The following is a 119893-nucleotide window of genomic DNA, read 5'->3' on the forward strand; positions in this document are numbered from 1 at the left end:
GCTATAGTTTTTTTTTTTTTTTTTTTTTTTTTAAGTTACTGGGAATTAAACTCAGGAGCACTCGACCACTGAGCCACATCCCCAGCCCCAGCAACTCACTGAGTTGCTTAGTACCCTGCTTTTGCTGAGGCCAGCTTTGAACTCAGGATGCTTCTGAGCCATTGGAATTACAGGCATGCACCACTATGCCCAGCAAAGTAATCAAATAGTTCTCATAAATGATTATAGAGCAACAGCAATTCATCTTGAAGTTCTGAAGAAATGCTATCATTTCCTGTGTGGGTCATGATGTAGGAAAACAAAAACTCATACTGCAATGTATATAGTTAGATCTATTTTTGTAAGGCAACAACTTATAAATGAGTATATGTTGAACAATGAACCTGTTCATATTAGTTACTTGGGTAGTGGTAAAAAGAGTGGTATTGGTTGGAAAGGTTTAGCATGGATTAGAGGAACACAGAGAAGTGATTGATTTTTCTTTTCTTCATTTCCATTTTAAAGATCTTGTTACACATGTATATATTTTGAGATGGTGTCTTGCTATGTTGCTCAGACTGGTCCTGAACTTCAAATCCTCCTGCCTTAGCCTCCTACATAACTAGGATTATCAGTGAGCTTGACTGTTCTCTATATAAAAGTCTTTTAAAAAATCATCATTAAAGGTTGGTGTTTTGGAGAGGGAGATACAAACTTGTGGGCCAAACTTTTGGGTGGAAAGTAAATACAGCCTTGTGGAGAGCCCTCCTAGTGGAGTGTCAACTGCTCATATGATTTCATTTCTGTGCAAAATAAAACAGTACATTCAGAACTTTCTCTCATTTCTCCCTACTCTGTAATTCCCCCCTTTGAATACTTTGAGTATTTGGGTCAAGAAAGTTACATACTCCCATATGACTTGGCCAAATGCTTTGAAGATGAAGGAAGGTGAGGGCAGGAAGGTAAATCAGGCCAACTTCCACCTCTGTACTGATTCCCTCCCATGGCCAACCAGAAGACCCAGGAAGAGACCAGAGAAAAATATTAACAGAAAGGCAATCCTGATCCTGTCATGTGACTTCAAGGGGATAAGCCAAGTTCAGCCCTCTATCAGTGTTGGAGAGAGCAGGGAGGAATGGGGCATGCCTCAGAAAAACATAAAGGTTACCCAAGACTTGTCTCAACCTTTCCCAGCCACTGCTCCAATGTAAATTTGTGCTATGCCTTAAGAGTAAAGATTTCCCTGTTCATGAAATGTTTCTAAAAATCTGTTTTTACATTTGAAGAACATTAGCATTGCTTGCTATCCACCAAGTTCACCAGCACGTTTTCTTGCATGTTTACTACTATAAGTCAGAACCTGGTTAAGTTAATCTTTGTCCTAGAATTACGAACTGTGCTTGAAATTTACTTTGGGAAATATTTCTTGTTTTAGAGAAATTTCAATATAATGGAATGACTTCTCATAAAGGAAAACAAAATTACGACTATTCTAGTTTTTTTTTAATCAACTTTCCTTCTGGTTTTTATTTATTTTTATCTATTTTTTGGTCTTTTTTTGGAAATAGGGGTTGAACCCAGGGCTTTGGGAATGTGAGACAGACGTTTTGCCATTGAGCTACATCCCAACCCAGCCTTCCTGCTTTTAACATTTCTTTTTAGTCTTTCTTGTGCCATTTGCCAAGATAAACGAACTCGATGTCAAAAAATAAAAATTTGGGAAAATTCAGTAAAGCATAAATAGTTTTCTTAAAACGGTAATCAGGTGTTGGGAATTGTTGTAAACTGCCTTATTTTACTTTCCCCACTCCCGAAGACTGTCATCAGACCTTTTTGTAGCTAGCGCGGCCAAGAAGGACTTTGGTTCCCCTCCCTTTCATTCACAGTCGACGCCCCGCCCACCGCGACGCCGCCGGGACTCTGGCTGGCGCGGCCCCTTTAAGGAGGCAGGCGCCACGGGGCGGTCCCCGCGCTGATTGGCGGAGCTCAGAGCCACGTGGCCGTGCCGGGTGGAGTCTCCCTGGCACTGATTGGGGGCTCTGGAGGGCGGCTGGGCACTGCATCTCCCCCCGAAAAGGGAGCGAGTTGACAGATGAGCTCGCGGGGGTCCCTAATCGGGCTCACCTTTTGTACCTGCTACCTGGCTTCTTACCTAATGAACAAGGTGAGGGGGCGGCGCGGGAGGCGTGATCGAACGTGGGATTTGAGCCGGATCCCCGTCCGTGGGAGGAGTGCAGCCTCCGGCTTGTCATCTTTTTGATGAAACCCAGTCTGTGTGGGATCCTCTTCTGGAAGTAGGATTTCTTGGGATCCCAGGGTCCTCCTGTTCTGAAACATCCGGATCTCCTGGGAAACAGGATTTTTTTGACTGTCCATTTCCCGGGAACTTAATTTTGGGTTGCAAGCACTACTTTTAAGCGAAAGAAAGCAATTAGCTTCAGTTCCCTCGGGGAAGGAAAAGTTGGAGAAGAAGTCAGACGCATCCTGTTTCCCACCCCAGAGGCGTTCTTTTCCCCAGAAACCCAGAGTTCGATAAGCATTTTAAATGGAAGAGATTAATCCATCTCCCTCTAGCCCCTCTGATCCTCAGACCTTTTTTTTTTTTTTTCTGTAGCCCAAAGCACTTCCAGTATATTCAAAGGATTTTTGTGGGATTTTTTTATATAAAACTTACGTTTAAAATAATATCATAAATCCGTTTGATGAGGCAGAGAAGCACTGTTATCTTGTTCTGGTTTTTGTTTGGGTAGGAGGGGAAAGCTAAGTTGGGTTTGGTACCATGCAGGGAAATGCTGGACCTATGGGCACGGCTAGGGCATCTGGCCTGGACTCTGGGTGGCCTGAGCCAAAGTGCCCATGAAGGTGAGGACCGCTGTGCCTTTTGTGGCATCTCTACTGCTCTCTCCCTGCATATCCCTTACTCCAATAGCTTTGCTTTCTGGAAAAGAACCATAAAAAAACATTTCCTTATGCTTTGTCTTTTAGCTGCCTTCAATATATTCAATATAGGATAACCCTAACCCCTTTCCCTCTCCAGCTGATTTTTAGTTATGGAGCTAAGCTTTTGAAGATTCATAATGGAGCTTGGCAGGAGGTGGATGTATATCCTGATTTTTCTCTTACCTGGTTTCTTTGTAAAGCTAAGTTTTGTTGTTGTTGTTGTTGTTTTGTTTGTTTTTAGTGGTTCTGGAGATAGAGCATGGCCTTGAGCATGTTAGACAAGTGCTCAATCAACTGAGCTATACCCCCATCCCCTACCATAAGTTGTTTTGTTTTTTTTTTAATTGAGATGGGATAGAGTCCTCTGGAGAGGGTTATTGTGAGAATTATTGAAAATGATGTTTGTGCTGGGCATAATGGCACATGCTTGTAATCCTAGTGGCTTGGGAGGTCAAGGCAGGTGTATTGCAAGTTCAAAGCTAGCCTCAGCAACTTAGCAAGGTCTAAGCAACTTATTGAGATCCCGTTTCAAAAAGGGCGGGGTGGGGGGTGGGGGAGTGGCTGGGGGGTGGCTCAGGATTAAACCCCTTTAGGTTCAATCCTCAGTACCAAGAATAAAAAAAAAATGTTTGTTTGTAAGGTGTTTGGTCTGGTGACCACCCTCATGATAAATGCTCCATAAGACAAGTGGAAGTTACTCTTGAGGAAAAGAAAGGGAGGAAGGAAAGACTATCTTTTGTTTATGGTGTGACACTGTAATTATTAGATTTTGACAGACTTATTTGATCCTCATGGGGCAAGTAGCTAAAGTTTTTTTTTTTTTCTTTTAGTAGTACCTCCTCAGGCATATATGAATTTGTAGCCTCCCTGGTGGCATATGCCTATAATCCCAGAAACTGAGGCAGGTGGATTGCAAGTTCAAGGCCAGCCTCCTCAGCAACATAGCCAAACTCCTAGCAACTTAGTGAGACCCTGTCTCAAAATGAAAAATTAGGGGCCTGGGGTTGTGACTCAGTGGTAGAGTGCTTGCCTCACATGTGTGAGGCACTGGGTTCAATTCTTAGCACCACATATAAATAAATGAATAAAATAAAGGTCCATCAACAACTAAAATAAATAAATAAATAAATAAAAATAAAAAATTAGAAAGGGCTGGCAATGTGGCTCAGTGGTAAAAGTGCTTCTGAGTTCAATCCCTGTACACAAGAAAACGGAATATGTGACCTTTTATTTGAACTCTTCTAATTTGTCTAGCTAACATGATGGATATATTGATAATATTTTACTTTAAAACAAAATGACCTTCTTTCTATTTCCCATAATTACCAGAAGGGGCAGAGTATGTCCTTCATGAAAGCCCACAGCTATAGCATTGATTGGGAGTAAGGGGGATTATTTACCTTAGCATCCCTACTCCAAGCTCAGTGGACAAATAGTTTTTAGTTCATAGAAATTAATACCCCTGAATGTACATTTGCATTTGAGGTATTATTTTTTTACTTATTGGAGTATCATACCATTTAATAATATAAGGAAGACTGAATATACCTTCCATGTGCATAAGGTATTAGGTAAAATTAAACCAAGTCTCATGTCTCCATGAATAATAATCTGAGTAATAGAAATCATAGATTCCCAAGGGCCCTCAGAATTTATTTTTTATTTTAATTTTTGGTACTGGGGAGTGAATACAAGTACACTTAACCACTGAGCCACATTCCAGCCCTTTTTTCTTTTTTCTTTAGAGATAGGGACTAAGTTATTAGGGCCTTGCTAAGTTGCTGAGGCTGGCTTTGAACTCAAGATCCTCCTGCCTCTGCTGGGATTACAGGTGTGTACCACCATACCCAGCTGGCCCTCAAAATTTAAGAATGCTCTGGCTTGGGGATGTTGGAAAGTGTCAGAGATAAGAAGGAGAAATTAGGACAATAACAATAGAAGACAAGAAAGAAGGGAAGACAGGATTTTAAGAACGGCGGAGGAGGTGTGCTCTAGAGTGAATGGCCAGGGTTGACGTTGTTCAGAACGGAACTCTGGGAAGAAACTTTATGAATCTTAGAAGCCAGATTGGACTCCCTTCCTGCTACCCAGACTGAGTGGATTGGCTTGGACCAAGTGCTATGTCCTTGTCTATCCATGATTTCATTTTCTGCAGCTTCTGTTATCCACAAACACAGTCAGAAAACGTTACTTGGAAAATCTCAGAAATAAATGGTTTATAAGTTTTAACTTTTATTACAGCATAACACTGTTATAATATTTCTATTTCATTATTAGTTATTATTGTTTATGGGTTTGGTGGCCTGGGCTGGCTGACCTTATGACATGTTCCTCTTCCGGTGGGAGGTCCCAGCAGTATCCTGGGCTCTGGAAGCCACCTGTCACAGCTATTGAGCCTTCAGCCTGAAGGCAAAGTCCACTTCTGTTTTTTCCCAGAACATCATTATAAGGAGTTGCTCTTCTGCCTAATGGCATTTTGCTCTGAGTGACATGAGGAATCACTGAAAGGAGACCTTTTTAGGACTAATATTGCATTAGTCGTAGATTTGTTTTAGCAAGGTGAGGCAAGGGCTTCAGCATTTTATTTTAGTTCTTTATTTTGCAATGGTGGGGCTCAAACCCAGGCAAGTGCACCACCTCTGAGGTATACCAGCCCTGGGCTTCAATATTTTAGATCTCTTCTAACTAAGCACACAATATTGAGTAAACATTTGATATCATAATGAAGGTCAAGGGTGTTACAGGACATGACCAGGTGCTCCCTTAAAGCTTCCCCTTTCTCCATTTTAGGAAAAAAAAAATCAGATCAAAGTAATATCAGGTCAAAGTAATATCGAATTATTGTAAATAACAAAGAATTGTAAAAGAAGACTACAACACAGACAGCCATAGTTGTGGCATTTAGGAGCTCAAAAAAGGGGAACTTGGTGGGGACTGATCCCTGGGAAAAATATATATGCAAACTTGCCCAGTCCCAACTTACTCCATGTTTTTGATCATGTGAAGAATTAGTAGACGTTAAGTGGTTTTAGGCTTTTAGAAAATTCTTAATATGTTCATAATAGAAAAAAGAATAGAAAAAGATATCCAGATGGACAAAACAATTCTTCTATTCTTCCATCATAAACTACTATAAATCTAGTTAAAATACATACTAGAAAAACAAATAGACCTGAGTGGTTTTTAAAAAATTCATTCTCTTTAATATGACTTGGAAGACCATTTGTTTGCCCAGTATAGGATTTTTTTGGGAAATAAATGTCTTTTTGAAACTTGAGTGTACTTATATTTCTTCAGTAGGAATTTCTTTGATTATTTGCTCTATCACTTCTCTATCATTTAAAATGTTGATTAATCTGGTATTTGTTTTTTCAGTATGTCCTGTCTGTCCTGAAATTTACTTACCCTACATTATTCCAAGGGTGAGTATCTTTTTTGCTATTTATACACATTTGTAAGAAAAGTTCAATCAACATCATTAAACGTTCTTTGAAGTAGTTTTAATGACTACCTAGGTTCATCATCAAGTAGACACATAGTAATTTACTTAGATACTTTATTAGTGGGCATTTAAATTGTGTCCCATTTGGGGTACCTAAAAATAACTTTGTCAGATTTTAAAAATTCAAATCTGCCAAATTTCCAACTATTTCTTGGGGCTAGATTTCTATGTAAGAAATTTGATTTCTGAAAGAACTCATGATCTTTCATGTTATTTTCATGTTATGAATTCTTTTAGTATTCTTCTTGAATATTGATTAATTATTTTCCAAAAATGCTTTACTAGTTTATCTTGCAACCAGGCCTGTGTAAATTTTATAATTTCTTAATTATTAATAAAGTTGGACAGTTTTATTTTGTTTACTATCTACATTTTTTTTCAGTGAATTGTCTACTTGTGTCTTTTTTTAAAATATATTTTTTAATTGTTGATAGACCTTTATTTTATTTATTTATACGCGGTGCTGAGAAACAAACCCAGGGCCTCACACATGCCAGGCAAGTGCGCTACTGGTTAGCCACAGCCCCAGCCCCCTGTTTTGTTTTTTTTTTAAGAATGGGTTTTACAATTTTTAAAAAATATTTATTTTTTAGTTGTAATTGGACCCAATACCTTTATTTTATTTGTTTATTTTTATGTGGTGCTGAGGATTGAACCCAGGGCCTCACACGTGCTAGGCAAGTGCACCACCACTGAGCCACAACCCCAGCCCATATTTGTGTCTTCTACTCACTTATTTTCACTGAGGTTTGTTAATTTAATGCATTTATTGTATTTTAAGGATGCTATCACTTGTCCATCATGTTTATTGGAAATATTTTTTTTGCAATTTGTTGTGTCCTTTACTTATAAATTATTTAGATTACTTGAAAGTTTTATGTGCGCAAATATATTAATTATTTCTTTTGTGATTACTTCCATTGCTTTTGTGTTTATTCTTCCTTATCACAACATCATAGATATTCATCTATATTTCATTAAAGCTTTATCCAATTTTTAGTCATCATCAGTTTTTTAAAAATATTTTTATTAGTTGTTGATGGACCTTTATTTTATTTATTTATATGGTGCTGAGAATTGATCCCAGTGCCTCACCCATGCCAGGCAAGCGCTCTGCCACTGAGCTACAACCCCAGCCCCAGTTTTTTTTTTAAATGTATGGTACAATATGAGGAAATCATCCCTCCTCCAGTAGTAAATTATACTATCCTCATTTATTGTGTGATTCTTCTTTTTATCTTTGAGTTGTTAACATCATACAGAAAGTTGTTCTTCTAGGATCTCTTTTCAGGTACTTACTTTTCAATTTTTTATGGAAAGGACTAGTGCTGAATTATTTAAATTATTATTTAAATTATTATTACCACTTAACTACACAGTAGAGCAAGTCATCCTCATTCTGCCCTTTTAAAGATGTTCTTTGTATTATCACTAATATGTTGTTTCAGGTGAACTTTTGAATTCCTTTGTCAAATTCTTCCCTAATATTTTAAGAGCAAAGTTTTAAAATACTTGTGATTATGCATGTTTCAATCAAGAAAGCTGAGATACTGTTCTCTCTGAGTGAATAGGAAGCATTTCCTGCCCCTGATTGTCCTTTCTTGTCTCTCCTGGGAGGGAGAACTCAAGGACAATGTTTTCACCTAGATTGCTTTCCCCCCTGGTCTGACTGAGTGCACTTCCCTGACAGAATGTCAGCTCTGCAAAGCCTGGGGTTGTGTTTTACCCCTTGTCTTTGGAGTATCCCTAGTTCTGGGACATGTTTGGTGCAGAGAAGGAGCATCATAGGGCAGCTTATTCTACAGATATTTCTTGGTGAATACTCTGTGCCAGGCACTGTCCTAAACACCTGAGGTAGATTAGTGAAGAAAACAAAGATCCCTGCCTTTGTGGAACTTCTCGTCTCTGCTTTCTGTTCCTTAAATTTACCTGCAGTGAATGGTACCTTCTGTCTGTCTATCCAGCTCAGAAACCTGGGAGTTCATTTTCATTCCTTTGTTTCTTCTATCCTTAATATCTAGTTAATCACCAGGACCTCTTAAATAGCCTTAGAATCTGTCTACCTTCTTCATCCATATTGTCCCTTCCTAGGCCACTGTCATCTCTCAAATTGCTATAACATCTCCTAACTTGGTTCCTTGCCCCTAGCCTTTCTTCTCTCAAAAACATACTCTTCTCGTAAAGAGTTGGAACTTTTCCAAATATAAATATGACATTGACCTTCCCATGTTTAAAATCCTTCCTTGGGACCGAGCTTGAAGTCCTAACTCCTTGTGGCAGCCGACATGGCCCTTCAGGAGCAGCCCCTTCTCTCAAGCGTTTTCCCCTCCCCAATTGCTCAAATGCTAAGGTCCAGACCAGTTGAACTTCTCCCAGAAGCTTTGAAGGATCCATTATCTTTCTTCCCTTTGGGCTTTTGTCTCTTGTGGGTCTTCTGCTTTGAATGTGTGTCACGTTTTTGCTTAAACTTGCTGCTTCTTCTAGGAAGTCTTTCCCAGTTCACCAGACTAGATAAGTTGTCCTTGCTGGGATGGCTTGTGATACCTGGTCCTCTTCCTGTTAGGGTTTCACCACAGTTTTTTGTAATTATTGGTTAATTGCCTTCCTTCCTGCTAGCCTGACCTCAGGATGACATTCCAGAATCGACATTTTGAGTTGGGAAATTCTTTGCTGTGGGCTGCCCTGCACATTGTAGGTAGGATGTTTAGCAACATCACTGACTTCTACCTACTAAATGCTGGTAGCAAACTTACTCTCTCCCACCCCCAGCTGTGACAACTAAAAATGTATCTCCAGATACTGCCAGATGTCCTCTGAAGGAAGAAATCACCTGGTTAAGACCACTGCTTTATCCCAAACTCCTTCAGGGCATGACACATGTTCTGCTTGGCTGGGCCAGTGAAGCATCAAAAAGGAGTTGTGTAGACTGGTTGTTGTCACTGAGCAGGGGTTCATCAATACACAAGAAAAGGACAAGAGTATCATGGGCAAATGGACAGTCCTGCAGACTCCTAGATATCCTGAGGCTGCAGGCCATTCAGTATGTTTGGAATGTGGCATCCCAGGGTCTTCAGACAGAGCTGATCCTGCAGGGAGTGGACACCAGTCCAGAGGATTTTTGTGTCACACATAAGTGATTTTGTCCTCCTGTAATCCCAGAGTGTGGAAGGATGAGGCAGGAGGATTGCAAGTTCAAAACCAGCCTCAGCAACTTAGCAAGGCTCTAAGCAACTTAGTGAGACCCTGTCTCTAAATAAAATATAAAAATATTTTTAAAGGGGGTGCTGGGTATGTGGCTCAGTGGTTAAGCATCCCTGGGTTCAATTGCTGGTACCAAGAAAACATTTTTTTTCCTCCAGCTAATTATCTCAACAAAATTAAGAAGAAATTAAACTATTTTTCCCACTTTAAGATGAGAGAACTGGGGCTGGGGTTGTGGGGTTGTGGTTGTGGTTAGGTGCCCCTCAGTTCAATACCCAGTACCAAAAAAATAGTGACTGTCATGTAGACCAACATAGCCACATCAATGTTTATAGCAGCTGAATTCATGATAGCAAAACTGTGGAACCAACCTAGATGCTCATCAATAGATAGATGGATAAAGAAACTGTGGTATATACACAATGGAATATTACTCAGCATTCAAAGAGAATAAAATTATGGCATTTGCAGGTAAATGGATGGAATTAGAGAATATTATGCTGAGCTTTAGTGGAATCATATCTTGAGGTGAGGTGTCTCAGGGCATTTATAACTAAAAACAGTTTAAAAATGTACAGATGAGGGGCTGAGGTTGTGGCTCAACGGTAGAGCGCTTGCCTTGCACTTGTGAAGCACTGGGTTTGATTCTCAGCACCACATAAAAATAAACAAAATGAAGGTATTGTGTCCATCTGCAACTAAATTTAAAAAAAAAATGTACAGTTGAACTACCTAAAATAAAAAAGTGACTTGAGTAAGACAGAACAGTTTTGCCTATAGAATTTTTCTCACTTACCATTTTGATGTTCTTTCTACAGTAAGAGAGAGAAGGGTGTTTTTAACCTGTGCTGTCCTATACCTTTGCTGTTGAGGGCAGTGTGTTTCATATGAGCTTCATGACCTCAAGCATGCCACGGCAGCAAAACTGGGCTGAGTCAACCATTTTTAAAATGACCCAAGAGTCACAATTAAATTTCAGTTTAGAATAAATGCTTTGGCTGCAAGCTAAAGAATGCATGGTAGAGAAGGCTCTGGAGGACAGCCCTGAGGACAAGGGGACCCAGTAGGGGACTAGTGCTATGGGCCACCTGTGAGATGGTGAGATCTGAATTGAAACAGAGGTGGGGAGCCAGCTGTGAGGCCTCTCATGTGAACGCTGTCATGGGGACAAATAAAATCAATGGGATTTTGCCAAGTAGACGAGGGAGGTAAGGGCTGGGATGACATCCAGGTTGGCTGTGTAGGGACAGTAAGAGGATGATTGGGGTAGGAAGGGAAAGTCCAAGGTGATGTTTTAGGCATGGTCTAACTGGGAGTTTGTGGGATTTTTAGGGTGGCAGTATCTGGGTGAGAACTGGGATTTGGGAGTCATCTGTACTGAGGCAGTGGCAATGGGTGAGATAGTTCAGGAAAAAATTAGAATAAGAAGAGAAAAAGCATGCATGCAATACTTATGTACAGTTGCACCCAAGGGCATAGCAGAGATGGAGAGCGAAAGGTCTGAGTGATGGAGAGTGGCTGGGAGAGTGGGAGAAGAGTTATAAGAGGAGTTGAATTGTGTCTCTCTGTGTCTGTCAACAGATCTGCCAGGGTTGGATTGTTCGAGGCCAGAGCCTGTATTAATTCACATCTGCACTTATCCTTTGCAGGTGGCAGACATTCATTGGTGGACTTCTGCTTCATGTATCATGGAAACTGGGCTGGGTGGAGATCAACAGCAGTTTAAGGTATAATGTCCTCTCTGTACTTGATTCATGATTCATACACTGCTTACTTTAAGTATGATTTAATTTCTGATAATGTCATACCAGGAAACACAAATGTGTGTTTGAGTTGTTTGGTCTCTTAGTTCCCTTCTAACCTAACTCAGTGATTTTATAATCAGATAAAACTCAAATAGTGTTTTCCTGGTTACTAATGCCACCAGTATTGAAATTAATAGAGAATTGCAAGTTCTAATGCCATTTTAATTTGGTTTTGTTTTAGATTATAGGCTCACTTCAAATAACTTATTATATCAGCACTTTTTTTAGTAATAAAAAAATTTTAGTTGTAGATGTACACAATACCTTTATTTTGTTTATTTAGTGCTATGGGCCACCTGTGAGATGGTGAGATCTGAATTGAAACAGAGGCAGGGAGCTAGCTGTGAGGCATCTCATATGAATGCTGTCATGGGGACAAATAAAATCAATAGGATTTTGCTAAGTAGATGAGTGAGGGTTTTTTTTTTTTTTTTTAATGTAGTGCTGGAGGTCGAACCCAAGGCCTCACGTGTACTAGGCAAGTGCTCTACCAGCCCATGATAAATTTTTGCTGTGTAATTATTTCCTACTTTACAGAAAAGTTAGTATAGTCCAAATAACTACCATATCCGTTAGTAATATTCCCTAATTGAATTATTTTGCTGTTCTTTAATATTTTCTTGTGATGCATATATATGCACACACGTCTGTATGCAAATATATTTATACAAATATATATACACATATATATTTCTGAACTATTTGAGAGTAAGTTACTGATTTGAAAGAAAGATGTGTCTCTTGTTTTTTTACTTCAAATTCTTTAGTGTGTATGTTCTAAGAGTAAGGACAGCCACTTATATGACTAGAGTATAATTGTCAAAATCAGGATATTAACATTGGTGCAACACTCTTATCTATATACCATATTTTGTCAGTCTCAGTAATATCTTTTATAGTTTTCCTTGCCAAAACTCTGGTCCAGGGTCCAGTCCAGACTAGATATTACATTAGTTGTTATGATTCTATTAAAACAGACTTTAAAACACATTTAAAAGAAATCTCCAAGGCCATGACATTTTTCAGATATAAATATAATTTAGGGTATCTGGTCCTACCTTACCTAAATAAGTCCTCCTGATTCTTTGGGAATATCCTGCCTAACCTGAAATGATGTACAAAATGAAAAAAAAAAAAATCAAGTCAAGGTGTGTGTGTGTGTATTATTTATATATATATTATATTATTTATATATTATATATATTATTTATGTATATATGTTACATATATATTATATATATAATCTCCATCCCAACTGAATGATCAGGCCACGTCATTCATTTTTGTAGTCCAAATTATTCTGCTTTACTTCTCCATTAACCAGGTGAACTGCATACTTGCTAAGCTACCCTTTTGTTCGTCACTTTGAAGGTTTGAGAATATGTCAAGTGTAATAGTAATTATTTTGACTTCTCCTGAAGTCAAAGTAATTTGTTATTTTTGTTCTCTAGCTTTATAGTCTCTTGAGACTATAAAGCTAGAGAACAAAAAACTTAATTAAGAGGTTTAATGAAAGGGCTGGGGATATAGCTCATTTGGTAGAATGCTTGCCTCACATGCACAAAGCCCTGGTTCAACCCCCAGCACCATACACACAAAAAAGTGGTTTAATGGAGAAGAAGCCCTGGGAAGATAGGTGTACATTAACTTACCTGACCCTATTAAATCATAGTCCATATTTTGAAAATATATTATATATAAGATATAAATATATGTAAGTCATAATTTTGCATTTTCATAGTATGGCATCCTTAGCTTGTTGAAATAAAGATACTTTTGGGGTTTTGTATATTATATTATACACAAGACTTACTTAATAACTCTATGGTTATGGTGGATAGTTCAGTGAGAACTGGCCTTCACTTAAACAAATAGGAATCCTGAATTTGTAAGGTCTGTGATAGTTGTAAAATTTAGTTAAATGATGAAGCATACTGGTTCCAAAAAGTTTAATTTTTTCCTCCACAGGAGTAGAAGGTTGTACTACAATTAGGGAATTGGAGATCAAAATTTTAGACTGTGGGGGATGGTCACTGGTTTTAGTCCACATGGGTCTTCTAATTTCTGATTTGAGTGACTTACTTTTACTTTTAATAATAATATTTTTAAAATTACTCACATTTCCTGAAAAGTAATGATATTTTTCGTATTTAAATTTTTTTCACTTACTGTGTTAAATATACATAACATTCATTTATCATTTTTTTTGTACCAGGGATTGAATAGCAATAAAAGAGAATAAAATCATGGCATTTGCAGGTAAATGAATGGAGTTAGAGAAGATAAGTGAAGTTAGCCCATCCCCCAAAAGCAAATGCCAAATGTTTTCTCTGATATAGGAGACTGATTCATAGTGTACCCCATGGGAAGAATAGATGAATTCTAGATAAGGAAGAGAGGAGGGAGGGATAGGGAGGAGGCAGGGGGTTAGCAAGGATGGTGGAATGTGATGGACATCATTATCCAAAACACATGTATGAAGACATGAATTGGGTGTCAACCTACTTTATATACAAACATAGATATGAAAAATTGTGGTAAATATGTGTAATAAGAATTATAATGCAAAAAAACCAAAGTACATATATAAAGATATGAATTGGCATGAACATACTTTATATACAAAGATATGAAAAATTGTGCTCTATCTGTGTAATAAGAATTGTAGTGCATTCCACTGTTGTGTATTTAAAAAAATAAAATCAATTAAAAAAAAAGAAAGGGGTGTTATCAGATGGCCAGCAGAAAGAGATAGCAATAGGTTCCCTCATGGTGTCCAGCTGGGTTCATGTTTGCAGTGGCCGCTGTTTCCTTCCGGGCTGGCTTTTCTGATTAGGTCATTGAGGAACTGGAGCCCCGCTTTACTGGGTAGCTGTGTACTTGTGCAGATATAGCAGAAGGTTGGCTCTACTAAAAATGGAAACCACAACAGAGTCCCGGAGGTCATTGTGGAGCAGGGATTATAGTGATGGGGCTGGAGGGTAGGTCCCAAATTGGTAACTGAATAGCATATGCTACAGACAATGCAGTTAGACTGCCCTTATAAACTGGAGAACAGAGAGACCCAGATTCCCTCTTGAATGAGCCTCAAAACCTGACAACACATTTTTTTTGTAAGTATAGGGATTGCATTTTATGACATACATGAAGCTCAGTACCTGGCATCAAATAAATAGGGATGTGAAGATGAAATGAGAAACGGTCTGCAAGGACCTGACACTTATCACAGTGCTTAGCAAGCATCAAGTACTGTAAAATGGTTTTCATCAGTGTGTCTGTATCAGTTGTCACTTCATATCAATCGCCCAAAGACTCAGTGATTTTATTAGTCTTTATTATTTTTACAGTGATTTTATCCCTGTAAACATTTTTATATTTAATTATTATTATTATTATTATTTGTCTTTCCACATTTTTTATTGGTATATTATACAGGGATTGGATTTGTTGTTACATATTTGTACATACACACGATATAACAATATAAATGTTTGAGCTGAGGCTTAAATATGGCCCATGAGTCTACAGTTCAACTGTGGGCTGGGAGTTCTGATTCACGATGGCTTTGGTTTCAATGGTTTGTCTCTGCCCTACCATATTTCTTATGTTGCCAAGAGGCCATGTCCAGCCATCTTCGCCGCACCAGGTACTGGTTCCTTAGAGGGATCTTATGGAGTTATTGTCTTCCCAGGATGTCTGCCTGGGGACCAGTTATAACCATCAGGTCTTGGATGATGCCCATGAACCTTCTATCTTAGAACAGATAGCATTGCTTTATAACCACACACTTGCCATTATATGGAAGCTACTGCTATTGCCAAGCCATGGCAAAACACTGAAGTGATTTTTCCAGCTGATGATGAAGTCCTTTGCTGTAGGCTTCCTTTATTTCCAAAATGCAATCCTAAAAGAACCTTGTGACCTGTGTCATCTGACTGGACATCTGGTAGCACCTTGAGATCATGATGTTTTTGGATTCTTAAGTCATTGCTGAGGATGGCTCCAGGTGCGATTTCACTGCAGACCGCAGGCACCATCTTAGAGTTAATGTAAGTTGTCTACATGTTTAAATAAAAACACTTGAAATAATTTTTAACATACTTGCCATTTTTTGTCCATCTCAAGTAAGAGCAAATTTTTTGGATTCTCTTGTGTTCTTTCTTTCCTTTTAAGTCCTGGGGACTGAATCCAGGGCTTTGTACATGCAAGGCAAATGCTCTACTGCTGAACTGCATTACCGGCCATTTTATTTTTATTATTTTTTTTATTTTAGAGTTTCACTCAATTGCCCAATCTGGACTCAGACTTTAGATCCTGCTGCCTCAGCATCCCAAGAAGCTGGGACTTCACTATGGCTGGCTCAAGTTTTCTTTTAATTTGAAAAGTTCTAAGTTGAAAATAATATGCTACATTAACTTTTTTTTTTATTTTTTAGTTGTAGTTGAATACAATACCTTTGTTTTATTTATTTATTTTTATGTGGTGCTGAAGATCGAACTCAGGGCCTTGCACATGCTAGGCAAGTACTCTATTGCTGAGCCACAACCCCAGTCCCATATATTACCTTTTGATCAGAGATTTCTAAGATGAAATAGAATTCACCACCCATTTATTTTTCTATGCAGAATCCTTGTTGGAGAGCCACAACAAATATCCCTGCTACTCCAGAGGCTGAGGTAGGAGAGTTACAAGTTTGAGGCTTGCTTGGGCAATTTAGGCAGTCCCTGTCTCAAAATAAAAACAAAAGATCTTGGGGTGTAGTTCAGTGGTAGAGTACTTGCCTAGCATGTGTGAGGCTCTGGGTTCAATACCTAATACTATAAAATAACAGATATCTTTAATAAAACCTCCAAATTAACTCAGTACAATTTGTAAAGAAATTAGTAGTTAACCAATCAATTATGGTCCCGATGGTATTTTTCATTATTGATCATTTTTAAGTGAGATAGCCCACCTTTGTCAGAGCTGATAGTGGTTGGACCTCTCCAAGTATTTCTTGCTATGCTGGTATTTCTTTTTAAATGTCTCTTGTAGTTCTAAAAAGTTATCTTTGCTCACAAGAGGAAAGTTAGCATTCAAATTCATGTGTACTTTTCTCTGTTGTTTTCTCTCCAAAAAGAATTAAGTGTGTGTGTGTGTGTTATTTATATGTGTGCATATATATGTATAATATTTTGGGAGGATAATGAAACAAACTTTCACAAGTTCCTCAGAAAACTTACTGAGAGCCCCAGAGAGGACATACTGCTGAATGACATCAGGTGTTGGCATGGTGATTGTGGGAAGAGTTCATGAGCCCAAGGTGGGTGAAAGGATGGGGTTTTTGACTCTGGTGTACATTAGGGTCTGCAGGTTGAGCCTACAGAGCACAGTATTTTGAACTCCTGTTTTATCGTAGATCATCCCTCATGTAGCTGTTGCTCTGTTCATGAAGCCCCTCTTTGGTCTCTTCTTGAGGTCAAGGCAGCAGTATTCAACGTGAAACCCCCATTCCTGAGCTCATAGGCAGTGCAGCATGCACGTAGCTTATATTTTCATTCATTCATTGACTGTCTACTGGCAAGTCTCTCTCCTATTTCTTTGGATAAGAGATTTTCATTGCTTATTATTAAGGGTCCTAGGAGACCTATGTTTTATTTTGAATTTTTTGTCAACTGCATTTCTTAGCACTGACACCTCCTGTGTTCATTTACACTGCACTTGCAGTTCGTGTCCTGAGGCTCACTCAACACCACAGCTGACTTTGCCCTTCCAACAGGCATGAGGAACATGAGGCGGCTTGGGAGGGGCAACCTTTCTTGTGAGTGGGGCCTGCAGGGTGGCAGATCTGGTGACTGCACCAGGGTCAAAGCCTAAACTTGAAGGGGGTTAGTGAAGCCTGGCAATGTGGGACCTGAGAACTGGCTTCTTGAGGCTCTTGTTGACCTTCGGGGATTGTTGGGACTATGCTTTAGGTGACAAACTTTCCATTTCTGCATGAACTGGGGTTACATTTTGAGACTCTTGGTCCAGTGAATAAAACTGAAGTGGGAAGAAATGATGATTCCTCATATGTAGAGAGGTAAGAAGAGCCAGTTATGAAAGTGCCCTGAAAAAATGGAATTTTCTAGAAACTCAATGGTAACAATGCCCTTTGTGTCTAATCAGGGCTACTGCCTCATGTGTGAAACCTTGGGTACTGCAGGTAATAAGTTTCAGAGGTTGGGACTCCCATTGCTGTATTCCAAGTCAATTTGGCCAACAAGCTAGAGAGTAGATATGGAAGGCTTTGTAGGGAATGCTATCCCTGTTGCAACTACTCTGCTCTGCTATCATAGCACAAAAGCAGCAACAGAAAATCCCGGAATGTGTGGGTGTGGCTATTTTCAGAAGAGGGCGCATGCCTGTAATCTCAGCTACTTGGAAGGCTGAGGCAGGAGGATCACAAGTTAGAGGCCCTCATCCACAACTTAGAGTGAGACTGTGTCTCAAAATAAAAAAAAAAAAAAAAATTAAAAAATTGGGCTGGGGTATAGCAAAAGAAATAAAGGTGGAAAGGAAGAAAGAAAGAGGCAGTGGGCAGGATTTCTCTGTAGCCCATAGTTGTTGCTGACTCCTCCAACTTCTATTCTGAGGACAGTATCATCACAGGACTCTTTTTGAGGTCAAGTAAAATCAGGACTGGAATTTTGTCAAGGGCATATTTGTGATTCTCTCTTGAGTCAGAGGGAAGAGTGAAGAGTAAAGGAGAAGGAACTAAGGAATAGGAAGAGAGAAAATGGGGTGCATGACCCTCAGGAACATAGTCATCAGGCCCTACCTGATGGATCAAAATAATGAAATCTAGGGCTCTTCTGTAATTAGAAGTCCTCTTCAACTGTAAAGCAATTATTGACTTTAGAGTTGTAAGGTTAGTTTCTATTTTAGACAATGTCAATAGTCAGTGTATGAACTCTGGCACGTTGCTCTTATTTTCATATTTAAAAACTGTTCTTAGGTCCACTAGGTGTCAGTAGAACACAAAATTTTCAAGAATTCAGTAGGAGGAGCCCTTCCAGCACCCAGGCATAGAACACTGCAGGGTGTTTTCAGCTAGCAGATGTTCTCTCAATAATGCACGCTCTATTTGAAAAACAAGTGATTTAATTTAATTAGTCTTCCTCTCAATAACAACAGTTCTATAATTCGTGCCAACAGACTTTTGTTAACTTCATGTAAAATGCTTTATTCATCAGGGTTCTTAAGGAGGGTAGTGTGTATGCAAATGAAAAATAAGCCTCTGATTCAAACAAGATGCATATTTGTGCCTGTAAATCAGTTAAGGAAAATTTCACATCACCACAATTTCCAAATTAGACCCCTTGGCAAACCATCCTTCAGCATGGTAGGATCTGCAAGCCATCCAGCTAGGAGCTGCTGGGAAGCCTCCCTCCCTACACACACACACACACACACACACACACACACACACGCACGCACACACAGTCATGCACACACACATGTTCACTGGCTCAGCAGCTCCCCAGAGGCCCCCACACCACAGGGACCTGAAATTCTGCCTGGGCCACCTCAGGATCTAATTCCATCTTCCCTCCTTTGTGGGCAAACTGGGCAATGAAAGAAAGAACCAGCCCGGGAGGCCCAGATGGCTCCCACTGATGAATTCGAGGTGGAGAAAGGGGCCCTAATATCTTCCTCATGTTCAGGCCTTTGCCTCTTAGGATCAGATAGTTGGAGCTGTAAATCAGGGCAGGTCAGTGGGACCTTCCTATAAGGTGATTCTGTGATCACTTATAAACTTCAATGCATGTATCTTGAAATAGTAATCGCACTTTTGGGGGATTTATCCTGAATATCAGGAAAACATCATGAATCGAGAATAGAATATATTCAAAGATAATGGTACAGCATTAGAGTAGTAACAAGATAGGATCAAATTAAATGTCCAGCAGTATGTGGGTATTCAGTTAATAATAAATTCAGGGTGACATTTTTGACATGGGAAGATTTTAAGTTAAGCAGGTTATAAAACACTATGGACAATAGGCTTCCTTTTTTTTTTTTTTTTTTTGGTACTGGGGATTGAACTCAGGGGCATTCAACCACTGAGCCACATCCCCAGCCCTATTTTGTATTTTATTTAGAGACAGGGTCTCACTGAGTTGCTTAGCACCTACTTTTGCTGAGGCTGGCTTTGAACCCACAGTCCTCCTGCCTCAGCCTCCCAGGCCACTGGGATTTCAGGCATGTGTCACTGCTCTAGGCTTAGGCTTCCATTTTTCTGAAATGTTTATATGTGCACTATTTGGAAGGACACTGTGTCAGTTTTTTATTGCTGTGACTAAAATTTCAGATATAAACAACTTGCAGGAGGAAGGATTTATTTTGGCTCACATTTTCAGTCCGTGGTAGCCTGGCTGCATTGCTCTGGGTCTGAGATAAGGCAGAACATCATGCAGAAGGGCGTGGCAGAGAAAAGCTGCTCAGCTCATGCAGACAGAAAGTATGTATGGGGGTAGGGCAGGGACATTGTAGAGTCCCCAGGGGTTTTCCCCAGTGCCCTTTTCCCACCAATCATACTCTACCTGCCTCCAGTTTCCACCACCTCCAGTAAGTCCACTCAACTATCAGTGGATTAATCCACTGATGAGGTCAGAGCCCTCATGATCTGATCACTTCCCCTGTGTCCCACTTCTGGACATTGCTATAGACATCCAAGATCCAAACCATAAGAGACACAGCAAGGTATTAACAGTGGTTATTCGTAGGTAAGAGATTATAATTCAATATTTTTCTTGATTATCTGTTTTTTTCAACTTTTCTAGTATGGATAGTTACTACTTTTTTTTTTTTTTGTACCAGGGATTGAACCCAGGGGTGCTTAACCACTGAGCCACGTCCCAAGTTCTTCTTTATGTTTTATTTAGAGACAGGGTCTTGCTGAGTTGCTTAGGGCCTGGCTAAGTTGCTAAGGCTGCCCTTGATCACCATCCTCCTGCCTCAGCCTTCTGAGCCACCAGGATTACAGGTGTGCACCATCACACCCAGCAGGTACTAATTTTTAATAGGCAAAAGAGAGATTCAGTTATTATAGAAAACAAAATAACTCTCTACTCTATGATTCTAAGTTCATATCTATTGAGGGAAAAAAGTATGCTTGTTTTTTTAATGCAGTTCATCTTTTTGTTGTCATGGTTATAGGTTACAACATGATTGTTAATAAGTGTTTATTGAATTTGAAATTATAGAATTCCCCATTAGGGCCATTTCAAAGAGACAGATGAAGGAGATAGAGATTTTTTGCAGTTATCTCTGCCCTTTAAAACTGAATAGCTAGCTAGGCACCACGGTGCATGCCTGTAATCCCAGCGGCTTGGGAGGCTGAGGCAGAAGGATCACAAGTTCAAGGGCATCCTGAGCAATTTAGTGAGGCCCTAAGCAACTTGGCGAGACCTTGTCTCTAAATAAAAATAAAACAAGGGGGAGAATGGGAGAAATGGAGGAACATTGATTGGGCAAAGGGGAGGGAGGGGAGGGAGGGTGCATGGGGGAGGAAAGATGGTGGAATGAGATGGACATCATTACCCTAGGTACATGTGTGACTGAACATATGGTGTGACACTACATCGTGTACAACCATAGAATTGTAAAGTTGTGCTGCAGTTGTGTACAATGAATCAAAATGCATTCTGCTGTCATATAAACCTAAATAAAATTTAAAAATTTAATTAATTTTAAAAAAGGGCTGAGGATGTGGCACAGTGGGTAAGTGCCCATAAGTATGACAGCATTAGCACTTCTGATCAGAGCAGAGTCTCTGAAGGTCTTGAAAACATCAAAGGAAGAATGCTAGTGATGATCAATACTGGATTTTGTTGCTATTGTCTTTCCTTGTATTAATCTAGAGAAAGAAAGGAATTTTTATTACAAAAGGAATACATGGTGATTCTTTTTTTTAATTTTAATTTTTTAATTTGTTTTAATTAGTTACACATGACAGTACAATGATCTTGACATCATACATTTGAATCAGATGGGGTATAATTTCTCATTTTTCTGAGTGTACAGGTTGCAGAATCACATTGGTCATACAGTCACATATATACCCGCAACAATAATAATGTCTATTTTATTCTGCTTCTTTAGCAAATATGGATGCTTGCTGTATTCCAGACATTGTTCTAGGTGCTGGGGACATACAGTGCATAAACAGAATCCTTGATTCATAGAGCTGACATTCTAGCTGAAGGAGGCAGGCACCACACAGATGAAAATGTAACTGTACAATGTCTCTTTGCCATTCAGGACAGAGAAGAGTAAGGCTGGGCAAGGAAATGGGTGTTATGTGGATGCACCAGTGGGTGGTGGGAGGTTGTTATTTTACAGAAAGTGGATGAGAAGACTGACTGATAAGGTGACATTTGAACAGAGATCTGAATTCATGCAAGTGGGCCATGCACTTGGTATCTGTGGTGAGAGGGTTCCTGAAGACACACCAGCAAGCCCTGAAGTGCCGGCATTTTTTATGACCAGCAGTTAGGCCAGAATGCATTTTTAATTCCATTTGTAAATGAAAACATTATCTTGTGTGCCTTTGCCCATGTCCAAGATTGTTTTCCAAGAAGAAAGTCATAAAGTTAATTTTTTTTCCATCAGAATATAGGTACTTTTAAGGCTTTTGTTAAGTAGTACATATGTATCTTTCAGAGAGATACTAGTTTATATCTCACAGATGTACACAAGGGGTCAGTTTCATGACACATTATATTAGGCAGTACATTTTTTAAAAAATGCTAGTTTCAGGGCTGGGGATGTGGCTCAAGCGGTAGCACACTCACCTGGCATGCATGTGGCCCGGGTTCGATCCTCAGCACCACATACAAACAAAGATGTTGTGTCCACCGATAACTAAAAAATAAATATTAAAATTCTCTCTCTCTCTCTCTCAAAAAAAAATGCTAGTTTCTTGGGGAAAATTTGCTATATCTTTAGTTAAAGCTAATCAAATGCTCTTTTATTATTAGGGGACTTGAATAATCTTTTTTATATGTATTAGTCATTTGTGTGTGTGTGTGTGTGTGTGTGAGAGAGAGAGAGAGAGAGAGAGAGAGAGAGAGAGAGAGAGCGCCCACACAAAAAATTACTGCTTGGTCTACTGTTTTTCTTTGGGGAGTTGACTTTTGCATCAATTTGTAAAGAGTCATTATACATAAAAATACTAACCTTCAGTCTGTTTTTCTGTTATCAGTATTTTTTTCTTGATTTGTGAATCAGCTGTCAATCTACATTATGGTGTTTTTGGCCCTTACATTTTATGTGGGTAGATGGATCAGTCTTTAATGACTTCTGTCCTTGGAATAATGTGTTTAAAAAAAAAAGTCAGAGGGGGGGCATTTATTGAGTGTTGCTTTGTTGACTGTGCTATGCACTGTCCCCAACACCATACATTCATTTTCTTATCTAGTTTTCTCATTAGCCCCTTCTAAGCTTCATCATTCCTATTTTATATATGAAACAAGTGAGTTCTTGCAACCTAGCTTTAGAGTTGGGACATGGATCCAGGTTTGCCTGTGATGACTGTTAAAAACTTTAGATCAAGTAAATTTAGCAGAGCTTATTTGAGCAACGAACAATTCATGAGCTGGACAACACTTAGAACAACCAGAAGAGATTCTGCATAGCAGACAGCAAGCTCTGAATGCAAAAGTAAAGAAACAACTTGATTGGCTATAGCAAGGCATCTGCCTTATTTCGGTGTAGTTCAGTGGGAGGTTCCTACTGGTATAACCAATGGGCTGGTGGCTGCTTGTGATTGGCTGAGGTTTAATTTTTTTTTTTTTTAACTTTTCAATCAGTTTCAAGAAATGTCTCCAAGTTAAGAGGTTTGCTTACATAAGAGCTCTGGGTACAGAGACAACCCCAGGCTATGGCTTCCTTCTTATTTGCTTTAAACTGCAAAGGCCACATTCTTTCCACTACATGCAACCCCCTGCACTGTACTTGTGCATCTTTTCTGTCCCCATGCTTAGATGACCTGCCTTCTGACAGAAGAAGGGACTCAGTCCAGGGACATGCTGAAACTTTGTCCATCTGTTAGAGCTAGCGGTTAAAGTCACTCAGCTAATTGCTGGAATGTTCTTGGGAGCAAGAAAATGAATCATACTTTCAAAAGATACTTTTCAAAATATTTACATAGCCTTGTGAATATTACAAGATTATACTCTCCTGCATGGGAGGCTGAGGCAGGAGAAACGCAAATTCAAGGCCAGTTTGAACGACTTAGTGAGACCCTATTTCAAAATAATAAAAAAGGCTGGGGATGTAGCTGAGTGGTTGGGCACTTGTCTAACATCATGCACAAGACCCTGGGCTTAATATCCGGTACCAAACAGAAAAAAGAAAGTTGTTTGGTGGATCTCCCTGGAGAATAGTACTCAGTTTTAGCAGAGCTAGCTAAGATGTTAAGTAATAGTTTCATTGCTTCCTGAAGAAAAAATTGTTTAAAAAAATATTTATGGGATGATAGAAGCACAAAGGAACACCAAACTGGTAGCTCTTGTCCTTAGCTCATCTCCACACTGGAGAAGCAGGGGAGACCCAGTTGTTATGAATTTTATCTGCACCAAGCCTGAGCCCTTAGAGTTGGGATAGTGCTTTAGCAGTCATGGAAACCCTTTAAGCCAGAGGTCCAAATTCTTATTCTTGAAACAACAACTGTCAGTAGTTCTTCAAATTATGTAAATACAGCTGTGGGCCAGCTCTCTCTTGCAGCAGATTTTGTCTCTACACATAATACACCCACCTTCTGTCTCTTTTTTTGGTACCAGGGATTGAAATCAGGGGCACTCAACTACTGAGCCACAGTCCCCAGCCCTATTTTGTATTTAGAGACAGGGTCTCACTGAATTGCTTAGTCTCGCTTTTGCTGAGGCTGGCTTTGAACTCGAGATCCTCTTGCCTCAGCCTCCAGAGCTGCTGGGATTACAGGCGGGCACCACCATGCCCAGCTCCTTTCTCTCTTACCATGGCTGCTACAGTCTGTTTATTGCCTGACTTTCCCACTTGCTTGTAAATTTCATAAAAATAAGGCCTTGGACTGTCTAAAGAGCTGTACCTTTAATGACTAGAATACTGGAATATACCATGTGCTTAATAAATAGTTAATGAATATCTTAGTCTGTTCGGGCTGCTATAAAAAAATACCATGGACTAAATGGCTTATAAACAACAGAAATTTATTACTCACAGTTCTAGAGACTGGGAAGTCTAAGATCAAGGTGGCGGCAGAGTTGGTATCTGGGGCTGACCCACTCCCTGGTTCATTGATGACGACTTCCCGCTGTGTCACCAGGTAGTGGGAGGGGCAAGGGAGCTAGCTTTATGAAGTCTCTTTTATAAGGGCACTAATCCTGTTCATCAGGGCCCTGCCCTTATGACCTAATCACTTTCTGGAGACCCCACCGTTTAATGACACCACTTCAGGGGTTAGGATTTCAACATATGGATTTGGAGGGGGTCAAGATATTCATACCACAGCAATGAAGAATAAGCTTGTGACAGAGCCTTTCCAAACCACAGGAAACTCTTACTGCTGTTATTAATGAACAAAAGGGAGAAACTATATTGAAGAAAATATATTTGAATTTTAGTCTCAAAATTGAAGACTAGGGAATATAGAAAACATCAACTCTAAGACAAATTTAATAGTATATTTTGGATTATTAGAGAACAAGGGAGGCTCCCCAGAACCTTATAGCAATTGTCTACTTTACATCTTTGTATCCCCAAAGTGAGATGATCATAATTTTCAAGACAACTCATGATTTCCCCCAGTCAAACCTGTTTTGGTTTCCCCTGTCTTAGCATACTACCCCAATGTCATTCCAGTTGATTCTCTATACTGTAGCCAGAGCAACCTTTTCAAAACTCAAGTCAAATTCTCTCCACCCCTGGGTTTATCCCTTCTTCTACTCAAGCTAAGCTTGTCTTCCTCTAATTTTTCTCTTGTTACAGGGCCTTTGCACATGCCATTTTTATGTCTAGAATGCTGGGTCCCCTGCGCTGCTCTAGCCCCCAACCCCTGTACCCAATTTAACTTTGGCTTTCATTTCAAACATCACTGGAAATGACTTTAAGAGGTCAGAATGTCATTAGCATAGTCTTTTAGTCTCTTTTGTAACAGTTATCAATGTAGTATTTTAGTTGTTTTATATAAGCAAGACATACAATTTCCATCCTTGGGAGGCTTACATTGTAGTTGGAAGCTGGGGGAGACATTAATAATATATGCAGAAGCTCCTTTATCTGACTATTGGATAGACAATTAGTGGGTTAATTAAAAGTCAAATACATCAGGAAATTATCTTTGATAGAACAATCTATTCATTTTGACTTAAAACATAAATATGCATGTATGGATTGCTAATTGGTATTCTCTCAGGTCTTTTGTTGTTTATAGTATACCTAACTTATACTCTGTTGTTTTCATTTGGAATATATTCTTAAAAAGTTGAACAAGAGCCTGCGCGTGGTGCACGCCTGTGGCTTGGGAGTCTGAGGCAGGAGGATGGAGAGTGCAGAGCCAGCTTCAGCAAAAGCCAGGTGCTAAGCAACTCAGTGAGACCCTGACTCTAAATAAAATACAAAACAGGGCTGGGATGTGGCTCAGTGGTCGAGTGCCCCTGAGTTCAATCCCCAGTACAAAAAAAAAAAGTTGAGAACTTTGAAACCATACAAATATAGGATCTTTGATTTTTAGTTATTTTTTCCTTTTTTCCTACCCTCTCACACTTGCCTTACCCACACCTGTTCTGGCAGCCATTTTCCCAGACACCCATATTTATTATTCTTAATGGCGGCTGTGGGGTTATGTTGGCGTGTGTTGGAATAAGGCAGCTTCACACTGGTGAGCACCCAGGAGGGCCAAGGAAGGGCCCCACAGCCAATGGCTTCTTCCACAGTTGTCCCCAGTGCTCCCATGAGTGCATGCTGCTTTGCCCTGTTGGCCATGAGTGAGGTGATTGTGGTCAACACAAGCCCCAGTGCCCTGTGCCTGGTCCCACATTTCCCAGAAGTCTGTGTGTTTGTTCTGGTGGAAGTTATTTCCTTGTGTTTCAGGGCAGAGGGGTTAAACTACAAGATGTTCCCTAGTTGCTTTCTTTTCCTCACTTCCACAGCCCCTCAGATTCTCTGGTATCTCTTGGAGTATTTGACTCAGCAGGCGTTTTCTTTGTTTATTTTAAGGGGGACTGGAGTACAAATGTCAGGGGCTCTACTGACCTTACATTCCACAGTGCTGGGCGTGCTGCAGCCAGACCAGCTGCTGTTTCACGTGGTGCACCCCAGACTTCCTCATCAACACTCTGCTTGCACCATAGCCCGGGGCTCCTTCCAAGGACAGCAGGTCACAGGCCTCTGTCCCTTCTCCTGTGATCCATGCAAGCTTAATGTCAAGTGGGAAACCTTTTCCTAGAGGAGGAGCAATTAGCTGCTGTTACTCCTGGCCCCTTAGGGGGGAAGACTGCATCCTTCTTTCTCTGACCTCCTTTTAGTTGGGGGTGCCACACCTCTTATTGCATTAGGGATGGTGATAACAGAGAACATTCCTTGATTAATTAGCTGCTTTATCTGCTACTAAATTTCTGTTGTGTTTGCAGCTTATCTGTTTACATGTCTGTGTTTCTCCATAACCTATGAGCCTCCAGAAGGCAGTGTGTAAAAGGGGCTTTAGAGCCAGATGGACCTGGATTCAGATTCTGGCTTTGCCATTTACCAGCTGTTCTAACCATAGGCAAATACCTTTAAAGTTTTTGTGCCTCTGTTTCCTTCTGGGCACAATAGGGTAATAATACAGATGCACCTTCACTTACAACCCAGTTATATCCTTGATAACACCATGGTAAATCGGAAATACTGTAAAAAAATGCACTGAATACATCTAACCAGCTCAACATTATAGTTTAGCCTCGTCTATCTTAAACGTGCCCAGAACACTTAACTTAGCCTCCAGTTGGGCAGAATCAGTGGAGACAAAACTTATTAATAATAAAGTGTTAAATATACATGTAATTTATTGAATACCACATTAAAAACAAAAACCAGAAAAGATGTATGAGCTTGCTGTTAGAAATACTGGGGTGCCACCAGGACTCAAAAATGTGCTTGGAGTAGCTCAGCCAGGCCAGCTTTACATCTGCAGAAGGGTGTGTGCCTCAAGTAAGCACGTTGCCCCGCCCCCCGCCCCAGTCCGGTTTTTATCCCTAATGCTGCACTGCCTCTTGCTCTGATAGGAGGAGCTTGGGGTTACAATCTATGCAATTGGCTATTTTAAAAATTGGGGTGGGCACAGGAAAGGGCGATAGTTAAAATGGTTACAACTGAATCTCCAAATGGCTAGGATTAGATCTCATATCCCAATTTAGATCTCATTTCCCAATTAAGACTCAACACTATATTCTGAAAATGGACCACTAGACTTTCTATTTCTCACAATGCTTTGACATCATCATAAATTGAAAGTTTTTAAGTCAGGGACCATCTGGAACAACTTCCTTATAGGAATTTTGTGCATATTTTTAAAAGATATAGCATAGAAGTGATTTATCACAGTGCCTGGTTTGTCACAAGCAGTCACTAAAGGTTGACTGTGAGGCTGCTGCTCATATTCAAGTCCCAGCACTGTGTTAGTTTCTGTAAGTATTGTTGAATGAATTGATGTAGTGAGTAAGGTCTGAAGTACTTGTTAGCCCCTGGAAGCATTGAAATGCTAGATCTAGATCTGGTCTTGGATGGGGTGCCTGCCCCTGCCCATAAAATGAAGCCCATCTCTGGAGCAGATACCCTTCCAGAAGAGCAGTTCACTGAGTTGGGGTTATTGTGGGATTATTGTGTTATACTATATGGTAATAGCATCACTTATTTTATTCATTGTTTATTCATTATTAATGAAGAAGATAGGGGAATGGGCCCCCAAAGAGGCTTCTCTAAATGAATAGGTTGTTCCTTGAAATTAACCTGTAGAAACATTCCAAATTTATCTGCAAACTCCTTGTCCTGGGGCAGCAGAAAAAGGGAGGTGGGACAGATATGAGTGAAGGCTACAGACTCAGGACTAACCAATTAGAATGTTTCAGGCTGGTCCAATAGCTGTAACACTTTCCCCATACCTGATCAGCATAGACATTGACCAATTAACCTTGGTACTTTTTCAATACCTGATAGCATAGATATTGACCAATAGCTTTGGTACTTTTCCAATACCCAATTAACACAGTATTGATTAGTGCCCTTACCCAGTAAATCCCTAGACTAGCACACTTAACTACAGTCCCTGTTGGGCTTTGTTTCACCCTGGGGAAGCTCTATTTTCTTCTCACTTTGATGAGTCCTACTCTTTTATACTCATGTGTCCTTGTCTGTGGTTTTTCATTCTTCCAGTTGACAAGACAACCTGGAGAGAAGTCACTGGAAGGCAGCGGGGGTCTGCTGTAATACTACAGCAGCAGAGGCTGAAAATGCGGTTTCTTTTGGGAACCTGAATTAGTGCATCAGACGCATTTCTAACAGATGGGGGAAGCAGTTTGCAACCTTAAGTGATATGCATTGTATGTAAAATGAGGATTTTGCTTTTCTTGAGGAGAACGAGATTCCACACTGTAATGAAAAAGCAGTTCCTGGTGTGTCCACAACTGAATCAAAGAAATGCGCCCTTCAGAAGTCCTTGAAGATTCCCTGAAACAGAATTCCGGCAATGCCAGGTTAACGGTTGAAGTCAACATATGACCACCCTGCTGAAGTTCTAGAATTTATTTTTAAAAATTCATTATTTTTATTTTAGTGGTTCTTTTTGTTGTGAATCCATGGAACTGTTTGATATATCCTAGGTAAAGAGTCTTTTTATAATTTTACTGACCAAATTAAAATCACCAGCCTTGAAAAAAAAATTAGATTTGTTTTCTTTCCTGGCCTGCAGCAAGCCCTCTCCCATTTCCAACTGTGGGGTCAATAGTGCTAGATAGCTGGCACAATGACAGGGCTGTAGAAAGGACATCTGCCTCTGTGGCTCTCACAATGAATAAAGACCACATCTCACTTAAGGAGTCCATCAGGGATATTCAGACAATCCCTGTGTTAGGTGCCTCTGACACCAACTGCCTTTTTTTTTAAAACATAAAGCAGCAAAGATATTATTGTGGTTTTTCCTCCTCTTTTCAGATCTGATGTTTTGACTTGGCTTCCTGCTTCAATTCTGTTTGTGGGGAAAATCTATGCTGGGTCCAGGGCTTTGTCCAGACTGGTAAGTATTAGAGATTGGGGTGGGGAGGGATGACCCCTCTCTCTCCCCTTCCTCTTTGCCTTTTAACATATTGCATGTGGCATCTGTCTCATCCATGGGTTGGAGGCAAAGCATCAGCTTTAGTAATGGTAAAGCTAGATTGGAGAACAAGTCTTGGGTCTGAGCCAACATGGGACATTACCCCTGCTTTCACCGAATTGAAAATAACCTGAAAATCAGAAAGGGCCAGCTTATCTTGCAAGGATGGAGCCATTCAAGGGAAAAGCAGAAGAGAAGCAACAGGCTTTGCTTCAGCAGCCTTCAGTGGAGGCCAGCTCTCCACTTGCTTAAGTCAGGCTGTCTATGGGGGCAGGAGGGTGGGGTGGGGGCTCAGTCTGCTCCCTACTTCTGAGGAACTCAAACCCTGCCTACTGGTAACATGGTGCAGAGGATGCTGGCCTCAGTCATGGACACAAATGCCTGGTGCAGAGTTGATACCCAGTACATGGGGATGTTAGTAAAATAAATGATCTGTTCCATTTTCCCACCCTCTCCACCCAGTACTGAGCTCCCCAAATGTAGGAACTATGAAAACCAGAGCTGCTTCCAGATCCCTCAAAATATTTAGTTGTCATAAAGAGAAACCATCATTGATGGAAGGTGGCATAAAAATCAGGAGTGGCATTAATGTCTGCCCCCACCCCCAGGGCTGGGATTGGAACTCATGGCCTTGTGCTTGCCTGGCAAGTGCTCTGCCACTGAGCCATACCCCCAGTCTTCCTGCTCCCTTTTAATATCCTGCTATTTTTGTTTGTTTTGTGGTACTGAGGATTAAACTCAGGCTTGTTCTTCCAGTAAGCTGCACCCCCAACCCTTTTAAAAACATTTTTGATTCAGTCTCTACATTGCCCAGGTTGGCCTCAATCTTGCAATCCTCCTGCCTCAGCCTCTCAGGTGGTTGGGATTAAAGTCATATGCCACTCCTGGCTTGCCGTTTTTCTCAGAAAATGTCTGTGTTCTGACTTTCAGAAAAATGTGACTTTGCAAAAGAATTCTGTCTTTTTATATTGTTTGTTATATTAGTCCCTGAGATTTCAGATATAACAGTAAAAACAAACAAGTAAACAAAATCCACTTAACTGCATAACAATGTTGCAAAATAGCAGTGGAGAATGTAATTTCTAAATTAAATCATCGTTTTTCTTTCCTGATTCATAAGCTTGAGAAGATGGAATGATACATACAGTGGGAGAAACTTCCTGGGTGGGCCTAAGAACTGACCTGCAGTGCATGTTGGTGCTCAGCCCAGAACACGCAGCTTGAGCTGGTTTTCCGTCTTGGTTCCATCAGGCCTGTGGGCTCCTATGAATCTGCTGCCTCACTTTACATCCTTTGTCCAGCAGAGGGCGCGTATCTTGTCCTACCACAGAGAGGATTTGGTGGGGGAAAAAATTGTTGCTCAAAGGCTTTTACAACTTTTTCCTAGGCTCCAGATAATTATGGGTGCCAGAATTTTGAAGGTTGAATGAAAAACGCATTGTGCTCATAATACTTTCTGTTCGAAGAGTGCTTTTGTATGGGTTTCCAGAGTATTTCCTTTGTATCTTTTTCTGTGATTCTCATAATCACCAAACAAGTGGTGGGTGAGGCAGATGCCAGTTAGCTGACACAGGAAGAGATGTTGGTGTGGAAAGTCTTGCTAACCTGCCTCTAGTCCCAGGTAGTGGCAGCTCTTCTGGATCCCTACCTTTTGTCGTTCCAGATTTGTGTCTTTAGGACCAATGCATAGGATTTTCCCTCTTCTGCACTAGGGATTGAACCCAGGGGTGCTTGCTCTACCACTGAATTATATCTCTGGCCCATTAATTTTTTTTTTTTTTTTAATTTTGAGACAAGGTCTTGCTAAGTTGCCCAGGCTGGCCTCGAACTTGCAGTCCTCCTGAGTAGCTGGGTTTACAGGTGTGTGCCACTGCACCCAGCTTGGATTTTTGAATGAGCCCAAGGTAAAAATAGTCATGCATAACTTAAGACCCTTTTGACTGCATGTGTTAGAAAGCTTACAAACTAGTCTAAACAAAAGGAAATTTACTGGTATAAATAAAAATTGTAGGGTAGAGACCTACTTGAAGTGTGCCTTGATTCAGGTTCAATGACAGCTTCTTTCAATGTTTTTCTGTTCTCTTCTCTGTCTTAGCCCCATTTCACAGCCAGGCCATCCTCTCTTAGGTGTTATCTCCAGGCTTACTTTCTTATAACTGAACTGGAGACAGTCTTACTAGTAGTTCCTGTATGAGTTCCAGGTTTCCCTTAGATTCAATCAGTCAGGGCCATTGCCTATCCCTAATCTTAAAACTAGTCGGGAGGATGGAATTACGTTGATTGGCTGGCCCTGGATCTTGCTTCCTGAAACAACTGCTGTGGATGGAGAGGTTGGGAACACTGATTTACTATCCCTGGCCATAGAGGGTCCCCACCTGGATCCCATAGACGAAGAAGAGGGTGTGGCAGATTCTCAATAGAGAAACCATAACAACAACCAAAAAAGGGACAGGGATATGAGGTGGGCTAAAGTCCATTGTAAATATCACTCTTGCGTAGCTTTAGGCAGATGGGGAGTCCTGTAACCTAGAACAATGTTTCTCGAAGTGTGATCCACAGGTGCACTGATCTTTGAGTTCCTTGTTACCTGTGAGAAGATCGCGCCAGGACATACATCAGCTTCAGCACTAAACATACTTGTTTCATTGAGTGTCTGTGGCTGCTGCTTTTTAACAGCAGAAGAAGGAAATAGTGCATTGATTTACATGTTGTGTGAGCTCCTTCTCTTCTCCTGTACCAGCAGTGGAGTGACTTTGACCTAAGAACAGCCTTCTTTAACCAGCAAAGAGAAGCCACTCAATTTAAACTCTTTGAACCAAGGGAAACAACCCAATTCCAAATATGCCCAATTAGAGTAAGAGGAAGATGGGTGGGAGACACTTACTATTGTTTTATTTTAACAAAAGGACTCAATCCAGCATCTCTTCTTTGTTTTTGAAGTTCTTTGTTTTTACACAGTTGCTTCCTAGGGTGGGTAAACATGAGGCATTGGTACAGTTTGTGTTGGATAGAAAACAGACATCAATATGCTGCTGCCAAGCTGTCAGTTTAATGAATCCATAAGGAATTAGGGGGAAAATACTTAGTTAAAATCTGTGGGTGTGTTGTTATGCAAAACACTTTCAAGGTAGCTCTCCCATGAAGACTCCGTGATGTGGCAAGGCTGTGAAGTTCAGTTCTGATGTGCAGTGCCCAGGAGGAAGCTAGGCAACCTCTGCAAGGGCCCTGTGGAAAGAGTTCTTTGTGGATTTTTCTCCACCTCGAACTCACAAACAAATGATACGTAGAGTTAAATATTATTTTTGTGGTTATCCATTAAGAAAATATTTATTTGGGACCTACTGTGTGCTGGGGCTTAAAGACAAAGAAGACCTGGTTCCTGACTTTGAGGAGCCGGAAGGGATGAGAGGCAATGAGAGATACATGGCTCCCCACAGGGGCAGCCACCATGAATACTCAGTGTCAAGCATGTGCTGGGTGCTTCCTGTGTTGCCAGTTTGGGTGTCATATGATGTTGAACTTACTCTCCCTTCGACACAGCTGATTCTGACCTGCCTGCCCATACACTGCATGACGTCACAGCGGTGATGGCTCTGATGGTATGAGTGCCAATCTTTGGACAGCATAACTTTGACGTTTCATTGTCACTCTCATTATAATTTTCTGCCTTAAGTCTTCTCCCCTACTCTGGGTTGCTTCAAAGCCTGTGCTGGAGAGTGTTTAGGACAGATGTACAAATTCCTACATGAGTGAGCCTGCTGGGGAGAGGCCATGGTGCTGGTGATTCACCTGCTGCTCAAACCATGTCATTCTCTTGCTTAGGGAAGGCCAGGGTCAGCAGTTGGAGAGACTGTGCAAATCTTGGTTAAGGCACCTTGACAAGGCTGGAATTGGTTTTCTTGCTGACCTCTTTGAACTTGATCTTTCCTAACTGCTTGTCATGGTTTGTCTCTTGCATGAGCTCAGCAGCCACTCAACACATTGTGGGTGGAGATGAGATGGAGGGAGGTGTTGATGAAGGACATGCATCAATAATTAAATCCATTTGGAGTGAATTACTCAGTTAAGCAAGATGGAACTTGTGGGTCTCCTCTGCCTTTGGTTCCAGTATCACATAAAGGGACTTGGATCCATAAAGGAAAGAATCTAAGTGTTGATGTTGAAAGGAGAAGCTGTCCTCCTCTTACTGCTGAGTAGGGGTTGCTTTTCTTTTTTCATATTGTTTTCTCATCAAGGCTGTTGCAGTTCAGTCAATCTACAAGGATTACTTTGTTCAATCTACACTGATTACTTTTTAAAACATGGGCTTGGCAGCAATTCAGTAAACCCCTCCCAAGATTTTCATTATCTTCTTGCTACATCTAAAAGTGTTTCCCATAATCTTATAAAAGATTATGGACTCTGGGGAAAATATTTATGACATTGGATTTGACAGTAATCTCTTGGCTATGGTACCAAAGGCATAGGCAACAAAAGAAAAAAAATAGACTAACTGGACTTCATTAAAACTATAAACTTGGGTGCATGAAAGGATACTATCAACAAAGTAAAAAGGCCACCTAAAGAATGAGAGAAAATGTTTGCAAACTACTTCTCTGATAAAGAAACATTATAGAGACTATAAGGAGAACTCTTAAAAATCAACAGCAAAACCCAAACAATCTGTAATCCCAGTGGCTCTGGAGCCTGAGGCAGGAGGATTGTGAGTTCACAGCCAGCCTCAGCAATGGCGAGGCACTAAGCAACTCAGTGAGACCCTATCTCTAAATAAAATACAAAATAGGGCTGGGGATGAGGCTCAGTGGTTGAGTGCCCCTGGAGTTCAACCCCTGGTACCAAAACAAACAAACAGAAAACACAACAAACCCAAACAACTTGATTAAAAAATCTACAAAGGACTTGAATAGACATTTCTCCAAAGATGATTGATTTATAAATGGTCATGGAGAGATGATCAACATCATTAATCATTAGGAAAATGCCAATCAAAACTATGAGATATTTGTGTGCATGTATGAATATGTAACAATGAATCCCATCATTATGTACAATTAAAATGCACCAATAAAAATATGGAAATTAAATAAATTTTACAAGGAAACAAACAAAAACCTATGAGATACTACTTCATACTCATTATGGTGGTAATTATAAAAAGAAACAGAAAATTACAGCCATTGACACCATTCATTTCTAAAACTCTTTTCATCTTGTAAAACTCAAACTCTGGACCATAAAGCACTAACCCCCCGATTGACCCCTCCAGCCCTTGGTTAAGTATCACTTTATTTTCTGTCTCCATAAATGTAACTGCTCATATAACTGGAATTATTGTCTTTTGGTTAGGATGTGGAGAAATTGGAATCCTTGGGCACTGCTGTCAGATGTAGTCATATAGCTGCATTGGAAAATGGTATGGTAGTGCCTGAAAATTTTTAAAATAGAATTATCATATGATTCATCAATTCCACTTTTGGATATATACCCAAAAGAATTGAAAGCTAGAATATGAAGAGATATTTGTGCATCCATGTTCATCTGTTATTCATAATCCAGAAGATAGAAGCAACTCAAGTGTCCACCAGTGTCTAAATAAACAAAATGTAGTAGCACATACAATGATGTTATTCAGCCTTTAAAAGGAAGGAAATCCTGTCACATGCTTCAACATGGATGAACCTCGAGGACTTTACACTAAATGAATAAGTCCGACACAAAAAGACAAACACTGAATAATCCCAATTTATATGGAATACTTAGAGTAGTTACATTTATGGCGACAGAAAATAGAGTGATACTTAAACGGGCTGGAGAAGACAAGGGAGGGCGGGTGTTTAGTGTTTTATGGGTTCAGAGTTTGAGATTTACAAGATGAAAAGAGTTTTGGAAATGAAGGGTGTCCAACAATGTGAGTGTATTTAATGCCTCTGAACTCCATATTTAAAAATGGTTAAAGTGTTAAACTTTGTATTCTGCACATTTTACCACAATTTTAAAAAATAAAAATATTTAAAATCCCCAGAAGAACTTTTTTTTGGGGATTATATGAAAAGGAGCTGATAACGTGTTCTTATTGGTCTCACTAGCACTCTTTGGGGTGCTGTGGGATATGCATATTTAGTTTAACTGAATTCGGGTAGAAGTGCAAGAAAAATAGCAGTACATCGAAACCAGGCAAAGCTGCCTATCACTCCAGTGTAGGCTTTTGTGCCAACTGGAGGGTTGTTGCCTCCGGAGGCCTTTTCTTATACCCACGAATATCTCTTGGGATTTGCATTTTATCAAACTGGAGGAATTCCTGGTATATTCAGATGCCTATTTTTCATACAACAAGGTCCCTAATCTGTCAGCTACTTTATGTGATACATGAAGAAAGAACAGAAATGGTCTCTGAGCTTGTGCTGGAGGTACATTAGGGCAGAAGGCAGTCAGCTCCTCTTATGTAAATAAAATATTTATGTAAACAAATACTTAAATTATATCATGCAAATCAATTTATAAATGTTCATTTATTTGTACACCTGTGCATATTCAAATACTTCATAGCTTCCAGAAAGGATGTACGGTAGCTGTTGTAGTTTTGACATGAGGTGTCCTCCCAAAGCTCCTGTGTTAATGCAGTAATTAATATTCAGAAAAGTGAAATGATTAGATTATGAGAGCTGTAATATAATTGGCAAATTAATCTCTTTCGTAGATTAGTAATTTGAAAGGACTACTGTGCCAGGTGGTAACTGTGGACTGGTGGGGTGTGGCTGGAGGAGGTGGGTCACTGAGAGCTTGCCCCTGGGAATTGTGTCTTGTCCCCCTGCACCCTTGTACCCTACTCCCAGCCGGTCCTTTTTGCCACAGTGCTCTGCTGGATCTCGGGCTGAGAGCAACGGAGTTGGCCGCCCATGGACTGAATGTCTGAAACCTTGAGCCCAAAATAAACTTTTCCTCTTTTAATTTGTTCTTGTTGGGTATTTTAGTCACAGTGATGAAAAGCTGGCTAACATAGTAGTTTATAAAAATACTTATAATGAAAACAAGATAAATATTTTCATGCAGAGGATTTTAGAAGAAATACAGATGAGACCTCAGAGACTTAATGCATATTTATGCCATATTATTTTATGACATAAATGCAACTGGGGTTTGAATCTAGCTCTCAGCTTTCTGTAGCCAAATAAAAAGTCCCAGGACTCTTAGTGCTTATTAGAGCAGAGCCATTGCTGAAGAAAAGCAGTGCTATGCCTTGTTGTCAGGTCTGAAGGAAAGTTTCCCCAGGTCCTCATAGAGGATTGGCTGGGAGACTTCATGGGGCAATTCTCCCATACCGTCCTTATAATAAAACCCTCAATAACCTAGTGTCTAGGGTTCTTTGGAGACACATGACAGAAGAAAAAAATTGCTGGGGCTAAAAACCATGGCTCTCTAGTTATCTGGCTCCATACTAGTGTAGGCAGATAGCCTCAGACAATTCCTCAGGAACATTATTTCTTGCATACACAATTCTGATAAATATTGGACTGTCAACAGTTACTAGCATGACTTTAAGCAGGGGTCTAGAGTGCAGTTATTCCATATTCAATATTAAGGACATACCTACATATTTAAAAATCACCCAAGGAGAAGAAAATAGGATTGACATTTTTTTTTTTATTGTTTTTGCTTTCTTTCTTTGGTACTGAGTATTGAATACAGGGGCACCTTACCATTGAACTACATCCCCATCCTTTTTTATTTTTTATTTTCTTTTAATATTTTAATTTTGAGACAAGGTCTCACTAAATTGCTAAGGCTGGCCTTGAACTTACTATCCTCCTGCCTTGGCCTCCCAAGTTGCTACAGGCACCATACCTGGCTGGACTGGCATTCTATAGAAATTAAAAAACTAGCCCAGGTCTTGCTTGACTAAGGGTCATCCACATCCCTGCAGAGTGACCAAGGCCATTTCTGCAGATGAGGCCAGAGTTTCCCCTAGAACGCTGCTCTAGGTTAGTTCCAACACCTGAACAAATAATTAAGGCTTCAAAATTCCATCTGAGAAGCATGAGAATAATGAAATATTTCTAAGGAATAGTTACCACTTTCTTCTCATATCCGAAAAATATTCATTAGCACATAGATGAAATGTTAAATTTTAAGCTAGTGCACTCTAAAGAATAAATTAGTTGTTAATTGTGCCCCTAAGTAATTCAATGAATTGACCTGCAATATAGTCAAATTTGGCCAATTACATTTTGGCAGACTTATGTCAAAAATGATGATTTGAGCTTGACAGTGGTTGATGTTGGGTCATTTTTTTTCCTGATGAAGGATGACTGTACCTTTTGTTGTTGAGGGCATTCCAAGATTCTTGATATTGTGGAAGCACATACTTATTTTTCCGTTCTCTTTAGCAGCAAGTAGACATTTAGGTTAGAAAGGGGAACCAGAATGGATGCCTCAGTTTTCTCATTTGTATGATGGGATGTTAATAGTAGCTCATTTGTGGAGTCACTATGCATTTTAAATATGTGAAAGCAGGTAGATCAGTGTCTAGTATGTTCTAAGCATTCAATGTGTCTCACCTGCTACTACTGCTGTTATCATTTTTCAGGATTTTTGTTTGGTTTAACAGAAGTCCCTGCTGAAGCAAACTCTACAGAGATAATGGCAGGTATCCTAAAGAATCAGTTACTAAAGGGTCTTCTGAACTAATGTAACACACTTCAGACAAGGACCTATGCAATTAGAAGCCAAGAAAGCTTGGTGAAGTTGCCTGCTTTCTTTGATACTGTTGTTTTGCCTTTTCATTTTTTGATATGGGGTTCTTGGAATGTTGCCCAGGCTGGTCCCAAACGCCTGGGCTTAAGTGATCCTTCTGCATGCATCAGACTTTTTTGTTTTGGTGGGGCGGGGGTGGGGGGGAGGCGTTATCAGGGATTGAACTCGGGAGCACTCGACCACTGAGCCTCATCCCCAGCCCTATTTTGTATTTTATTTAGAGACAGGGTCTCACTAAGTTGCTTAGTGCCTCACTTTTCCTGAGGCTGGCTTTGAACTCACGATCCTTCTGCCTCAGGCTCCCAAACCACTGGGATTACAGGTGTGCACCACCTTGCTTGGCCTGCATCAGCTTCATGAGTGGCTGGGACCACAGGTTTATGCCAGCATCCCTGGCTTAATACTGTTTTTGGTAGCCCCTTGTACAGGCAGAGAGTGTAACTGGTCAATTGTAGGCTATCTCTAATGCCTGCTAGCTTCTCAGTTGGAAAAATGGATTAAGAAATTCAGATTTAAAATTTAAACAGGAGTTGAAGGTATGCCTTTTAAAAATGGCATATATTTTACTTGATTCATCCATTTTATATTGTACAAGTTTTACTGGAATAAGCAGACTGCCAGGATTTGGAACACACCAATCAGATTGAACTTTAGACAGTTGGAGAGTCGGGAAGCTTTCACTAGGGACTTGACATAATTTAAGAGCCATAACATAAAGGCTAGGAGCCTCGGCTTGCAATCAAGAGTCACAGCTCTCCCAGAACCAGTTGTGAGAATTTAAGCAAGAGGCCTAGTCTTTACATCTCAGTTTTCCTGTCTTTAAAAATCAGAGTAATAGCATCTACTAGTGGAGTTATTGGGAGGAGTTTTAAATAAGAGAATGCAATAAATCATTGGCACCGTATGCTTAACACATTGTTGGCAGCTACTATTAGTGTGCTTTAAAATCAGTTCTACACATAGGGATGGATCGTTTTCCAGAATCTGATCCGAGTAGAGCCTAGAAAAATTGAGTAGTCTACAGTTCATAAAATTGAAAAAATTAAGCCTCTTTGAAGTCCAGAGTAGGTCTAGTGTTAGGGTCTCAGTTATAAATCTGATCTCAGTACTGATTTTTTAAAAATACCTTTTTTTAGTTGCAGATGGACACACTGTCTTTATCTTATTTATTTATTTTCATGTGGTATTGCGGCTTAAACCCAGTGCCTCACATGTGCTAGGCAAGCAGTCTACCACTGAGCCACAACTGCAGCCATTCATTACTGATTTTATAGCCAGGGAGTAAAAGCTATTTCAAATAAGGTCTTCACTTGATAGGCTTACTCACTTTCATGTGCCACATGATTAACCTAAGACTTTCTTTGCCATCTTCTCAAGAACTGGAATGCCTGGGGCCCACCTTGCCAAACATGGGCCTAATGGATAAAGCCACCTTTTAAAAAAAATGCCCTTTAATAATTTTTTTCCCTTTTTTTGTGGGACTGGAATTGAACCCAGGGCCTTGCACATGCTAGGCAAGTGGGCTAACTCTGAGCTACATCCTAGCCCTTCCCTTAATCATCTTAAAACACATATAAAATAACTTAAAATATGAAAAGTTTAAGAGGAATTATTAAAAGCACAAAAGATAAATGCAAAACAGAAAAGATTGAAATAAACTCTGATTTTGAAAAGAAAAAATCAAAATGAGTTGAGCTTTTTTAAAAAACAAATTAAGTTGAACATGGACACAATACCTTTGTTTTACTTATTTATTTTATGCAGTGCTGAGGATTGAACCCAGTGCCTCATGTGTGCAAGGCAAGCACTCTACCACTGGACCACAACCCCAGCCCCATGAGTTGAACTTTTAAAAATATATATTTTTTAGTTGTAGATGAACACAATACCTTTATTTTATTTATTTTCATGTGGTGCTGAGGATTGAACCCAGTGCCTCACACATGCTAGGTGAGTACTCTATCATGAGCAACAACCCCAGCCCTGAGTTGATCTTTTAATGAAAAATAAAGACATGTTTTTTAAAAGGCAAGAAAAAATGCAAATAAAGAATTAAAAAAGAAAAACAAATAATGCAAAGTAGAATAGAATACTGAAATAGAGCAGAAGCTAAATGATCATAAAAATTTTAAAAACAAGGTAAATATATATCCTCTCTAAAGATAAAGCAAGGAGGTGAGCTGCATAATCTTGAAGCAGATCCTCTGAGCTGAAACAATGGGATGAGCTGCCCATTAGTGATTACCATCTTCTGAACAGTGCTGAGCCCTGATCATGGTCCTTCTCCAAAGTGATTTCGTGGTTCCTTCTAGCAGCCCCAGCTGTTATCCCCACACTACCAGGGAACTGCAGCCTGGATGCTTGCCTTTCTCCACAAGAGAAAGATGCCAAAACAGTGCTCTTATTCTTGGTGTTTTTCTGCCTTCCGTGAAACATCATTATGTCATCAGTAATGAAGACAATAACAGCACCACTGCCCTTACTCCTTCCCCCTCACTTTGTCAAGATAACCTGTCAAGTTAGGAGAGTCTGTCATTCTTAGCGAATGTGCAATGGATCCTTGCATGTCCTAATAGCCCACTGTGTTATATTTTTTATATCTTTGCCTCCTTTTTTTTAAACTTTGTGCAGATTTGGTCCCATTTATCCATATATTTCCTCAGTTCCATATTCTAAGTATTTCCTTGATGTGGCCACTTTTCTCCAACTGCATTGCCACCACCGAGTTTAGACTACCATCTAGTCACTGTATCAGTTTCCTGTGGCTTCTGTAAAAAATTACCACATATTTGGGTGGCTAAAAACAACAGAATCATATGGCCATAAGTCCAAAATCAGTTTCACTGAGTTGAAATTAAGGCATTGGAGGATCATACTCCCTGCAGAGGCTCTAGGGCAGAAACTTCCTCAACTCCTCCAGCTCTGGTGTCCGTCAACATTCCTTGGCTTGTGGCCACATCACTTGAGTGGCTCTGGGTTCCAGTGCTTCTTGACTGTGTGTATCAGACTCTCCTTTCTTTATGTTAGGATACTTATGCCTGCATCTAGGGCCACCAGCTAATCCAGAATAATCTCCTGTTTACTTAAATTCACAAAGACCCCCTCCCCTCTTTTGCCATATAAAGTAACATTCCCAAGTTCCGTGGATTAGGATGTGGATATATTGGGGGTGGAGGCTCAGTCTATGGTATCCCTAGACTTTTGCAGCCATCTCTGTCTCCTTTCCCCGAGTTCCTTTAAATATGCAGATCAATTCATATCTGAGTCTGCCTTAAAATTCTTCAGTGATTCTTGTGGCCCATGGATGCTCCTACTTCCTTGATGTGGCCTGTCATTGCCTCTCTGCCTTTTCTCCTCCTGCTTTTCTTTTATTGTATGTTCCATTCATGCTCAATTTCCTCTAGTTCCATGGAGGAGCTGGGTTTGTTTCTCTGGGCCTCTGCTCTGTTCTCTCTGAGACCCTTGCCTGCCTCTGTGTGAGTCCAGTTCTCACTTGGACTTGGGTCTTCATCTCCTCAAGAAGACTTGCTGTCCCTGCCTGGGTAAGCTGTGCCTTTCTGTGTGTTCCTTTTGAGCTCTCACATACTTGGGACAGGATCCCTTGCAATGTCTACCTTGTTCATGTGATGTGTCCCCTGCACCTGGCATGCTGCCTGATACACGGGAGGTGCTTAATAACTGTTTCTTTCTTTCTTTTTTTTTTTTTGGTACCAGGGATTGGACTCAGGGGCACTTGAACACTGAGCCACATCCATAGCCCTATTTTGTATTTTATTTAGAGACAGGGTCTCACTGAGTTGCTTAGTGCCTTGCTTTTTGCTGAGGCTGATTTTGAACTCTTTTTTTAAAAATTTTGTTTTCTTAGTTGTTGATGGACCTTTATTTTATTGTATGTGGTGCTGAGAATCGAACCCAGTGCCTCATGCATGCTAGGCACGTGCAGTACCGCTGAGCCACAGCCCCTGATTTTGAACTCTTGATCCTCCTGTCCCAGCCTCCTGAGCCCCTCTGGGCTCACAGGTGTGCATCACTGCACCTGGCAATAACTGTTTCTTGATGAGAAAACCTACAGGAGGGGAGCCTTTCCAACCACCCTACCAAGAATAATGCCCCCCAAAGAGCGCCAATGTATGCAGAAGAGTTTGCTGGAGATATGCTCTATGGGAATGCCAGACATTCCCACAGATCTTTATTTTTAAACAAAAATCAAGAATCATGTAACTATGAGATCAGAGAAAATATTTTCATGCTTATTATTCTGTTTTCTTTCAGGCCGTTCCTGTGTTTCTCATTTTGCATAATGCAGCTGAAGTTATCATCTGTGGCTACCAGAAGTGTTTTTGGAAAGAGGTAAGTGATCATGCAAAATGTTAGTTTCACATCCCTAGCCTTAAATTTCTAAGAAACACTCTTCTTTTCAGCGCCCTCAATGAGTGTCCATTCCTGCCACCAATTTCCAGTCAAGACTGCCTGACAGTGGTCACTGATTGCAGGGAACCTGCTTTTAACATTGCTCAGTGGATCAGATGTTTGTGGGAATGTTTGTTAGTGTGAATGCAGCTCGACTCCAGACCAGGGCTGAACCAGAACCTCAGGAGACAAAGAGGAATTTGCCCAGGCCTGGTTGGTAGCAGTCCCACCCCTAGCTTGTCCAGGTACCACAAGAAAATGCCCACAGGGCTTTACACAGAGCATTTGCTCAGCCAGGGAAGCTTTTCTTTCCAGTCCTAGCTGTATCTCATACTAGCCAGAGCAAGCCCTTCACCTTTGGGGTCTCCATCTGTAAAAAACAACAGCTACGCATGTGTAAGTGCCTCCCACAGTTTCTAGCATATCGTGGGTGCTCTGTTTGCCAGCTGTGATGATCAGTGTTATTATGGGTGGTTTAATTTGGTCCCATGGCTTGTTTTCCTCCGGGTCTCCCCAGGCATCAGTAATGCAAAGGGATCCAATGGAACGGATCTGCTTTTCCCATCATGCTTCTCAGGTGGGAATTCCAGTTCTGGCCATCTTCACCCAACTCAGAAACCTAGGGGTACCTTCCACTCCTTAGTCTCCTTTCCCCCCTACCTTCAGTCTGTTACTGAGTCTGTCTCTTCTTCTCCATTCCCACTGCCGCAGTCACCCTAGTTCAAGTCCTCTGTCTTTGGGTGGCCTAGCTGAGGGACTGAGGGATGAGAACTTGGTCCCCTGAGCACTTGTGGCAGTCAGGTAGGGCCTGTGTCCTTTCCTCTGCAGCTGTTCCAGCAAAGGTGGGAGCTACAGTCCACTTGGCACCTGGCCGATCTCCATGTGGGTAAAGGGTTCCTTGCTCCTCAAGGAGAATGGCTCCTTTCTCTCTGATATTTTACTTACCACACCATCGTGCAGTTTCCCCATCTCACCAGTTCTGTGCTGTGCTTTTTTTTTTTTTTTTTTTGCTTTCATCAATCTAAAATCAGGAGACTCTTACAATCAATCATGTGGTGTAATTGTTTTCCTTCTGACATTTATAATCAGTGTTGTCTTAGGTTCAGTGAGATAAGGAAATATTTTCCCTGTGTCTCCAGGAGGCTTCCTTTGAGCCCTCCCAAGGTCAGGGATCATGGGACAGGTGTCTTTATAGAAGTGGTGCTAAGCTGAGCTATCACCGAGTAGGCACTGAGGATCAGGTTCACCATCGCCCTGATAGCTGCTCAGCTCTAGGAGGCTGACTCATGACACTCGGATTCCAAAAAGCCCAATTAGTCCTGAGAGTGGTACTTTTTTACGAATTTAGAAATGAAGATTTACCTGGTCTGGGGGTGGGATTGAGTTACCTCTTCAGGGTTTTGTTTCCTGATGGACAAGTCGAGTCCTGTAGATGAAGGTGAGTAGGACTTGGGGTTAGAGAGTCCCCTTGGGATATTGCCATTCAGCAGGAGACCCTCTTCTTCCCTGCAGGCCAGGGGCCAAGATTCTGTCTGAGAGAACCTGTCCTTGGAATTAATTAACTCCATTTCATTAGTAAGGCAAATCAACCTCATTTCTTGTCTGGGAAAATTAGAAAACAATTGTGTGGGTAACATTTTTTTTAGTTGTTTTTTTTAAAAAAGCTTTTGTTTCTTGTATAAATACAAGATGGAATCAGCTATAGAAAAGCAGAAGAAAAAATTCTGGAAATCAACTGTTTCTGCTTCCCCAAGGAACCCGTGTATTTTTAGCAGACTTTTTTTTTCTATGTACATGTAGAGATGTATTTACACAAAGGGTAAAACCCACCCTGGTGTTTCTGTTTAACACTTTGTCAGGAATCCATATTCCTGTCAGCATTCCATGTTGGATGAAGCATACTTTTGGCCAGTCCCTCCTTGCAGACCCGCAGGTGGTTTCTGGCTACTCAGCATTAAAATATGCTCTGTGATGAAGATGGCTGGGATGTAGGCTTGGTGTGACTTACGTTCCTCACCCTGTGACTGGGAGCCCTGATGTATGTAGGATCCCATTTCATAAGGAACACATTGCTCCCCACCTCACAGACTGTCAAATGGTACGATGTTATTCTGTCCCTTATGTGTGTAGATTTGAATAGAATCCATTTTGGAAAGTCAAGTTGACCTCCTCATGACCTTGTTCCCAGATTATGAGAATAAACTCAATCTGGAACCTGTAGCTCATTTTCATGATCGACAATTTGTTCTTTGTGTAGGCACATATACGTGCACACACAATTTGACTGTAAGGTACTGTGTGGCTCATGGAATTCAACATCTACCTTGCAGATACATTAGAATAATGCTTTTTGTTTGTTTGGCATTTATTAGGTATACACTAAATAGCAAACATTTTGCTAGGCCTAAAACTGGAGATGTGTAGGAGGTATTGATTATCCTTATAGAACTCAGCATTGAGCGGACATGTAATTGTGAGTTGTGATGCCCATACAGACTGGGATGAGGTGTGGGTGGACCAGGAGGTGACCACCAGCAAGTCCTCTGGGAGTGAGCAGGGAAGGCCTCCCCAGGGCTAGATTTGAGCCAAGACACACAAGATACATAGGGATTTTCTAGTTAGACAAGAAGAAAGGGTGCTCCAGGCAGGCACAGGAAGCAGCAAATGAAGGGTGGTGACTTAAGAGGACCAGCAGTTGTGTCCTGGCAAGCAGACTGGAAGAAAAAAGTCAGATTTTTGAAACCAGAACGCCTGGGTTCAAACCCCATGTCCTTGGATGACTTCCCTAACTTCTCCAGTGAGTCAGGTGCCCTTATCTAGAACAAATAACCCACAACTATTAATTATCTCATAATTAAATAAGTCAATGCATACAGAGCCCTTAGGAGTAGTGCTGGGCACAGAATAAGTTAGCTAACCCTGAGTGATGTTAGCCACTTATTGTTAATTTTGGCAGTGTGACTTTTGAGGAGTTGTGTTGGCCCATTCAGAAACTGAGCTATTGTTGGGACTCATTACTGGGTTATTTCTAAACAAAGGTAACATTAAGTCCTCAGTTGTTTTCAGAGCCCTGGGAGAAGAGAGCTAAGTAACGAATCCATTGCTTGTTTTCATTGTCTGGGCTCTTTTAATCTGAAGGAGTTTAAAATTTTAAAAAGAATCTGTCCCCTGTGGGAGGGGGAACTCTTTCAGGCTCTGGATGGATTTGTTGCCTTGCAACAGACACCCCACAATAGTTACTGGGCAAACATGTTTTTCATGAAAAAGTTGGGACTTCCCTTTAATCTCTGTCCTTCCTGACCTATTGTTCCACCAGACTGTGGAGATTTTGGTTACATTTGGCTCAGAATCTTTTAGAAATATATTTTATCTGCAGTGGGGACAATTATGCAGGAACCGTGAGCCCTTCGGTGGTTATCCTCTCTGCATAAACGAAAAGCTAGATAAATGAAAGCTGTTCCCACCAGGGGGCAGAGTAGCCATGCCTGGCTCTGCTTCTTCTACTCGGATGCCAGACTGGATAAAAATCAGAGATTAAAAATCCCAAGGATGCAAGCCACTGCTTTGCACACAAATAGAATCTGTTTATTAAAATAACAAAAACTTGGTTATTTAGTAAAAATTGCACACTTAAGATAGCCTGGTAGCAAACTGCTTATGTTTCTCTTGTCAAAGCCTCACTTCTAAACAATATTTATACTTCACACTTTATCTGAACTAGTGTCAAAATTGTAATTTGTCCCCAACTCGCAAAACGATCCTTCTGAAATCTCCAGAGTAAATCTGTCATCCTACCTGTCTGTTTCTTCTATAAAACACAGGACTCTGTGCTACTCCCTCCTTCGTCTGTTCAAAGAATACAGTGAAATTGATTAATTGGTAGGAGTTTATAAAGGTTGAGTCCAAATTAGAATTTATTCATTGTAGGAAATCCTAAATGAAAAGTTTCCATTCCTCAGTCTGCCATTTGTTCTCTCTCTCTTCACCTTTTTTTCTGTTTATTAATTTTCACATCATCACCGGTCATTTTATAGGACTGCTCAGAGTCAGAGGTGGATAAATGAAAGAGTTATTTGAAGAGACAGACCTGTGGCTCAGGGTGCATGCATGCACCTCTAGTCCCAGCTACCTGGGAGGCTGAGGCAGGAGGAACACTTGAGTCCAGGAGTTTGAGGCCAGGTTGGGCAACGTAGTGAGACCTCATCTCAAAAATAAGTAAATACAAATAAAGAGACAGACCTAGAAGAGAAGTTGGATTAGAGCTTAATTTATTTTCCTACATGGGTATGGATGGCGTCGATCTCTCTCTCGTTTCCCTCTGCTTGGTATGGAAGATTCTTGAAGGTTGCCGACATCATTTTGCTTTTCACGGGTAAACATTCTAATGGTGAAAGTGCTTTGCCGAGGTGACTCAGCTCTGGAACTGAGTCATCCTTCATTTGGTCCAAGCAGAAAAAGCTTTAAAAAAGAGTGAAGTGTAGCAAGCTTGCAAAACCTCTAATAAATTCGCTCATAATTTATTTGCCTCTTAATTGAAATGTTTTTTGGGGGAATATTTTTGAAGACTAATTATGTGTCTTTACTTTCATACAGAAAACATCTCCTGTAAAGATCTGTAGGTAAGTTTTTAAAAAATCAAAACATCTCTTTAAAACATAAGATTGAACCTCATTTTAACTTGGTTGATAGACTTTTGAAGATTCTGAGAGCTGACAGAGGAATTTATTATAAACAGTTATATATCCCTATTTTATGTCTTATTTTAAAACATATTCTCTCCTCTTCTCTCTCTCTCTCTCTCTCTCTCTCCCCCCAAAATTTTATTCCTAAGGGGAAAACAAAACTAACTCGTGTTAGATTTCAGCTCTTGATGCCCCAAAACTTCGTAATAAGTTGTGCAATATTGGTGGAGAACTGAAAAACATGGAGATGACTTAAATTTTTTAAAAATAATGCAGTTTATTGAGGCTCTAAGATGTTCCACTGTGGGAAAAGCATTAGCCTGTGAGTCCCAGGATCTAAATTGCAGTCCTGGGCACAGCACAGTGATGGTGGGCAAGTTTCTTCCCCCTCTGAACCTTGGTTTCCTTGGCAGAGCATGACTGGACTCTCATACAGGTCTCTCCAAATCTGAATTCTCGTTCTAACTCCTTACCTTGTTCTCCCACCCCTTCCTCCTTCCTCTGCTGTAACTGAGATGCTCAGTCCCACCATAGAAAACCAACAGCGATGCTTTGATACACAGATTTAGGATTTTTGTTTCAGATTTTTCTGGGCTTCCATCCAGCCGCGCCCCCCTCTTTTTTTTTTTTTTTTTGCCTTTATTACAGGCTACAGCTGGAAAGGAAAATGTAAAACAAAATTTCAGGTCTCACCACTTGTTTAAAAGGAGATTCTCAAAGTGTTAAAGAGAGGCATCAAAGCCCCTAATATTGTGAGGTGGCCGGCACCCTGACAGGGTAGATTCCTGCTCAGGAGGTGTGAGCTGCCTGAGGAATAGAAAGTCTGAATTAATTAGTAAGAAATAGAGCCAGAGCCAAAAATTAGATGAAAGAAAAGTGGAGCGCCTGGTAGGTCTCCAGTCCTGATAGGAGCTGGAACTGAACAACTGAACGTGGATTCAGTTCTTTATTCAAGGGGGAGGGCTTCAAAGGCAAGGATAAGGTTTCAGGGGCAGGGGTCTTGCAGCAAATGGGTTGATTGTCATCTTGGCAAGCTACCCCCATCTCTGAGAGGCTGTGTGGCTTCAGTGGGTCACTCCATCTCCAGTGCAATGCTAAACTTAAGACAGAGCTAGGTACGAAGTTACATGAATTGGGCATTCTCAACAGCAGGGTTGCCACTGGGAGTTCCCGAGACCAGACCTTCCTGCCTAATGGCTTCCATGTTGTTTGGGTTCACACACAGTTCACAAATGCTCCCAGCACCCTAATACCTGATACATAATTGCTCAAGTACCATAGGAACCAGGCCCCCGTCTCACCCCCTGGGTATCCCCCCATCTCCTTCATCCTCAAGGGATTTTCTGCATGAGGGGATCTCTAAATGTGCATTCCCTGGGTGGGAAGGAGCCTATATTCCAGAAATCCCTCTACTCCAATAGACACCAAACCTATTAGGATTCTTCTCTTCTCCCACCTAAAGCCTATTGCCTATTGCTGAGCAACCTCAGCAGCCCCCTGACAATCTCTTTTCCACTCACCCCAATCTTTGCCTTGCATTCTCCTCTAGGTCACTTTTGTGTGTGCATTGAAAGCAGGGAGGCTGAAGGAGGAGGGTAGACTGGGTTGGAGAACCTTCTGGGCCTCATGCTGTTCTATATTCTCCTGTCTTGACCTTCCCAAGTCTTGGACCCAAGTCTGAGGGTTCCTCTGTGCCAGTCTCCTGCTCTGGTGCAGCCATCTGGTGTCATTACAGCAGTAAGCACTTGGAATTGGTTAGCATCAGTTTCCAGGACATTGAGATTGTTATTATCTGCTTGTTGAATGTTGTATAGGTATGATATAATATATTACGTGTACAAATGTCTATATCATGTAATATATATGTGTGTATAATCTATGATCTATAGAAAAATATAGATTAATCTATGTTCTATATTTAGATTATGTATTAATATGTGATCTATATAAAGAGCATAGAATTTTGTATGTATGGGATATGTATCAGTATGAGATGCCAATGACAGAATCCCCTGAAAGTGAAAATTCTGTATCCAGTGCTTCTTTTCATGCCTTGATCCTCTGCTGTTTGTCTCCTGATGGAATAGGTCAGTAGTGAGGGCCTAACATTATATATGTTGTTGCGCTTATAAAATAAAAAGAGAAGAGAGACCAAGACTTAATTTGGGTTTTGGGCTTTCTGATGCCTTCTTTTAGGAGAACAGAATGATTGGGGAAAGCTACAGGCAAAGTCATTTTGTATATGAAAACAGAAGACAGATGCTAAAAACCAATGATTACTGAGCCAGCTCCAAATGAACTTTGTGATGAATGAGGATAGTTTTCTGAAAATATCTGATTGGCAACATTATTTTTTGTGCAAGAATTTTTGAAAAACATTATATTGTGGAAATCTCTAAACCTATAAAAATAAGTAGACAGTAATATAAGGAAGTCCATCTACCCATATTCCAGCTTCAATAATTTTTAATTTATGGACCTACCCACTGCTTCACTTCAGTATGACTTTGAAGCACATACTAGCACCATAGCATTTCATCTGTAAATATTTCAGTATGTAAAAGAGATTTTTCTATTTATATAAGAAATAAAGTGTACAGAGAGGTTGCAAGAATATTACAATGAACGCCCATGCATTATTCACTTACATTCACCCAGTGATAACATTTTTCCATTCTCTCTCTCCCCGCTTCTCTATCCTCCCTTTTCTCCCACATATATAATGCATGTCTACACATACCTAACATTACCCAAAACACAGAAAGATATTCTTATTTTTCTGAACCATTTGAGTGTAAATTGCAGAGACCATGACCCTACTCCTAAACACTTCAAAGCATATCTCCTAAAAAAAGCAATCCTTTTTATATAACTGAAGGGCACTTACTAAATTTAGGAAATTGATATCTGATACAATACTGTTATCTAATATCTCAGCCCAAGTTCGTGTTTTTCCAGGATTCCAGTATTATCTTTTGTAGCAATTTCCCCTTCAAGAATGTCATGTCTCTCTTGTGTCCTTTAATCTAAGACAGTCCCTCAGCCTTTCATTGCCTTCACATTTTTGAAGCATACAGGCCTGTTGTGTTTGTGGACTGTAAGTTTGGTTTTGTCTCAGCCTTTTCTCCTAATTCAATTCAGCTTTCACCTGTTTGACAGAGCCTCAAGTGTGATGTTGTACCTTAGTGTGTCCTAACAGGAGGCACAGGGCATTGATCTATCCAGTTATTGGATATTATTGAGTCTGAACATTAGATTAAAGTTGTGTACAAAGGATTTTAATAAGCTTTTTTTTTTTTTTTTTTGTTCATGGTGTTTCTGTCATGATGGTGATCTGGTTGCCTAACTAGACACCCATGTTTTCTGGGGATCTATAGTCAAAAACCTCCTTTTATTAGCTATTTGACAGACACACTGTTTCATGAGTGAGCCAGCTCTGGTTTTCATGTGTCCTGCAAGTGCCCGACTCTGGGCAATGGCTAGCTGAGCTGCAGAGAAGATGTCTGGCTGTCAGCAGAGAATGTAATTGAAAACCACACAGGAGTCAGGGTTCTCAAAGGATGAAGGGGGAACTGGGTTGGTCTCAGGCTCTTTGCCTCCTCCAAACTCCAAGGGATCTGGTCCAACCTCCACACTCTCTGGGAAGGGCTTTGATCTTGAAAGGTGAAGCTGCCTGTTTTATCTGCCTGTCCACAGCGCCCTCTTCCTCTTGGCAGCTGCAGGGTGCCTTCCCTTCAACGACTCCCAGGTAAGTCCAGGTAAACTCCTTTTGCCTTCAAAGAGTCTTTTACTCTCTGAAGTCTCGCATGTGTGCAGACTTTCCTAGTCCTTGCTTTGAGAATGAGGAGGCATTCAGAAGCTCCCAGGCTGGGGCCTTTTGGCCCAGGAGCACCGTTTCCCCCAGGCCTTAGAGGTCTGGCCCTGGGTTTCATGCATTTCATTCTTGTGCAAGTCTGTGAACCTGCACTCCCATGCCTGGGTCGCCCCAGCCTCAGGCATTGAGGCAAAGTTGATTTTCCTGCTCATCGCCAGGGCCTCTGCTGGAAGTGAGTTTTGCTTGATCACCCTGTGCCAAATTGGAGATTTCCTTATGAGGCACTAAGGACCCATCGCATCCCCAGTAGCCATCTCCTTGCTAGGTTTTTCTTTCTTTTCTGCCTCCCTTTCTCCCCCAGCATTCTTAAGTGCCCCCCCCCCCATGCCACCCTAGTATCAGGCTCTGAGACTTTGTTGTGGCAGAAATCAGAGTCTATTCAGTGCAAAGGGGGAGGGAGATGGACAAGTGAGCAGTCAACTAATTATGACAGGGAGACCAGGACTCAGTCCAGAGAGGTAGGGAGGCTATGAAGTACTTAAGAAGACTCAGGGACTTGGAAAATGGGAACAGCTAACAATGATAGGATCCTGCTGTGTGCCGTCCCTGCACCAATTCTTTTTATGCCCTATTTTACTTAAAATTTCACAACAATTCTGTAGGACAGGGACTATTATTATCTCCATGAATAGCTAAAGAATAGTGAGACCCAAAAGGTCACCTGCTAATGAATAAGAGGGGGTTTTAGAATGTAACCTAGATCGCTAGAGCCAGGCACTGCTTACTGAACCGAAATCTGAAAGAATGAGGAAAGTGCCAAAGGGGCCATGGGTATGCTGGGATTTGACTTTAATAAACACCTACTATGTGGCTACCCCATTCTAACTCCTGCCTTCCTGGGACTTCCATCTAGTGGAGGGTGGGCGGAGATGGAGACAGACTGAGAATAAGGAAACTGTAGAGTGTGTCAACTATATGAGGGCTGTGGAGAATAATAGAAAGGGAGAAAAAGAAAGAGTCTGCTTGGCTAGTAAGCAGAGAGCATTTGTTTTGGAAAATGCAAACCATCCTTGTTCTTTGAGGGTGGGGGGCTATAGTCATGACTGGAGGGTTTGTGGGGGCTTGTCATTGAGGTCCTTGAGTGCCATGAGTTTGGATTTGCACATAGTGTGGTGGCAGTGTGGGTAAGCGGGGACGGAGGCCAAGCTGCATCAGGAAGTTGTTGTAGGCTACTGGGTGACATATGAGGGAGAATGGACCTAGACACTAAGAGTACTGGTTTGAAACCTTGCCCGGCACTGTGCTTTGATGACTCAGGTTTCTGCCTGCTGTGCGGATGCTGTTTGTACTCAGAGCTGTTTTTTTTTTTCTTTCTTTATCCTGTATTACAGTTTGATCCAGATGGATATTTTTGGGCTGTAATTCACTTATTCTGTGTAGGTAAGTTTTAACTGAATGCTTACTTAAATATTTGAGGTATGTTTTTTTAATTGGTACGTTATAATTTTACTTAAGAGTGGGATTCATTATGCCATATTTGTGTAAGCACATAATTTGATCATTATCATTCCCGTTGCCTTCCTTTTCTCTCTTCCCCTAATTTTCTAGCTGTATTCACTGATAGTGACTCTGGACAATAGGAAAATTAAATCCAAGGTTAAGGGCTGGGGTTCTAGTTCAGTGGGAGAGCACTTGCCTAGGATGGGTAAGGCACTGGGTTTGATCTTCAGCACCACATAAAAACAAACAAATAAATAAAATAAAGGTTAAATTCCTTTAAAAAATCCAAGTTTAAAATTAAGTGGGCATTTTCTGGATTTGTTTTTCTATTTTGGAGTTTTCTTCAACTATTTCCCTTTCCAATATAGTTCCCTTTCCTCTCTTTCATGATAAACATTGGCTCAGATAGAATGTTGGTTGTTCTTTCTTTAAAAGGGCAGAAAGGAAGGAATCCAAAAGCATATTTTAAAAAAGCAAGCAAATAGTAATAATAATAATAATAATAATAATAATAATAATATCATCAAGTTGGTGTAATAAAAGAACCATCTGATTTTTTTTGTTGTTTTTTGTTTTGTTTTAGTACGGGGGATTGAAATCAGTCCGGAGCACTTAACCACTGAGACAGGATCTCAGGGCCTTGCTAAGTCACTGAGGCTGGCTTTGAACTTTCTGTCCTCCTGGCTCAGCCTGCCAAGCCACCAGAGTTCAGGATTGCGCCAGCACACCTGGCAGACCATCTGATTTTATTTCAGAGTCATATGTTCAGTGTTTCTTGTTTGTAATCTTAGGGGGAATAAACAGTGCCCTGGATTTATTAACACAGTTTAGAAATGTTCAGAAATCCCTCAGTGTTTCTCTTTCCCATGTGCATTGTGTGAAGGAAGTAAAACCTTCCTTTTAATTATATATCTACCTGTGGATCATGACACTTTCCTTGCCTGGTGCTCCCTGTGGGCCACTTGAAGGACTGACTACATTATCACGGAGGACCATTGAGTTCACATCCTTGAGTCCCTCCAATGTTCTTAGTCCTGTCTTGTCAGTGTGTGACCCTCATAGGGAAAAGGGGACCAGGAGCTGTGCTGTTAGGGTTCTTCTCTGCCTGGATTTTGTACTTTCTTGAAAGTGCAGGCAGCTCTTTAAGCAGAATGTCATGTGACTTCATTTCCAGGTGCTTATAAAATACTACGGAAGTTCCAGAAGCCTAGTGCATTAAGGTAAGCTCTGAATGTTTGGTGAGTTGTTTGGTTAAAGGAAAGAGATGAGATCTATTCAGCATGAGATTCTTCCATCTGGCCAGACTCTCTGCAAGTCTGGTTGCAGGAGGGCAGCAGAGAGCCCTCAAAGCTGCCTGTCCTCTTTCTGCCTGCTGCACCAGCCACTCTGGGCCAGGCCCGCTGCCATCTGAGAGGGATCAGCTTTCAGCTATATGTGTAGAGACATGGATCACCTTTCGTTCATGGGCAGCCTTTTAGATAAGAATTTAATGAACTGTATATGATCAGCTGCTTTGGACCCCAGTCAACTAGGTTTTCTTTTTTCCCCAGTGCCTTCCAAACTTGACTCAGTTTATTCCTAGGAGTCTCCCTACTTCTGTTCTTGGATAAAATAAATCCTTCGTTGCAGCAAGCAATGGAGTCCCTTTGGTGAATGTGAATAAAAAAAAAAAAAAAAAAAAAGATAAGAATTGTGGCCTCAGTTGAGGGGGACTAGCCGCCTCCGGCTCTTGGGGCCTGAAGCCCTAAAAAGGAAAGGCCCGAAGGCGGTGGCCTGAGAAGGTCAGGGCCTCTGAAAACTCCCAAGCACCTTTCACTTCCCAAGCACCTTTTTTTTTGAATAAAGTGTTTTTGTAGCAAGAAGCCAGTAGAGTTGTCTTGATAGACAGGATGCCCTTTAAATTTGAATTTCATCTGAGCAGCAAACTTTTACAGTTTAAGTATGGCCCATGTGCTATTTGGAGCATACACTAAGACATTGCTGTATCTGAGATTCAAATTTATTTAAATGCCCTTTACTTTTGTTAAAAATGGTAGCCCTAGAAGCCAGTCTAGTGCCCTGAGATAATTGATAGTCCTTTGAAAGTGGTCACATGCACACGGAGAGCCATCAGCCACACAGGTGAACATGTGTGTGTGTTATGGCACTTAACTACGAACTGTTTTTAAAACAATAAACCGGCGGTGGGGAGGGAGGGAGGGATTATATGCAAATTTAAACATTTTAAAAATAATTCAGTTATACAAAATAAATTTTATAAAGTTATTTCAGGTTAAAAAAAAACACCCTGGAATTAGTTTTGAATATTTTTTATTAAGAATAAAATTTATTAAGAATTTATAAAGTAGTAACATGTAGAAATAAAATTTATTAATAGTGGATAATGACTGTATTATGTTTTTAAAAATTTCTTCTGTTGTTTCATATGTTTTATCTTTTCTCTCTCATTCCTTAGTGACATTGACCAGCAGTATTTAAACTATATATTCAGGTAAAATATAATTTGCATTTTTGAAGTACCAATGCATATTCTTCTAGAGCTAATGAATTTTATTTTCCAGTAATGTTTTGATTAGAGAGCAAATGGGGCTGCCAGGAAAGGAAGTTAAATAATTTGTGAGATGACCAGAGATGGGAAAACCAGATAGTTGTCTTGCCCTTAGACCAGGCCTCCATCTAGCCCTGCACTTCAGAGGGCCACATTCCTCCCCTTGGAGGCTAAGGGACATTTCATACAGACCCCACAACTTCACTTCTAGACTGTGCTCTACGATCCCCTACCCAAATGGCTCCAAGCTCCCTTCCAGGGCCTTCCAGGTCTGTCTTCCCAACTTGTTCCTATTAATGGATGTCCTAGAGAGGCTGTTACCAGAATGGGATGCAAACAGAGGATGTCCTGTTCATGTACATATGCGGAGAATTCTTGGGGAGCAGGAAGGAACCTGGGGTGCAAAGAGAAGAGGGCACATTGGGAACCCAGAGCCAGAGGCCAGATCTCCCCATGCTGCCACCTGACACAAAGTTCCAAGCATTCTCAGAATTCTAAATTAAAAAAAAAAAAACTTTATTATTTAGTTGTAGTTGGACACAATACCTTTGTTTTATTTATTTATTTTTATGTGGTGCTGAGGATCGAACCCATGGCCTCGCTGAGCCACAACCCCAGCCCCAGAATTCTAAATTTTAATCTAGATTCCAGGTTGTTTTCAAGGTGTATTTGTTCAGGTAGGATCAAATTTGAGGTTTAGTTTTTGACTTTTAAATTGGTATGTGGACTATTGTTTGTACCCTTGTCTGAGCCAGGCTAAGGATGGGGTCTCCCTGCTAAATAGTATAGCTGGGACTCATTCTTGGATCTCAGTAGCCTCAGTACTAGCCCTTTGGCCTCCGGGTCTTGGGAACTGAAGGCCTAAAGAGGAAAGGCCTGAAAAGGTCAGGCCCTCTGAAAACCCCCAAGCACCTTTCACTTCCCAAGCACCTTTTGTTTTTTGAATAAAGCATTTTGTAGCAAGAAGCCAGTAGAGTTTCCTTGATAGACAGGATGTGCTACCACACAGACCTGAGAAAGAAAATGAGGTTTGCTGCTGGAAACCCAATGTTGCCCAGTGTTGTGAATTTTAGTGAAGAGGGCCAAGGTTGGAGATGTGCCCCACCACTTGGTCATGCTGATTTCTGGAGGAAGTTACTCTACTTAAAACATTCAACTTGAGCTGTGTTCTCCATGTGCAGAGGATGCCCGTAAATATCCTAGTATTTATTAAAATGCCTATGTGAATGTAAGACACACCCCACGCATTGCTGTGGGCCACCTTTGTGCCCAGCAGCAGTCAGTCACACTCTGCTCAGACCCACCAGATCTTTCAAGAGATTTTTCTGAAAATACAGAAGGCTATTGTTATTTAAAATACTTCCAAAGACTAGGGGTGAAGTTCAATAGTACAGCACTTGCCTGGCATGCACAAGGCTCTGGATTTGAACCCAGCACTGCAAAACAAAACAAAACCAAGTTTCTAAGCCATTGTGCCATTATAGGCAATTCTTCTGTACAAAACATATAACCAGATCGCACGGCAAAGGAATAGAGGTATAGAAAAATGAGCCTCTGTTGACCCTCAGTTCTTTCTTCTGACCTCTCCCTCTCCACCTGGAGTGAGGATATTTATTGCCTGTGATCTTGGTACTCCCAGCTTCCTGGCTGAGGCTGTGGCATACCCTGCTTAAGCCGTGACTGGTTCCAGGTTTTTTCTGGTACAAGTGATAAAGATGTATGAATCAGAATAAGTACCACTATTCAATTTCCCCTTGGCACTGGGTGCTGAGGGTATTGGTGTCCAGAAATCTGCAATCTGCTCAGATTTATGGTTTGTCCTTGTTGGGGCCAGCCTGGAGTGTTGCATGCCAGGGTGAAAAAATTGGTTTGAACTCTAGATATTTTGAGAAACGCAAACCGTTGGATGGTTCTCTGCCTTTGGCAGACACTCCTACTTCACTGAGGATGTATTTGCTCCCTGACCCTGACTTCTTGATGTTTCTAATACAGAGAATAAGGAACCACGTAAGGGGAAAGAATGAAGGAAAAGGTGAATGGGAAAGCTGTCCACAGGCTGAGCATAAATAAATTGTTAAAATTGAATATCACTTTGCTCTGCCTTTTGAGGAACTTAGACAATATGTAAGGAATGAATGTTATAGAATGACCTTGTAGTACCAGTTCTTTTTTAACACGAGGCAGATACTGATTTCTCTGTCTATTAAATAGAAAATTACCATAATGTTGCTCATTTATTCTCCATCTCCTTATTTTCCAGATGCAATTTTGTGTATGTGTGTCAAAGGGAAATAGGTATTCTCTCTGGGGTATGAGTTAGAGAAACAGAAAAAAAGTATTGGAATTTAGCATATGTAGATTATGGTTTCTTCATGTTCTCTCATTTTATTTCCTATGAGTATAGGGATGTTTCAGTTTCGTTTACCTGTTTCTTCTTAGATATTAGAACAGTGCCTGACATATATTAGACACTCAATAAATATTTATTGATTGAGTGAATTTTAAAAAGGCCTGCTATTTGGCCTTTTATGTTAGTATAATTTCCTCTTTAGAATTTACATGTAACTTATGATCTTAGAACTATTGGGGGCTTCAATTTATATTTTTCTTCTAATGTATTCCTACCACAGATAACCTAGAGGTAATTAACTGCATTATAACACATATTGATCCCTGCTGTATGCATGGCACTATATCCATGTAGGTACTTGGGATTGAGAGATGAATAAAATATAGTTCTCGCCCCCAAAGAGGTCACAGCGTAGGAATTAGGAGTGGGTTAGCATTGTATTTGCAAATTTCCAGACAGGAGTTAGAAGACCAACTCTTTCCCTTAATTATTTCTACCCCCTAATATTTTGGAGTGACCCTTATGATGGGAATTGGGGAACCATGGCAGGCCCTGAGAGATATTTTGGGATGGAAAGAGGTGCTTCATATCCTGCAATAGGAGGAATTTCTTCTGCTCCTGAAGTTATAAACAAAAGAGGATCCAGGGAGTTCAAATAATGGCATATGAAGAGATTACAAGTTTTCCAAAAAATGACAAGATGTCAAGTGAAGACTTACAGAGCCCATGTGAAGGACTAATCATTCCTCAGTCTCCAGTCTTGTGTAGTATGTGTACTTTTCAGAGCTACAAGTAAGCCCTGTCTTACAAACCGACAACTTCTATAGGATCCCCATAATGGGCTCTTCTCCATTGTCCTCCCAAGCATCCTCTCCTGCTCCTTTGCCAGCTATACTGCTACTGCTCAAGGGGACACGAGAAATGGGCTTTCAAGGCAGAGCTCAGGAGAAACAGAAATGGTGCAGGGAGATAGCCCTAGGAGCAGGGCAGGGCTGACAGTCTAACAGTGGTTTCTGCTCACGGCCACCTTCCTTAGGACTACCTACAACGTCACCGCTCGCTGGAGATTGCCTATTGTGATCCTCGGTTCCAGTGCATTTTAGAACTGCCTGGGCCATCATGGAGAAAACTTGTCTGGACCCTGCCCTGGGAGATTTTGATATAAACCAGGATGCTGGACTAGTCTGATGTGCAGCCAGGGTTGAGCCAGAGCAGGCCATTCCACACATTTAAAAAAATTCCTTCCCATAGTTAGATGTCAAGTTTTATTCCTAACCTCTAACTAGATCGACTGTCTGGATGGCATGGAGTTTTTGTAGAGGAGGCTGAAGAAGGGAGAATTCAGTCCCCTGCAGTGGGCATTGGACAGCATGCAGGCACCATAGAGGGGTGCAGGGATACAGAAGTTTCCAGAGGGGAAGAATGGGGTGCCATGGTCCAATGTGGCTCACATCAAAGAACATTCCTCCATCTCCTTTCCAGACCCCCTCCCCGCCCCTTCTGTGGACATCTATTAAACTTCAGTCCAGGTAGTTTTCAGCTGTGGTTGGATGGATCAATTTGTGGGCAGGTTGGAAATTTAATTACCTTAAACACACTTCACTTTATGGAAAAAGGATACTCAGTTCACATAGCTCAGTGGCTAGCTTTTAGATTGCAACCTATTTGTAATGTGGAGTGCCCTTGGTTTAGCTCTTAAATACTCTGGGTAAATTAAATGTGATCATAGTTATGGTCAGCCAGGACTGAGAAAAGTGACATCATTGGTCCTCAGGTGGGACAGGAGACCTTCAGTCTGTCCCAGGAAGATTCAGCCTTCTTGCCAAAACATTTTAAGAGATTCTCACTCTCTGAGTTGGGCTTAGGCAGAATGAGACCAGTCACTATAGAAAATTTGCTTTCAGGCCAATTGAACTATTTCCAAGTAAAATGGATGGAAATGTATGGTTTTGTATCCCCCCCCCTTTTTTTTCTTTTTTGTGCTGGAGAAACTTTCTTGACTACTTTGCTGTGTCTTTTTTCAGTGTGGCGTTTCTGGCATTTGCAGCTCACCCCACAGGTAAGCCGTCTGGGGTGTTTGTGGGTTGTTTTACATTGACCCTGTTTAACCCAGTGTTCTGAGCTTGGTTGTTATCTCTGAAGACATCCCAAAAGAGAATATGGTTACCTTCCAGTATGTCACCCTGAGAGTTAAAAAAATGGTCCACCTACTTGAATTTGCTCTTAATAACCCAACACAGTGCGCCTGGGGATATAGCTCAGTGGTAGAGCACTTGCCTAGCATGTATGAGACCCTGGGTTCATTCCCAGCACCACAAAAATTAAAGTTAAAAAAAAAAAAGAGACCCACTGTGACTTTATTGCCCAGGAATTTTTTCTTATCTCTGATGCATTTTATTGTCTGTGTTTTCATCTAGTGTGGTCTCAGATATATAGCTGAGTCTGTTTATTACCTGCCAAGTAATCTAGTGCTTGTTTTGCCCTCTTCTAAAGTCCCTTACCCAAGCATACAGAATTGCTGTTTTGGTGCTAAAAGGATTTGGTGAAAATACACTCTCTCTTTGAAATGTGCACTTGTCAAATACACTCCATTTCTAGCTGACCTCATTTTGTAAAGTTTTTATCATACATCATCATCTAATTTTCTGAATACTGGAGTAAAGAAGTCAATTTTAAAAGCTTATTTTCACCCTGTTGCGGCCTCAATTACTCTGTAGTTGCTTTTCAGATTGAGGAATGAATTACCTGGATTCCTGAATTACAATGCTCTATTCCAACGTGGGTTGGGTTTGGTTTGTTTGTTTGTTTTACTTTGAAAGGCTTTGGAGTCATATTAGTCTATTTTCTGTGGTTAAAAACACAGTACCATAGATGGGATAAATTATAAAGAAAATAGATTGCTTTGGGCTCCCGCACTGACTCATGGTTACAAGGCCCCATCTGATGACAACCTTCTTGCTGACAGAGTCCTGAGATGGCACAGGGCATCATATGTTGAGATGACACCAATGGAGAATGGTACACATGTGTCATTTCTCTTCTTATGAACACCAGCATTCAATCATGAAGGCCCCACCTTGATGACCTTATCTAATCCTGTTTCCCAAAAGCACACATCTAGACATCATAGTTGGATTAAATTTCCTCTCTCTCTCTCTCTCTTTTAAGTACTAGGGATTAAATCCAGCTCCTCCTGTGAGCTATGCAAGTACTTTATTACTGAGCTAATTCCCCAGCCTCCTCTTTTATAATTTTATTATGAGACAGGGTCTTACTAAGTTGCTATTGCCATGACCTTGCAATCCTCCTGTCTCAGCCCCCCCCAGGTAACTGGGATTCCAGGTTTCCAGGTGTGCACCACCACACCAGCAGTTTCCACCCTCCTAAGACCTCACAATGAGAGTTTGACTTCAAAGTGAGTTTTGGAAAGGACAAACCGTATTCCAACCACAACAGAGGTTGTAAAAAAGTAGTGTCTATGTGTGATATGAATGAAAATATACATCTTACTGGTCATGCTCTTTATAGCATGGTAGAGTGTTGGAAAGAGCATTGACTTAGAATTGGAACATCTTAGGCTCCCTCATGAGTGACATGAAGACTTTTTCCCCCCTTTTTTTGTAAGCAATAACAACAACAAAAAAAGAAACTAATGTTTTTTGACTACTGACATGCCTGAAGCACTACCTAAGTCCTGGAGTCTCTGTTTTCTCATGTCTAAAATGAGAAAGGCGGGCTGGATTCTTTCTAAAGCCTTCCCAGCTCTCACCCTGTGCTTAGTGACAGCATTGTGTGGCAGTGACAGCTTCCATTGGTGTTTTTAGCTGCTTTTAACTGATTGAGCTAGTTTCCTCCATAGTGACCTGGAGTAAGGCTATTGGATTATAAATGCTGTGTCTGAGCCCACTCTCCTAAGGATCATTCAGATCACTTTCTCTTAATGCATTACTCTCTCCATTCCCACTCACTTTTGTTTGCTCTTTCCCACAGCCTGGGGACATCTCAGACTCTGAGGTTTGCTCTTGAGTGTCCTCCCCACTGTCATCTTGAAAGCCTATCCTTTGTACAATAATAAATCCTATGAAGCCATGCTGAACCCTAAGCAGTTTCTATCTACCCGTACAGCCGGTTATCTGCCTTCAAATCCTGCCTCTCATCATAGCGTCAGTCACCTGGCAGATGTTTTAGGATTCTCTCTCTTTGAAATGTGCACTTGTCAAAAACCTTTGGAAAGTTATATTTACTGATTCTCCTGATTTACAGGTTCATTTACTTCCTGAATTATTTGTAGGGGATGTGGGTAAATAATTTTTTACCTAAAGAGATCATTTTGCCCTTCAACTAAGAGATTATGCTGTTCCTCTGTCAACTCATGATTAGCAGAGCTGGAAGGAAGCTTAGCAGTTATCACAGGTGCTTCCAGATTTTACAAGTGAGGAATATGCAGCTCAGAGGAGTTAAGTGATATGACCAAGATGATGCAGAGCAGGTGCTTAGCAGAGGGAAAAGCACTTTTAGGTCTCCTGACCCTGCTGCCAGGTTTTTCTTTTTGATTACTGCTTTTTTCACTGATTCTATACTTTATTATAAAGTGTCTCAAGCAAGTGAATACTTTTGTAGGACATTCCTGGTTTCTTTCTAGAACTTCTCTTGATGTGGGAAGCATTTTCTCCACCAATTTCCAAGCATGGTGGTTGTTGGTAATAGTTTATCTGAAAAGTCCAACTTTTCACCTTGAGTTATTATTAAATTTTTAGGCCCATATAAGAATATCTTCATGCATTGTTACTCTTTGGGAACACAAAGTGGTCAGCCACCTAATATTGTTGAATAGTTTAGACAGAAGAATAATTTAAAATTGGCATCAATCTCTTTTATGAGGGGATACAATGTTCTGGAATTAGATAATGGTGATGCTTGCATGTTTTAGCTAGATTTTTTGCTGCTGTGACCAAAACAGTTGGCAAGAACAGTTTTAAAGGGGGAAAAGTTTAAATGGAGCTCACAGTTTCAGAGGTCTCAGTCCATAGCCGGCCAGCTCCATACCTTTGGGCCTGAGGTGAGTCAGAACATCATGGCGGAAGAGTGTGGCAGAGGAAATCAGCTCAGGACCTGGCAATCAGGAAGCAGAGAGAACTTTACTCACCAGGAACAAAGTTTAAATCCCAAAGCCATGCCCCCAGTGACCCACCTTCTCCAGCCACACCCTACCTGCCTACAATTTCCACCCATTTAATCCTTATCAGTGAATTAATGCACTGATAAAGTTAGGCTCTCATAACCCAATTATTTTACCTCTGAACATTCTTGTACCGTCTCACATATGAGACAACAGTTTGGGGGAACACCACATATGGAAACCATAACATTACATAGTTCTGTGAATATATTATAAACCACAGAAAAGTACACTTTATTTGTTTATTTTGGTACCAGGGATTGAACCCAGAGGTGCACAACCACTGAGCAACATCCCCAGCCCTTTCTATTTTTTATTTTGAGACAGAGTCTTACTAAGTTGCTTAGGGCCTCTCTAAGTTGCTGAGGCTGGCTTTGAACTCATCATCCTCCTGCCTCAGGCTCCTGAGTTACTGGGTGGCATGTGCCACCACGCCCATCAAAAGATATACTTTAAAGGGTTAAGTTTTATAGTATGTGAATTATATCTCAATAAAAAATATGTAGAGAAAAATAAATGTCTCTGATTTGAGAACCTGTTTGGAACTTAATTATGCTAGAAGAGGATCCTTAGAAGGATTAATTTTCCTTCAATCATATTTTTAGGGGCTGTGGAAGTAGCTCAGTGGTAGAACACTTACCTAGCTTGTGTGAGGCCCTGGATTTGGTTCCCAGCACTGAAAAAAAAATACACATATACACACAATGTTATACATATTTAAGTATATAAATACTTCTACATAAAAATATGTAAATGATACTTGCCCCCCATTCCTTCTCCTTCAGGCTTCTAACTCCTTGCATGGTAAATGTTGAGGACTGATCTGCAGTAAGCAGCACAAGTGAGTCATGGAACCTGTGGGCTTCCTCAGAGAGAGCCTTGGCACACTTCTCTTGAAGGAGTCCTTTCTGCAAGTTTGGTTTACTGTGACTTCATGCTAGCTGAGGCAGATCATTGAAGAGGCTGGTCATTGAAGAAGCTGGATTTAGAAATTTGAGCTTATGAGAAGGATTTTGCTGGGTCAGTGATAGTGGCTGTGCCTCTTATGCCAATTAGTAGCAGAGACCTTGGCTTCTGGTGCAGTAAGTAGCTGAGGTTCCCGAGCAAAAGCATACCCTAATGCTATAGGACTCAGGAATCCTACAAGCCTCAGTGGCCATCATAACAGGGCTTCTGCAAAGGCCTAGGGAAGGTGAAAGGACACTCACAGGGTCCACACAAAGTCCAAAGACCAAGCCACACACCCAAATCTCATGCAAGAGATTTATTGTCAGTAGCATGAGGCAAACCAATAAGGCTGTCCCTTCAAAGAGAACAGCAGATGTCATGGCACTCAACAGAGCAGCTTTATAGCCCGCAAAGAGGAATTTCCTAAGCTGCTTAGGAGTTGTGTCATAAGCTGGGATGGCGTTGAACGATCGTTGATCGTTCAGCAGGTACACTTCTTACGGGAAGTTAAGCAGCATTGCCTCAGAATTGAAACTTCGGAGCCTCTAGATAAAATGGCTCCTGACCAAAAATGGTGAATCTGATGCCAATATTGATTTGATGCCAATAGAAGGTCAGTGTGGGATGAGGTACAGATTGGTGACAGCCTTCCGGAAGAAGCTGGATACTTCCAAGTATACCAGTACCAAGTTCAATATTCAATCCTTGAGAACTCCAGGGAAACACTTCAAAGCTATGTAGTCTTCTGTGTGTGTTAGGTAATATAAAGGCATGTTCTTTTTATAAAGGTGCTCTGTGTGTGATCACTGAGGTCACCTTTATTGCCTTCTTAGAACTTTTACAAATTGTGTGTCAAGGTGCCTTAAAGGTATATCTACTTTTCCTTTCACTTCTTATCAGGGGAGTGCCACTGATTGCAAACCTTGGTAGCTGTGGGGTCTGTTCTTGAGTGCTTGCATGGATGAGGACCATTGAGTGGTAAAACAATCTTGTCTGGAGTACTGAAGCTTCTTTTGAAATCGAAATGAAAAGAACCTGTCCAGGTCTTGAGCACCATTAGTCTTTAGAAATTCTCAGGGCTGCCTTAGTCAGCATGGTCTATATAAACAGTGTCCTGCTCTCTGATATCATGCAATACATAACCTATGCAGCTGTCAGCAGCAGCCCATGGCTTCCAAAAGTTCTCAGAAAGGCCCCCAGGGAGAAGTCATGCTTAAGTTGGGTCCCACTATGGTATCCCCTCCAAAACTCATGTGGAAAAAAAAAAGTACCCAGGAATAATGAAGTGCTTGTCTTTATTTGTTTGTCAGAGTAGATAACCAAAGCAGATAGATATTAAAGTAGAAATTTGGTGTGTGAGAAGACAGAAGCTCAGGATCTAGAAGACTCCTTGGGAGTCCATTACCCTGAACTCTTTGATAGCTCCTAGTAGCATTTTTTCATGGTAATATGCAGCTGATTATAAAGTTTTGGCAGACAGAACAGCTAAGCAGGATTAGTAGGTCTTGTATGTATTTTATTATTATTATTATTTTGCATTACAATTCTTAATACACTTTTATACCACAATTTATCATATCTCTGGTTGTATATAAGGTATGTTGACACCAAATTCACATCTTCATACATCTTGTATGTATTTTTAACTTTGTAAAAAAGTACCAGTGTTCCAAACTATTTGTACCATTTGTCACTCTCACCCAGTGGTGAGAGTGTGAGAGTTCCAGTAGCTGCACATTCTCACCAACACTTCGTGTGGTCAGTCTTATTTAAGCTCTTCTAGTGAGCCGAGGTCTCTGCATAGGGCTTTAGACTAAGCTTCTCTCCTCCCTCACTGATAAGTGAGTGGAAAGACGAGCTTCCTTGTAGATGAATCTTTGGGGTATGTGGGATCAGGTAGACAGTTCTCCATGCCCTGGACTCTGAGCTTGCTTCTGGGTGGGCAGAATCCATCACTTCTTCTAGCCTCACTATTCCTGTAGAGGTCAAAAGGCTCTCAGAATCTTGCTCAAGAAGAATCCCTCCTTTCCTCTTAGACTGTTTTAACCAGTAGTAGAGAGATTCTTCCTAAGCTTAAAAACTTACACTTCATATTTGTATGGAGGCCCCTCTTCTGTGGTATTTGAGAGAGAATTTCAAGGAACCAGAGGAACAAGGAGACCACAGGCCTCTGACCTAGCCATCAGGGTGCTGCTGCCTCTGTGTGAGATAAAGCAAAAAGCAGGAATCGCTCCTGGGAACCGACCTCCCATTCTTCTGCCAGTTCTGATGACTGAAATGTGGTGAGAGGAAATTCTCTCCATGTTCAAATCTCAGTCTCGAGCATGGCAAGACTGGGCCACACCTCCCACCATGGCAATTTTGTGCTCTGTGATCTTCAGAGAAGTGGGATTCAGTCCCCCACTCAGATCAGCAGAGTTTGCAGTGGAGCACAACGGTGATGGGTCAACTCAGACTGGATGGCGTCACCTCATGTTGCTGCCACAAAGCATGTTGACAGCTCTCTGGCTTTGTGCTCATGCCGTTCAGCTCTACGTGAGGCGGTGCAGTGTTGGCTTGAGAAGGTTATTGCACGTGCTCTTAGGCTTCTGGGTTGAGCTCTGGTGGACTTGGACCTGGCCAGCAGCATGCTGCAACCCCTTGAGGGGTATTGATGGCAGAGTCACTAATCTTTGCTGTTTAGGGTTTCTGTTTACAAGTGCCTCAGGGCAGGGATGTGGCTCAGTAGAAGAGCACTTCCCTGGCAGGCACAAGGCCCTGGGTTCAATTCCCAGTACCACAAAAAAGAAAAAAAAAAGTGCTACTTGAGTAAAAGAAAAAGGAGCATCAAAGGAGAAGCATCTGGAGTCAACTGGAAATTGAGGACCATATAGCCAACTGGAAACACATTCTCACCTGGGAAAACAAGCAATCCTCAGACCTTACAGTTGTCCTGGGTTCAGTAGGGCCTGCTTGTGTCAGGTGAGGGGCGACACAGTGGCTGCAGAGATGAGTAGGGTGTCTGCTCTCAAAGATTTCCTAGCTCTAGGAGGTGGGACATGAGTGACTTCAAATAAGTCCAGTGTGCAAAATATATGAAGGTGTTAGAAATGGCTCAGCAGTAAGGGCAGACTCTTTTATTATTTTTTTCTCTCTCAATTTTTGGGATCCATTTTCAGGATCTGGGTGAGGGTTACTATCTGACAATTCCCTGAGAACTGTGATTTATTCCTTATTTTTCTCCCTCCCAGTCTCCCATTCCTCCCATTCCTCTGCCTTTCAGACCCCTTTAAAGCCTGGGCCGGGTTGTAAAAATTGCCAACATGCCCGTATGTCCTGTTTGCCCTTCTGGAGTGCTTCCGATAAAAGACTGGGTGCCAAGAGGAGGCATAGCCTAAGGGGTCTCAAGGTCCTGGACGTAATTGCTCACCCTCTCTGTCATTCCTCATTATCATACTGACTGCGATATACTTCCTCTCACACTGAGAGGGAAATTGGGAAAGAGCCAGGAACCAACAGCTGCTGAAGGGACAGAACCAATTCTCCATGGACATCCCTTCCGCATGCCTGAGCAGGGGCTTTGGCCACTCTTGAGGTCCCAGTCCCCAGGGTTACTTTGGCTGTTACTTCAGCGGGGAAAGGGACCTCACAATACAGCCATGCCCTTCACGAACTGGAGATATGATCTGATGGTGTCATTTCCAAGTTCCTGGTTAGACAGCACAGGTATTCAGTGGCATGATGGCCCAAAGAGAACAAGATCTCGTCACCTCCTATCAGTCTTCATGAAAAAAACCCAAGAAACCCTTTAAGTTAAACATATGTATGTGCATGAACAAATGAAGATAATAGTCCACTATTAAAAAAAAATCTTTCAGAGAAATAGAATCCAGAACTTTCTTCCCAATAGATGGTTGAATCATCAGAGATCATTTAGATCTTTGAGGAAGTGTAGAAGCCCATGTGTCTTTGGTTCTGAAATTCTTGATTAGCAGGTCTAGTGGTGGAGGAAACACAGCCTGCATGTTCCACTGCTATTCGATGTTCCATGAATATTTAGAAAAATCAGCCCTTTCATTCCAGTCCACCCAGAACTGAGATCCAGACCAAGGGCCAGGGGTCTGGAGGGCCAGGCTCCTGCAGACTCAAAAAAAAAAAAAAAAAAATTCCAGATTTGGAAGGATTAAGCTATCCGCTGTGGAAATGCTTAATTCCTTTTCTCAGGACATTTTTGGAAGGCTTTCTGCTTTTTTAATCTCCTGACTTCTTGTTTGTGACTAAGTTCAAATTCCAGAGAGGGAAGCCGCCAGTATGTGTGATTATTTCCTCTTGCACCAAGTGGAACTAAAAGAATGAACTTACTTCACAAGAAATAAATGTACCCTTTGGACCTTAAACTGAAATGAGTTGCACAGTCAGTCTGGCCCCAGTGCTGCTGGTGCAGTAATTAAATACGAAAATGCAAAAAGATGTCAGGAGAATGCATTCACAATCTTTTTTTAGACATAAAACAGAAAAATCAAAAAGAATCTTAAGAGACTTTCCCCTACCACACCCTCCCTTGTGCAGGGATGGCTGCCTGGTGAAGAGAAAAGATTTTAGAGTTTGAATTAATTGGGGTGCACATTCTGGCTCCACAGTTCAAGAAGTATGCAGTCTTAGACTCTCCCTTCACTTCTCTGCACACCAGTTAAAATGGGGACCATAGAATCCCATTGAGTTGTTACAAGGATGGAAAGAGATAAAGACAGAAAGCTTTTAGTGTGGGCCCGTGTGTGAAGATGCTCTTGCTATGACATCATCGTTGTTGTTGTTATTATTATCTTATTAGAAATCAGAGCCAGTAACAGAGTCCCTAGGAATGCCATAGTGAGGCTGCTCAATGTGCAGGGGCTGCTGTGCCCAAGACCTTTGCCTTGTGTTTCCTGGGGCAGCTGGAAGAGGGGCATAAGGGCATGAGGACTGTGGGGGCCATTGTTTCACTATTGCTGTGCTCCTCAGGTGACCTGTTCAGCGTCCTGGACTTCCCGTTCCTGTATTTCTACAGATTCCATGGCAGCTGCTGTGCCAGGTAATGTTGAACTTACAAATGTGTATGCTTTCTGTGCAATCAGCTGTGACTTTGTGAAGTTCAGGGTCACTGCCAGTCATAGGAATAAGTGGCAGAAGCCAGTGGTGGTGGGTGCAGTGGGAAGCAACCTGCTTGTCCCCTGCAGGTTGTTCCTGGAACCCAGAGATACTCAGGGCTGGCCATGTCCAACAAGGACCCCTGACCTGCAGATGTCGCTCAGCCAGGGTGGTGGTTTTCAAATGTGCTGAAGAGTGGGGCTTCCCCCACTCTTTTCCCTTCATAAGCAAATCTCATAGAGGACTTTAAAATAAATATATATATATATATATATATATATATATATATATATATATATATATATATATATATTACATATTATATAATAATGTATATAAATTTCCAAGTATGTAAATATATATTTTTCTTTTTGAAAAGTATGGTGGTGCCCACCTATAATCCCAGCAACAAGGGAGGCTGAGGCAGGAGGATCTCAAGTTCAAGGCCAACCTGGGAAAGTTAGATTGTGTCAAAATAATAAATAGAAAGGGCTGGGAATGTAGCTTAGTGGTAGAGCACCACTGGGTTCAATCCCCAGCACCAAAAAAAAAAAAAAAAGTTTGCAATTTTTATCTTACATATCAATATATAATATATATATATTTTAATATATTTTGTGGTTTTGGGAATCAGATCCAGGGGCAATCTACCACTGAGGTACATCCCTAGTCCTTTTTAAAAATCATTTTTTATCTTTAGTTATTTATTTATTTTTCAGTTTTTTGGTTACTCAGATTTGAACTCAGGGGCACTTGACCACTGAGCCACATCTCCAGCCCTATTTTGTATTTTATTTAGAGACAGGATCTCACTGAGTTGCTTAGCACCTCCCTGTTGCTGAGGCTGGCTTTGAACTAGCCATCCTCCTGCCTCAGCCTCCCACACCACTGGGATTACAGGTATGTGCCACTGCTCCCAGCTTATTTTTTATTTTTAGATAGGATCTTACCAAGTTGCCCAGGCACTCCTCAAATTTGCAATATTTCTGTCTCGGCTTCCTGAGTCACTGGGATTATGAGTGTGCACCACCGCTCCCAGCCAGAACTTTAATATATTAAACTGATATAACTGATTCAGTTCAAGGGAAAATTTGGTTCCAGAAGCCCACCCGCTCAGCTTCCACTTGGGCCTCCCTTTTACTCCCAAAGGCAGACCCTAGAAACCGCCATTGAATCCTGAAACTTTTAGAAACAAATGTAGAAATCAGTGACTAGATGTCTAGACAACAAGGTGATCATTAGTATTTGACCTTGGCAAGGAGTTGGGGATATAGGTGAATCAGATGGATTTATCCAGACACACAGAAGTTCATTCCCACCTTTTCTGGTGGCAATCCTAAGAAGGGGAAGACTTCTGTGGGAGGTCTCAAAGCTTGTATTCTGGTACAGTGGGAAGAGCGAACTTGGGCTGAGCCCCAGGACTGCTACTTACTAACTTTGGGCAGGTTACATCAACTCTTCTAAGTCTTAGTTTTCTCATCTTTTCGTATATATCAGATCAAATATATATAAAGTCCTAAGCCTGACCCAATAAATGGTGGCCATTATTATTAACTGTTCAAGTCACCTACAAGTAAGATGTTAACAAACTATGAACAATTGCTATGTAAAAGCTAGACCATCCATTCCCACACATAAAATGGTACCTTGTGAAGCAGTGAGTCTTTACATAGAGGTAAAAAATGGATATATGGATAGATACTATTTTTTTTAGTTGTATATGGACCAAATACCTTTATTTATTGATTATTTGTGGTGCTGAGGATCGAACCCAGTGCCTCACATGTGCAAGGCAAGCACTCTACCACTGAGCCCCAGCCCCGATACTATTTCTGATGTGGTTTGCCCTGCTCCTCAAGCATATTAGGGTAAAGGAAAAGAAAGAATCAATGTTATAATTTGTCTCTACAATTGAGCCTCAGAATGATTTTTTATCACCATAGAAAAGTTCCAGGGAGCTCTGTAACAGAATGCATCTTGCCAGTTCCTGTCAATTTGATTTGGCCTGTTCACTTGTCTGTTAGCTGGGATTCCTATGTCATAGAGCAGCCGGGCCTGTGGATTGGCTTCTCTTTGAGTGTGACTATTTGGCAGCCTGGGCAAGTGGCAGGGAAGGGGAGGTCCACAGTTGTTTATTATTTGGAACAGAGCAGTATGTTCCCAGCTCATTGGTGTGTCTTTGTGGAGTGACAGTCTTGCTTTACTTCTGCCCCTTTAATCTGCAGCTTTCTCATAACCCAACAAATAGTGCACTTCAGGTGTTTTTATTTTAAAGATTTGGAAATCTTTGAATGGATTTAACTGTTATATTTTGCCTCCTAGCTTGGTGTCTTTTTTTTAGTTTTATTTTTTAGTTGTTGATAGACCTTTATTTATATGTGGTGCTGAGAATCGAACCCAGTACCTCACACATACCAGGCAAGTACACTATTGCTGAGCCCCAGCCCCAGCCCCACTGGCATCTTTTTTAAGAATGGGTCCAGTTTCCCCATATCATTTCAGTGGCTTCTCCTTGTCTGTATCTCGGACCGAGAGTTTCACCTTCAGGAGGTCCTGCCTGGGGTGAGGGTGGAAGTCACCAAGAGGAGCTACGGAGCACAGGCTACCTCGCTGTCCACTTCCATCCTCATGATCTTGGGCACCTGGAAGCTCTCACTCTGTCTGGCTGGTCAAGAACACATCTCCTTGGTGAGGTTTGAAGAGCCATGGAGACCTGAATTCCAATTGTACTTGTGCCTCAATTTCCTTGTTAATAAAATGAGACTTTGGGGAAAGTAACCTTCCTGATCTAAAGTCTCTGGTCCATAAGATTGAATGAGGACTGCTATGCTTATTCCTTATGCCTCAAAAGAACCCAGGCAAGAAAAAGGGGGATTTGGTCAAGATCATGAGGGTCAATGAATACAGCTAAGAATAGAAGTCCAGGCTGCTTGATCTAATTGGGTAAGTCTTACCCACAGTGCCTCCTTGCCTTTTGGGTGTGAGGCTTGATAACTTAATCCACAGCTGTCCAGTCTCCCATGACTGCAGATGCAAGTCTGAATAGACTTTGCAGGTGATCAGGGCCAAAGCCACAGAAATATACAGGGGAAACCTAATGCCTGTCCCTGGTGCTGCTCCAAGAATGTGGCTATGAAACTAGTCTAATCTAATGAAGTGAAAGTACACAATTCTGTGAAATTTGGTCCTAGGTGTATTTGATTCAGTTGAGCCTGCTTCCAGACACCTGATTGGTGTGAGGGTTAAAGCCACATACCAGTGTCTATAATAAAAGTCAGAGGGAGATATGGCACTCCAGACTCCTGAAAAAATGAAATATAGCTCTCTAGCTTGGGGTACAACTAAAATCATATCACGTAGTTATGAATTTTCAATTAAATTAAAAGCGATACTCAAGCTACCACTTGAACACATATGCAAGAAGTCAGTCTCTGTCTCTTGCAGTCTCTCTGCCTCATCTCTTCCCCAGTTGTCCTACCTCCACTTGCGAGGAGGAGTTGAGAGCTTTGGTCCTGACCACACAGTGACACTTTTGAATATGGTTCCAGCATAGGACCTGCTGCACGGGTCCTGCGGTGACAATACCCTTGCTGGTCCAGACCTCCGAATGCTGCTCCACTGTCAGGCTCCTGTGGGTGAGGCTCTCTCAGTTCACACACAGGTGTTGGGCATCATTCCAGAGCATAGCTTCTAGGAAGATCTGCCTGGCTTGGGGACTTCTGGCTTTGCCACATGTGTTACTAGAACCAGCCTTCAGATTCTTACCTTGAGCCCAGGGCCCAGTCCAGACCCTTTCTAACATCTGGAGAGTTTCCCTTTGACAGTTTGTTTTCTTGAAAGAAATTGAGGTTCTATCTTGGCAAGTACTGTGTTCCAGAAATAATACAGGGAGGAGCAGTGGTATTGTCTGCTACATTTTTTTTTCTTTTATGATTTAGCCAGAGACCTCCCAAATTTCTGTACCTCTCCCTACCTCTGATGACATGTTCTCATCATAGCCTCTTTGAAAAATAGAGCTTCATGGACTTCGATTTTTTTTCTATCTTTATCCAAAAATCACCAGGAAACACAGATGTGACAGAGGTAATGCAATAATTAGGAATTGGCCACTAAAATGGAGTTGGCTAATGGCTCAAGGAAGACAGTATCACTAACAAAAGAATATTTTTCTCCTTCCAGTGGATTTTTAGGTTTCTTTCTCATGTTCACTACAGTGAAACTAAAGAGCCTTCTGGCCCCAGGACAGTGTGCAGCCTGGATTTTCTTTGCTCAGGTAAGAGGGAAGGGGGAGGGGTGGGAAAGTCTGTCCCAAGAGGCTATGTAGCCAGTCTTCTCAGAGCCTGGGGAATGTAAGTTTGATCTTCAGGAAAGCGTTGCTAGTCACCTTCCCTGAGCCTGGTACTTATTCAGATAACAGTTTCTGAGGCCTTTTGCCTATTTTATCAGCATGACATATTAAATTTTATCACACTTGTGGAAGGTGACCATGCGTAGGCCCTTCATTTCCCAGAGCTTTAATTTGCCCATAAGAAAATGAGAGGTTTCATCAACACTAAAACTCTAGTGTTTTGTCCAACATCTAAGAAACTGGGGTCCAGAGATATGGGGCAGTTCATTTTCCTTCCCAGGGCTGTGAGGGTGTCCAGAGCTCAAGTCACTTACCTAAGAGCCCTCAGGCTGTCTGTGGAGACAGTGGAAGGAAAATCAACAAATGGCTGGGTCTGAAAGCTTCAATGAAGCCTTCCAAAAAAAGACTGTTAGGAGAAGGGTCTTTGTGTATCTGATTGACCATGGCTGAAGCATAAGAGAAAGAAGTGAGTAAACTGTGAAGGAACAAGAGCAGAAAACCAGCTGTGGGAGGCACCATCTTAACCGAAGTGCTTTGAGACTAATGTCTTTCCACAGGCCTATTTCATTTCCCTCATGTATGTGAAGGAGTCAAGGATAGGGCCTTAGGTGCTGCTTCTGAGGAGTGAGATTTTCTAATTAATTTAATCAAATGAAATAATTATTGAAACTTGTGCCTTTGGTCATATTTATTTGGAGGAAAAGGTTTTTAACTTTTTCACAGGGAGGAAAAGCAAACGTTTCTTTCTCTCTCTCTCTCTTTCTTCTCTCTCTCTCTCTCTCTCTCTCTCTCTCTCTCTCTATATATATATATATATATATATATATATATATATATATATTACCAATGGACCTTTATTTTATTTATTTATTTGCAGTGCTGAGAATCGAACCCAGTGCCTCACACATGCCTGGCAAGCACTCTACCACTGAGCCACAACCCCAACCCCTACCCTACATTTTTCTTTGAAAATAAAATTTCATAGTGATATTTCCACCTACATGGTCTATATTTTGATAGCATTAATGATTTAATTCCAGAAGAATGTAGAGTGCTTGAGATATTGTTTTCTGGCATGAGAGAGTGAGGAGGTTGACAAAACCTTCCCCCCAAAGCAAATGGGAAGATGGAAGAAAGACTATCAAAAACATCCATTTTCATGCTCTAGAACTAAAGGCAGTTAGTAATAACAGACTCAGAAGCATTTGTTCAAGGAAATTACTAAGCTTGGGGTAGGAACAAAATTGATTTGTGGTGTTCTTCACCATCTTGATCCCATTCCCCTCCTCCCCTCCAGCACTGTTAGGTGATGGTTCAACCAGGTAGGGTAAACTGAAAACTAACAGGCTTGCTGCTGCTTCCAGAAGGGGCTCACTCTTTTTGGAGGATTGTCAGTTCAAGTGGCCAACTTGGTGGTAAATGAGCAGAAGAGGCCAATACTTCCAAGGGGTTGAGTTTATAGTCCTCTTTGAAGCAAGGTCTTTCTGGTGACTTAATAAGTAGTTCTGGGAGGTGAGAGAGCCATCAGGGGCTTCATGGCTTTCTGTATATCCCAGATTGAACTTAGTCTGTGTGCATGATCAGGAAAGATGGAGCAGGTCCAAGACACCCACGTATACCTGGCCAGTGGAGCCCATGAGCACACACACAGGGTTTGTGGGAAGCCAGCAGAAGGTAAAAGCCAAGGTGGACGTGAAAACAGCCTGAGGTTTGCACGTGCTCCCCAGCCCACACACAGAATCAGAAGCAGAGGGAAGCGTTCTGGCTCAAGACAGAACACTAAGCTATGCACACATGGGGATAACCCTTGGAAATCAGACTTAGAAACAAAAACTTAGAAAAATAAATTTAGTAGAGGCATCAGCAACTGTCCCTTATGTGGGAGACAAATGTCACAGACTTAGTTTAGGAAAATTATTAAATAAGAAAAACAATAGCAACAACTCCTGTGGGAAAAAAAAATCAGAATTCAGAGTACTAATTAAATTGCCCAGAATTCAACAAAACATTTAGACATTATGTGGGAAAAGAGCACCCATAGGAACTAGCTCTGAGCATCTGTCCTCTGATGGAGGATTTAGCTGAAAAACACTGTAAAACACCTATTTAAATATGTTCAGAAATTGGGAGGCAGCCATGTTTAAAGAGTCAAAGGAAACACTCAACGAACACAGAATTTCAATAAAAGAGATTTTTTTTTTTTAAAAAAGATACAAATGGAAATTCTGGATTTGAAAAGTATAACTGAAATAAAAATTCTCTATATGGACTCAACAACAGATATGAGATGGAAAAAGAAAGAATAAGTGAACTGGAGGGTAGAACAAAAGAAATTATTCCACCTAAAGAATAAAGATTTTTTTAATTGAAAAAAAAAAAGTGAACAGAGCCTTAGAGACCTGTGAGACATCAAGTGTATCTATCCATATATATATAATAACAATCCCAGAAGAAGAGGAGATGGAATAGATGAAACATTTAAAGAAATAATTGCTGAAATACCCCATCTGATGAAAAATGTTAATTTACCTATCTAAAAAGCTTATCATAAGAACAATCAAAAAGAGAAACTTACCTAGACAAATTGTAATCTAGCTGCTAAAAGATGAAATAATCTTATCAGCAGCTAGAGAAAATGATTTAACATTTAAGAAAACAATACAATTAATAGCTGACTTCTCATCAGAAACAATGGAGGACATTTGTATTTCTTCTTTTGAGAAGTATCTGTTTAGATCTTTTGCCCTTTTATTGATTGGCTTATTAGTTATTTTGGTTTTAAGTTTTTTTGTTCTTTATATATAATGGATATTGATTCTCTGTTGGAAGAGGAGACAGCAAAGATTTTTTTCCTATTCTGGAGGTGCTCTCTTCATATCCTTATTTCCTTAGCTATGCAGAAGCTTTCTAATTTGATGCCACCCACTTATTGATTAAAATGGGAGGATCTTATGAAAATAAAAGGAGACTTATAGAATGGAGGAAGGGGATTAAGAAGGAGGGAGGAGGGAAAGACATGGGGAAGTACCGTGGAGTGAAATCTACCAGACTATGCTGTGCCTCTATACTAATATAACATAATAAATCATATGAGTGTGTATAAAATTATGATATACTAATTTAATTAGTAATAACAATAATAGCAAGGAGATGAGTAGAGCAAGTGGATTTGTGGAGAAGGGGAGGAAAAGGAATGGTACTGGGGAATGATATTGATCAAATTATGTGCATGTAGGAATATGGCATAATGAATCCCACTATTATGTATAATTACAATGCACCAGTAAAAATAGGAAGACAGAAGAAAGTAGGATGACACATTCAGCATGCTACAAGAAAAGCCTATCAACTTTGATCAGAAAAACTGAGCTTCAAATATGAAAGAGAAATAAAGACTTCCAAATAAAGACAGATTTATTGCTAGCAGCCATCAATAATTACATTAAATATGAATGGACTAAATATCCCACTAAAAAACCAGATTGGATTAAAAACTATATTCTATCTACAAGAAACATACCTTAGATTCAGAGACACAAATAGACTGAAAGTGAGGATGTGGAGAAACTAGAACCCTCATAAATTGCTGGTTCATATGTATGCAACCACTTTGGAAAAGTTTGGTATTTTTTAAAAATGTCAAACTTAAATGGACTTACAATGCATCAGTTCTAAAGAATTCAATTAAAATAAATGAAAATATTTGTCTACCAGAAGCCTTATACATGGGTGTTTATAGCAGCGTTATTCATAACAGCCCAAAACTAGAAACAATCAAAGTGTGACTTTATTGGCTAATAGATAACAAGATACGAGCACACACACAAATATCAGTCAACAATAAGAAATTAGCTACTAATACATTGGTATGACATGGATGAATCTCAGAAACATTAAGTGAAAGAAACTAGTCACAAAATAATGCATATAGTATTGTGCCATTTTATGTGAAATGTTCAGAAAAGGCAAACCTTTGGAGACAGGATGTATCCGCATGGTTTTTTGGAACAGAAACTGATTGCAAAATATGCTTGAAGGAGTTGATTTGGGTAATGGAAATATTCTATGACTGGATTATAATGATGATTGCACAATCATTTAAATTAATTTATTAAGTTTGCTCATTAAAAATCATTGCATTTTATAATTACAGCAATTTCATCCCTGGAAATTGTAAAGTAGCAATACACAAGCAATCTGCTTGTATCTTGTCCTTTATGATTTGGTAGGACATTTTTTCTTTATGTGGCTTTGTCTAGTTGATCATTAGTGTCATAAATCTTCTTTTTATTTGTTTTAATTTTTTCCTAAACTCTACGGGAGGTTTAGAATCTCTTTCTCAAGAGTTACTTCAGAAGAGGGATGATTTCTAATGGGTTGCTGTGGTTTAAGGCTAATCCTTCTTAAGTATGGAAGATTGAATTAGATGAGCCATTAAAGTCTCTTTCAGCCTCAGTACATGGAGCAATCTCTCTCTTTCTCTCCCCTCCCCTTTTTTATTTTCTATTGACAATAAGTTCTGTGATCCTCAGTGTCAAAATATGCATATGTTATTTGGACCACCTACACATCCACATGTACTGACATTTGAAATATGACACGATTACACTTAGTAATACAGCATTTCCTCATGATGTCAAATGACTCCACTGGTGTCAGCATATTCAGAAAGTGACTCAGAAGGATGTTCCATTGGTGCCAGAGGAGAATTTGGATCCTGCTAGAGACTCATGATACATGGGCAGGAAGGTCATTAGGGGCTCAGGGTGCCTTTTTCCTTGCTCCAAAAAGGATCCGTTCTTGACCATTTTCCAAGGAGTTGTCACAAGAGCTTCATCACTTCTAAATTCTCAGGAAAGCCATTCATTTCTCTTTCTGGTTCTTACTTTTCTCAGCATATTTTTCTGGCATAGAGAAAAAAAATTCCTTCAAAGACATTTAATACTCCTATCATAATTATCATTTTCTCTATGGAAATTGAATACACATTTTAAGAAACTAAAAATATCAGAATATTTAGCAACTTTTTTTTAAAATCTCTCCCCTTCATTTTGGTAAATTCAGGCATGTGAAATATAATTATATCAGTAGAATGCTGGGATCCCCTCTCACTTATAAAGTAAAAGATTAATGCAAGAAGAAAGTAAAAACAATTTAAGACAAAAGTGTTGAAACTTATAAAAGTACAAGGAAGGTGTGGTAAGAATTTTCATTTTTTCCTAGTGCATTTCTCTAGCAGATTTCAGTCCTCCCATGAGAATTCTTTCTAGATTGAGTGGTGCCTTGTCTCATCCTTGTTAACTTCAAATCAGCTTCAGTTCTTAATATCACTGGAAAGAGACAACAGAGGCCAGAATGAGTTTGTGTTGAGGACAAGCCAGGGAAGTGAAGCATCCCCCGATAGCAGTACCAACTCTCCAGGATCCTGAGCATCCACTACTTGCTACCTCCTCTTTTATTGTGGGCAGGTGGGTACCAGGGATTGAGCTCAGAGGCACCCAACCACTGAGCCACATCTCCAACCCTTTTTTGTATTTTATTTAGAGATAAGGTCTCACTGAGTTGCGTAGAGCTTTGCTGTTGCTGAGGCTGACTTTGGACTCACGATCCTCTTGTCACAGCCTCCTGAGCCACTGGGATTACAAGCATGCACCACCATGCCCAGCTACTTGCTACCCCTTTTAAAACTCTCTCCATAAGAAGACTTTTTTCCTTATTTCCTTAACTAATGCCATAATTGCCGTCACCATTTTCTGTCCTGAAGGTAATTATAGACCAGAAATCCATGTCTGTTTTTTTTATGTCCTTGGGGAAATAATTTTTCTTTAGCTTGCCTAGGATTGGTCTCTTAGTTTGGTTTTATTTGTGTTTTGACTGTTAGAGTTTCTTCTTTCACGTACACAGGGCCAGGACTAGGGTGACCCTCACTCTCTTGGTTATGCAGTGCTGGTCAGTACCTGTGAGGGAACAAGTACCTCCTTAAATGTTATAACTTGGTGCCTTGTGTGCCTCCTCCTAGTCCTTTCCCTAAAACTGTGTCATAATTTGTTACTAGTCAGAAACAGGTTGCATTTCCGTGGAATTTAAGATACACTGGATTCTTAGTTTGGGGATTATTAGAAGGGTCTTATATCAAGGTATATGGGTGCTCTTTGGCCTCTTTTGGGGACATGATTGTACCAGTCAACATTTTTTAGGGAAACCTTTGGAGTATCTGATAGCAGTCAGGAGGGAGAAATGAATTGTTATGTGGGGTGATGGCATAAAGCCTCTTAGTATTCAGAGGAGAAAGTCAGAATCACAAGGGGTAAGACTGTTACATCATCATGCCAAGCTAGGTGGCAGGAAAGTGGCTGACACTGGCCCCTGCAGGTCAAGTTGCATGAGAAAGGTGGAAGAATAGAATGAGGGCCTTTCACAACCAGCGGCAGGGCCCCCTAAGCAAGATGAACAGCTGGGGAATCACGATAAATTAATATGACCACTGGAGAAGAGAGTAGAGGCGTGAGGGAAAATCAGGCCCAGAATTCGCATGACAAGAAACCTGAAAAGCTATCCCATAGAGACCACTGTGGGCCTCTGAATGAGCTAATTACTGGTAAATAATATTTGAGCAGGTTAATATGGAAATAGTGCTTAAATTGATCAGAACTGAGCTTTAGGCATTTAAGAGGGAGGTAAATCAAAGCATTAATGTCAAGAATAAAGATGAAAAACCAAACTTGACTGACAATTGAAAGGAAATTTGATTTTAATAATTTATCATATAATTGTTATGTGATATGATTAAAGAATTAGATAATGAAGACTTGGATCATTTCAGAACAGGTGGGTAATGACAGTTGGACATTGAGGATGGGGGACGATCACCAGCAGCTTGAAGGTTTATAATTGGAGTCCTAGGAGACCCATGGCATGACGAGATAAACCAGGGTGGTGGTGGACAAGTCTGTGGTGTGTAGAGCTGATGAAATGTATTCTAGACAGGTGTGTACAGGGACAAGATGTCTAAATTAAGCTGTTTGGAGTAGGAAACCTGGGGTGAAATAGTGATGAGAAACTCAAAATCATGTGTCCATTTTGGCTTTGCCTACAGAAATTGGGAAAATTAATCAATAAAGGAGCTCAGTGGAAGAGAGGGAGGCCGGGGGCTAAGGTTGGGAGATACTTATACACCAGTGACCAGTAACGAGCAGGAGAGAGCAGTAACAGCCAACACTTAGAAGGGAAACAAGGAAACTTCAGTTCATGCTAGAGAATGAGGGGAAATTGGAAGAAGTGGTTTCAATAGTCCCTAGAAGGACTGAGGCTGGACTAGCTTTAGAGAAAACAGAAGCCTGTTTCCTGAGCTCTGGTAGAGGGGCTCAGGTAGACGGGAGAGAGGCATACATTAAGGGCCTTGTCTTTTCCATGAGCTGCGTGGTAGAGGGACTGTGATTTCAGCAGTGGAGGAAAGAAAAGAGTACTCAGTGTCTTGACTTGAACCACAATTCACTGAACTTCTCTGCTACGGTCTGCATGTCTGTGTCCCCCCTGTGATTTATAGGTTGAAGTCCTGTCAGGCTGAGGCTCAGACTCTGGGAAACACATTTGGAATCCCAGCAAGAGAGAGAAGATGCGAGGCACAGTTGGGACAGTAGCCATGCTGTACCAGGAGACAGCAGCAGCCCTCGGCCCCCTGAGTCCTTCCCTAGGCCTTTTTTATGTGCAGGACAGACAAAGAAGGCGCAGTGCCAGCAGGTTACATAAGTGGGCACATGCTCACAAGCAGATGTTTATGACCTTGAGTACATATGCTGAATCAGAGTGTCCGTGACCTCAACTACATACGAAAAGCATAGCCTGCTGGAATCTTGGCCAGGGAGCCTAACTACAGCCATCTTGGACCTGCCCCTCAAGTCCTCATCCCCAGGGTGATGACATTAGAAGGGGGGACTTTGAGGGGATGACTGTCATGAAGGCAGGGCCCTCATGAGTGAGATTAATATCCTTATAAAAGAAGTACCAGAGAGCTGCCTTGTTCCTTCTTCTGTCATGCAAGGACACAGTCGAGAGGGCACAGTCTATGAGAAAGCATCCTTTGGAACTATGAGAAATACAATTCTTTCTTTCTTTTGAGAAATATATTTCTTTCTATTGTTTATAAGCTACCTAGTCTCTGGTATTTTGTCATAGCAGCCCAAATGGACTAAGACATCCTTTAATCCTCAGTTGTTTCATTTTTAAAGCAGAGTCTGGACTGAAGGTATTTGAAGGCAGTTAAGAAATGTAAGGTTTCTAATGAGCTATGACAATCTGATATTTAAGACTAAATGTCAAAGTTGTTCACATCCATTAGAGTATCGCATAGTGATCTGCTAGGAACCATAGCATTAATGACCAGTGCCTATTTAATAAAGCACTTTCCAGATTTAAAAATGATTTAGTAGAACTGATCAAAATACAGTGGGAAACCATTCAGCAACCTGACCTTCCATCTCTGTCACTAAATTCCACCCGCTTTTGTAGAAGATTGTGATGTCGTGTAACAAAGATTTATTGGAATAGTGATGCCACCTGCAGATGCCCTTCAATAGATGAATGGATAAATAAAATGTGGCATATATACACAATGGAGTATTACTCCACAATAAAAGAGAATGAAATTATGGTGTTTGCAGGTAAATGGATGGAGTTAGAGAATATTATGCTAAGCCAAGAAAGCCAATCCCCAAAAACCAAAGGCTGAATATTTTCTCTGGTAAGTGGATGCTAATCCATAATGGGAGGGGGATGGGATGAGTAGAGGAACTTTGGATGGGGCAAAGGGGAGAGGGGAGGAGACATGGGGGTAGGAAAGCTGGTGAAATGAGACGGACATCATTACCCTATGTACTACATATGATTGCATGAATTGTGTGACCCTACTTCGGTACAACCAGAGAAATAAAAAATTATGCTCCATTTGTGTATAATGAATTGAAGGGCATTCTGCTGTCATGTATAACTGACTAGAACAAATAAATAAATTTTAAAAATTGATAAAGGGAAATGCTAATCATCCTGATTGAATCAGGACACACTGTATACATGTGTTGAAATATCATACTGCACCTCATTAATATGTGCAGCTAATGCATGTTAATAAAAAATTAAAACCCACAATTATCTGACTAAAAGAAAAGATTTATTGGAATCTTTGTCCCCCTTTTTATTTGGCTTGGACAGTCAAATTTCACACTTATGGAATGGGATCTCCCTGCCCATTGCCCTGTAGAATGGAATACTGTTCACGTGATCCAGATGAAAGATGGTCAAAGCCTTCACAGACTCAATTCCATGTGAATGTGTTGATTTTTGCTAGAACCTGGACTCCTAATTGGTTCAAAGCAGATTATATGAAATAATTAAGTAAAAATATTTGGGAGTGGCAAGTGTTCTGCAAACAGCATTACGTAGAGTCCCAGAGACCTAATTTTGACCTATATTAGAATTCTAGATCTGCCACTTTCTAGGTGTATGAATCATTTTTCTCTTAAGCAAACAAGTATAATAATAATGTCTACCTTATTAGGAGGATTAAATAATATATTGAAAGCCCTGGATTAGTGAGAGCCCGTAGTTGGCAGGTCCTCCGTGGCGCTATCAAACCACTAGTTTAATTCTTTCACAAAATTAACCAGTGACTTCCTGGATCTGAATTTACCATTTGTATTCACAAGTCCAGGCAATAAATTTAGTTATGGACTGCCTCCTCTAGACATGGCTCCAAATTCAGCATGCATGAGAACAAGATCTCTCACAACGTATTGAATTAGACATTGTTTAACAAAAGAAGCAATTGATCCACCATTCACAATGTTTTTAAACCTATATAAAGAGTCATTGATTCAGAACAGTTGCCTGCATGTGAAAATGTATGTTTGGTGGTTTCCATGGAGATCACACTGGCTGTTCTGTGATCACTGCTAGCCTTAATTATACACTGGCATCGCCTGGGAGCCTTCAAAGCTGTCTCCATAACAACATCTCCTTGTGGAGTAACATGACCTCCATCCTGGACTATGTTTCCCGTATAGAAGTTTCTCTTAGGAGTCAAAAGGTTCCACAGTAAATTTCAGCCTGCTTGATTTATCCCCATGAAGAACTCTTAAAAGCATAAAAAGTTTTCTGAGTTTCAACTGCTAATCTCACATGCTGTCTTGGCAAGTCTCAGGAGCCTGACTGAAGATAACAGCAACATCCAGTGTCTTTTCTCAGTGACATGTTGACATGTCTCTTGACCTATTGCCAAGATACTGAACTAGGGAGTCTTGACTAGACAAAATTAAACCTGTTTTAAATACTAATGAACTTGTAAAAGCATTATCAATAGATACTACTAGTGTTCATTTGAGGTTGGGAATTTTCAAATGTATCCAAGATCATTGGTAAAACTTCTGCCATTTCTGGTGGAATTAAAAAAAAAAAAAAAGAACGGAGTTTTGAATAAATTGATCTGTAGGAAAGCTCTCGGGCTTAACATTGAATCCTACTTTGAGCTTCTGAGGAGGTAACCAGTAGACAGACACTTTAGGTTCTCCAATCAGAGTTCCAAGGTTCATTTCCTGGTGCACTCATACCTGTGTGCACATACACAAGAACAGACTGAGAAAGAAACCCTAGAAGTACAGTTACCATGCCTGTCATATTTTGCTTTCACTTTGCTGAACAGAGATGGTTCTCTTCCTTTTTGTAACAGCGTTGTTACTACTGTTATTTCTTATATTACTGCCATCTTATTCCCATACTTGCTGTCGCTCTGTCTCTTGGATGGGGAGCCTGCTGCTGTCTTTCTTCACTTCTAGGGTGGTCAAAGGACATCACAAGCCAGGTGGCTTCTCCCCCTTAGTTCACTATTGATAGTTCTCCTTAGCTTCTCCGCTTCTTCAGCTTTCTCACCCCTTCTCACCACGCCTCAAAGCTCATTTGAGCCAGGCAGGGTGGCGCATACCTGTGATCCCAGTGACTCAGAAGCCAGAGACAGGATGATCGCAAATTCAAAGCCAGCTTCAGCAACTTAGTGAGGCCCTAGGCAACTTAGCGAGACCCTGTCTCAAAATAAAAAATAAAAAGGGCTGAGGATGTGGCTCAGTGGTAATGCACCCCTGGGTTCAATCCCCAGTACCAAAGGAAAAAAAAAGAAAAGCTCATGTGAATGTAAAGTTTATAGTTCAGTATATTCCCTTTCTTCTGAAATGATCCAATGAAAATAAATTGTGCAACCAAATGAAGCTGTGTTGTAATGTAACTTTTTATGTTGAAAGAGTGTTCTGGAAAAAAAATCTAATTATGGCCATTTCCTAATTAAATCATTTTTCTTTTTCACCATCTAAGCGGCTGTAGCAATGAGAATAATTTTTCATGGAAAATTAAAATGTAGAGGCAGCAGCATAATTTCCTTTGCAGTCTCTCACTCGGCAATAATAACAGTATGTCGATGTCTTTCCATGACATCACTGATGAGGCGGCAGGAACACGGAGGGGCAAGTTAGGGAGCCGCTGTCAGCATTGAGCCAAGTGGAGGCAGTTATCTGGGAATTATTTGTTTATGAACAGGATTTTCCCAGAGGACACATGGGAGGGGAAATACAGTTTTGAATTCAAGGAAAAAATTTTAAATTCCATTTCCTATTGTCAAAATAATTCATAGAGAAATGAACCACATTAAGGAGTGCTTTGCTATTTTGGATAAGGTGGTTGTTTTTCTTGTTTCTAGTTATGTAGTCTCATAATTTTTTTCTGGGCTATTTTTAGTGCCATTGATCATCACTATGTTGTGTGTTGCAAAAATATGATAATAATTCTGGGTTTCACAACTTTTGACCTGAATAACTTTGGTTTTTATTTACTGAGGATATTAACTTAATTTCTGTAAATTTCCTGACTGGAAAGGTTTTTATGGGTGCTGTTAGTATCCCAGATAGTCTTAAATAACTAAAATTAAAGTGATTTCTTCAGCACAAAGGACAGGTAATTGGAGAAGCCTTTCAAACTTTCCCTAAAGGAAGAACTGATGTGTATAGTTGTTCATTATTGGATAGCACTAAATAAATGAGTGTTGACTGAGTGCTTAAATAAACTGATTTTAATCAGCACACCATTGATGCATGTGCTACCCTCACACTGGAAACAGAGAAAGATAGAATTCTGCAAGTATCCATGTGAAGTAACTTCTTGTGATCTACATACAGCGGGTTCCCAAGTTAATGATGACTCAACTTACAGTGTTTTAACTTTACAGTGATGAAAAAGCAAAATGTGTGTAGTGGAAAACAGATTTTGGAATTTTGAATTTTGATTATTTCCTGGGCCAGTGGTATGTGCTGTGATCCTGTCTTGTGATCCTGGGTAGTGACAGTGAGCCGGCTCCCAGTTAACCCGTGATCATGAGGGGAAGCCACTGATGCTCTGTGTGGCTAAGTTCTGCTGCTTGGTAGGTTTGGGATATTTGATGCCTAAGTTAACAGTATTTTCAGCTTACATTGGGCTTATGTGGTGGGGAGTTGTCCTTCTATAAAATGAGGAGTATCTGTATTCCCTTCTTTATATGTGCAATTTATTTTGGTTGGGTTCACTTTTCCTGGTAAAAACCCTTTATTTGTATCCTTAGGAAAAACTCCTCAAGGCAAAACAAAACAGGTTAATTAGCAAAAAGTGCTTCAAGCTCTGCTTATGCCCAAACCAGAGGGCAGACCTCCAGCAGAACCCAGGGCCCATGTCAGGAGAGAATGAGTGACAGTCCTCGAAGCTAATGAGATGGGGTTGGGGGTCAGCTCAGTGGTAGAACATTTGCTTAGCATTTGTGAGGCCCTAGGTTTGAGCCTTAGCACTGGAAAACAACAACCTAAAAAATGAAACTGTCCTTGGGAAGTCTGAGCAAGCAGACTTTGTTATGGGAAAGCTAAGTTTCGACATTTGAATGACAGAAAGGAATGACGTGGATTTGAAAGACTTTGGGTACATATTGGTGCAATTTTGTGAAAATGGCTATCCTGTGACATTGTGCCTTAGAGACTATCTTTGTGGCCTGGTATCCTCTGTTCCTCTGCACACTCATTTTTTTTTTTTCTGTTTTACCTCTGAAAGTGGAATTTGTTTAAACTATAAATAATCATTCACTCATTTTTTTTTCTGTTTAAATTTTCTTTCCTCTCTTAAAAAAAAAAAAAAGTAGTCCAAAGTGGCTTTTTCCTCTTCTCAATTCTACATTGGCATTTTGCACTAACCTGGTTATCCTTTGGGTTAAGGTTTGTTCCCCAACCCCTAGTCATATTTAAGTAGCCAGTGTCTGACTTTAAGGCCAGATAGTTAAGTCTAAGCAGGTGCTGCTCATTTATGACTCCAGAAGAGCCATTCCGCCAATCAAGTATGTGGCATGAAAAGTTTTAAGTCAACAACTCTTTGCCTTGTACCATGTAAACGCAACTAGCTGTTAGACTGAGCTTGCCATTGTAATTGATTGTGCACTTTGGTGTGGGGTGGGGACGATGAGCAGGAAGATTATGTGAGGATCAAAGTCTCCTTGGCTGCACTTCCACATCTGTCTCCTTGTTGTATGACCTCTGGAGATGCAAAGGGTGCTACAGTAGAGCAGGCCCATGGTTTCATTCTCTGCTTAAGAAGAATCCTAATGTTCCTTTCCTGTCTCACCTCAGGCCATTTTTCCCTGTTGGGGGCTTTGTGGGTTGTCTGCATAATTGTCCAGGCATGTAGTTATGTTTGGCCTGGAATATAGTAGGTGGTTGGCCAATATTTGATAAGTAAAATGCTCACCCCTTCCCCTTACCTCTATGTCAGAAGAAGAAAAGGAAGGGTGAGAATCAGGCCAGTTAGCAAAATAACAGTAGTCAGGTGACTCTACCTCCCAGCAAAACCCACGTGCCATATCAGCTTGTGAGCCCTAGGAAGGCCAGGTATATATTACTCAGAATTACATCCCTGACACCTAGGAGCCCCCAGACCTCCAGAAATATTACCTTAGAAATCTTACTGCAGCCAGGTGCAGTGGTGTACTCCTGTAATCCCAGTGACTCAGGAGGCTGAGGCAGGAGGATCTCAAGTTTAAAGTCAGCCTCAGAAACTTAGCAAGGCCCTAAGCAACTTGGCAAGATCTGTCTCAATAAAATATAAAAAAAGGCTGGGGGGTGCTAGGGATGTGGCTCAAGCGGTAGCACACTCACCTGGCATGCGTGTGGCCTGGGTTCGATCCTCAGCACCACATACAAACAAAGATGTTGTGTCCACCGAAAACTAAAAAATAAATATTAAAAAAATTCTCTCTCTCTCTCTCTCAAAAAAAAAAAGGGCTGGGGCCCAGTCGTGAGGGCCCCTGGGTTCAATCCCCAGTAGAAAAGAAAAGAAAATATATTGCATCAATATTGGCTCTGCTATTTCAAATTGCCAAACATTTGCTGCCATTTGTCTGTGCCATCCAGAGTGCTTTACTTCTCTCTGTGCATGCATAAGACATTAGGATTTGAGAAGAAAGGATTTGGCAGTTACTAAATTTTCATTCTTTGTGGGTTTTGTCCTTTGCTGACAACTAGAACGTTCGAGAAAGCAGCAAAGGAGATCCACTCCCTAAAGAAGGGAGAGCACAGGTGTCTTATATACCCCAGAGCACCCAGCCTAGTTTGCCAGTAACAATACATGCTTCTTTGACTGGAGTGTTCTCTGCCATGGCATCTGAATTAAACTGCTATACATTAAACTGCTGAACCCGTGGAGCTTATCTGTCCTGATAATTTGAAGCCTGAATCTTCAATAAGTTGCTTATTATCATTTGCCTCAAGTTATGGTTGGGCTGGTGACTGTTCACTCTTAAGAATTAAAACAGTACATAACCTGGTTTCAATACTCACACTTTCTAGCCAGGCACAATGGTGCATGCCTGTAATCCCAGCCACTTGGGAGACTGAGACAGGAGGATGGCAAGTTGAGGCCAGCCTTAACTACTTAGCGAGACCCTCTCTCATCTTGGGGATGTAGCTCAGTGGCACAATGTCCCTGAGTTCAATCCCCAGAACTGCAAATAAATAACATTCATACTTCTCACAAGGTTTTTCTTTGCCCTGAATATTTATTTTTCAAGTAGTTTTATGGGAAGATGTTGTATCAGCAAATTTATCTTAACAGGTGTGTAGAGTAACCTGTCGCATTCCAGGGGAGGAAGATGTGACAGTAGAGAGCAGGACAAAAAGCCCAGTGCTTTAGAGGCAGAAAGACTTGGGTAAAAATCCCACTCTACAGCAGGGTTACCTTGGAAAGGTGATGCTACTTGTCTGTGCAGTGTACAGTTTTTCTCACCTGTACAATGGAAATATTTGTGTACACTTCACAGGTGTTCCAAGAATTGTATGAAATAATGTGCATTAAAAAGTTAAGGCTTGCCATTATTATAACTTGAGGAGAGTGAGATTCCCTTTGTAGATGGAATAATGTTGGACATACTATTTGCATTTGGGGTTCAGCTACAGTTTAAGAGGGGCCAGTGTGTGTCAGGTAGAAAGCCTTCATTACCGTGTTCTACATTACCATCCTAGTATCAAGAGAGACTAAAAATTACCAGATTCAAGTGGTCCTAGAGGTTTTAAAATACCTTTTTTTTTTTTTTTACGAGTAACTCAGGGGACTTGATTTGTCTTTTTATCTAATGCTTTGGAAGCACTACACAGGTGTTTATTTTTAAAAAGAAAAGAAAAAGAAGTACCAACTCTAAAGATTGTTGGATGAATTATCAGTAGGGAATTGCAGCTTTCAGTGTGTATTAAATCAGTGACAAGAGAGTGGGGAATTAAGACAGTGGTATTAAATCTGATGTGGAACTGCACAGCCACCCAAATGGTTGCAGTGAAAAAAGACTGACAGTTTCAAATGCTATTGAGGACATGGAATGACATTTCTGGCTTAGAAAACTAAACAACAGCTACATTATAACCCAGCGGCCCCACCCCTGGCGAGATGAAAACAGACGTCCATGACAAGACATCTCGAGCGTCGTGGAATTAGATAATAATAGTGATCACACAACTCTGAGTTTCCTAAAAACTATTGAATTGTGCCCTTCAACAGGGAGAATTTTATTATGTGTTCAGTACATTTCACTGAAGTAAAGGCTTTTTTAAAAAAATTTAAGATATGTTCAAGAATATCCATAGAAGTCTTATTCATCCTAGCCTAAAACCACAGGAAATAGCTCACACATCAGGGAAGGAGAAATAGATTGTCATCTATCCATATGACAAAGTTCTACAGTGCGATGACAAAGAGCACACAGCCACATAGGTGATTCAGAAGAGGTTGTCATGATTGGGAAGGAGAATCAGGGGTCTGGAGAGATATTCGGAGGTTCAGTATCTCCATCCACTTGGTAGTGATGTGGGTGTTTACTATTGCAAATGTCCAACCAGGTGTATGCTTGAGATCTGGGCACGTCACAATACTTATGTGATACCCAAATCTGACATGGCAGCATCCTCAGAAAGCATGACCCAACATGCTGACCTACCTCCCCAAAATCAGCTGCTGGGAAGGCAAACAGGTATTGGATCCAGCAGCTTCCCAAGAAGATCCCTCCCTGTGTGTCTTGCTTTGACATTGTCCTTGATCTGGGGTGGTACTTGCTGGGGAAAGTAAGACCTTGTAGGCTGGCACCTTGCTTTTCTGAGCAGTAGCCACCACAACTCTTGAATATCATGACTGGGGACAGTTTCTAACAAATATTCAGCTCAGTGCCAAGGTAAAGAAGGTGAGCTCAGACATCCCAGGAGTGTTGCTGAAGTGGATATTGTTTTGCTTACATTCCACAGGTGTGGACTGTGCCCTGTCAGGTGTGCTGTTTCTTCCCAGACTTCAACTAATTAAGGAAGATGGCACACCTGCCCTTCTCTCAGGCCATATGGCTTAATTAAAGGAACACTGTTGTTCCAGGGCTGTGCTTCATTTGCCAGGGCTAGGAGCCTCCTTGACGGTCGCCCTAAGGCTTGTGCTGTTGATCCCTCTTCCAGGCTCCCCTTGGCTTTATGGCTTTGGAGCTGGGGTTGGACATGTTTTGAACATACTTTCCAAGTTGATGACTCCCTGAGTCCTGGCTTGCTGGGCTGTGGGTGCGTGCTAGCATGTGTTGCGGGTACTATGTTATTGAGAAGAGGTGACCTGTGGGAGTGGGGGAAGGGATCAGTCTCCTGAGGGCCTGGTGTGTGACCAGCCCACACAGGCTGACAACTAACTGATGTTCCACAGCTGAGGTGCTTCCTTGAGCAGTTGAGTCATGCTGTAGAAAGGAAGTGAAGGCTCCTTAGCTTTCATCTTATGTTCCAAAACAGAAATTCCAGACTTTTCTATCTCATACTATGGGCAAAATGAAAAAGGGCTTTTACTGCACAGACAGCAACTTGTGAACTCACCAGTTGATAGATTCAGCTCCAACACTTATTGAATACCTGATAAAATCAAAAGTGGAAGAGTGCTCACAGCTGACATTGTGTGCTCACTTTGTGCTAATTAGTGTGCCAGTGCTTTGACACACATTAAATTCTCATCACGATCTTTTGTGGTTCAAATGATGTGCTTCTCCCTCTATCCCTCCCTTAGGGATGAGAAACAAAGATGCTACAGAACTTGCCTAAGCTAGAATAAGGGAAGTCGAACTTGAACCCAGGTCTGGGACTTGAAGCCTATGGTGGTAATATTCCATAGTGTGATATTTAAGAGATTGATGCTAAATGACTGTGCACAGTCTCTGGGAAGGTTCTGCACTCTTCTGTGCTTTGTTGCTGTTGTAGTTTTTCTCACGGGTAATTGTGCCATATAGAAAATACCTCCAGGAAGCCAAGATCTGATGGAGACTAAGGGGAAACAGATGAACTTAAGGCAAAGAGGTTGTTATGGGAGCCAGAAACTCAACCTGCATCTCCGGGCAGTGCAGAGCCACACTGTCAGGGTGTTTTAAGAACTCCTTGGCCCAACCCTCAGAAGAGTGGAATACCAGTCTGTGCCCAGATGTGAACTGGGTGCAGGAATGCCAATCACATGGTTCCTTGTTTAGGTTTTGATTTACTAGTAAGTGTTAGGTGTGCTAACCATCACTGAAGCAAATAACGTTATTCCTAACTTACAACTTAATTTTGATCCATGACACATCTAGAAAATGCCTTGGAAATGATTTGGTCCTCTTTATTACAAAAGAATTCAAAATGCTTATTATAGAAAATTTAGAAAGTCAATGAAAAGAAGAAAAAGCTTTAAGTGATTTACCGCAACAAACATTTTGGAGTATTTTCTGTTTACACATATAACTGGGTTTGTCTCTTTTTACAGAAATAAGGCCATTCTTTACCTTCTCACTTTCCCCCCCGTTTTCCAGTGCTGGATGGAATCCAGGGCCTTGCACATGCTAGGCAGGTGCCGTACCACTGAGTTATACCCCCACCTACCTTTTGGTTTTTTGTAACAGTATTGGGACTGTTGTCCCTGTCTTGGGGTAGGTGAGGAAGTGGAGGCCTAGGGAGGGGAATGACTTGTTCACAACATGCCAGGCCTGACCTGGGAGAGGCAGCCCCATACAGCTGTCCAGTCTGAAATTTCTTCCCATATTGAGGCCTAAGTAGGCAACTGTTGGCCATCAGGCTTCTCAGTGGCTGTGAGCATTTGGCACAGCATCTGACATGCCAAAGCTCTTTGATGGAGGAATGAAATGAAAGAAAGAAACTGACTTCAGTGGCTGAGGCCTCTTTCCCACCATCTGTCTGCATGCTGAGGCTGCCCCGCAGTTTGCTTTAGTAGCCTCTTTCTCCCCGCCAGCCCCACACTTCCAGATCCTCATGCCATCGTTGACTTTGTGGGGACCTCAGCAACCTCCATTGTTGAGTTGGCAGGAAATGCTGTGTCTTCCCTCTCACAACTGTAGGAAGACAACACGCACATCCTAGCAGTTAAAATCCCTGCTGGGGGTGTGTTCCTCCAATTTTGTAAATATGGCACAAAGTCTCAGAGAGCCTTGGCAGGTGGCAAGGGAAGCAGTTGAGCACACAATGATTTGAAACATGGCTGATGGGGAGTTCTTGGCCAAGATACTGAGCCAATCACAGAGTTAATCCATTGCACTTTTTTTTTTTTATAGTTTTCTCTCTGCAAAGCATCTTAGTGACCGTCTATTCTTACAAACATAGACACTGTTGAACCAATACATTAGTCCCTGCTTATGTAGGAGGATATGTTCCAAGACAGTGGTGTCTGAAATCACTAATAATACCAAGCCCTATGTTATTTCCTATACTGAATACCTATGATAAAGTTTAATTTATAAATTAGACATAATAAGATTAGCAACAATATTAATAAGATAAAACAATTATAGTAATATACTGTGATAAAATTTCTGGCATCACTGTATGTACATTTTGGGACCATAATTAAGTAAAATAAAGGTAACTTGAACATAAGCTCTGAGATACTGTGACAGTAGATCTGATAACTAATAAAACAGCTGCTAAATAATAGAGGGGTAGCATATACAATGTGGATACACTGGACAAAGGAATGATTCATATACCAGGTGGGAGGGCACAAGATTTCATAGTGCTAGTCAGAAGAGTATACAATTTAAAACTTATGAATTGCTTACTTCTGGAATTTTCTATTTAATATTTTTAAATTGTAGTTGCCTATGAGTAGCTGAGACCATGGAAATTGAAACCATGGATAAGGTTGCTCTATATTTCCACTTTGGAGCTTCTCCTTTAAACATGTTTCCACAAATTAAAATGACATATGTGCAGGGTCATTAGGCAGCATTATTATAGTAACAAAAGACTGAATGAAAAGAATTCCAGTGTTTATTAATGAGGGACTAGGGTCCATCTGGCCAATGGAATACTGTAAAAAAGAAAAAATTGAGAATACTCTATTTACTGCCAGAGATCAATCTTCAAAATATATTAAGTGAAAAATGCAGAATTAAGTCCTAGGTGTAATATGACAACTTTTGTATAAAAATTTAAAACCCAGAGTCTGTATTCATATTTACTTACATGTACTTAAAAAACTTTAATACATAAGAAACTTGATATGTGTCAGAAGTGAGAACTGTGAGGACAGAGCCTAGGAGGAGAGGAAGACATTTCATTGTGTATTTTTTTTTTTTAACAGATTTTGGTTCCAGAATCTTGATTTATTACCTATCTAAAAACAAAATCAGAAAAATGAAATGAGTCTCACTATGCTCCCCTAGTGCTATTAAAATAGTTGTGCTTTCATTTCTACATAGCTAAAACCCGGGTACAATGATTTTGAACTAGAAAGAGTTGACCCATTTCTAGAAACCAGTATTCATAAGAAAGATGACAGAAGCAGCAATGAGGTGGGCCTCATTAGATGAGAGAGAACAGTGTCCCAGATATAGTAATTCCCCTGAGTTAAAGGAATATGGCCTCTAAGACCACTGGGAAAGATGACTGCTCCCTGCAGATGGCTGTGTTTGGAGCAAGCTGTGTGCCAATGTAAAGTTTTCTATATTTATAACTTTCATGAAGCAGTGTACATTATAAATCGAAGGGAAACAAGGCAATGCATTTCTTTACTCTGAGTTATTAAGTTAGGCCTTATTGTGGCAGTCATTAAGTCAAAGGCTCTGTCCAAAAGCTGGTTATGAGCATGCTGTGCATGTGAGTTCTTCAGTGATTGGACCACACAGCCTATCTTGGGATCACACAGAACAAGGACGAGATGCTTATTCCTGAGCTCATGCTCAATGACCAAGTGAAACATAGCAGGGCCATCTAAGTGTATTGCTAGAACCCCAGCATTTTGGAGGTGGCATCACAATAAGACCTTCAGCAAATTTTTCTGAATAAGTGAATCGACCGAGTTCCTCTGGGGAACTGTAGGGGAACTCTGAAATCCATACTTGTTGCCTTCAAAAGATTTGCATGCACCTGAGTCTACAGGCTTTAGCAGTTCTTAAATGAAAATTAGCCACAGATGGGCATCTCCCATCCTGATGGAGAAGAACACTGAGTAGGCTCATGGCTGCACTCAGAGCAGGAAAGAGCCCACGTCAGGAGCCTGAGTTCCTTTCATGGGACCCAGCAAAAGGCGACAATGTAAAGTTTTCTATATGTTTATACCTTTCATGAAGCAGTGTACGTTATAAATCGAAGGGGAACAAGACAATGCATTTCTTTACTCTGGGTTATTAAATTAACTCAATGATTGCCACAATAATGACTGCCTTTATTGTGGCAGTCATTAAGTTAAAGGCTCTCTGCTTTCTTTAGAACAAGGCATGAATGTCTGTAACGTTTTCATATTAAACTTAGGAGACACACTAACATTGTGACTCCTCCCAAGCACTGGTTAGCCTGAATCTTAGGGACATTCATGTGTGGCTGGTCATGAATCTCCTTTGCCTCGCTGTCAGAAAGTGAGCAGTTGCACCCACGAGCCCCCCTCCCCACCACAGATGTACATGTCTGTCCCATGGATTGTGGGTTGTAGCCTCATCTCTGCCTCCTGTGTTTCCCACTTTCCTTCATGTTTCTTATCTCTTTCCAATCAAAATTTTCTGTCCGTATCCATCTGTATTTTTAAGCTTCTTGAAAATTCTCACCAGTCGTGGGATGAATAAAATCCCTTCAAAGAAAGAACAAAACCAAGTCCTTGAGGAATACTTTGTAGATGGTTCCTTATTTTATAGAGGAGGAACCTGAAATCCCGAGAGGTGGATCAGCCTACCTGAGCTTACAGCAAGCTTGCAACCCAGTGAGGGGCACCTGGACCCAGAGCTGACGACTCTCTGCTCTCCTAGGTGGGGCACAAGGACAAATGCAAAAAAGGCTGGGAAGCTGCCTGCAGTCCATTTCAAGGATAAAACTACAGCCCGATCCTCCTGGCCCAGTTGCCTGCCTTCTTTGAATAAATATGATTCTCTGTAGGATTTTAAAAAAATACCTTCCTAGTAGAAAGGGGCTTCTAGCTATTAACTTTTTTACTCTGTTGAGTTTTCCTTTGACTTTAGCGGTGGCTCTACCCGCTCTGAACTTGGCATTTCAGTTAACACCTAGTGGCTTAGAACTTGCTGAGTCTGTTCATGCTATTCCTTCAATGGAGAATGCCCTTCCCACCTTCTCACATGGAAATTCTTATATGTCCTTGGCTCTTAGTACGGGTATGTGGGGCTCATTTCTATGACATTGAGAATATGCCATATCTAAACTTTACCATTTGACATTCATTTCCAGTGTTGGCTAATCTGCATGGGGGTGCGTGAGGGGGGGCCTGGTCTTCCTTGTTGCCTCTCTTTGGCCTGGTGTGGTGCTCAGTGAGTGTGATTTGGCCTCAGCTTCAACTCAGCAGAAGCTCAAAAAGGTGTTTTCATTTTTCACTTCTGATTCAGTGGAGGCATCTTCTGAATCATTGAGTCTTTTTTTTTTCTTTTTAACTTTCATTTTTTTAAACTCTCCAAAAGAGCAAGGAAGAGTGTCTTAGTCACCTTGACTACCATATCAAAATACCATAGACTGGGTGGCTTTAACAACAGAAATTTATTTTTTGACAGTTCCAGAGGCTGGAATGTTCAAGACCAGCAGGATGGGTATCTTGAGAAGGCTGTCTCCTTGAGTCTGTCTTTTCACCAAGTGCTTACGTGACCTCATCTTTGTGCGTACGAGTGGGGAGGGAGACAAGCGCATACCATCCAAGAGTGCATGCTCTAATCTATTTTTTAAAAAATTTCTTGGCATTGGGGGTTGAACCCGGGGCTTGGTACATGCTAACCACATGCTCTACCACTAAATTACACCCCCCAACCCTGTCTGTTCTGATAAAGGCACTAATACCATCATGATGGTGCCACACTACTAATTACTGCCCCCTAATGGTCTCACCTCCAAAAACCATCACAATGGGATTTAGATCCTCAACATAAGAACTTAGGAGGACACATTTTAGTCCATGTCATATGGGTTCACAAATGACATACTGACATTTTGCAGTAAGAGCTGAGAATTGTATGGTCAGAACTGTCAGGTCTTTTTGGTTTGTGTCAGTCCCTCTAGTAGAATTCGGCCGGTGACTGAGTCTTGTGCAAGCCTTGTATGTTTCCAGGGAGTTCTCACTGTTGTCCTTTAGACCCCAGTTTGGAGCCAGGGTTCAGCCTTTCATATCATGCAGAGGGCTCACTTCTTCCAGCTGATGCTCCTTGAGGAATTGCTTGGCTAAAGAAAGGTGGCCAGTCAGTCACAAGCTGTGAAGGGGTTTTACCAGATGGACATCATGTTTCCTATCTTTGAACATTGCAAGGAGATATTGGGCACCAAGGTCTTGAGGTATATCTTTTGGCACATCAATAATTTTACCTCTGTTATGGCAAAGTAGAACAATAACCTGAATGGAAATTAATGTTATATCAAAAGAAGATGAAAAAAAAATCTCCATGGCCTTGGGTAAGTATAATTATGGTGCTTATAGATAAAGCTTGTTTGAGTTTAAATTTACCTTATTTCTAAAAGTAGTCTGCAAAGATTATATTTATACTTTGATTGAATCAAAGTAACTAGAAAATAAAAATACCTTAGCCACATGCGCTTCCTTGCCAGCAACACAGGGTAACCCTGAACTTGGAAGTCTGATAGAACTTTTTAATCAGCAGGACAGAAGTTTCAAGAGTAACTGGCAGAAATCCATCTTTCTGCAAATAAGTCTGATAGTAGGTGTGAACATTGACTGAGGAAAGTGAAACCAAGAAAGTGAAAAGTACTAGAATGAAGAATTATTCTAAGATTTCACACCAGGCTGTTGCTGAATGGAATTTTGGGGAAATAGAATAGTCTCAAATTCTCTATTTATCTTGTACAACTGGATGTTCTAAATGTATCTGTAAAGGTTGGAATATAGCATGAACAAAGTCCTGAGTTCAATCCCCAGTACCACAAAAAGTTATGGATGTACACACATACATATATGGGTTCACAAATGACACACTGATATTTTGCAGTAAGAGCTAAGAATTGTATGGTCAGAACTATCAGGACTTTTTGGTTTGTGGATACATACATATATGTATGTATGTGTTTATATATATATATATATATATATATATATATATATATATATATATATATATATTATTTAACTTATACTTAGTAAAGAATAAACAATAGTTAGTTAACTTGTAGTCCCCCTCTATTTGAAAAAAATTACAGTAGTAAAATAATTAGCCTAATCAGGTATCTTAGAATGAGCTGAAGCCAAGCACCCAAAAAAGAGAGGGAAGAAGCTCTCCAAAGGTACCACGAAACACCATTTCAACAGACTCATTAATATGCCAAGAAATGTGGGTACCAAAAGGAAATGCTGGACACTCAACTCAGAGGAGCTCTCTGAAGGTCTGCCTGTGTTATAGAGTTCAGGGTTCAGGTGTTGCTCAGTGGTAGAGCACTTGCCTAGTATGTGCTGGGTATGATCCTTAGCACTGCGGAAAACCCAAAATTTCAGGGTTTTGATGCTTGAATTCTACTACCCACTCCTCCTCCCTTCTTGGAATGTAGACCAAGAGAACATATGGACAAGGAGTAGTCGGCAAGTGGCAAACAAAGTTGGGTTGAAAATAACACCAACTCAGCCATGGCTGAGAGACATCAAGCTTTCTGCTCTCTGCAACCCACAGAGGCAGAGAGTCAAGAGAGTATTATTGCATGGATTTGAGAGAAAAGAGACCACATGGAGTGTGGGTTCCCACCTTTACAACTCTGGAATCCCACTAACTAGTATAATGATCTTGGCAAATGTACACAGTCAAATGAACAGTTCTTCACCTCGGAGTGAAGTTGAAAGAGAACGAAAAGGATGGAAGTGGAGGCAGACGGGTTCCTTCCCCCTTGGGCAGAAATGGAACCAAGAGAAAAAGGAACTGAATATGCCTCTTGCCTCCAAACTGCCCTGGTCGTCACCATCGGTCACACATGTCTGAAGAGAAAGAAAGGCCTATTGCCCCAAGCTGGTGTATACAAAATTCCACACTGTGATTTTTTTAAAGTTAATTAAAATTGTAATGATGAATAGATGTCAGTAATCAGAAAGAGATTCAGAACAAACTACACAAATCCTCCCCTCCTTGCCGCACCCTGGCATTCAGTAGCTCCAGGAAAATAGCAGTTGGTCAGGCCTGGCTTGAAAAATCAGTGGCTCAGATCTCTCTGGGTCTGTTTTCATTTGTACATAATAAAGGGACACCTTCCACTTGAGGGTGTCATACCTTGCTTGCAACAACAGAAACGACTGGGGAAAAACAGATAAATTGCAAAAACTGAATTTTTAAGAAAATGGCAGAAAGCAATAAGAGTGAAATTAAGTAGATTTCCAGAGTGAAAAGAAGCCCACCTAACTATACTGAGTCACGCAGGTTGGGGTGGGGAAGGAGGGAGAATATTTGCTCTTTCTGGCTGTGAACTAAGGATGTGGCTTTGTCCAAGAGGAAGAGATATTCTCAGGGAAAGAGAAACCAGCAGAATTTTTAGCATTCATATGGAACTGGCTTGATGGTTTGGAAACTGGGGGAACTCCAGTTTTCTCTTGAGGTGGTTGCTGAGTTCTGGGGCAGTGGAGAGATTGCAGGTTGACTCAGAAAGGCAAACAGAAAACTCTTGGGGTGTGTAGGAGACAAAGTCCTGCTAGAAGGAAGGGCCTGAGACAAATGTGTGTCATCTGCTAAAGACAGTTTCCGGATTTTGAACCTGCCTGGGATGGAAGGCTAAATAGCTAAGGTCAAAACCTTTGAATGGTGTTGGGGTTGGGGCTCAGCGTAGAGTGCTCGCCTTGCACGTGCAAGGCCCTGGCTTTGATCCTCAGTACCACATAAAAATAAATAAAATAAAGGTATTGTGTTCAACTACAACTAAAAAATAAATACTAAAAAAAAAAAAAGCCTTTGAATGGCAGAACTTTCATGAATGAGGAGACAGAGATCCACCAAGCTTTTAAACATAACTTTGGGAAGATCACACCTGAGAGTCTAGATAAAGTAAAAGTGGACTAAGTTACTAAAGCTGCAACCCATATCTGAATCTCTTAGTCCCTGAGTGCATTGAGGCCATCTCCTATTCGAGGAAAAACTTGCTAGTAGAAGGTGTCATCTAGTCTCCATAGTTGTTTTACATACAGTGTCCAGCACACAATTAAAGATATAGACATGTGAAAAATAGACAGGAAAATGTGTCTGAAAATCAAATGGGAGAAATCATAGAAACAAACCCACAAATGAGCCACACATTGGAATTAGCAATAACTTTACAAAGACTGGATATTGTGTTAAAGAGGAAAATATGGACAGAATGTGGAGAGAATTTCAATGCAAAATTGGAATCTGTAATAAAGAAGTAATAGAGCTGAAAAATACATCTGAAATTAATAGATGGGTTAGATCTAAGAGCAGTTCTGGATACAATGTAGCAGGATTAGTGAACTCAAGGTCAATAGCAATACTCAGAGTGAAGCACAGAGGAAAAAAAATAATGGAAAGCATAGAACAATGTACAAGAGACATGGGGTAAATACTTAAAAGAGACACACACACACACACACACACACACTTACATATACATATATATATTTAAACACTTCCATTTTGTATACCTTTATTTTTATGTGGTGCTGAGGATTGAACCCAGTGCCTCACACATGCTAGGCAAGTGCTCTACTGCTGAGCTACAACCTCAGCCCCTAATATATGTTTAATTGGAGTTCCAGAAGAACAGTAGGAAGAGGTGGAGCAGAAGCAATATTTGAAGGGATAATAACTGAGAATTTTCCAAAAGTATTGCAACACATCAACCCACAGCTTCAAGAAGCTCGCCAAATCCCAAACATAGTATAAAAAAAACAAAATAAAAAAGCCCCCCAAACCATAATTAAGCATATCCTAGTCAAACTGCTGAAAATGAGATATAAAGAGAAAATCTTAAAATCAAGTAGAGAAAAAAGAAATTATTTAAAATTGAGGAAGCAACCATAAGCATTGGAAGGCTGACTTTTTAACTAAACTATGAGCACCAATATGCAAAGAAATGACATCTTTAAAGTGCTAACAAAATAAGGGGAGACATTGGATCATCTCCCTACTCCATTCCTGTTTCTGCTTTAAAGAACTTGTTACCAACCTCTTCAAAATTACCATGAAAATATTTGGAGAATTAGTATGGAAGATTTTTCTAGACTCTTTTGCTTGTTTGATCTCCTTATTCTCAGATTTCTATTGAGTCACAAAACCTCAGATTTAAGTCATTATAAATCAAATGCAGTCATGCATATTTTGGATTGATCATGTTCTAGAATAGAATATAGATGTTACAAGAGAATAACTTTTCTATAAAATGGAAAACCTAACTATGATGAATGCATAATGTTCATTAAGATGTTGGATGAAGTGATTTAGAGTTCTTTGTTACTTAAAATGTGACCATGACACCAAAAAGCATAACAAAAACTAGTTCAAGGGTCTAGGAATATTGCTTAGTTGGTGGAGTGGTAGCCTAGCATACACAAGGCCCTGGGTTCAATCCCCAGCACCACACACACACAAAAAAAAAAAAAAAAAAAAGTAGAAGTAGTTCAATTGAACTTCATTAAAATTAAGAACTTTTGAACTGTAAAGGATAAGCTCAAACAAATCATATATCTGATGTAAGACTTGTATCTAGAATTTGTAAAAAAAATTCTTATACCTCAATAATAAAAGATAACCCAATTTTTTGAGGGGCAAAGGATCTAGACAGTTCTTTGAAGAAGATGAATAAGTCCATGAAAAGATGGCCAACAAGTCCATGAAAAAGTACTCAATATTACTAGTCATCGGGGAAATGCAAGGCAAAACCACATGAGATATCACTTTATTATGATGACCAAAAAAAAAAAAAAAAGGTAATAACAAGAATGGGAAGAAATTGAAACCTGCATACACTGCTGGTGGGAAATGTAAAATGGTGTAGTTAATGACAGTCACAGTGATGATGCAGGTAGTGATGATGGGGTCTTGTTTGACCGTGTTCTGGCTTATTTCATCAATGTTATAAAGTGGTCCTGTGATTTTTGACAATTTTATGGATATTTTTACTCCAACTAGTGATCTATCAACAACTGGGAGATTCAACCTTGTGTTTATTACAAGGAGAGCGTCTAAAAACCATCCATACCAGGGTCTCTAACAAATCTCTATTTGATTGACATGCAACAGAATATTAGTGAGTTATTTGTATTTTAACTTCTCACAAAAGTCTGGATATGGAGTCAAAGTTGAGAACCACTGAGCCACACTGACATCTCCAGGGCTTAGCAAAGCTGCCCTGGCGGGTCAACATAGAGGTGGGAAGGAGGCTTGGCACAGGACTCAGGAGAACTTGGTTTTAGTCCCAACTCTCCCCTTGTAACTATGTACTCTGAGCAAGATATTTACCCTTGTGAGCTTTGATGTTTTCATCTGTGAAAATGGGTTAAGCACCCTCCTGTGCAGTGATGTCGTGGGGATCTCATGAGATCACACATGTGGCACTGTGAAGGCTGATGTCTGGAATATTTTATGTCCTCATTCTGGTTATTTTCTTCCATGACCTAGATACTCACATTACATTTAAAAAAATTTTTTTCTCTCCTATTTCTTCTCCCATAAAATGTTGGAGTTTGGTAAAAGTCACCTAAGATTTTTCCAGGATTAAAATTGATCTTGCCTTCACATAAGCCTAATCTCTTTTGTCCCTCTTCTGTGTTCTCAGTTCCATTGTGCTTACAATAAATGTTTTCCTGATGTCTGACAAAACTAATGGTTCCTATGTTTTAAATGAGGCGATACCAAAGACTATTAATAGCCATGTCTGGAGGTTAGTGTGAGATGTTGCTCATTAATAATTATACTGATCATGGTAATAAATCACCAGATGGGTAATAAGAGTTAATTGAATATTTGAATAATGCCAAATAGAGTTCTCAGCCTTAGCTGCGGTTTCTATCTCATGGATATGGACTAGTTCCTTGATACTAGAAGTAAAAGCCGGGTCTCCGATTATAAACTTTACATTAGATTTCCTCAGTTACCTAAAAGGAAGGCTGGATTAGTAGCATTCATATGTGAGTTTTCTACCTGGACTCCAAGACTGTCCACACAAACTTCCAGCTCTGTGGTCTATGAGAGAGCAAGTTCACTGTTCATGAAGATGTGGCCGGGCGTTCACATAGCAGGCTGAGAAAATAGGTCTTGGTGCCATGTTGCTGGAATTGAAGGTCTAGAACAGCACCTGCTATCGCGTGGGCATTGGTCCAATGCAGTGGCTGTTAGTAGGTCTGGGTTAGACTCTGAGCTTCTGCAGCCCTCCAAACTCCCTGTTGATAATGGTGCAGCTTGTCTGGACCACACTTTGCATGACAGATAGATGATATCTATTGTTCTGTCCACCAGCACTTTCCATACCTTCTTCGGGGGAAATGTTCCTTCCTGTGCTCCAGCCTTGAAGTTGAAGAATGATCTTCTGTATTCTTAGATTACTCTGCCTCTCTAGTCATAGTTAGCCAACTGCCCCTGGACCTAGTGAGAACATTCACTGGCTTGTTTGGACTTGGAACCAGAGAGATCCAGTCTCAGATCCTTTCTGTGGAGCTCTTTCTAGTCCTGTGGAGGTCATTGATCAATGGGGAAGGGCAGAGAGAGTGTCCCTGTGGTTGTCAAGTTCTCAGGGCCAGTTGTCCTTCAGATGTGAAAAGAGATTTAAACAACAAACAATACTGTGATCATAGAGGTTATATTACCACTAGATCACCACCGATGTCTAGTGCAGTTGTACAAAATCTAACAGGTGCACATCACACCAGGTCTCTGTTGTTAGCCCCTGGACATTCAAAGCTGAAGAGCACAACCTGATTCAAGAGACCATACATTTCAGTGGAGTTTGTCATGTGAAGTAGGGAGGTGGGGTGTGCCCGATCCATTCATGTGTGTAAATGGAGTTCAGGTCAGGAAAAGTTTTCTAGGAATGGACTTTGGAGCTGTGAGTAGGAATCGTGTGGACGGGCCTGTGAAATTATTCCAGGCAGGGAGAACTCTCTGAGTGAAGGCAAGATGACACTATGAAGCTGTGTTTGAAAAAAATGACAGCCAGCTTAACAGGGAGGTGCGTGACTTAACTGATTCTGAAGGAATGGACAATGGATGGTCTTACGTGTGTCATATGTACTTAAGAGTCATATGTACTTAAAAAAATACTAAAAAATAATCCTGCCTCTAATTCTCCCACAGATGCCTCACTATCTGGCAGGTTCCCACTAACACTCTCTCCTCCTCCCCCTTATTTCCCTTAAACAGAAAATTTGTCTCAGGATCGAAATGAATGTTTAAAAAACAAATCTGATCCACTTTAAATACCAAAATCTGTTTAAATAACACAGAGGTTATGACATCCGTTGACAAAGCCAGGAAGTTCAAAGCCCTGCAGTCGGCACGTGGCGTTGAGTTCTGCTGTGGTTGGCATTGCTCGGTGTGGGGCAGGTTCTGGTGTTTGTTTTTCAGGTCTGAGTGTGTGAAGGACACAGGCCTCAGACGATTCGACTCTTCTTTAGGAAAAATCTGCATGTTTTAAAATGCTTTTTAAAAGCAAGAACAATAATTGGCAATAATGGTTATTTCTTAATGTCTTTTGAATGGTGAGTTCCAAGAGTAACTTGAAGTCTTTTTTAGGGGCAGACTTTAGTCATTTTAAAGGCTTTTTTTTTTTTTTTTTGTCTTGTTTTGTTTTAAATATTTATGCTTTTATTGACATTTTTGGAGGACAAAGTTAAATTTGTGTCTAGTGTGTTGGGCAATATCATTTCATTGAAGGTGGTGGGAGATTTCAAAGGGGTTCGAGCCCTTCATGGATTCCCAGGGTAAGCTCGTTGCAGTAGGGTCCGTAACATCTAGGACCTGATTGTCAGCTTGGAAATGTTGGGAGCTTGGTTTTGTGCCATCATCATGGAGTGAGATTCACTGGGATTGATGTCTGTTGTTTGGATGAAGGGTTAATTGGTACAATGGGACACCAATCATCATTGATCAGTCCTTCTGGAAGACCAGTTCTATGACTCTGGTGTAAGTCAAGGCTGTAGTCAAGAGGCCAAGGACTGGCCAGAGCCAGGCAGGCTAGAAAGCTCCCTTCCCAGATTGGAGACCAGAGTGAAGTGTGGAATGCTAAGAGGGAACCTGGTATAACTCTGGAGTCAGGATAAAAGCAGGGTCCCATCCTGTGGATTGGGTGGCCCTGGGTGATTGGGGTGCAGTGAGAGAGTATGGAATGGTTGAGGGCTCCTTCTGTGGTTCCAACCTTAGTGCTTCTCCCTAAAGGGTCCTGTTTGAGACCTTGTACTCTAATCAGATGATATTCAGTGCTATGGTTTGATTGTCCCCTCCAAACTCATGTTGAAATTTAATTTGCCATTGTAACAGTATTAACAGGTGGCAACCTTTAAGAGATGATTAAATCACAAGAGTTCTGCCATGAATGAATTAAAGCTGTTGTCTTGGAATAGTTTCCTGATTAAAAACAGTTGAGAGGCTGGGGTTGTGGCTCAGTGGTAGAGCACTCACCTCGCCCATATATATATATATATATATATATATATATATATATATATATATATATATATATATATATATATATTTAAATATAAAAATAAATAAGTGAAATAAAGATATTGTGTCCAACTACAACTAAAAAATTAAAAAACAGCCGAGCTCAGCCCAGTTTCCTCTCTCTGTCTTGCACATGCTCTGTTGCCCTTCTATGAGTTGTGACACACCATAAAGGCCCTATCCAGAAGCCACTGCCATGCTCTTAGACCACCCAGCCTCCAGAACCTTAGCAAATGGATCTCTGTTCTTTATTAATTGCCTCATCGATGATGTTCTATTATAGCAGAAAATGAACTGAGACATTCAGGAAGCCCCCAAGACAAACAAATGTCAAAACCCCTACATTCCTGCAATTAGTGTTTGGCAAATACTGGTGGAAGGGGCAGTGAAGCTCTTGGGATCTAGACAGAGAAATGAAGGCTGGGATCAGTTCTGTGCTTACATGTTCTTGGTACTGCTCTGTGGTCCATTTGGCATTTGGTGACCTTGCCTTCAAGGAGCTGGAAATTAGGAATTAAAGTTATGCTCTTCATACAACACACACACATACACACACACACACACACACACACTCCTTTCTAAGCTCCCAAGGTATTCCAGTACCCCAAGGTATTTCCAATAGGAAAAAGTAGACTCTTCCTACTTGACCCCTCTGTTTAAAGTTTTTTCCCCCAAAATGAGAAGAAATTTTGTTTCTGGGTTGAAATGAAATGCTTCTACATATGTTTCAGAGCAAATTATAAGTTTTCAAGCTCTTGAAGAACCTCTCCCTCAGAGCTGACCCTCCTAACAAGCAAAAGTACTGTGCCTGTTTCTTGTGTGGGTGACTGAGAGATCAGCAGTGGCTCTCAGTCTTTCCTTCCTTAGTAGATGCCGACTGAGCTCCAGGCTGGGATGGTTTAATGTCTTTGACCTGAGGTTCACAGACTGGAGAGGGGAGATCGACTTGTAAATACATCAGTGACAAAGAGACAAAACAGTAGGCAGTTTGTGAGGCTCTCGCCCAGGTAGGGAGAACAAATGCTGGGGGGAGAACAGGTCAAGCAACAGGGCACTTGGGAAAGGTTCCTGGTGGACCCATTTTTTGTTACTATAACAAAATACCTGAGGCAAGTAAAGAAAAAAACATTTATTTAGCTCATAGTTTTGGAGGTTCAAGGGCATTGCACTGGCATCAGTAGTTCTAGTGCTGAACTTCTTGCTGGCAGAGTCCCAAGGTGGCACAAGGCCTCAGATGGTAACAGATGGGGGACATGCATGTTTATGTCTGGTCTCTCTCCCTCTTTGTATAGAGCCATCAGGATTATAGTCAAGGGTTCCCACCTTAATGACCTTATCTACTCCTAACTACTTCCCAAAGGCCCCACCTCTAAACACTGTGGCTGGACTTAGTTTCCACCCTCTTGCTGCTATTGACATGTGACTTTTGGGGTTAAATTCCCACCTGAGCTCAGGGGACAAACCATAGCAATTCTGAAGAGTCCTTATTTCAGAGGAGCCTAGAGAGGAGCCTTGAGATTTAGTCGGGCAAAGTTGGGGGAGTGGGTAAGAATTAAGAATTCAGGCAGAGAGAAGGAAGTAGATTCTGTGTGTGTGTGTGTGTGTGTGTGTTAAAATAAACATAGGTTTTACCATCTTCACCATTTTTAAATGGACAGTTCATCAGCATTATATTGTTGTGCATCTATTACCCATGTCCATAAATTTGTCTTTTTCCCAAACTTTAACTTTGTCTTTGTGAGTTTCTCTGAGTTGGATGACTAAGTACCTCATATAAGTGGAAGCAGTTTTTGTCTTTCTGTGACTGGCTTATTTCACTCAGCACAGTGTCTTCAGGGTTCATCCATTTGGTAACGTTTCAGAATCTCCTCTCTCTCTCTGGCTGAATCATATCCTGTCAGATGTCTGTACCACATTCTGTCTGTCCAGCCCTCAGTGGACACTTGGGTTGTTGCATCTGATTGTTGTACATAATGCTGTTATGAACACAGATGTGCAAATAACCATTTGAGTTTCTGCTTTCAGTGGGTTCTTCCCTTTTAAGCAGTGTGGGGCTTGTGTGAGCCCTTGCTTGTGCTCCTGGCTATGAGAAAAGGTTAACCTAGGGGTCAAGGCCTTTGTTCTACCCCTTGCTGTTGCAAACCAGAAGGGTTCCTGGAGCAAGTCACCATCTCTGGGCCACAGTATCCTACTTATGAACTAAGGCTGTCCCTTCCACCTCTCAGGTTCTGCCCCTTGGTGACTTTGTGTGAAACATTCTGCACCTAGGCTTGGACCACTCAGCTTCTCCTGGCTTCTCTTTCCTCCCTGGTGGAATGAGAAATGGAGTGAACCATTGATGTGACCGCATTTAACAAGGGCACTGTAGATTAGGCCAATGAAAGCTCATGGTGCACAGAAATCTGCCATTTTGCTGAGCCATGAATTTGAACCTCACACGCAGTGAGGCTGATGTGGGAGCAATTCTCTTAGTGGGTAAGCCAGGATGCCCAGCTGCCCCATGTCAACCTTGCTCAGAGGCATGGCTGCCTGCTGCATGCCCTTTCTTAAGAATTGGCTTTTGTGAATTGGTAAGACTACAGCAACTCTGTGCAAAAGAGAGAAGAAGAAGAAACAGAAAGAAAATGCCCCTAAAAGGAGAGCTGACTGTCAGGGCTGGTGGGGAAAGGAGAGCCAAGTGGAGCAGCCTAAGCAACTGACAGTTCTTCCTGAAAGAGTGGCACGCCCCACTGCCTGGTGGCTCTGCCAGGCAAACAACTTCACTGTACATTTGTGACAGAAATAAGACACACCTATTTCTAAGACTTTCATTGAGCATCTCAGCCAGCAGCAAACTCACTCATTGAAAGAGAAAAATGTCCAAGAAGTTTTAGAACATGGCTCAGGAGAAAGGCGGGAGGCTACACAAACATTTTCAGGAAGGAGCAGATGGTGCAGGCACCAGCGTGGTTTACCAAAACCAATCTTGTTTGCAAGTCAGGACTGGTTTGAAAATTTGAAGATGTGTTTTTGTTGGCAAATGGTGCAGTTAATAGGAAGAAGCAGGCCAGCGGCCTGTGTCACGGCTGCCGGGAATCCTCCTAGGCTGAAGGAGCTCCTGTGGGACAGAGACACCAGCCCCAAGCTGTGGGTGTGGCAGAGCAAGGGAGGTGTCCCTCTTCCCAGGCTGAAAGAGGCAAAAAGGAGAAAACTGGAAAAAGGAGAGAAACTGAGCAAAAAAGGGCCTCATGTAGCTGATAAAAATGGACAAAGGAATGACAATAGTGGTGAAGAAATAGAAGTGTCCGGGGGGCCCTTCACAGACGTACAGAAGCGTTCCCTTATACCACATTGCCACCACACTGACATCCAGCAGTAGGCTGCGCTCTTCCCCTCAGTGCCAAGAAGTGCAATTCAATTAGCACCATTCCAGGAAATGTCCAAGAGGTTGCAATAGGAAAGAGGGATTAACAAGGTAGTTAATTTGGGTCAAGACCAAGGAAGGAAAAACAAGAGATAAAAAAACGACAATAAAAATAAGAATAAAAAGGAACATAATGAAAGCAGGCACACACACTATAAAATCATGTCTCCAAATGGCTAAATGCTAATCTATTGGGAAACTAGATGAGATACATTTTTGGAAACCATATCCATGGAAAACTTTTAAGACGCAATAAAAGACTTGACTGGGCTCTTAAAGGCTACCACAACTAGAATCTCCAGGTCCAGGGGCCTTGGAATCAGGGTCAACTTTCGTGTTCAAGAATGCTTTATCCTTTATAGGAAAACAGTGAAGCAGGTGAACTCACTCTTGTGCTTTAGTGTAGCCTTGTTTTTAAAACCAGATGACCACATTGCAAGGTAACACAGTGTTAGCCCTGCCTCACTTATGACCATAGATGCAGATGTCCTAAGTGAAATGTTGTATTTTTAAAAAGAAGAAGGAGGAATGAGGGACAGCTGTCATTCATCGTGTCCTTTAAGGGGGGAAAAACCCCACCACTCACTTCCCACTTTGAGAAATCTTTCCTTTTGTCCCACTTTGCAGTTGTCCCTCTGATCTGGTTTCTACTTTCTTTTTTTCTTTTTTCTGGGTACCAGGGATTGAACTCAGGGGCACTCGACCACTGAGCCACATCCCCAGCTCTATTTTGTATTTTATTTAGAGACAGGGTCTCACTGAGTTGCTTAGGGCCTTGCTAAGTTGCTGAGGCTGGCTTTGAACTTGCAATTCTGCTGTCTCAGCCTCCTGAGCCACTGAGATTACAGGCATGCACTACTGCACCCAGCTGGTTTCTACTTTCTTGTCCATGAAAATGGTACATAGATCTTTTCTGGTGGTCCAGGGTTTTGCTCCAAAGCAATTAGGGGAGCAAACAAAGTTTGCCAAAAACTCAGAATGTGAGGCCAACAGGTAAACCAGAAAGTTCAAAATGTCATAAAGTTTACATACAGAAGGGTTTGCGTTTCTATTTCCAAACTTCTTTCTAAGATGGTAAATGAAAGATGTTAAGTGGGTAAGGAGAGGGTTCATCAGACCTGCTCCCTCCTTCTGGCCATCTGCTTCCTGCCTTGTTCCCATCCATGAGACCTAAAGAGGCCTCTAGGGCAGCATATAAAGTCTCATGGGGGATGGGTAGTTGACATTTCCTAAGGTCTCCAGCATGAATGACCCTCATTCCAACACGGCCTGCTTCCCACCTCCTCTTACAGCAAGAAAGCAGATCCTCAGGATCACCTTCTTCATGGGACCTGTTTTGACCTGCAGAATACAGAATTCTGGAGGCAAGAAACAGCTTGTCTTAAGCAGTTGTTCCGAGTGTGGACAAGGTTGGATCATTGGTTCACACATAATCTCTGTGCCGGTTGCTCAGAAGCACCTCTGGAGTCTGGGTCCTACAACTGCCATTCCTAAGAGACTTTTCTGGAATTTATAGCTCTGAGAGGTGTGGAGATACCTCTTCTCTCTCCTTTGGCTTCTGATACTTGCAGATAATTAATGATTTAACTGCTCTCTTCCCGGGGAAGCTCCTGGTATCTTAGAATGCGTAATGGGCCGGAAAGATGGAACTGGGAGAGGTGGCAGAGAGAGATGGTGCTATGGACCAGGCAGATTGACAGATACATGTGTGTTCGGGAACAGGGTAGTGAGCAGCCTTAACTTGGAGATGAATTCCATATGTGAGGCAAGATGGAAGTGAATATAGTTAATATCCTCCTTTTGTGAGATGAGAAACGTTGGCTGTGTGCCTCTTTTTTTTTTCACCTCCAAATCAGACTAGGATTTAGCATTTTCCAAATGCTTTGCTCAGAGGCCACACTAAATGCTGGGGATTAGGAGGTGTGTGGGGGAAAAGGACACAAAATGGAAAGACATGGCTCATGTCAAGGGGTGTGAAATAATATGATGTAAGCTTGTGAGAAATGATTCTGGGGGTTCCCAGAGTCCTGCTGCTCTGGTGATCTTTTGTTGCAATTCTTTCTGCAGGTGGTCACAGCTGGACTATCAGTATTACTGTTTGATGTGACCCTGACCAGTCCAATTGTGGGATGGTAAGTCTTATGCAATGAAAGGAAATGCAAATTTGTTGTTTCACTTTCAACAGGATACTAATTTTTGCTCAAATGTGGAAGAAAGAGTATGTATTGGGTGTATGTATCCATCCTAATGTAAGTCTTGTATTAGTAAAAGGTTTTTTTTTTTTTTTTTTTTTTGTTAAAGAAGACTCTTACTGATATGTAAACTGACAATCAGAAGAGTGAATATATCACTCTCATACATGACTCAGGACCACATCTAGTTGGTGGGAGCTGGTGCTGGTACCTGGGTGTATCCATGGCATCCTGGTTTCTCTTAGGGCTTCTTGATTGATGCTTTGGGTGCTACCGAAGCCACTAAAACAGCAGTGTTATTTTTAAACGTCAGTAGGAGATTCCTGTGGGAGAAATGTGAGGGGCAGGACTGGTGGCCCTGTGGAATACCATGATGGGTAAGTCTAAGAGATGAACTTGAATCTCGTGTGGCCTTGGCCTGGGAAAGCTTATTCAATAAATAGATATTTACCCATGCCTAATATGTGCCAGGAACTGTTCTTTAAAGTAAGAAATTGCTGCCTCTGTGGTGTCCATAGATGCTCATTCCCCTGCCCAAGGCAAGGCCATATCTAAACCATCCCACACTAACAGAAATGAGTATTTTGGTTCATAGCACTAAGAAAAAGTGATTCCAAACTTCTCTTAGGAGCCACTAATGGGGAGCATTTCCTGCCCCAAGAAGAAAAATGGAAGGAAAAGAATAATTAGGAAATACTCCTGTACCTTTCTCCTCCTCCTCCTCTTATTCTCCCCTCCTCTTTCTTTTAATAACTAAACATTTATTGAGCAAATACTATGCTCCCAACATTTTTACCTTACTATTATTTCTCTTTTACAACACTCCTTCAAATTATCCATATTCAAAAGATGAAGAAACTGAAGTAAAGGATACTATAACCATAAGATGATTAGACCAGGATTCAAACCCAGAGCTCTGTGTGTCCAAAGCCCCATAACCTTCTAGAACTGATTTAAGAAGCACCACAGACCTGCCTTCAGAATAGACAGTGTACCAGGTAGAATCTCATAAGGGAGGGATGAGGGAAGTTGGCTTAGATGTTCCTCTTCCCACCCAAGTGGTGGTGTTACTGTAACAAATACCAGAATCAATCAGCTAACAAGGAGAAAAGGTTTATTTTGGCTCATGGGTTTTGAGGTTTCAGTTCACAGTTGCTTGGGCCCATTGCTTTGGGGCCTATAAAGACACAGGACATCATGGTGGGGAGCATATGTTGGTGGGAGATGCTCACCTCATGGCAACTGGGAAGCAAAGAGAGAAAGAGGAAGGGACTGGAGCCCACAATCCCATTCAAGGACACATCCCTGATGACCTCACTTCCTCCCACTAGGCCCCCTCTCCTACAGGTCCCATCACCTCCCAATAGCACCACAGGCAGCCAGGACTTCAGCATGTGGGCCCATGGGATCACTCATCCAAACCATAGCAGTGATATGAGATATATAGATAATTTAACAGCAAAACAGAGGGATCATAATTGAAGCCATTCTTGCTTAGGGGCTGAATCAGGAAACAAACAACAACAAAAAAATGTCCAGGGTAGCATTTTTAGGACAAAAGTCTCATCATCTTTTATTTTAATTTGAATATGATAGCTATGATTCCATCAGTCAATGTATTTATTGTGTGACTGCTGTCTGCAACTTATATGGAAGCCATTAAAAAGCATAAAACATCATCCATCCCTCAAGGGGCATTCAATGAAAAGGAAAATCAAAAGCTTAATTCATGGGATGGTAGAATAACAGCTGTTTGAATGCCTAGTGAGCATGCAGACTGAAGGAGGGAGAGAAGACAGGAGTACTTGGAAGAAAGGCCTGAACTAGCTTGATACTGAACCTCATGCAGAAGAGAGAGGCTTATGTAGACCAAGGGATAGGAGAGGACTTAGCCCCTCTCACCCAGGAAAAAAAGGGCGGGAGGTGCCAATGGTGAGACTCAGTAGTTTAAGCTGGGGCTGTGGGTCAGCCACTAATCCATGCTCCCTCTTTCTTCTTCTGCACTTAACTTGGAAAGAAATGACATTAAATGGTGGGCTGGTTGATGTCCCAAACCCAACATCCAAGGGAGAAAACATTTGCCTCCTGGGACATTCTTAAATCTCCAAATTTCTGTATCCTTAACCTTCATGGTATTAGTCATGGTGGTATTTTGTTTTGATTTTTGGTAATGGAGATTGAACCCACGGGCCTTAACCACTGAACTACATCCCAAGCCCCCCTTTTTTTAATTTTTTTTTTTTTTTATTTTGAGACAGGGTCTCTCTAAGTTGCCCAGGCTATCCTTGAACTTATGATCGCCCTGCCTCAGCCTCCTGAGTTGCTGGGATTATAGGCATGCACCACAGCACCAGGCTTAGTCTAAATTCTTGATTTTCTTACACATAATACTTCAATCAATCATATTTTGTAAAGAATTTCAGAATGAACCAGAAAAACACAGGTGTTGAACTGAGCGTGAGAAACAAGAATTAGACAGTTCACCAGCGACCAGGAAATGCTAAGTTGGGATATTAAAGAGGCTCTAGTCTGCAAGAGGCTGTGTCTCTAGACTGTTTCACATCCTGTGAACTTGAGGGTATGCCCCAAACAAAATGGAAAGAAATGCTGTGTGTATCCAAATCAAGGAAGCAGCATGTGTGATTATTGCAAAAGGAACCTTGACTTTGGAATTTCCTGATTTTTTTTTTTTTTAAAACTCTTGAGGGTAAGAATGGTGTGTTTTCAGCCTCAAAGAATTTTCCTACCACAAAGTGAACCACCAGAAGGGGCGTGTCAGACTGTAATTCACATTTCTGCCATGCACAGAGCTAGTTGTATTGTGTCTGCACTGGGCGTGTTCAGGTGTGGTTAAGTGACCATCTCTCAGGTCCTTGGAGGGGTGGGCTGATCATTGTGGTGTGGGAGTTTAGACCCATCAGAAGTCACACAAGGCAGGGGCTACAGGCCAATTTTTTTTTTAAACCTACTGCATTTGCCTATACAGTTATAGTTTCTTGTGTTTTGCTTTTCAAATTTTGACTTAGTCATCGACATTTAGAAATTGGGTGATTTTCTTTTACCAGTTCAGCCTTCCAGATTCTTTTGAAAATGTGGAACAGCTGTTAGTTAATGTGGGCCTGCTCTTGCTCACAGGAGCATTGCTGGAATAGACAGAGCTGCCCTTGCATGTGGCCAGGTGCTCTCCAGTTCTGCACAGCCTTCACCACCCCTGGGGGCCAAGGACCTGCTCCAGCTGACATCCTGTATCCAGTCATTTGGATGTTCATTCATGCCACACAACTGCAGGGCTGGGCTCTGAGGCTACAGAGGTAAACTTAATCCCTGACTCTGGCAAGGGTCCCACAATGTCATTATCCACTTTCTTGGGTGGATAGCAGCTTAGTTGCACAAAATAGGCCATCTAAAGTCGAGTTTCTCACTCTGTAGACCACTGGTATTTGAGGCTAGATGATTCTTTGTTGTGGGGACGCTGTCCTGTGCCTTATAGGATGTCTAGCAGTGAAGCTGAACCCCAACCCACTAAATGCTAATAATACCCCCTCAGTCGTAATGGAAAATGTCTAGACATTGTGACATGCTCCCTGGGGAAGTAAAATCACCCCCCTTGGGAATCGTTGATCTCAAGATTCATGGAAATGAGTGGGGAAAATGCCATTTGAAATTTCAGCAAATTGCAAAATTTGCACATCTCTTAATTAGAGATTTGGATCAGCTCAGGGGTCAAGTCCTTAGTAGCACCTCTCGCCCACTCTGGGTCCGGGTCTGGCTCTGGCTCTGGAAGCACTGGTGGTGCTGAATGACAGCTAGGTGTGCACACTTGTCCTGCCCATAAGGCTGCAAGCAACTGTAGCAGAGAAGGGCTGGTTTTCATGTACCTTTATATCTCTATAGTCTAGCACCAAGTACATGCTGAATGAACACATATTGTATCCAAGAACAGTTTCCAACCTAAGTAACCCATGTGGGTCAATTTTCAATCTTTAATTAAAAGCAACTGTTCTTGTCCAGCCATTTATCATGTTTTTAATTATAAAAACAATCTAGTTCAAGCTCAGTAATTTAAATATCGAGATTATACTTAATCATTTGGTTTTTAATTAACAGTTTTATGGCATATATCAATACTGATTTCCTCTATTCTAAACTTTCAGCAAAAGAGGTTCTCACATACAAGAGGGAAATGTTCTGACGTGGGAGCAGAATCCCTGTGAAGTAGAATTAGTTGTGGAGACTCTTCTCTAAACCCCCTTTTCTAGACCAGGAAAGTCACCCTTGTCTTTGGAATGGTTTAGGTACAAGGCAAGAATGGAAATGCCCAGTGTTTATTCTAAGGATTCCACAATCAACTTTTCTCCTTTTTCCCCACTCCTCCTCCCATTATTCATTGAACCTGCGTGCCAGTCATGAAGATTGCTCAAACTCCATCCTAAAGCAAACCTCACCAACACTAAGCATCTTTTAAAAATAATCTTAAATCATCTTAGAGTTAAGATATCCTATCCCTTTGATTTCAGGGGACCTCTTTTTCATAGGAAGAATGAGTTTAGGGGCAAGAAGGGCTTCCCCAACACATACCAAAATGCCATTAGAATCATGGTGTCTGACATTTATTAATTTTCCATTTGAATTAGAATTTGAGGGCTGGGGTTGTAGCTCAGTGGTAGAGAGCTTGCCTGGCACATGTGAGGCACTGGGTTTGATCCCCAGCACCACATAAAACTAAATAAACAAAATAAAGGTACATAAAAAAACAATTTAAAACCTTCTCTTTAAAAATGCTAAGTAGAGCTTTCTCAATCATTTTTGTTCATTACCTAATCTCAAGTTTTCTCTAATTTATCAGATTATAAACTGTCACTCACTGAGTCCCGGAGGGAATGGGACATTAGTCAGATACATTTTAGTAAGGAAGAGAGAAAAAGCAAAGTAGTTTGGAATACAAATGGGATTTGGGAGAACCAGTATAATTCAATCATTTGCTGAATAAATATTTATTGGGTACCACATTAGGTGCTGGGCCTGCAGCCAAGCAAACGATACGGTACGGTCTCCATCCAATCTGTTGGGTTCAATAGGAATCAACTGAATTACCACAATATAGACGTAAAATTGAGATGAGGCCCTTGGTACCCCATAGGAGAAGAGAGAAGGGCTGGGGAGGGGCTGAAATAGCCCCCTGAAAGAGCAGCTCATGGTGGCTATTCCTGGCCACATGTCAGATGTTTATGCCTTAGCTACATGAAGTGTGTTCGTTTCAGGAATGACGAGGATTATAAAATTTGCAAACAGTTCAGTCAAGCTCTGACTTAAATAGTTGTAATGCTGTTAAGAATCCAGGACCCCGTGTCCACTTCTCCTGCCGTTTAGAAAGCAACATCAAAGCTGGCCTCCCTGGCTCGCTTCACAGTGACCGAAGCGAGGTTGTTTTCATTTTTGCACTTGCTAAGCTCCTTGGGTGTTTTGTAAAGTAACTCTGCCAAAGGGTTGAAATGGGGTTGTTACACTCCAGCATTGTTCTCGGGCTGTAGGAGGACAGGTGGCAGAGGGCCAGCCTGTCCCGGTCTTCTCCCTGGTGATTAGGAGGATTAGTGGGAAGTGTATAAAACACTGAGCCCCCAGTTACATGTGCAGAAATAAAAGCCATCCAAACCCATGCAGGCTGCACACAGCCTTCGCATCCGATTGCAGGGACTCTCTACTTGCCTGGGGACTTGAGAGGCTGCAGGCCATCCTAAGGGGCTACTGAGGAGAAACAGAAGATCTGCTTCAAAGGAAAAGCCTGGTCTTTGGAAGGAAAGCCTGCGTGGGCTGAGAACAGCTTCCACTTTTTCCAAAGAGAAAAGACCACAGAGCTCCCCGCCCCAGTTTCTGGGGTCCTGAACTAGACAAGGGACAAGCAGGGCCCCAACTTCACATGTGGGTTGTGTTTCAAAATAGGGTCTTTCCCAGAAGTAACCTATAAATGATGTCTGTAGATGAGTGAAGTCCTCAGAGGAGTATTTGATTCATAACATAGATACTGATTCCAGGCACACAATCGTGAGTTCAATGGAATTGATGGATTCTCAGTATTTATAATATGATTTCAGTAGCAAGAAGTAATTACATTCCCACTTGGAGCTTAAGATAACTCAGTGCTCATCTCCCCTGCCCCCCCCCATCTCCATTGTCCCTCTGTTGTTCCAGTGGGAAGCACCCTTGTACCCCTGCCTCAGTGACTGGCTCCTTAACCCACATGCACTCTGCCCTTGTTGAGAGAGGGGGCCCTGGTGGCTTGGGGGATCTTCCCAATCTCCAGGGTGACGAAGGAATATATTTATTATCTCTTGGTTCAGAAAGTAGGACTTAGACTCACAGGTGAGGTTATAAGATGCAGCTGTGTTCAAGTGTGAGGCGGAGTCATGTCTCAATCAGTCCCCAGAGCCAACTCAGTGCCTCCCTAGAGACACTCTTGTTCGGTGGGTGTCAGAGCTCCTCGCCAGTGTGACAGGCTGGCTTACACAATGGGACATGTCCATCACTAGACATCTTCAGGTTGGGTGGCCGGCCTGCTGTGAGATCCACGGAAAGGGATTGCTGTTCTGGGAACAGAATTGATTAGGAAAATTCTCTTATTATTCTCATAATTTATTGATTGTCCATGGTTGCCAAGCACAGCGGTGATTGCTTCAGGCATATTATTTCTAAGCCTCACAGAAGCTTTTAGAAATGGTCAGCCTCTGTGGTCCATATGGAAAAACTGATGCTTAATAAGACGACATAGATAATAAATACCTGAGCCAAAACTTGAACTCAAGTCAGCCTGACCCTAAGTTGACTGTGTTTACATTCTCACCCATAGTCAACTCACTCTTGCATTAGAAGTGCAAAATTGTGCAAGTTACCTTGATATCAGAGTCACCCACATAGGTGACATTTTTTACTGGAAATGTACTGTGAGCAGCCTGCATGTGTTTTTGATATATTCAGCGTCCCAAACATGTTAGAAATATGAAGGTGTTGGGCTGGGGTTGTGGCTCAGCGATGGAGCGCTCGCCTTGCATGTGCGAGACCCTGGGTTCGATCCTCAGCACCACATTAAAATAAATAAGTGAAATAAAGGTATTGTGTCCAACTACAACTAAAATATAAATATTAAAAAAGAAATATGAAGGTGTTGTCATCTGTGTGTGTGTGTGTGTGTGTGAGTGTGTTGTGTATGAGCACACAAGAGGACTGGTATGTGGATAGAGATGAAGGGAAGAAAAGCACCTCTTTGAAAGGGTGGTTGGCTCCTCTGTAGAGTCTTTCACCCTCAGGGACCGACTATCATAATCCCTTGGTGATGGCCCCACCCAGTGCCCAGAATGACAGGGGATTCAGACAGACACCAGATTGTCTACTGAGAAGTTTAAAATAGAAAATGGAGAGACCTTTGGAAGTATTAAATTTTAGGCATGTTAAAATATTCAACTGTTTTTTTTTTTTCCCTCACTGTCTTTCATCCTCACACTACTTCATTTTCAAATCACTGACCATATTTCTTTCTGGTGGAAAATTCATGATTCCCCATTTGTATGTTCACCTCTCAATGTTCTGTTAGTCTAAATGAAATGCAAAGATTCACAGTGTATCCCCTTACTGATAATCAGACTATGGACCCCTGCATCATTTCATAGCCATCCGCCCTCTTTAGCAAAAAGCCCCTGAGGGCTCTGTGGGAAGCCTTTCTATCTAGTGTGCTTCCTCCAGGGAGCCCGAACTGGTCAGGAGGAGCAGAACACACCATTGCCTTCCCCGAGGGAAGGTGTTAAAGCTAGTCTTCCAGCCCCCTCACCTCCCTCACTGTATCGGAGGTTTGCCCCTGAGTGGCAGATAGGTCCTGGACTCCAGCTAGAAGCAAGGCAGTCTGGGCTGGTATGAGAATTGCACTCACAGACCGAAGGAGGTGTTCCCTGTCCTGTTCTATGTGGGTGCCAGGCAGCTTGGGTGATCTGCAAGGAGTGAGAAGCTAACCTCATGCTGTTGTTTGCAGCCTCCTGCTTGGTGGACTTGGAGAGGCCTTGCTTGTTTTCTCAGAGCGGAAAGGTTCCTGATAAAGATGGGCAGGAAAAGAAGACTCACGGTTTACCAGCTGGAAATCACAGAGCCCTGACCTCGTCGCATCCTGTTGAGAGGGTCAGAACGAAGAACACAAGGACAGTGACACCACACCAGGGCTCCAGGTGGGCAGAGCTTGTGCCCTGCCCAAGCTGAATGTTTGGGTGGTGGAAAATGCAAAGGCCCCACCACTTCTCATTGCCTCAACGAGAACTATCTAGAGCCCGCCAGGCTGCATCAGAGAAACGGTCTTTGTTATGTCTTCCCATTTTGAGACTCTCTCTTGACTGTGCTGTACCCAGTTCTGCAGAAACAGGAGGAACAGGATTTCACCATGATGGCTCCTCTCACCTTGGCTGACCTGCAGCTTTCAGTTTGAGGTCATGGGCCCACGGTTATTTTGTGGTATTTTTTTTTTTTTTGTATGTGTGTGTGTGTGTTGTTTTGTGTTTTTACACTTTGGAAATGTCCATTCCTTGTGCTGGAGCCCACACCCACCCAGGTAGAAGTACAGAGAGACGTGCTCCCTCCTAAGAGCCTCCACTGGGGGCAGGGCAAACATGTGGGTTATCTGGGGTCGGGCCAAGTAGGAAGCCAAAAGGACACTTTAAATCTAGAATGAGTGATGACCTTTTGTGGTTGATGTTTCTATTTATTTCCTGCTTCTAAATTGCTCTTGATGCTTGTAAACTCGTCAGGATGTGTGTTGTGTTGACTTCTGCATACTCTTTTTTGCCCAATGTTGGGTTAAGCTGGTAACTAGGTGACTAGCCAAGGGAAGGGGGTTTAAGTACTGGTGGATGCCTTTCCTGGCAGGTGAAACAAACGAACAATATAGAACATCTGTTTACATGTGCACACTGTTTCAAGTCATCGAATACTGAAGTATGTTTTTCAGACCAGATTAAAGATTGTATTAAAACTATACCTTGTGTCTAGAAAAGAAACAAATTTACATGAAATGATCACTTGATTCTGAAGCCACTAAGAAGGTTTAAAAAAATAACTGAAGTTTTTTTTTTTTTAAATAATAAGTTTTCAAAATAATTTACTGCTCTGTCAGAGGGTTTGGGTCATTTTTAGATGACCAGGGAGTATTATTCAGCAGGAGGGCAGGCCTGTGGTGTTGGATACCCAC

General features: G+C 41.2%; 1 protein-coding gene across 5 annotated transcripts; it reads left to right on the top strand.

Moving 5' to 3' along the window:
* Positions 1 to 2018: 2018 nt before the first annotated feature.
* Positions 2019 to 119682, top strand: Tmem241 (transmembrane protein 241). Of its 5 annotated transcripts, XM_027935678.2 has the most exons (15): positions 2019 to 2143; positions 6295 to 6341; positions 11272 to 11349; positions 29620 to 29701; positions 42803 to 42880; positions 47534 to 47559; positions 51319 to 51370; positions 52828 to 52876; positions 54111 to 54156; positions 55392 to 55427; positions 59859 to 59893; positions 68942 to 69011; positions 73247 to 73340; positions 110549 to 110613; positions 118691 to 119682. In XM_027935678.2, the coding sequence occupies exons 1-15, from the start codon at positions 2072 to 2074 to the stop codon at positions 118749 to 118751; spliced, it is 891 nt and encodes a 296-aa protein (XP_027791479.1). In that variant the 5' UTR covers positions 2019 to 2071; the 3' UTR covers positions 118752 to 119682. The 5 variants fall into 5 exon arrangements, with proteins under 5 accessions (XP_027791479.1, XP_071458958.1, XP_071458959.1 ...); XM_071602857.1 differs by lacking the exons at positions 110549 to 110613; positions 118691 to 119682 and adding an exon at positions 74293 to 74372; XM_071602858.1 differs by lacking the exons at positions 6295 to 6341; positions 29620 to 29701.
* Positions 119683 to 119893: the final 211 nt, after the last annotated feature.

This window comes from Marmota flaviventris, chromosome 16, assembly GCF_047511675.1.
Source record: "Marmota flaviventris isolate mMarFla1 chromosome 16, mMarFla1.hap1, whole genome shotgun sequence".
In the NCBI taxonomy this organism is placed as follows: Eukaryota; Metazoa; Chordata; class Mammalia; order Rodentia; family Sciuridae; genus Marmota; species Marmota flaviventris.

Excerpts from the sequence above, each read along its gene's own strand:
- Tmem241 (XM_027935678.2), top strand. The coding sequence starts at position 2,072 with ATGAGCTCGCGGGGGTCCCTAATCGGGCTCACCTTTTGTACCTGCTAC. Across the intron at positions 11,350-29,619 it reads GAGATCAACAGCAGTTTAAG|ATCTGATGTTTTGACTTGGC; the intron begins GTATAATGTCCT and ends TCCTCTTTTCAG. Across the intron at positions 52,877-54,110 it reads AATTCACTTATTCTGTGTAG|GTGCTTATAAAATACTACGG; the intron begins GTAAGTTTTAAC and ends CTTCATTTCCAG.